General features: G+C 35.2%; 10 protein-coding genes across 15 annotated transcripts; 4 read left to right on the top strand and 6 right to left on the bottom strand.

The window, feature by feature from the left end:
* Positions 1-4,943: 4,943 nt before the first annotated feature.
* On the bottom strand, positions 4,944-10,757 carry LOC136810858 (uncharacterized). Its single transcript, XM_067067448.1, has 5 exons — positions 10,590-10,757; positions 9,552-9,879; positions 8,071-8,965; positions 7,019-7,491; positions 4,944-6,272 (listed from the first exon to the last, which is right to left on the bottom strand). The coding sequence occupies exons 2-5, from the start codon at positions 9,873-9,875 to the stop codon at positions 5,640-5,642; spliced, it is 2,325 nt and encodes a 774-aa protein (XP_066923549.1). The 5' UTR covers positions 9,876-9,879; positions 10,590-10,757; the 3' UTR covers positions 4,944-5,639.
* A 9,391-nt stretch (positions 10,758-20,148) lies between these two features.
* On the top strand, positions 20,149-26,007 carry LOC136810857 (uncharacterized). Its single transcript, XM_067067447.1, has 3 exons — positions 20,149-20,620; positions 23,207-23,540; positions 23,833-26,007. The coding sequence occupies exons 1-3, from the start codon at positions 20,228-20,230 to the stop codon at positions 25,278-25,280; spliced, it is 2,175 nt and encodes a 724-aa protein (XP_066923548.1). The 5' UTR covers positions 20,149-20,227; the 3' UTR covers positions 25,281-26,007.
* Positions 26,008-32,340: 6,333 nt separating this feature from the next.
* Positions 32,341-33,859, bottom strand: LOC136810865 (uncharacterized). The gene is made up of 2 exons (XM_067067456.1): positions 33,219-33,859; positions 32,341-32,800 (listed from the first exon to the last, which is right to left on the bottom strand). Exons 1-2 carry the CDS (start codon positions 33,857-33,859, stop codon positions 32,341-32,343), a joined length of 1,101 nt encoding a protein of 366 aa, XP_066923557.1.
* Positions 33,860-39,961: 6,102 nt separating this feature from the next.
* On the top strand, positions 39,962-55,162 carry LOC136810856 (protein HID1-like). The gene is made up of 27 exons (XM_067067446.1): positions 39,962-40,051; positions 40,584-40,733; positions 40,899-40,962; positions 41,395-41,489; positions 41,703-41,789; positions 41,996-42,046; positions 42,501-42,547; positions 43,147-43,268; positions 43,778-43,832; positions 44,104-44,175; positions 44,903-45,041; positions 45,337-45,393; positions 45,581-45,637; positions 45,829-45,912; positions 46,452-46,542; positions 47,021-47,086; positions 47,461-47,546; positions 48,541-48,619; positions 48,899-48,960; positions 49,210-49,312; positions 49,519-49,660; positions 50,053-50,099; positions 50,391-50,545; positions 50,890-50,981; positions 52,352-52,451; positions 52,754-52,812; positions 53,831-55,162. Exons 1-27 carry the CDS (start codon positions 39,986-39,988, stop codon positions 53,892-53,894), a joined length of 2,292 nt encoding a protein of 763 aa, XP_066923547.1. The 5' UTR covers positions 39,962-39,985; the 3' UTR covers positions 53,895-55,162.
* Positions 55,163-58,277: 3,115 nt separating this feature from the next.
* Positions 58,278-73,603, bottom strand: LOC136810855 (fibrillin-1-like). Of its 6 annotated transcripts, XM_067067439.1 has the most exons (26): positions 73,531-73,603; positions 73,297-73,327; positions 72,805-72,844; positions 71,834-72,100; positions 71,296-71,376; positions 70,835-70,969; positions 70,192-70,386; positions 69,640-69,735; positions 68,978-69,112; positions 67,073-67,195; positions 66,548-66,670; positions 65,982-66,104; positions 65,644-65,766; positions 65,305-65,427; positions 64,966-65,088; positions 64,627-64,749; positions 64,287-64,409; positions 63,970-64,092; positions 63,696-63,818; positions 63,387-63,509; positions 62,340-62,462; positions 61,839-61,961; positions 60,760-60,996; positions 60,446-60,562; positions 59,795-60,103; positions 58,278-59,124 (listed from the first exon to the last, which is right to left on the bottom strand). In XM_067067439.1, the coding sequence occupies exons 2-26, from the start codon at positions 73,315-73,317 to the stop codon at positions 58,784-58,786; spliced, it is 3,573 nt and encodes a 1,190-aa protein (XP_066923540.1). In that variant the 5' UTR covers positions 73,318-73,327; positions 73,531-73,603; the 3' UTR covers positions 58,278-58,783. The 6 variants fall into 6 exon arrangements, with proteins under 6 accessions (XP_066923540.1, XP_066923542.1, XP_066923543.1 ...); XM_067067441.1 differs by lacking the exon at positions 64,287-64,409; XM_067067442.1 differs by lacking the exons at positions 63,387-63,509; positions 63,696-63,818; positions 63,970-64,092.
* A 3,010-nt stretch (positions 73,604-76,613) lies between these two features.
* Positions 76,614-78,520, bottom strand: LOC136810854 (uncharacterized). Its single transcript, XM_067067438.1, has 4 exons — positions 78,395-78,520; positions 77,834-77,986; positions 77,210-77,376; positions 76,614-76,953 (listed from the first exon to the last, which is right to left on the bottom strand). Exons 2-4 carry the CDS (start codon positions 77,844-77,846, stop codon positions 76,705-76,707), a joined length of 429 nt encoding a protein of 142 aa, XP_066923539.1. The 5' UTR covers positions 77,847-77,986; positions 78,395-78,520; the 3' UTR covers positions 76,614-76,704.
* Positions 78,521-85,293: 6,773 nt separating this feature from the next.
* Positions 85,294-88,184, top strand: LOC136810866 (putative uncharacterized protein DDB_G0275317). Its single transcript, XM_067067457.1, has 3 exons — positions 85,294-85,381; positions 86,169-86,388; positions 87,595-88,184. Exons 1-3 carry the CDS (start codon positions 85,379-85,381, stop codon positions 87,954-87,956), a joined length of 585 nt encoding a protein of 194 aa, XP_066923558.1. The 5' UTR covers positions 85,294-85,378; the 3' UTR covers positions 87,957-88,184.
* A 379-nt stretch (positions 88,185-88,563) lies between these two features.
* LOC136810851 (uncharacterized) lies at positions 88,564-106,498 on the bottom strand. Its single transcript, XM_067067436.1, has 15 exons — positions 106,276-106,498; positions 105,837-105,910; positions 105,094-105,360; positions 98,936-99,065; positions 98,188-98,289; positions 95,768-95,856; positions 95,115-95,233; positions 94,622-94,760; positions 94,206-94,306; positions 93,436-93,599; positions 92,518-92,600; positions 91,989-92,058; positions 91,788-91,822; positions 89,745-89,854; positions 88,564-89,013 (listed from the first exon to the last, which is right to left on the bottom strand). The coding sequence occupies exons 1-15, from the start codon at positions 106,370-106,372 to the stop codon at positions 88,917-88,919; spliced, it is 1,677 nt and encodes a 558-aa protein (XP_066923537.1). The 5' UTR covers positions 106,373-106,498; the 3' UTR covers positions 88,564-88,916.
* On the top strand, positions 100,196-103,610 carry LOC136810853 (uncharacterized). The gene is made up of 3 exons (XM_067067437.1): positions 100,196-100,238; positions 101,074-101,617; positions 102,441-103,610. Exons 2-3 carry the CDS (start codon positions 101,101-101,103, stop codon positions 103,256-103,258), a joined length of 1,335 nt encoding a protein of 444 aa, XP_066923538.1. The 5' UTR covers positions 100,196-100,238; positions 101,074-101,100; the 3' UTR covers positions 103,259-103,610.
* Positions 106,499-106,726: 228 nt separating the features above from the next.
* LOC136810850 (WW domain-binding protein 11-like) lies at positions 106,727-116,249 on the bottom strand. The gene is made up of 15 exons (XM_067067435.1): positions 116,006-116,249; positions 115,485-115,582; positions 114,727-114,764; positions 114,250-114,299; positions 114,103-114,122; positions 113,590-113,665; positions 113,252-113,303; positions 112,810-112,954; positions 112,472-112,556; positions 112,171-112,263; positions 111,786-111,949; positions 111,307-111,433; positions 110,662-110,745; positions 109,048-109,170; positions 106,727-107,851 (listed from the first exon to the last, which is right to left on the bottom strand). The coding sequence occupies exons 1-15, from the start codon at positions 116,193-116,195 to the stop codon at positions 107,568-107,570; spliced, it is 1,629 nt and encodes a 542-aa protein (XP_066923536.1). The 5' UTR covers positions 116,196-116,249; the 3' UTR covers positions 106,727-107,567.
* Between the last annotated feature and the right edge of the window lie 23,869 nt (positions 116,250-140,118).

Genomic DNA, 140,118 nt, shown 5'->3' with positions numbered 1-140,118 from the left:
TTATTTCAGAGTTCCCTGCCCTGATTTTTACATAACAACATTCTTCAAATGGAATTGGAGCATTAAACGATTTAGCTTGCCCCTTGTATGGAAAACGTTTGGGTTCAAAGTTCATTTTGGTTAGAGTTTCTTGACTGATAATGTTTAAATCGCTTCCACTATCAATCAACATTTCAACTGTAATGTTATTCATTTTGATTGGAAAGATACGATGACGTTTATTTGCGGAATGCGATGGGTTGTCAATTGCTAATACGAATTCATCATCAGAGGATGAATCTTCAACTGCGATGTAACGTATCGTTGGGTTATCTTGCTGGTCAGTGAGGCTGGAACTTCGATTTTTGAGGATTACGATTTTACCAGTTTTTTATCGATTTTTGTCTCGCTGGCCCAAATCTCGCAACCTCTTTACCTTAAGGAAGATCGAAATTAGAGTTTTTCAGCGTTCCGAAAAAAACGCATAGACGAAATTTTTCATCTTCACAGGATCGATTCTAACAACAAAATACATCTTGGTCTTTGGGTTGTTTCTGACGATTTTCTTAAAGAATATCGATCACTTCCTTCCCCTTGAGCGCGCGAAAAAATGACTAGCTCGTTTTCGCGGGCGAACAAGATGAGGCGGCAATCTTGCATGAGGGTGCTACTAGTTTCCGCCCTATTTGCGCCCACGATAGAATGCGTTCAAACACGTGGGTAGTCTAATGAAAACTATATCGTTCTGTAAGTGTTATTTTCTGAGAGATACAATAGTATATTTGAATATTATTAACTTATTTATAAAGTTTTTTCAGCACAAATTAAATATACGGTTAAATAAAAAACGAATGATAACAGTTCTGTTTATTCTTCAAACCCCCGGGAAAAGTTTTTTTGCTGACTTAGCTATTTTACAAATCTCGGAAAGAACTCCATAGGAATTCCAATACCTAACCCGATTGGTTATTCGGAAACGGCTTCAAGAAAGTCATAATGGCAGATAATTTAAAAGTTTCTGAGGGAATGTGTGTAATTTATCGATGTTGATGGCTTGTTGATTCTTTAAAGAAAAAAGATAACAGGTATAGCTTTTTCTAATCCTGGAATATCGAGGTTCCAGCTACACTGCTGGTTAGGGTTTTGTTTTGACTGACATACTGTTTTTAAGTGTCCCTTTTTTCCACAATTGAAACATGTCTTGTCTTTGGCGATTCTGCATTCAGATGCTAAGTGATCACTTCCACAACGATAACATGTTAGTTTTCTGGTAGTATGTGGTGTTTTCGATATTCTACTTTTAGGATAACGTGGCGGTCGACGGTCAGAAATTCTGTTGACGTTGTCTCCATCGCAATCATCGGATTCCTCCTCAACAGGTTTATTATGTTGATGCGGTTTGTCAGTGTCATATTTGACGGATTGGTGATCAGCGGTTTCTAAGACAAGAGCAATTTCTAAACAATTTGTCTAATAGGTTATGTTCTTTCAATATCGTTTTCCATTTCTTTGAGTTGCATCCACCGATTACTTGGTCGACGATTTCATCCTGGTATCATGAAACTCCATGTTGAAGCAAGCTGTCGGAGCCTGACACATATTGTCCAGTTGATTCAGTGTTATTCTGTGAACAAGACCGAAATACATGACGTTCATATCGCTTGTTTTGTTTTGGTATAAAATGGTTGTCAACTTTTTAACAGTTTTTGTGTATTCTGTGGTTATTTGGTTCCATTTCTGTAAAGTGTTATGCATTCTATCATGGCTTCCCAGCGCAATGTAATAACAAAGCTTTCTTTTGATTGTATCATTCTACCAGGCAATAAGGTAAACCTCAAAACTTTGTTTCCATTTTTTCCAGTTGGCACCCAGATTCGTAGGGTCACCATGGATATTGAAGCCTTTTGGTGCCGAAATATCAATTGCTTTTGCCATCTCGAAGAAATATAAACATCCAATCTGGATCGTATGGCAGTAGAAGAAGAATAGCAGCGAAAATCCTGCTCTAGCAGCGCCAAATGTTATGTTCAGAAATAAGAGTAGAAGCATGTGCTTTCATGACGCCATCTTGGAATATTCTAGCTCCTTCGATATACTATATACAATCCTATACGCGTACGCTACTAAATATAATACCGTTCGCGTACATAACAAATAGACATAACAGTTTTGTAGTGGATTTAAATGCAACTGAGATATTTCCAAGCACAACATGATGTAACAGAGATGGAAATGTGCATTATAATGAACTGGACCTAACTTCTGGAGACGCACATTCTCATCTGACACCCACCACTCATAACAGCCTTCCTTCGGTCAAGAAGCCAGCTCATTGCTCATTGTCATCTAGTCTATGTGAACAAAAATATGCACACAAAAAGTTTTCATGCCTACAGAGAGTTATGCTGGACTTTCAATGAACATTTTGACACACTTATGTGGCTGTTTTCACCCAAATTTGATGTTATCGCAAATTCGAAAACTTGCTATGTATACATGACTTTAGCGCAACATGTTTTTGTTGATTTTGGATATTTTATCATTTTGTGAAATGTTTTACTTTAACTTTTGAAACCTGACTGGTTGGATGAGTATTCAGTGAAGACACTTTTTTGAAAAGAGCTTTCCAACTTAAAATAATCCCATTTGCAGCCTTTGCCTTTTCTTTGATTTTCTCAAAACGCTTTCCGGGGGTTTGCTTCACCTTGTCAAAATATCTTAGGATTGATAGCTACAGACTTAAATTTTCAGGGAAGTTTCTAAATGATTGTGTATTGAATGAATGGATTAAAAAGTTTAAAATTGGTTCCTGATTTTATCTCAAAAAGCGTTTTTTTCAGTTTTCTTACCCCCGGGAAAAAAATTTCAATTTTTTTTTCACTCTTCCAGCCTTTTTAAATATTAGTCATTTAAAAAAAAACTAACTTCATAGGTCAAGCCGACTATTCAGAAAACCTGACACAAGCAAAATAAAGTATTTTACCCCCTGGCTGATTTTACCCCCGTCTTTGGTTATTTTTAGAATTTTTTTTTATTTTTAGAAATGTTAATAGTTGATATACATTTCCTGAAAATTTCATTACGAAATGTAAAGAAGTTCTTGAGTTATTGCAAAAAATGTGATTTTTTGACTTTTGAAATCTGGCGGTAGACTACCACCTTAAGGGCGAAACAGATAGTATAAACGTTATCTGCTAAAATCTCTCTAAAAGTCAGGCCCGTAGGAAGCATTTTCATTTTGAGGGGGCAAAGGAAGAAATATAAACCGAGGGCCAGCCATGGTTTGGCCCGAGGGAAAAATATTCGCAATTTCAGGTGTCTAGATTGCTGTAAAACGCATCTAATTAAAAGATTATGCTCAAAATGAAGCCATTAATACAAGATTTTTCAAAGCTACTAACTTTTGGAAAAATCTTTTGGGGGCAAAAGCCCCTGTGCCCCCCCCCGGTTGCTACGGGCCTGAAAGTTAAGTTTTGGAGATTTGGTTCGCACCAGATTCTGTAAGCAGGATGTTCAAATTTTCCTTGCATGAAAATAGTAATGACTTAATATATAAACAGTTGACTATCTATTTCGAACTCAAACATATATTACCTTGGATTGCAGTCTTTATTTCTTGTTTTTGAAAACGTCTGTAGTCAGCTATTTCTTGAACACAAATGATATTACTTTTTGCCGAAAGTCATCTTTAATAAACTTTAGGTTGTACCAGTCCCCTTCCGCTCCTTCTGTTCCCCCGACTTTAAAGTTGTAATTTGATTGGCTTAGAGTCTAGGTATGATTGACTCAAACGAAATTTGATTGGCTCTCATTATAAGTCATTTCCTTAATACTTTATGACGTCAAAAAAGGTCCCTTAGAAGATGAGGGGAGTGTGGGAATTCTTAATAGATTTTATCTTTCGATAAAGAGTTAAGCTTCTAATTTTCATTTTCAGTAAAATATGAAATTTATTTCGCGACTATAATTAATGCACCTAAAGTGAAGTGTGAAAAAGAAATTTGTTCCGAAATATTCTTATCTAGAAGTTTTAATTTTAGTATATATTTCGTTTATCTTTCACCTCAAGTTTCAACGTACATGTATTTTAAAGGAGACTTTTTCAAATATTTTGGGTGTTTCTGACGAATATTCAAAGATGAAATTTCTTTAAAAAAAGATACGGCCTTTTTTTATTTAAAATTTAATTTTGAAACATTGATTTATTTTGCTTCCTCAGGGAAATTCAAAAAATGTGTCTTTTGCGTTAATCACACGATGAAAAGATAGAGCTATATTTGGAAAATGTTACAGATTTTAAACCCTCTGAATTATTGCAATATTTCATCTTTTCACCGGGAATAAACTGTTTACAAACCTAGGTGATTCTTTTTGTTTTTCCTGTACTTAGGCGTCCAGCTAATTTCGTACAGAACTCGCAACGACCTTTATCAGATCAATTGAAAAGAAAATATTTGTGAAATCTAAGGGCTGATCTACGTGAGTGCCGCTAAGTCTTGTAAAAAGGGAAATGATCAACTTCTTGTGTAGAAGTATGCTTTGATCGTCATCTTCATATTGAGAAATCTTCAATCAAGAGCGTTATCACTATGAATAAATTTTCAAAAAATATTTTAGTACTTCCACTTTTCTATTACTTCTTTACATTTTGAAAAACGTTAAAATACCAAAAACTCTCAAGAAAGTTTGACGTTGATTTAGGGTCCAAATGCGTTACGTTGCGTTCTGTTTTCTGGGGTAAAAAAGGTCCTCTTCCACTTTCCTCAGTATCCATGTATATTATTTTTCCGCTTTTTTTCTCAATTAGATACTAAGGAAGTTAGGAGAACAACAGAATGATTTGTGTTAACTCAACGTTTAGGAGTCTAGAAAATGCTAAATTTACGATTTATTTTAAGTAAAATGAGAAAGGCGATCTTTATCAGCAAAACTTCAAGAAAAAAAGGAGAATTGCCAAAAGTTGACCAATTTGAAAAGATAAATATCAATATCTTTGGTCCCTAAGAAAGAAATTCTAAATCTGATAAAGTTTTCTATTTTGCAAATTATAAAGTGAAATTTCATTATTTTAGAGTGTTAAAACTTTGATGCATTTTTAAAACATATCTTGAAAACCACGTGATTCAAATCTCAAATTAAATGTAACATATTCAAAGGTACCAAAAAACCTCTCTTTATGTGACACTCATCAGTGTGTAGTTGTGCCACAAAATCACGTTTGGATTTTTGAGTTCATCGCTCTATTCTATCCAGCCTGCATCGTTAAAGTTCTCTAATTTTTATATGATCCTTAGGTACTATACATCGATTATAAGATTTCTACCCTGTTTGGAAACATTTAAAGTTTGAAGCTCATAGGCAACAACATTACATAATTGAATAGTCCTCTTGGTAATTATAGAATTATTCCATCGATTTTCCAAGAATTAGAGTTTTCAAACATGATAGAACTTGTTAAACTAAAGGCCTATATGCAAAATAATGCCTTCAAAATCTCGCTTGATCAACTTTTGCTCTAATTTATTTTAAGTTTTCAGCTATTAAGATACCCCTTTAAAATTCTGCCGCGTTTCAAATAATTTACGCGTTGGAACAGGTTGTAATAGCCTTCTTAACAGGAGGAACAGTTTTATATCGGGTCATATTCGATCTACGTTTCTTCAGTAGGCTTGTTGTATACTGAAAGTTCTCAAGCGATGTACTGAACCGCTTCTTGAACGGTCTTCAATTTCGATCATTTCCACTTTGGTTGTGAAAGAATGTTTTCTCGGATTCAAAGTTACTTTCTCGATATCCCTCATTGTATCAGCAAGCATGGCATGAAGTTGGTAGGTCTTGGTGTTTTTATGTCCTTGAAACAAAATGACAAAAACTTTAACGCCGTGTAAACAGAGCACAATAAAGATTAAGGCTGTTGAAAGGGAGACCCACGTCATGGTAATCCTGTTATACACGTCCAAAGATTTTTGATTACTGCGTAAAATCCAGATGCAAAAAGCCAGAGCTGATAAGGTCGTAGCTGAAGCCAAACAAATCGAATTCCCCTCATTGTAATTAGCTGGAAGTTTACGACCGCGATATCCTTGAACAATTGATAGAAGCAGAATGACAATGGCATATATGGTTTGAAGGTAGAATTCATAATCGGAAGAACAAAACTCCTGCACGTAACCTTCTTGATTCTCCAAAGGGGACGATTCCACTGAAGCTGGCAATGTAAATACAGCAGGTACCAAAATGAAGTTAATGCTAATCAGAAAGCTGAAAATGACCAATTGCCTCATAGTGATGTCCTAAAACATTAAGAAAAGCCTACCATTGATTATCCAGAATTCGAACTTTTGAACGTGAAATTCTACTTGTTCAAATTACCGAGAGACTTTAGCTATAAGAAGTATTTTTTTAACCAAAGGTCGATTCAGCAAAGAGTATTCTGTAATTTCTCAGTGGCATATCCTGCGAAAAGCTTAACACAGAAAAGCCATCAGTATGAACAACAAGATAATAATAAACCTTGAATAATAAGGAACAGAACAACAAAAACAGTAGAATATTCTCAATTTTTTAATTTCAAAATTTAATTTCAAAAATTCGCTTTAAATTTGAACTCCTTTATTTGCCATCTTGTGGAAACCAATTTCAGGGGAAACTAATCTAATTAATGCTTTCTCTATAGTAGCAAAAGTCCATGGCTTCGTTGTGTGTGCACAGACCCAGTATCTACGGCTAATTTCAAAATTCATTGCTGTAGAGGGTCTGTTGCCCGGGGGGTGAAACCTGGTTTTAGGGAATTGCCTACCCCCCCCCCCGGTCTGTTGTCAGTGTTTTTCTCATTTGAGATTTTTCAAACCGACCGCTGCGATGGAGTATTGGTGATGGTGAGAGAGGGGAGACGACGAGAGAATTTTTGTTTATAAAATCATACTTCATCGCAGAGGTCTCCGTACGGGAATTTTTTTATGAAACAGACAATGCGCACAGAGTGTACTACGAAACGATAAACGTGAGATACACATGGCTTCGAAGTAAAAAGTTTTACCTTGATATCCTTAGGTGTCATTCGTCGGCGCGTGTAAAAAATGATCAGAATCTTCTCCGCTTTGCATACCACGATGGATACGACTGCTACAAGGAGTGTAGAGAAAACGACTGGACGAACTGTGCAAATCATTTGTGTAGGTTTGTGTACCACAAACACGAAAAATGATGAATGCAACAAGATGCAGAATATGAGCTGAATGATTGACAATTCGAAATTACTTGATTTGACGACAGGGGTTTCACGGTATATCCAATAAATAATCAAGATAAAAAGGCTAATTCCAATCCCCAATATTGAGATTACATAACATGAAGGATGAATTTCAAATTGGTGGACTGGGTCATAGCATACTGTTTGGTTTTTGTTGAGTTTCAAACCATCGCCACACAATGAGCACTGTCCGTATTCTGTAATTCGATTTGTAAGCGGACATTTTTGACAAGTCAAACCAAATTTCTTGTCATAATAACCTTTGACAGAACATAATCATGAATTAATCAAAAACTAATCTTGTCTCCCATTTTAGAACTTTTAAGCCAAGAAAAATGATATAGCGTAACTATCTATTGGTTTTAGAATCTTATGTTGCCCATCCAAATTAACATCAACATTTCTATTTCATTTTTCTAAAACTGGAATATATCTTAGGTTGTCACATCACCATTTAAAAGATCCCCTTGTGACATTGTGACTATTGGCCCAAAACCTGGCATACAGCGTTTTCAACATCATTAAACATTGTATGTAGGGCTTCGTCACCTGTTATCAAAGGAATCTTCTTTTTTTTGGAAAAAAGAAAAGGTATACCTTTAAAATATTAATTTGAAATATCGAAAGCCCCATGTGAAAATTAAATCAATTTCAAAAAGCACTATTTGAAGAATATTATTAATTTGCTTTCGCTTCATTAGCCACCAAGCTATTGTTCGTTAATTTTGAAAATTATTGGTCGGGAACATTAGCGAGTTTGTGTCTTTGCACTTTTGAAGACAACGAGGCGACCCGAGATGTTAGAAGGCTTAGAATGGCTTTGTATAAAATTACCTTACCTGGTTCTATATTTAGGACAGCTGTATCATCCGGACACAAATCTTGACAATAAAGACATTTCCTGCATTTTGATTTCACCCTTGTTTCTAAGAAAGTTTCTGTATACTTCACTTGATCCAATGACAACAAAAATTTATTATGACTTCCATTGTAAAGTTGTAAATATTCCATTTGATGGTAGTTGCGGGTTTCTTTCCACGTATTGATACTTATATATCGTACTTGTACAATTCGGTTGCGTTTTAACCTGTAAACCGTGTCCCTCATCTCTGTGTTCTCTTCCAGACAGTCAGTCATTTTCTTACCAGGTGCACATCGATCGTTATGGAATACCAAGGAACCAGAGTACATAATATCGCCACTGTTTTTAATACTAATATACTCATCTTTAGATTCAAGGTCAGTATATTCACTGAAAATTACCCAGTATTTACCACTGACTCCATTCTCAACTGCTAGTTTTTTGAATTTCCCTCCTACAGTTCCGACAACAAAAATCACTGAAGCTTCCTTTTCTGCTTTTAGTTGTTCCAAAACTTTCAGTAAGTTATCTGGTACGCTTGATCCACCTATTTCAAAACTTGTATAGCTTAAACAAGTGCTTCTTGGAAGTTTCGTGATTAGTTTATGGACGTCAACTTCTGGATTTTTATTCATTTCAAATAAATCCACAACATGGGCGTTACGCCACTCATAGGTTGACATCATGTCCGATATCATTTCGGCCGGCTTTCGGACACCCTTCCGATGAAGCTTTTCATAGTTTGGGTGACCTTGGAACCAGACCAAATCTTGTATTAATTGCAAAGGCCATATGATAATGTCAGTATGCGAAACCAAGGATAACAGAAGTTTAAGCATCTCTTCAGGTAGGTATACCACAATATGCTTGACCTAATAAAGAAAAGAGCGGCTGAAAGATTTTTGCTTTTATCAAATTTTATCTAATCTATCTAATTTTGATCTTTCAAGCAGTAAAATCTATTAATAAAAACACTAGAAATATTACTAAGAAACACGAGGGTGGGTTTCACGGACTCTAAAACACACAATTTGTTCCTAGGAAAATGCACAAAAATACTCTTGAAATGATGAAAATCAAAAACAAAAAATATGAAATTAATTAACAGGGGTTCTTATAAGATGGAGGGGATCCGAAAGATTTTCGAAAATTATCCATATAATTCGGGACGTTAGAGTTGATATAAGACTAAGCGTCATTGGTTGACTGAGACAGGGGTGTGTTGAAAGAGTTAGATATTCTTCGCCACGGCATGACGTCAGAACTGGGGTAGAACAGAACACTTACTAAAGATTAATTATGTGTTTTCAGTAAACATAATCTTTTAGTGAGTTAAACCATATGACTGTTTTACCCTCGAAATACAGAATCACCCCCCCCCCCTTAGGCCGATTAGGGTTAAATCTTATTGGTTGAAAAAGATGTCACATGACTTTCCGTGTCAAAGAATAGAATTACCTTTGTATCTTGACTGGTAGAAAACTCATTAGTGGTGAACAAGTCAATTAAGGTATTCAATAAATCTTGATAGCTACAAACATCAGCATTGTGATAGACGAAACTAAAAGGTGGTCGGCTTATTAAAAATTGGAATCTTGACATCAGGTTGCTTAATTCCGTCGCAATGATATTTGGGCCTTTGACTGTATCCTTCTCGCACTTTGCAAACATCCCCAATACGATTTCGTTCTCTGTGCCAGAGTTGAGATTTGCTTTACATTGATGGACATTGACCATAACCAGTATTGAAATGCTCAAGATGAGTATTGATTTGGAGGCCATTATCCTGTTAAAATGTAAAAATGAGATGCAATGTATCACTGGTTACCTTTGAATGTATTTATAACAAGTGGCAGGAATTTTAATCCCGGTAAATGTCTCCCGAAATCTGCCTCGGGAAACTGGTGCCCTTGAATTTTGCCCCCCTCTCCCCTGGAACTGTCCTCTATTAAACGCTTTTTTTATAAGAATATTAATGAGGATACTGTAAGAATATTTCAGGATGATTTTCCCCGAAAGTTAAGAATACCCACAATGAAATGGAAAACACGCAATTCTTATAAAAAGCGTGTAGATTCGATACATACAGCAAAATGCCTGAAAATACGACATTTTGTGGTTTAGTCTCTCCAAAGTATTTTAAAAGGGTTTCTCCCTTACGGGAACTGAGAGAAAGTTCAAATTATTAGAAGATCCAAATAATAGAAGTTCGAATGGACTAGAGTTGACTGTATACAAACTGGGTGATAAGTCGAAATCTATAAGAGAAATTTTATGTGAAAGCGATTTTGCAGTGCTGGTCTAAGTATCCAGCTCTACCAGATCAACTTTTGTTTCTACTACCGCTGTCATCAGCTTTAAGCTTTACACAAGAACATTTTTGCGGCGTAACTGACGTTAACATCGTCTAAGCAATAACAGAATGATCCGTTAAACCAGCAATCACTGATTATACAAAACAAGAAAGAGTGGGGTGTTAAAAAACGTATAAATTACCTTCGATAAAGAATCACTGATATCTTGTGATTTTAATGTTCCAGCAACCACAAATCAATCAACAGAAGTTACTTCACTTCAAAAGAAAAAACCTGATACCTATCACTGAACTTTGTTGCATGAAAGATTCTTTGAGTCTCCAATGAAAGCAAAAGTGAAGTTGAACTTGTTTGGTCGATACTACGATTCAAATTTAACTCAATTTTTATAAGAACATCACGAGGATTTATTATAATGGCTAAACTTTGGAGGAAATCTCTGTCTCAGATTTTAAATCTCGGCTAAGTTATGGTTCTACGGATATTTTGTTAGCAAGTAGCTGCCGGCACGAGAATGCTCCGGATTTTATGCAGAGCCTATGCTTAATAAGAGGTATTGTACTGCATGATTCTAATTTTTCTTAAAAAGCCAAAAGTAATTACGAAAAAAACCTTACAACCTTTTAACTTCAGTAGGATGATCATTTAGTCATAAGTTTAATTGTTTCAGTAGCAAAATATATTAATGGCGTCACTGATTTTGGCTCAGTTTTTGTCCATCATTGGCGAAAAGGTCTTTTTCGTTATCCTTTTAACCAGGTTTACAGCATGAAGATGCATTCTTACAAGAAACACTGAATTGGTATTTCGAAATCTGTTTGACTTTGTTGCCAACAGCAATCATAATGGCTACTTCAACGTAAGTAAACTGTAGTCCTGGAGTTTATAACCGAACTAAATTCAAGTGTTTGGAGATTCGCATATTTTCATTTAGATTTTGTTTTGTAAATATTGCCTAGCCTGAATCATCGGCTTTTAGTCACCCTTCTAATTTAAGCATCTTATTCTCATTAATACCCAATAAATTGCATGGAGGCAAAGTGGCTTACCCTTTATTTATCTTAAATTGAGAAAGCTTGATAGGGAAGTCACAACGTGAAAGAATATTTTCTGCCCTAACAGAATCTCAAAATCTTTACCCCGCCCTTAGAATGGTAGGTAATAATAACGAAGATTTTTTTAAAGTCTAAAATGCCACAAGTCTTGCTCTCCTTCTGTATCACAGCGTGTTTCACTGTTCAACTGGTCTTAAAAGATCCCAGGGGGTGGGTATTAGGGTTGCGACCTGACGGGGAGGGGGTGCCACCCGACTTTCGAACTTTGGAGCCTTACCGGGACTAAAAAGGGGAAAACAAGGGAAAATTTTGGGAATTTTACGATCCTTAGCGGGATAAATTTGACCAAATTTCGATCTTTCAGGGGTAGTGTAGAAAGGTGAAATTTTTCTATTTTTCCGACCCTTAGTGGGACTGTAATTTGAGTTTCTGATTTTTCCGACCCTTAGCGGGACTTTGGAAGTCCAAAAAAAGTACCCTTAGGGGTAAAAAAAAAAAAAAAAAAAAAAAAAAAATGTACGGTAGGTCATTTACCTTAAGTGTCTCCCCCGGGTCTTGATATCCAGTGTGGCTACCTCCTTCTCAGAGGTGTTTTGGACTATAGACGACCACTGGTCGTACACAAGTTTATGGCGGTATTTGCTAGGCGTTTCACAGTTCTATTTTTTTATTTCAGGTCTGACAAGGCCAAATTCTTTCTTCATTTCTTATACTTTCTCCAACGAACATGATTCCTTTGCTACAACATGAACAATGGTTTAATTCACCAGAGATTAATAACATATGGTCAGAGAACAGAATGTTCTAGGTGAGCTAAACCATATAGCGTTTAGTTCTCACCTCAAAATATAAAATTCAAATTTCATTGATTAAATATAAATAGTGCTTATCTGATATTCCAATGACGGTTTGGTGGCCACCCAGGCTAAAGTTCGAAAGGAGCAAGCCAATTTTCCATCGGAGGGGAATGATAGTCGGCCTTTGATGTGCTGCTGCACCCCAGTAGGGTTCAACTAGCCTTGTGCGTAAAGCTAAAAATATTTCGGTTGAACCTGCTGGTCACCAAAAACAAGGGTTGAGGTCCAGGCCTCCCGCTGCAAAATCCCGACACGGTCTTGCAAAATTCCGTAATCCAAACCTTTCAGATGTTGAAAAACTTTCCGACCTTAGAAGAGATTTAGCGGGTTGGCTTTTATGGTTGGTGGAGGAGCGAAATCGGCCCTTTTTTCGGGCGGAATGGCAAAATTTGGTGAAAGTTTAGACGGAATCACGGAAATTGGGTTCTCCGACGGTGACGGAAAATTAGACAATTTTGATGCGGAATTTCGGATTTGGCAAGAAATATTCAAAATTCACAGAGTTTTTGACAAAAATCTTGAATTTCAAAGGAATTTTCGGTGGCAGAATTTCGGTTCATTTTGACGGAAATTGGAGAAAAAATTGGCAGAATTGTGGAATCGGGTACCCCCTGAAACCCCTCTCCCCATTTAGCGTGTTCTTAACTGTGATTCTTAGGAATCTTATCTTTTTTGAGGCGCGTGAGACGATCAGTATTTATGATTCACTGTATCAACTCCCCTGCTTCAAGAATAAAGCCGTTAATTGGACAAGACCAATCAAATTGCGAGGTCACTAACATTTAGGTGTTTAAAACAATGTTTTTGGTTAAAAATTTTTAACGGCCCAATCAAATCAATCTATATTTACGTGACATATTGAATATCTTTGAGAAGTAATATTTAACACCATCAGAATGGAAATCCCCCACAGCTTGGTGAAAGCCAAGGAATGATCATAGACATAAATGCGTGGGATCAAGTGCCAAAAATGAAGATGTCATCTAATTTCAGTTGCATCATATTAAATATGACCTATTGTTTCCTAATTCAGTCTTAATTAAACTGGATGATCAATTAAATGAGAGTAGATAGAGACGCTAATTCTTAAATGATCAATTTTTTTGTCCTCAAACCACATACTATAATGTTTGTCTCTTTCTTTAATGATAACAAGAAAAGTCTTGCTGTGTTTTTGTGTGTTTTCGTGTTTATTTGAATTTGACATTGTATATTGCATGGTCTCAGATAGGCGTGGAGAAAAGACGATGTTTATGGAATTGGATTTTGATTTATCAACTTTGTTATATATCATCCAGGGGGTGTACTAGGATTTGAGAATGTCTGGTATACGCTGACAAGACTTCGTAACCCTACCCTTAAAGTGATTATTACATACCCAGCACCTGCTTGCTGTTTGATAGATGCTTAATATATTGACTATCTTTAGAGACAAGGATATGGGACCCGTTTCTTTTGTGACGGGTTTTGTGAACTACACGTTTTTGAGAACAAATCATTGTAAGAAGAAGATTGTAAGCTTCAATGACAAAAAATAATACTACGAACAAGTTAAGAACATTTTAAGGTTTTGCAGACTCACCCGGTTTCTTAGGAAATTACAAAAGCACTCTCTGCGAATGGTGAAAATTAGAACGGTTAAGAACATTTTTAGGCTTCAAACTCAAAAAGTTAAGAAAATCGGAAACGTTTGAAAATTCTAGATGTTCTTATAAAAAACGTGTCATATGTAATGTTTTGATGAAGTTCATCCCTGGTCTAGCACTTCTTAGCGTAGACCGCAAGCCGAATTGCTCAGCTAATTTCAAGGTGAATTTTAACTAAACTTTAGCTACTTCAAGTCTAACATTTTTCTAATTCCAAGTTCGAAAAAGTATTTTTTTACCAAGCTTCCTCCTCCCCGCCGGAAAACCGGAAAGTACTTGCAAAGAATTGTTTTCAAAATAAATATGCAACATATTGACGGGAAAAAGAAAAATCTAGCATAATTTAATTTCTAAAAATCAAAACTTTATAATTCAATTTGCATTCGGATTTATTTTAAAAATAAAACTGTTTCTTTTTTGCAAAATTTTTACTTCTATAATTTAGTGAAAGAGTTTTTTCATAAGAATATTTTTTAAACTTAATATGGACAATTTCATTCTATGTATATAAGTTATTACGACTAGACTGGAATCTCTTTCTACGTACGCTCTCTGAAAGCAAAAGAGTGTTGGTCCTTTATTATCAGAATTTTATGTTAACCTTTATTTATGTGGATTTCTTCTTATAAAAAGATACAGCCTGTGTCACAAGGTGATCTTAAAAATAACATGGCTTGCACTCCAGCAGTTTTAAAAATTTTCATTTTAAACTAATAATATTTTGACAGTTTAACTTGTGATTAATGTACTCCATTTTTGAACAAAAGTTCTTTCCTCATAGAAGAATGCTGGGACAGTTTCTAATAACTTTTAGATTTTGAGGGATCAGTTTTGCTTGGTGTTTTATTGTCAGAACCATCTATGGTCAGAAAATGTTCGCATTTCTGGGTATTTTAACGTTTTGCTGATACTAAAGTTCCGGCGAGGATGACTTCTTCAAGCTTTCTACTGTATCTAATCGGATATTTCAATTTGGGGGCATAATGGCTTATCCAGGCTATATTCTCATCCTAGTCGGGCCATTGTCAAGCTTTTGAATCATGTCCGTATCTTGTAGGGGAAATTGTATAACTTTAGTTTCGCAAGTTGTAAAATCTACCACTTGGCTTAAATCTGACTTTGATTAAAAGAAATTTTTAAAAGTTTTTTTGACATCTGGTGATTAGTTTCAAATGTCTGATATTTATTATACATTGAAAAATAGTTTTCAACTCGCGAATACCTGTTACCCATTTTTCATCCATCCTGGCGGAGGGTTACTATAGATCTGGGTAAAAACAACCCTAGGTTGAGCGAGCGACAATGCGATATAACCCTTTTTCTTTGGTTATCCAATCATATTTCATAATCCTAAATCCCACTTTTGAAATATTCGATATCATATAAAGTTTTTCGAAATATTATTTAAAGAATATTTGTAATACGATTGCAACAATTAGAATTTAATAACACTTTAATGCAAAGTTCTTCTGTTTCAGAAAAAAAAACTTTATTTTCAAGAAATTTTTACCACAAGCAGGGTCGATGTAGTGCCAAAGAAATTTTAAATAACTCATTAAAACATTGCCAGCATATTTGCAAGGGTCTGAACTCTCTGAATTTCTGAAAGATTATATTGAAAAATAGTTTTGAGGGTTCATTTAACAAACTGCAGTAAATTTTGAATTAAAAACATCGTAAAATTTTAAAGGTTTTTTCATTTTTCTTAGATAAAAAATGCGTTCTTCTTCTATCTCATTTAGTGACAAACTTAGATTTTTTTTCATTTATTAATTGAAAAAGGGAAAAATTTTGGAGTAAGTAGGGTTCCAAAAGAATCTATTTTGCGAGACTGATGTTAATATTTTTTGTCACAGTTTGGTCAAATCAAAACATTTCTGGAAAGGAAGGATATTTGGAAAGAAGAAAATACATTGGACGGGGGTCAAAGAAGAAGAATTTAGAGAAAAAAAGAATCCGTTTTATTTTCATAATATTGTAAGAATAAGAAGTGTTGCATGATATCGTATTTACTTATCGTCGAAAAATAGAAATCTTTCCTAATTGAAGTTATTGATACACAACGGTGTTCTAAAGTTCATCTGGCGTTTTATAGACGTCATGAAAGCTTGAGTTGGATTGAATTGGGCACTCAAAGTAAATATCATACGTGCAGCCCTTGAGGGTATATTTTCCAAGCTTCCCAAAGTGTAAGGATCGAAATCAGCAAAGATAAGAAAAATTGCACTCTAAGGGTGTAAAATTTCGAAAATGGTAAAAAATCTTCAAAAAATGCACCGTAAGGGTCGATTTTCTGCTCAAATTTTTTCAAAATTTTCTCTGCACTCTAAGTGTAAGACAATCGAAACCGCTTGGCTATTTGCTTCAAAACGAAAGTGAAAGCGACTGGGCTCTAATGTTCATTTAATCTGATTGGCGCTAGATTTTGGTTCGATTATTTTGCTTAAATCAATGTGTCAGTCAAGTGCTCATCCAAACATCCAAAAAAGATCAAAGCCTAGGTAGATTCTTTTACGGAGCTATGACCTTTAGAGTATATATGTGCCATGCACAGAGCTATCAGAATCTGCTCAGAGATTAGGAAAAAGATAGCCAGTTTAATTTTTCAAAATTCTTAAGCTCGAAGCTTGTCTTTTTGTAGGATTTTCGATATAAAAGAAATTTAAGATATGCTGGGCTGGTGCTAATTCTTTAGCAATTTTTTGGAATAGAGAGGTCTGGAGATCAGAAAATCAGCAATTTGAAAAATGGTACTGGTGGCCTGCTATATAGCTTATAGCCGGGCAGCTGAAAACTTCAATATTGAGACTGGGTATTGTTTTATGACCTAAATACTTGTTTTAATGACTTAAATCGGTTTTACCGGATTTATCAAGATTATAATTTATCTTAGTTTGCGTCTATTTTTAAAATTCTCTTTAAGCAAGTGAGATAAAAGACAATATGGTTCATTAGAGAGCTTTTGGATCGAATATTTTTTCAGGGAACCAGACGTAAAAATCTGTCGTATCTATTCCTATTCTGCAAACAATTTTTCAAAATGTCTTACTTATTTACTTCAAATAAGTTTTGGTGAAATCTGGAAGTCTCTACGAATAATGATTGAAAGAAGGAAAATCTAAAGATAGATGAAGTTGATGTTCTGTCCTGGAAAAAAGGGAGATGGCTTTTTGTAACAGCTCTTTGTTTGGTTTTATTGATTGGCGTGCATTTTTGAGCTTTTAAACGGGCGTTTACTCAGAAAATACACCTTTTCGACCGTAGCCGCCAATATACTGCACGGGCATTTTTTACCACCCTAAAAGTCCCAGTCTTATTGTTGCACCTATAGAAAATAGAAAAAAACTGGGACGGTTTTTGGGTCGTAAAAAATGCCCACGCGGCAATTGGCGGCTACGGTTGAAAATGTGTATTGGTTTTAATTGTTTTGGCTGAACAACCAGGTCAGATTATCACCTTCTCCATCCTTTAAGAGCAGAGCCGAGTTTGTGTAACCTGAGATCAGATTATGAATGTTTTCTGCACACCACGCTGAAGCTCTTAAGGGATGGGTGAAAACAAACAATCTGACGAATATGCAATCTCGAAATCGTAAGGACCGCGTTCGTCTAAAAGGACTATAGGAACGACAACAAAGTTGAGTGATTGTGTTTACAAATAGGGCGCCGTATCAGTTTTTGACTTTCCGGCGCACAACAAGATTCTTGTTGTAGAAATTTCCGCGGGAGGACTATTTTCCTCAGATGTATAATTTTCAAGTGCCTTCAGAGGTTTACCGTGCGCGTAAGAAAATTATGAACAGCTGTTATCAGGTTAAGTTTGTGCAGAATGGAGGACCTGTCACTGTTTTTCCTCTCCTATGCTGATATTTTGCACTATCAACGCAGAAGCTGATATAATATTGGAAATCTTATTTGAAGCAAAGGATCAAGGCTTCATGCACAAATAACTTTAAACGAAATTGTGTAAACTATGAGCACGTATTTCAATTATAACGCGATTAATATAGATAGATACAAGCTAATACATTTCTATATCAATAATTGAAATATATTAAGATAAATGTATTTAACATTTCCCTTTTTAACAGATCTGCTAAAATAGAGGTATCTAGAATTTATCGTTTTTCGGGTTGATTTCTAAAGTTTTGTTTGAGAAGTGTTTTACCAATACAAAACTATTTGAAATGTGCTTTTGAATTAATTTTAACGAAAGATTTTGTCGGATGAAATTTTGATATGTAATAGTTAGTTAGGCACTTTTTGTGTTGGAGGACACTTTTGTAGCACAGTGACGTTAGATTGCTTCTACCGCTACAATGCAACAACATCTTTTCGTCAATTTATATTTTTACATGTAAAATACAAGATGTATTGTACTCTTTTTAACCAATCAGATTCCAGATATTTTTTGGATCGCCGATAATAATTTTTTTTGCATTGTATCCATAATTTGTTTTAGCTTGAAACATCGTTTTTGGGATATTGGTTGGAATAGGTGATAGGAAATCTTTGAGTTTTTTTGACAAGTCACTGAAGCTCGATGTCGGCTAGACGTTTATACGCTGTAATACAGTTAAATTAACCCACCTGGTTCGATAGTGCAAAATAAACAATATCAAAAAGTAATATAATTAGCTTTTCCTAATTTTTTTGGCTAAGGTGAAAAAAAAAACGTTGCATTAAGGGAACAGGTTTTGGTGAAAACTAATTTTGGTGAATTTGGCGAGTTTAGACAAAATTCGCCAAAATAAGTTCTCGCCAATATCAAAATTTTTCAAGATTTTCTCTGCTCGCCAAAATTAGTTCTTGCCAAGAAATGTTTTGTAATTTACCTCTAATAAAATCGTCAAAAAAAGTTTCTTCACTTCCATGGTGAATTTGCGGAGCTTTTTACCGTCAAAACTTTTGAGTACCTATGATGATTTAGATCGAAGGTAAGAAAATTGGAAATCAAATCTCAAAGTAGTTTTGAAGATTAATTAATCTTCCATCTTTTAAAATTAGAAAAAATTGAATTGATTCTAGAGCTATCTTCTTTTTTATGGTGAATTGTCAAAACAATTGCCGCTAAATGCATCTGTCTCAGTGCCCCGGTGGAAATCTTTCCAACAGTGAGGATGAACATTTTCATCGAAATCCCAATGTGAATAGAAGTTTATTCAAAAATTGTCGATCTCGAACCCAGTCCCTTTTCCCGATCCTCAGCAAAAATTTACTGATTCACTTTGAGCCTTAAATTGTTCTTATCCTGGTCTTATTTATTGGGTGTAATTGAGGTTGTTAAATGAACAAATATTACCCAGGCATTAATAATCCAATGTTACTCATATCGGGTCCTAGTTATAAAAAAACCTGCATGTTAGTTTCCAAGATGGGTCTCAAGGTCTCCCTCTTTCCTTTTCATTTCTCCCTCATTTTTCTAAATTTTCAGTTTAGGTTTGAATAGTTTAGACTTAATCGAAGATCCTTGATGATTGTAATGGTTATACTTTTTTTTCTCATTGAATGTGCCATAAATAGAATCGTTATTTGTCGTCACAGTTTTAGTTTTAGATCGGGCTGGGAGATCTGATAGTCAATGTGTTTTTCAATTTATGATTCTAGGCCGTCACACAAATACCCAAACGTCCGAAAGCCGCTAAATCCTAACTAAGTCGCCTTAAGTAACCCGCTCGGTTTCTATATAAATTCCAGATTGAAAGTCAAATATACCACTCCAAAATTAAGAAACCGCTAAATTCAATCTGTTGTCAAGATAATAAGGCGTATACTCTAAGGCTTCACTTTTTTCTTACCCAAGAAAGGTTAAATATTCAGTCCTAGCCCTTCGAGCTTTTACATCATTGCAAATACCAATCTTTTCGGCCCATCGCCATTCCCTGATGATAAGGTTTTGAACTTTTGAGCTCTTTTTGAAGTGATACTTTGGGCAGTTTTGCTGCAAGTATTTTTGTTAATGTTTTCTGAAATATTTGAAACAGTTTTATCTCTTTTTATTAATTCTCCAAATATTTGCCCAACATTATTTAGAGAAATGTTTGTTTTTTGATACATGCGAGTATCGTTAGCTGAAAATCAACACCGTTTAAATACTTAGTTCTTTATTTTTCGAGAGATGTGTGAAACAAGTGCAAGCTGGGTAAAACTATATAATAAAATTATTTTCTATTTTTCAGAATTTCATAAAAATGACCTAAACATATCGACAAGTCAAAAACAAATTTGAGATTGGAAAGTAGAACAACTATCACTACAAAAAATGTTTGTTTGGTATAAGTTATCCGGTCTATTTCCTGCAGTTTTAATGCTATTTATTACAATCACCACCGATTGTGCTCGCCCAGAAAAGAAAGATGTGATTGTAGGTCTAATAAGTAAATGTATGCAACGACCAATCGGTCAAAGAATTGCGATGGGATTAGTGATGAGTAAAAAGATTGGTATCTTGGCTAGAACAGGATTTATCGGCAGATACAAGGAGTTTGACGTTTGTGAAGATGAGCGAGATCTTGTAGAGACACTGAATAAACTTTTACTGGAACCAGAATGGATTCTTAAAGACGAGCGATTGAGAATAAAAGGAATCATTGCATTTATACCTGAAAACTTACTGAAGTTGGCTGTGTCAATATTATCCTACACTGACATAAAGGTAGAGGAGCATTTTCTCTTTAATGCCATTTCATTCTTCTATTTGGGTCGCGTTTTCGACTTGGCAGCGTGGGTTACGGACGTATCCAAACGGTTGATTTTTGGCATTATTCCTTCTCATCGGAGTGGTTCTTTTTTATGAAAATGCAGACTACTCATTTATAACCATCGTTGCGTGACGTGTAACTGGACATTTTATCTTTTACGCTGAAGATTGTCACAAAAGTGGCATGAAACTGCCAGTAACAGAATAAACTAGTCATAGCTTTCACTAAATGCCCCCACAGAAAGGTCATGTCATGCAGTTATAAAGCTTTTAATAAAAATAATCAGGAATAATTGATTGCATGATTTAATTATTTATTAATTGATTGAAAAAAAATCATATTCCATTAACAAAATACTTGAAGAATTCATGCAGCTTGACAATTTAATGAAATTCAAGGAAAAGCTGGAAAAGCTTCTCAAAAACATATTTCGAAAATCATGGTATCATTATCTTACTGACTTTCACATCTCCTTGTTTGTTTGTTTTTTCTTACAACAATATATGTCATGATCATTCACTAAATAGACCTTTTCCGATAATGCTGCAGACATCTTAGATTGTAGGCAAAATATATAGCGGTGCGGTGAATAAATCAACAAGGTAACCAATCAGAAATAGCTTGTTTATTTTTCATTGGCTGCTATATATTTCAACAACTCTCTATTGCTACTTTGCCTAATAAACAATAGTAAGATGATAAGATGATAAGATGATACTGCGTATAAAATTTATCAAAAAGTTCTGCGCCATCTGAAATAGACCAATCCTAGTTAAGGCCCGGGTTCCACTTGCGTACGCTGTGATTGCAGTCAAAAGAAAAATAAAGGAATGTCATTGTGGTCCATTCAGGCGTACAGTCGAAAAGTTGAAATGTGCCTAATTTTTTTTCAAGTGCATAGTACTTTTTCATGATGCAATCTTTTCTCCAAGCTGAAAGGATTGAAGCCATTAAGATATGATTGCAGAGCAGACAATGAAGAGACGGGCCTTCAGGAAACTAGACTTTTTGAGTTTTTAGCTATATACTCTCACTTTATGGTGTTCCTGTATGACTGTCTGTGTGCCTACTCTAACCACCGTTAAATACCTTAACTTGGAAAGCTAGAATTGGAGCATTTTCAACAAACCCCCAGAGCGTAAGTTATTTAGGCTATGGGGCCATCCATACACATACAGTACGTACGCAATGAAGGGGGAGAGGGGGGTTTAGCAAAAGCGTACATCTATTGTTTAAATGACATCATTTCTATTGTTCTCTGCGTACAAGGGGGGAGGGGGTATCAAATTTTTGGAAAATCTTTGCGTACGTACTATTATATGAATGGACTATATGGACGGCCTCTATCACAACTGCATGAAAAAGTGGAACGTGCGCATGCAAAGTTAAACGAATGTAAACAAACTTTTTTCAGGCTTTTGAAATAGATTTACCACACAAACAGTGAAAACACTCTAAGTGAGGTAAATCTATTTTGAAGACCAAAAAAAAAATATTGATATTGACATTCAACCACTTTTGGATAGACCTTTTTTCAAAAAGGACGTCCTGTTGAATAATTATGTAGTCCAGCCATAAAAACAATGATAGTGCACTGTATCAAGCAAATTGTAATAATTATGCATGCTTTTATCATTGTTTTTCTGCTGGACTACATAATTATTCAACAGGGTGGCCTCTTTGAAAAAAGGTCTATTCAACTTTACTCACGTGCACATTCAACTTTTTTGTACTTTGCCGGTATCTTGTTTTACCAAGTTAAGAAGGACTTTCTCGTGTTACGACCATATGATGGTCTTTAAAGCTCAAGAAGCTCTATAAACAATAAAGCTAGTTATTAATATAATAACAGAACAAAAATATCAAATGTACATTTGAAAACTTGAGCAAACTTCTTTAAAGATTCCAGAAAAAGAATTGAAATCATTGCTGAAATAAACTTCTGACTAAATTACAGTATTTAGTATTCAGTTTGAAAGACAAGAAACAAAATTTGACATACAAAACACTTTTTCCAGTCAACGAATCAGCTCATCATCATAACCAGTCTGCCATTTTGTTTGTTTTGATTTGCACAAGTAATATTGTAATTCGTGTTATGGTGTAATCACTATACTTTTTCTATAATTTGCATTTATACACTCGCTTCAGCTTTTCAATGCTAAATCGAAACTAATAAAATGTAATACGCAATAATGGTAATAGCATGTAACGTAATATGAAAATATGTATAACATTTACCGCTGTATAATTTACCGCCATATTTTTGCGGAACACTAAATTGGCCGGAAAGCCGATTACGACGCAAACACAAAAACAAAAACAATTCGCAAAAAATCGAGATTCCAGTCCAATATATTGCGTGAAGCTATGAGTGCCTCCTCAGTCGCTGCGCTCCTTGCGGGGGCAAAAAGTGTCTTTTATTCCTGAGTGATTATTTTTTACGCTATTAATCTTTTACGAGCCTGGTCCAGAATCACAGGCTCTATGACTCGATGACAAACTGAATTTTCAACTTTCTTTGCTTCTATTTTTTTCAGGTTTTTCCAATGTTTAAATTATCAGATGACTATCGACGTTGGTCAGACAATTTCATTCATTTCGAACCAATTGTTGCTATGATACCAGAAGATATTGTTGTTGATATCATCAAAAAATTCGATTGGAAGCACGTGGCTATTGTTCAAATCAAAAGAAATTCTATCGAAGACAAGGATAAGTTAAAAATGGATAGGATTCGAAGAGAGTTACCAAACCTTTGTTTTGATTACCAGAACCTAAATACGACGAGTGTAGCTATTGATGATGGCATCAAAAGAAGGTTATTTGAGACATTGAAAAGAGACCAATCAGTAAAAGCTGTTATCATCAAGGGTATGTAAAATTTAAATCAAGTCACTGCTCTACACACGTCATGCTATAACTTGACAGTACCGCCAAATCGTCAACCATTATCCTCATTAGCCACTAGTAATCATCTTAGTAACCCCCTGTATCCATACAGCACCTTCGTTGACCATGTAAACTTTTTATTGATCAACTACTACTCTCATAAACAATCTTTTAACTGCGCGTACCCCGAAAAAAAAACAAAAAAACCATCTAGTACTCTCGGTAACCATCTAGTTCTAAAAATTCTTGACTCAACTTTCCATTTTCTTACTAGGTGATCTAGCAGCTAAATTCATGTTAGACGCTGACAAATATGGTGTGAAAAAGTACTGGATCCTACTCTCACAATATCGAGAACCAGAAATAGCCCAAAATCACCCAGAATTCATTGGTATCGTCCGATCAATCAAGAATTATCGATATCAGAAAATCGAGTACCATAACGACACGGTGTGCTCCCAACCAACTAAAATCATGGAGGTTTTCAGACACCAGGCAAAAAGTTGCTCCTCAACGGAAGTTTCTTCACAAAATTCCCGTTATCTTGTAGATGAAATTAAATACGCCTGGAGTATTTTGATACCAAACCGTTTAGTAGTTGTACGAACTATATTAGAAGATGGTTTTTATAATTATATGGATGTTGTACAATTCTATAATAATAAAGTTCATTCCAAACAACGAGTTAAGAATCTGAAAATTACTCAAAAAGCTATCCAACTTGGTACTGGTCAATGCCGAGAATGTAAAGAATGCAAGAATCAATGCTTGAAGACAGGACCTCGTGTTGTTGAGCCTGTTAATTATACCAAATCATTCGCTCTCGGGTGTTTGAAATGTAGACAGGGTTTAATATTCGATCCGGAATATGGGACCTGTACCGAATGCCCTATCCACACTATGGCTAATAAAAATCAAACTAAATGTTATGACCCTTACATCAAGGAAGATGTATTCTTAGCGTGTTATATCGTCAATGGTCTTGGATTACTCTTGTGTCTTTTTACAGCATTTGTCTATTACAGACATAGAAATACACCTGTTGTTCGTTCAAGTGATTTCACGCTCACAATCATCCAACTGTTGCTATGTGCCGCCATATTTGTTGCGTTACCAATAGTAACGTTAGCTCCGTTATCTTGGTTTGTTTGCACTGTCAGACCATGTGTTTTTGGGATCCTCCTGGTAGCGATCGTATCCATTGTGGTATGCAAAGCGGAGAAAATTTTGATCATATTTTATACGCGTCGGCGCTTAACACCAAAAGATATCAAAGATCTTTATATTCGTCAGCTATGTATCTTTTTATTCTTGCTCATAATCGATATGATCATTTTACCGACAACTTTCCGACTACCATCGTCGGTTAAAACTCGCAAATTCCCGACTACGAGTGACGATACGTACTTGATACGATATTGTAGTACCGATGATCGCTTCGATGTACAAATCGTGTATTGTATCGTGCTTTTATTATTAGCGATCGCGCAAGGATATCGCGGTCGAAAACTGCCAAGTAATTATAATGAAGGCAACTCAATCATCGTAAGTGCGTCATCCACGATTTGCGCTTTCATTTTCAAAATCTGGATAACAAACACACCACGACACCGATTCGAAAGAACATCTACAGTATGGTTATCTTTGAGTGTCAGTGTTCTATTATTAATTTTTACCTCTTTACGGACCAAAGGTATACATTATTTTACTTTTACCGCATAAAAACACTAAGAAACATATTATGAATCGAATGTTATCTGACAGTTCTATGAAAAGATCTGAAGTAGCGTTTTCTTTTCGTAAACGACAAAGCAAGAAACAATTACTGGATCCTTCTGATATCAGATTTCTCCCTAAAAACAATAATGATGACGGGGGTAGTGATGTTGATGGTAATGAGGATGAAATGATTGAGATGAACGACCTGTCAACGTGATTAATTTTCCCTGAAACACTACCTGTCACGGCTTTCAGAAATTTTGGTAGTCAATGGGCTTTTCCAGAAAAAAACCGTATACCCCCTGTTGAGGAGGTCCATCCCTCTGTGGTTGGAAATGCTGTAACCCCCTGGAATTCCAGGCAATTTCAGGCTTAAACCCCTCTGGAATTCTGAATTTTAGTGGGATTCAAAAGCTACCCTCACGGAATTCCAGTTATTTTAGGCAGGTTTTTGCATCTCCCTATGGAATTCCGCCACATATCAAACCTTGCCCCCCTTGGAACGGAAATGGACCTCCTCAACAAGGGGTATACGGTATTTTTTTCTGGAAAAGCCCAATGCACTTATCTACTCAAACCACAAACCCTGTAGAACCCCCACTACACCCCCTTCTCACAGACCAACTGGGAACCCTTCCCACAGGAAAAATTGGCCAAAATATCGCCACCAGTGGAAAATTATACTCTAATTTTTGTCCCCGTTGAAACTAGTCAGATGAGAAAATCCTCACTGCAAAATATTGTGCTATTTTCTCCACCCCCACTGAATTTTCTGACCAGAAACAAGGGAATTCAAGTCCCCAGCCATAAAAAAACATAGGACTATCAATCCCCATCGAGTTTTGTTCCGTTATTTTAACCCCAACTGACTTATAAAATCCCACCGGGTCTGTCTGTCTCACTTGCTGGGAAAATCGGCTAAAAAGTCGTTGTTGAAGAAATTTCCTTCTGAAAGCTGTTAAGAATTTCCACTGTATATACATACAATCTTAACTGTAAGAAATAAAATTTGAAATCCTACACATAGTTTACTTTTCAGCCTTTTTTGGTTTATCTATATATCTTTGGAAAAAGTTATTTTTGCACCGGCTAAGTAAGAGAGGGACGCCTTAATCAGGTCGGATTACTATTTTTCAAAAATAAAAAGAGTGAGAGTGTCACCTCATAATGTCCAAAAACACCATTAAAGGGACATAACAGTACTTGCGAAATTTGTAAACAAACTGTATGCAGCGGATACAAAATCAAAACAAATGTCACATGTCAAAATAAAAAATCAAACCAAATATGGCTAATTTCGATTGTTCAAATGTTTTACAAGTTTGTTTTGGACACGTGATTTTAATTGTTCTCTTTAATGACACGTGGTTTGCGCAATGTTTACATTTTACTACTTTAATGTCCCTTTAAACACCAAGGACCAATATTGTGAACTTATGTTTACCGGATAGTACATTAGAAAAGATGGGAAAGAGTATGTAGCATGGAGAAAATAGCTTTATCGACCATACATACTGTTTTATCTCTTTGTACACCACCTAGAAATCAAGAGAAATATGTTTGCACTTAAAATTGCAAGGAAGCCAATCAAATGCTATTATCCTGCTTATTGAGGATCTTGAAAATCCACTTGAGGTATTTAAAACTCCCATGGGAGCTTGACCTTTCATTAACAATGAATAAAACTTTTCATAAATTGCGTCACGAGCAACGTTTACCTCGTTTTCAAACTACTGCTATGGTAATTGACTCTCAGAGGAGTTCATAAAAAGTTCACTCTGTAAAAGTAACAGTTGAAGATTCAAAGGATTGAATCACCTTATGGTTTCAAAACGAAGCAGTCGCTGCACTCAAAATAATAAAATGATTTGAAAAGGTCTATACTTACACCGGCGATTTTTTAATGGAAAATATAGAACCATCAATGATAACATTACCACCAGAAAAAGATTTACTGCATCATTTTATCACGGCAGGTCAAATTCATTAGCGAAAATCAAAACACTACAGAGAAATACCCTGAGTATCAGAGCGGTTGAGTAGCAATAATAGGAATTTTATCGCGCATGTGTCAATCTAATCACTATATACAGTATACTTCTAAGTAGAAAGAATCAAAGATGAAGAGCGAATATTACCATATTAATGTCTAGCAGACTGTATCAATATACATGTTTACTATTGATGAATTTTCCAAACCTCCAAGTAGAGATTTGGGAACTCCAACTATAATTGAAATGAGTTTCTTTCAAAAGAAATCTTCATCGTGATTCCCAAATTATAACAGTAATTACTAAACTATTAAGTATGGTAATATTACTTCAATGGAATCGAAATAATAGACAAATCTTTATGTTATGATTCTCTATCACTGACTCTTTTTAAAAAAGGTTTGATGACATTTCTGAGTTGTGTTTTCAACGACGCGAAAAAGAAATATCAACTCTGAACTGGATCCAAGATCTTCGGTTGTCATTATGGTTATTTTTCTCTGCGTTGCTTGCGCGCTGAATAGGAATCTGGATTGGTCGGCACACAGGTCGATATTTGATTTCGGCATGTGTGCTTTTCACGGTAAAACAATAGAACATAGAAAGGCTTCAAACACGTACGGCTATATAGATAAAATGCCCTTTGCGGACAAAAAAGCCTTTTTTGATTGCTTTCTGGAACAATTTGCATACGAACAACACTTTCGTACCCTGGGGTACCGGAGGCCAAGTTTTCAGAAAAATATCGATATTTATTCGAGCTAGCTTGTGATACTCACAGTTCAACCTCGTTCCCTGCGCATCATCAGCTTTTTTATGCTTTAACTATATGGCGCTAGATAATGAATATTCTCTGGCGTCCATCAGTAGTGTAAATAAAGCCTGGGATACACGGGCACGAGGTTGACTCACAGTTATACTTTCGCTATCCACTGTTTCATTCGATGTTTATCCAGAGTCCCTATACACGTACGTTAGGTCGTTTTCCTTGAGCCCCTTGAGCCCCCCCTCCCCCTCGGGAATCAATTTCAAAAGGTTTTGGACGATACTTTGCCAGAGTCCGGCCACCGCCACCATCACGCCATTGACGCCCTTTCCGCCATCTTTTCTCACGTCGCTCTTGTAAATCTATAGGCCATACTTCTAAACCACGAAAACAATGGCGATGAAAAAGATCAAAACTGGAAAGACTATAATAACTTGTTGAAAATTGCTGTTGCTTTAATAGTTCGCTGAGAAAGCTAGGAATATTTCAGTAAGTCTTATTTGTTCATAAATTTATTTAGTGTAGTAAGCCTTGACATGCCATGCTTAGATTTTCGTTCTGGCCGCAGTCTGTGACTTGTTGAATGTTGGATGATTGTTCGCCGCGCGCCACTTGAAACACTGACAATTTCAAACTGTTTGACATTTGAAACTTATGGTAAAAGCTCTTTCTGGTACAGCATTTTGTTTTTGTTAACAAAAAACTTTCACCTTACTTTATTTCTGACAGCTTAGTAAAATCTGTGTGTTTTATGTTTTTGTTATAAAAGCTTCCTCACCTCGTGGCTTGTGGCTTGTGTTCTTTTTACTTTTGTAACCTTTAGCCGCCGAGAGACGTACCACGTACGTCATATATACAGGCCGAGAGACGTACCACGTACGTTTTGATACTGGGGTCCTTTCAAAGTTTAATAAAATAAAGATCAGTTTGAATTTTTCTATTCTGTAAAATTTGGCAGACAGGATAGGGGTGAAGGTTCATTCATTCAAAATTTTACGGGTCCTGCTTTTATACATCTTGAGATATCGGAACTCAATGTCGGTGTATTTTTCAAATGTCAACAAAACATCGTTTTAGAGGTGGATAGAGGGTGTTTGATGGATTTTTGGACTGAAAAGTCATGTTTATGTCTGGTTTTTTCTTGGTTTCAGCATATAAATATCATTATATGAGATAGAGAACCTTTATTGGCAGTTTCTATGTGGTTTGAAGGGGTTTTAGGGGGTATTTCCTGACATACATGCCTATCTCTAGCTCCAACAACTCAGGGCTGTTTTGCCTCAGTTTTTCCACTATTCTGGTGTTTTATTGCTTGAATTTACATGATAGAGAGTCTGTTATGATTATTGTAGTAATTTTACAGGCTTAGGGTAAGTGCAGGGCCAATTTTAGAGCAACGGGACCACTTAATTTACCTGTTGTGGCCAGAGTGTCGATTTTGGTGGAAAAGTGTGCTTCACCGAAACTTAGATTCTGAGATGAAATGAGCTTCTTCAGCCCTGAAATTTCACACAATGGTGGCTTATAACATAAACTAAAACAGAATAATTTTTCTGGGACCAATCTTTACCTTGTACCCACTTTTTTCATTCAATTTGTCAAAAAAAAGAAAAAAAGTGAAAAAATCGTAAACATGGAATTTTTACTGTTTTGATTTGAGGCTGTCTAGTCAGGTTTAAAAGGTCGATGAGGCGTCTTTTTGGTATTATCTGAAAAAATAGATCCTTAGCTTTTCAAAATGGGTTTACTTTTTACTTAAGCTTTAGCGGTTCAGATTTTATGACATTTTCCGCGAAACCTCCATTTTCATGAAAAAAACAGCGGCAGCAGCGCGCGCTGTTTTTAAAAACAGCGGTGTCTAAAGGTTAAGGAAGCCTTCTCCAAACTCAGTCAGACTTGCTAGGGAAAACGTCATATGGATGTTTAGAGGTAGGGGTATAATTTGTTAAAGTGTTTTCCTGGGCTAAGAAATTTTCACCAAAAAAATCAATTTAGAGAAGTTCATTCCATGCAAAATGTTAGCTACTTTGCCATCACAAGTGTTACACGTATAAAGCCAAATCACGTATTACGAATAACCTCTAAATTGCCGAGTACAGGAGAAAAAAATTCGAAATTCAAAATGGGGGCCAAGCCCACGCTGATAACTATCAAAAATCTTCGTTTTTCAAGCAGCTATTGCAGCTCAATAAATCAATCCAGACGTCCGCGCTCGATAACGATAGGATTGATCATCGGAACGGCTCGATGACGGATTGATATGTGATCGATGGATTACTTAACGATCCGGATAGGAGATCGATGGAAGATTCAGCCATTAAAAAGTCTTGAGTATCGATCCTTCGTTGATCCATTATCGAGCTAGTATTTCAATCGAGTATATCGATTTGTCATCGATTGTTAATCGATTTGTTATCGATCGTAAATCAAGTATGAGTCGATAGGGTCGATAAGATCGATAAAAGATTGACGATAGATCAATAAATAATCGATAACTAATCATAAGCTTAAAAAAAATTGCGGAAGTCTGGTTCAATGAAATAATTTGAAATAAAAAGTAAACAAACCTTAAACCTTTCATGAATTCAAATAAATAAAAGTATTCATCTAAAGTGAAGATTACGTTTCAAAATAAAACGATTTCCAAACCAACCTAAAGTCAGTGTCTGCCAACTAAAATTTTCTCTGAGGGGTCACTGGCAAGGAGTTACGACTTCAGACTTTAGATTACAATTCTTGTATAGGCTGCAATTACACTGCCATTTGCATATGTTCTGTATTGCAAATACTTCCAAATGGGTCCATAAGTTAAGAAAATGAAATTATCATCTAGCATGGGGGTTTTGTTTTTAAAAACAAACCTCAAAATTATTATTATTTTTATTAAAATGAATATTACAGGTTGTAGGCACTCAGTGGGCCTCTAAACCGATCTCAATTTACAAATTTTGTGTAACGAATTTCTTTGGATGGCATTTCCATGCTTCTTTCAACTTTCCTTTGAAGCCTTTTATGGAAACGGCAGCTACCACCTGAGACGGCAATTTATTCCACGTAGGGATGGTTCTGTAGTAGAACGACTTTGTTTGCGGGCCGCGGAATCCATCACTTGCAAAGTTCGGCTGGAGTTCATCTTTATGTTGTCGATTCGGACGTGGTCGATGGGTAGTTTTCTTTGGAATCGTAGCTTTTATCGTAGAAGTGAAGATGCTTATAGACCTGCACCATATCACAAAAAGTTCTACGAAACTCTAGTGTTGGTAATTGTAAGCTTCGTAGTCTATCCTCATAAGAGAGATTTTTGTAAAGTTTGACAAGCCTTGTTGTACGTCTCTGCACTCCTTCCAATAGGTTGACGTGTTTCCTTAGTTTCGGTGACCAGACTGATTGTGCATATTCAAGATGCGGTCGAACGAAAGTACAGTACAAAGTAAGAAAAATCTGTGGGCTAAGGTTTTGGAAGCCACGGTTAATAACTCCAAGCATCGAATTGGCCTTGTTTACTTGCTTAGAGATATGTTCCTCGAAACTCAACTCTGTATCAATAACAACACCAAGATCTTTCTCTATGAAAACGTGTTCCAGTTGATTTCCATTTAGAGTAAATGGATGTGCATGTTTAATGTTTGTAAACTTTCCAATTGTAAGTACATGGCACTTGTCTGGATGGAACTGAAGCAACCAGTCTTTAGACCATTTCTCCAGCTCCTCAATATCTTTTTGTATGACAAGAGAGTCATCTATGGAGTCAACTTCTTTAAATATCTTTGTATCATCAGCAAAGAGTAGTATGGATGAGATGATTTTATCAGGAAGATCGTTGATATATAGAACAAAAAGTAGTGGCCCAAGTACACTACCCTGTGGTATTCCACTTACTACATCATTTGTTGTTGATTTTGACTGATTCACTTTTACCTGTTGTTTACGTCCGTTAAGGAATGCTCTTATCCAATCAAGTGTAGGTCCTTTGAGTCCATATCCCATTAGTTTTTTGCACAATCGACGGTGTGGCACGGTATCAAATGCCTTTGCAAAATCGAAATAGATACAATCTACCACTTTTCCTTCTGAGGTACTTTCACAGCATCTATCGATGTATGTTAGCAGTTGGGTAACTGTCGAGCGTTTGCTAATGAAACCATATTGTTTATTTGAAAGGAGTTCCAGGTCGTCGAGATGCTGTGTAATGTGCGCTCGTAGAATTGTTTCCATCAGCTTACAACGATCGATGTTAAACTTACAGGTCGGTAGTTAACAGCCAAATTTTGTGCTCCTTTGCTCTTATAAATTGGAGTTACATATGCTAATTTTCCGGTAGGACTCCCGTCGATAACGATTCGATCATTAAAAGTGCAAGGGGTTCTGCGATATAGTCTACAAGTTCTTTTAACATTTTTGGATGCGTTTCATCTGGACCAAACGATTTGTTGTCATCAAGTTTCAGTATAGATTTGTAAACAAGATCTTTTGTTATTGGTATTCTTTTGATGACACGATCTGTGCGGGACTGGAATTCCGGTAGTTCTCCTTCGGGTTCTTTTGTGAAGACACTACAGAATTGTTTCTGCAGGATGTCTGCTTTTTCATGGTCTTCATGTTTTAAAGATGAAATGTCATTTGGTGCTTCGAGTAGGGATGAAACCCCACTTGCAGATTTTAGTTTACTTCGGACATGTGACCAGAAGATCTTTGGTTTACTTTTCGACTTGTCGCAGATACCTTTTTCGTATGACCTTCGAGCTTGTGTTATCTTTCGGTTCACTCTGTTCCGTGATGTTTACGTAGTTTGTACGGTTCCTAGCTTTTTCTTCCGGGTCTTTAGACTTTAACCAGAGCCTATGAAGTTGTCGTTTTTGTTTTATCTCATTCTGGACCTCTTTTTTGATTGGTATAGCTCCCTTGAGTTTCCAGCTTTGATTATCAATATATTTTATTGGAATAAACAGGCTTCTCAGATCAAGAACTTTTCCTTTAAAGATTGTCCACATATCTGTTACTGATTTTCCTCTCAATTCGTTGATCAAATTTTTCGACCATTCTCCATCATTTAGGTGTTGTTTCATCTTTGTGTAGTCACCGGTTTCATAACTGTATCTTTACGAATTGGGTTTGCGTTGAGTGTAGCAATCAAACGTAAATACCAATATGCTATGGTCGCTCTTCCCAAGGGGGCTCAGGTACTGAAGGTCGCTTACTTGATTTTGTTCATGAGTAAGTATTAAGTCTATCGTTGAAGGTTCGTCTGTTCCTCTGCATCGCGTTGGTTCATCAACAAGTTGATAGAAAAACGCGTCTCTGAGAGCGTCCAAAAACTTTTCTTCCTTGCTTTCCTCAGAGTGTGACGTTGTCCAGTTATTCCAGTTTATGGTTGGATAGTTCATATCACCTAAGAGACATTTATGAGTGTATCTCTTCTCGGAAGCAATAGATTTGATCAGCTCGTTGAGTTTATCGTTGTTTTCTTCTGAATGATTGTTGTTTGTTGGACTACGGTAAAGGCATCCAAAAACTAACACATCCCTGCCGCAAAGTCGAATTTCGATTATGCATGATTCATCAAATTCTGTCGCCGATTTTACACCCACTATAAGATGCTTGATCGAGTTGTGAGCTAATATAATGATCCCGCGTCCTTTTTTTGATGTTATATTTTCATGGTTCACCAGCTTATACTCTTCAAATTCGTATTCATGAGGTTCTCTCAGTGCACCAACCTTTGATTTAACTTCACAAATTGCAATCAAGTGTGGTTTTACATTTCGTGATTGCATTTTTAATTCTCCCAATTTTTCAGATGTTAGTTGGTCTGCATTGGTATACATGATTTTTATATTCTTCGCAGTTATTGTATTATCTTGTGTCTTGTTTTTTTGGGTTTTATTTCTTTCGTATTTTTTCTTACATTCTTTGGTGGAAATTAATCTTGTCGTTGGTTGTTGACCTTCTTTAGGCGGAATCCGTTTTTTGAGGAGCCACGGACTCGCCAGATCCCACCTGTTTCGCTTTCATTCTTTCTTTTAGCTTCAATTACAAGATTTTTGAATTCTTTCCTTTGATCAGGGGTTAGATCTTCACAGATACTTATCCCTTTATACATATTCACACCCTTCAATACGTGAAGGTTACCGAATATACTTTCCTTTTCTTCTTCCTTGTCAAATGAAACTAGCAATGGGCGTTTCTTGTCGGCTACTTTTGCTCCAAGTCTTGTCATATGTTTGATCTTGACCTTAGCATGAAGATTTTGGGTGAGTGTTTTCACCCACTCCTCGTCTTTCTTCGGTTGATCATCAGTGAATTCTTCAATACCGTGAATGATGATGTTTTTTGAACGTTTTAATTTGTCCTTTTCTTCCGCAGCTTCCTCTTTGTGCACCTCTTTCACGGCTATCTTTATATCGTCGTTCGAGGAAACAATTTGGCTGTCAGCAGAGGCCACAGCGGCGTAAGATTTTGTGCATTCCTCTTTTATCGTTGACAGGATTTGTGTTCGGAAGTCCTCGAGCTTTTTTTCCAATTTGGTTTCTACGTATTCAACAGTATGGAACGCTGGATCGTTTTTCAACTGTTTTTTTAGTACTGTTAGCTCATTCTTTTGTGTTTCGACTATCTCCAGGAGGTGCTGTTCATTGTTCTTTAGTTTATCTATCGTTTCTTCCTTTTCTTTCACTATGGTTTTCAGCTTAGAAAGTTCAGCAGCCTGTCTGATCGAGGGTTGTGGTCCAGGATTGGGAATATCCTGGATATCTTTTGATATTTGTACGCAGTTCGTACACACGTACTTACAGTTAAATCTCCTACCGTCTTTGAAAGCTGAGATCATGTAAGGGGGTAGTCGAGTGCAGATATAGTTGACCATCCTGTTGCAGTTTGAACAAGTCAAACAGTCCCCATTCTCGTCATCAGCGCAAGCTTGTTGGGTGCAAAGCGGGTTAGGTGTGTATCTTGATCTTGTCGACATCATGGTTGTTGTTAATCGAGTGTGATGTTGGAATTTTAATGTTTTTGAGTGAGTTTAGGAGCGATTTTTCATAGTTTTTCAGAAAAATTCTGATTTTGTTGAATTTGTCTGTCGCTCCAAAAAACACGTCTTGACTCGATTTTAATTGACGTAAAATAAAATTGTTAATGAACTTGTTACTTAAAATATCACTCACTTACATAATTTATTTATGATATGATAACACCCCTTTCTTAAATAAATGGCCTCTTAAAGTCGTTTATGTTTGCTGCAAGAAGGGAGAAAAATTTAATTTGACCCCCGGTTTCTTCTCTCTTTTTCTACATAGCTATTTCCCGCGTGTTAGTGTAGATACAACTTTAATCCGGGGAAATGAAGCGTTTACATTGGTCTAAATTCACGGATGGTCACGTGGCCAGAATTTTTTTATGCAGGGAATTGCCGTGGCGGCAATGTTTTGCTTTAGTGAGATTGACCATTTTGTTGTTTTGATTTGAGCGGGCGAAATTTCTGTACAAACCAAAATATGGCTTCGTTGGAATACCGGTTGAAACACTTTTGCCATCCATGTTTTTTTTTTATCGCTTCGGCTGCTTTTGAAAACCATAACAAACGGCCTAATGTTTATGCCTCAGGTTCTCTTTGTTTAACAGCCTGCGTGGCCCACAAATTTTTACAGACGGCTGGTTTTTTCTGTTGTTTTATATTCTGGATGGAGATAAAAAATTCCGAGATTATTGGTGATAAAGTTTAGAAATTACCTCCAGTAGTCATTAGTCACACTAGGAAATCAAGCTTCAGAAAAAACAACATCAGTCATTTACAGGATGTATTTGCAACAACAAGGATGAGAGTTACCTGAATCAAGTTCAAGTGTTCAAGTTTCCAAGACTACCGTAAGTTGGTCTAATATCAACATCCCTTGTCTAATTCCGACACCCTCCTTTAGAGAAAGGAATAATATGAAAGCTTGAATCACTGATTGGAAAAGGATTATTCCTCTCTGACCACTACTAAGCAAAGAAAAACAGTTTCAACCTTTTCTATAAATTTCAGCTGATAAAAGTGTGTCTGAATTAGAGGAGGGGTGTCGACATTGGACCAAGTTACGCTATTGATTAAAACTTGAAAACTTGAGACAAAATGAGACAAAATCACCGATTGCAAACGTGCAGCATCAACCAACCAAATTTTGTCATTCAGTTCCCGAAACAGCCCTTCAATTTTTAAGGCCTTATTTATACGCTAAAGTAAAAATAATTCTGCACATGTAAATGGGTCTGTGTTTGAGGTCCGGCAAAATTTCCGTGAAATAGCCTATCCGGCGATGCGCGGATCTAGGTGACATGCCATGGAGTTTTTACAAGATACTTCTCTAATTGGTCATTTAAAGTGATAGAGATGACGCGTTCTTCAGAAAAAGTAATAAGATTCTTTTATTACATCTTAACGACCAACCAAATCAAATAAGAGCTTGTAAAAACTCCAGCTTGTCCCATCTAGGTGGGTTCCGTCTCCCCCGTAGATCTTTTTCTTGGGAAGTTGATCTTCAAATTAGTTTTCAAGGTTGGCTTGGCTCAAGTTTTTTCATCTATGACTCAAACTTTAGGCAATTTCTCATAGTTTTTGAAAATGTTAATTTCATTAAAAAGCGCCGGGTTATTTTTGCATGAATCCCTTTAGAAATTTTGCAGCACATTTTTTTGCTTGCGAGTCAAGTAAACAATATAGTGTTTTCGCAGCATTAATCTTTGATACGCATTTCAGCGGGATGCTACTGTAGTGTTACTAACTGACCTCTGTTATTTCTTAAGAGCCATTTTTTTTAAAAATCTTCAGAATAAAGAAAGTGTGATACCTCACCCTCTTAGATTTTAATGAAATTTTGACCAAATGATCCATCACACAAGAAAATAAGACCATGAAAATTTCACCTTGATATCTCAAGTAGTTTTGAAGATACAGAGTCTCAAAGATAGGCTACTAAGCGGAAATTGACCCCTAAAAATCATGAACTCTGGTGGGGAGCAGATTTTGAAAGCCAATGAATTTTTATTCAAGTACATTAGAAAGCTGATTTACAGTGGATTTCAAGAACTTTTTGTAGGGAATCAGAAAAAATCAAATTGAGTCTCCAAAATTTTCCCCGAAATCTCTAGCACCTCCTGTAGAGGGCTTCAAACTTTGTGTAATCTTGGTTTGGAAGCACTTTTAGCTGTCTGCTGATGGTCCTTGGAGACTTTTTTGAAGCAAACTTTTGACCTGGAGTGGTTTACTGGTGGGTTTTGACCACAAAAATAACATTTTCAGGATTTCTATTTTTGCGTAACCGTCAAAAATGGCCGAAAAAATTGCTATTTCGGCTGATCTGGAGCAAAATTCAAGATGGCGTATCTTTTTTAACCTTCTACAAATTTTTTTGAAACTTTCAGTAATGCTTCCTTAGTAGGTCTAGTTTTTATAACCTCAAAAAATCTCAGTGGGGCCTGGAAGTCTCTTAAAGATATGATCAATTGAAAATTTGCTTAACTTCGTTGTTTTTTCCCTCCTAAAATGCTAAATCAGGCCCACTTAAGGGCTCTAAAGGTAAATTTTTGTCAAAATATTGGTTGATCTTCTCTAGCCAACTAATCATTGGCATTAAGGGAACAACTGTAAAAAAATTCAGGTCATTTACATTAACAGATGACATTTTATGACTGTTTCTTTATTTTTAAGTATAGAATATGTAAAAAAATGAGACTGACATCTGGCCTTTCCTACCATTCCAGGGCCTTTATTTTCAGGAAAAGCCTCAACCTTTCACAGTTTGGTGAATATTATTCTTAAATATAAGCAGGTTACTTCAACTAAATGGGTTTAACAGTACTTAATTCCTATTCAAAAACTTTGTAGACTCATTCAGAAATCCTACTTTGACAATAATTAGCGCTTTACCGCAAAATTTCTAAGTCCAAGTGTCGTGATTAACTTTAGACTGTCCAATATCTCTATATTTGTGTACACTGACAGCCTTACTTGTTGATTCTTAAATAACTAAGCAACATTACTAGGGTGATATTTTATGAGATACTGCAAACAATGATGTTTAAATCTTCTGGACAAGAAATATTGGACAGTCTAAAGTTAATCACGACACTTAGACATAGAAATTTTGCGGTAAAGCGCAAATTATTGTCAAAGTAGGATTTCTGAATGAGTCTAAAAAGTTTTTGAATAGGAATTAAGTACTGTTAAACCCATTTAGTTGAAGTAACCTGCTAATTTTTAGGAATAATATTTACCAAACTGTGAAAGGTTGAGGCTTTTCCTGAAAATATAGGCCCTGGAATGGTAGGAAAGGCCAGATATCAGTCCCATTTTTTTACATATTCTATACTTAAAAATAAAGAAACAGTCATAAAATGTCATCTGTTAATGTAAATGACCTGAATTTTTTTACAGTTGTTCCCTTAATGCCAATGATTAGTTGGCTAGAGAAGATCAACCAATATTTTGACAAAAATTTACCTTTAGAGCCCTTAAGTGGGCCTGATTTAGCATTTTAGGAGGGAAAAAACAACGAAGTTAAGCAAATTTTCAATTGATCATATCTTTAAGAGACTTCCAGGCCCCACTGAGATTTTTTGAGGTTATAAACTAGACCTACTAAGGAAGCATTACTGAAAGTTTCAAAAAAATTTGTAGAAGGTTAAAAAAGATACGCCATCTTGAATTTTGCTCCAGATCAGCCGAAATAGCAATTTTTTTTCGGCCATTTTTGACAGTTACGCAAAAATAGAAATCCTGAAAATGTTATTTTTGTGGCCAAAACCCACCAGTAAACCACTCCAGGTCAAAAGTTTGCTTCAAAAAAGTCTCAAGGACCATCAGCAGACAGTTAAAAGTGCTTCCAAACCCAGATTAAACAAAGTTTGAAGCCCTCTACAGGAGGTGCTAGAGATTTTTGGGGAAAATTTTGGAGACTCAATTTGATTTTTTCTGATTCCCTACAAAAAGTTCTTGAAATCCACTGTAAATCAGCTTTCTAATGTACTTGAATAAAAATTCATTGGCTTTCAAAATCTGCTCCCCACCAGAGTCCATGATTTTTAGGGGTCAATTTTCGCTTAGTAGTCTATCTTTGAGACGCTGTATCTTCAAAACTACTTGAGATATCAAGGTGAAATTTTCAGGGTCTTATTTTCTTGTGTGATGGATCATTTGGTCAAAATTTCATCAAAATCCAAGAGGATGAGGTATCACACCCTGAAGACTCTTAAAAAAAATGGCTCTTAATTATGTAAACTATTGTGAGTTGTACCGTCAACTGCTCTAACTTGGGACTATCTGAAAAACAATTTAGCCACCATTTCACTGAACCTCCAAAGTCATTTAATTTGAGTTAATGAACATCATATTAGAAAATACACAATTTCTCTTTTGCACCAAGTAGGCTTTTAAACTGAAGTATGAAAAAAATCCGTAGTGGAACACACACGAATGCCTGGAACAAAGAAGACCAAATTAGTGGTAAAACGATGGAGCGTTTGACGTCACTCGATCGGCAAGTCACGCACTCGTTATTTGTTAATCCCATTGAGCGATAGGCGGTTAGGCAGTGGGCGTTCTCTAATTCTCCAATCGGCCTCCAGTCATTTTGAATGAAAACAAAAAAGTTAAAAAGGGCACGCAATCAGTGAAAGTTATCGTGACATGTTATGACAGAAAGTATTATTGATAAACTTGGTGGAGTTATCAAAACAAATTTGTTGTCAAAGAGATTTAACAGTTAGTGAAAATACAGGCCAGATATCAAGTCCCATGTTTCAACCAATCATCCCAAGTTAGAAGAGCAGTTGACCACTATTGTTTGTCGATAAGGTTTCTACATTTAAATATTTGAACTGGTTTGAAGGAATTTTTATTCATCTGATATGTTTTTCTCAAATTCATTTATAATCTTTCCTTTCAACTCTTTAGCTCAGCATTATAACAAAATATAAAAATGGGGGCAGCTGATAGTAAACTCAATTTCAGGCAGGCTGTTGTGCAGCTGACCAGCAAGAAGACAGTAAGTAAATTATTTTATGAGAGCATTTAAAATTTCGTGTCTACTAGGTAACTTTTTGTGGGGTTCTTTTTCAGAAAATTAGAAAAGGGTGGGGAAAATCGTTTTCAAAAATCCAGGGGGAGGAGCAAAAGGGAAAGGGAAATAATTGCTTCAAAAAACCAGGGGGAGAAAAAAGTATTTTGAAAAATTTTCTCCCATCACACAAAATAGTCAACATTGCAAGTTGTTACAACATCATTAACTTCATTTTTTTATACATAAAAACAACTTTAGATAACGTGAATGGAAGCAGAAAAGAGTACAAACACAAAAAGAAAATTTCAAGGTTTTTGAAATGTTAGGGGGTAAAAAATTTTTTCAAGCGGGGTGCAAGAGGTCAAATTATGTTTTAAAAAAAATCATCTTTTTCGAAAGATCTGGCAAATAACTATGAGACTTATGATGAGTATTTGGATCTTCTCTTCTCCATCTTAAAAGTGCAGTATTGTATGACAATGTCTTTTCTCACCTTGATAATAATGAAATCTTTCAGCCAATAGAAGTCAGTGATGAAGCATTTTGGGAGCAATTTTGGATGGATTCGATCACTAACGTAAACGATCTATTTGCTTTGATCCCCGCCGCTGAAATCAGAACACTTCGTGAAGAGTGTCCATCTAATTTAGCTACACTTTGTTATAAGGTATGTAAGAAAATCACTTCTCTTTACAGGAAAAAACAGTGCATTTTTTACTTTTTAAACACAATATTATGCAAATAAGTGGTTTGATTCGAGTGTATCAATAGTGAAAGGGTATGTTCTTTTCAACAGAATTATATTCACCATTCTCTCATTATTTCTCTTTAGTGTGTTGAGAAACTTGTCAATGCTGCATCTACTGCTTGTGCTGGACAGAATGAACATATTGCAGGTATACCTTATCAGACACCATAATATCAACCATATAATAACAGATGTAATTATAAGAATGTACAGACTTTTTCCTTAGTCTACGTCCGAAGTGGAATTAATTCCTCTTTAGGATCCGAAGTGGAATCAACTCTTCTTCAGGATATACTTTCCACCTCTTGTTTTAAACATTTTGTATTCACAGGGAAGTAAAAGGGGGAGGCGACTATGGTTTTGTAAAACTTCTCAGGAAGGGACCAACCCCTTGGACACTAACTATGGACAGAATTTCTCCAGCGAGAATTTTATAATCTTGCAGGGTTTTCCAAAAATTGATGTTTATTTCAAGAGGATGCCTGATTGAGGAAAGGCTTATGCTGTCTATTGTGTACTGTTCATTTTATTTGCTTATTACTGTATTATTCCAATCAATGTTTTTCTTCTCTTTTCATAGTTTTGAATTGCTGTCGCTTGTTGACAAGAATAATGCCATACATTTTTGAGGATCCAGATTGGAGAGGCTTCTTTTGGTCAACTGTTCCTGGACAGGTGATACTTTTAAATTTTTTCTTATACTCTTGTTATTTTATTTCCTTCCCCTAAAGAGTCACATAGGAATATTACCCACTAATAAGTAAACTTTTAGTGAAATCAAAAAAAGTCAATCAAGTCAAAGTTATGCATGTAAAAAGTAGAAAAAATTGCTTGAGTATGAATTGAGGCATTTTTCTATTTTCTAATCATTTTCCAATCATTTTCCAGAATGATACAGAACACCAGGGTGGTGGCAGAGAGAATGAAGATGAACCAGCCACACCATTGGCTCAATCTCTTGTTGCAGCAGTCTGTGTAAGTGTCTTTAGAATTTCTCATTCTCATTCTCATTTCTCATTCAAAAGGTATACCTTTTATCTTTTACCTTGTTCTCTATCCTCTTCTTGGTCTTTCAGTGATTGATTTTAGTCCAAAATTACATACTCAGTTGTATTGAAACAATGAAAGTCAATTCAACAAATATTGGTCATTTTATGATGATCTCCTGTTTTTATTTGTAGGATTTGTTATTCTGTCCGGATTTCACGGTGTTTGCCAAACAATCTGGCCCTGTAAGTTTAAACTATTTTCAATAGAATATTTTCATTGAAGATTTACATCTTAAAAAGTGACAAGTTTTAAAACAAAAAACTTTTTAAACACTGATTTTGATATTTTTCTCTTCATCACATTGTTTGGTTGTTAAAGCTGTTAAAGCCAATATATACATATATGAAGTTGTTTTCTGATCACTTCAAACATCTATTTGATCCATCAAAAATGCAGACTATTCGTTTCAAATTTTATTCAAAATTTCCAAACGTCGAAGCGTTCTAAATTGATGGTCTGCATTATGCAATTTTAGGAAGAAGACGTTCCATTGGTAAATGAAACTCTTTTTTGTTTTGATGATTTGTTTTACCATCTATTTTTTTGCAAGCACAGCTTTTTTCATTGCGATTCTGACCTCAAATGTACTTAACCTGGCTTTACTTTAAGATTATTGCTCAAATTTTTCATTTTCAGGATAACCCTGACGACCTTGCAAACATTGACAGTTGTGCTTACATTTGGTAAGTCTTGTTTTCTTCAATTGATTATCATCGAGGTGTTTAAGGATTTATAATAAAATGATATCTAAAGAATTGATGTGTCCTATTAATGTTGGTTGTTTTAATTTTCAATGCGATTATTTACATAGACAAACAAAGAGATACAGGAGATGAAATTTTAATGAATCAACCCACGACCTCTCGCTTGCCGGGCGTTTGCTCTCCCAACTGTGCTATCGGTTCGTTGTTATTACACTACACTAGTTCGTAGAGAGCAATTGCGCGGTAAGCGAGAGATGTCGTGGGTTTAATTCCCACTTGTTTGGTTACCTTTGAGAAAACTGGGAAGTACATTAGTGCAGGATCCGTTGATTCATTACCTCTAAGTAATACGCACTTGATTTCACACAATGAAATTTTAAGTTTAGTGAAAACTTTATAGGCGTTATATCCCAGTAGAAACGTTTGAAGAGCCAAAGCTTTCAGAGTGTATATATGTCTTGGCTGAGGCTCTGTACTCTTTCGTTCTTGGACAGTTATATCTTTGGAAGCTTGATTGATTTACGATAAATAGATTTATCTTTAAGCTTTTTATTCTATGTTTTCTTTTATGGTTGCAGGGAAGCTGGAGTCGGGTTTGCATCATCACCCCCGCACGTCGCTGAGCATGACTACCATCGTTCCGAATTACTCAAACTTTTATTGTCATGTTTCTCAGAGGCTATGTATCTACCACCTTCAGGTAATATTGATGTTTTCTTTCTTTTTCCTGAGTTGATTCGGTAATGCTCTTCTTCAATTATCCCTGGTGATTATTTGTTAGCATTATTATTTATGCTGCCTCTTTCAACATAATGGACTCTTTCAGAAAATGTTCGTACATGGTAGTGAAAAATTTACAAAATTTGCCTTGTCTGGGGGCTAAACTTGCTCTGTTTGAGGGTAATTTTGAATGCCCAGGGGGTCAACTAATGCTTGTCCAGGGGGTTGGGTCAAAATTCCGGGGGGTAGATTTCCAAAAAAATGTGTATTCTCCACCCCCCCCCCATATTAAATTTTTTTCTGGAATTTAAGCCCAATATTCACTGTAATAAGAACATTTTAAATTCAGTTGGATTTTACCATAAAGCTTAACACTAATTTCAATGCATTATACCAATATCGTCATTCTGAAAGACCAAGCCTTTGTTATATTATTTTACCCTTAGTTTATATATAATACCTCTCATCTCTATACTTTGTACGTTTTAGATGCGCCAAATGCTCCCAATAAATGGCTACAATATTTTGCATCTGCTGAAAACAGGTATTAATTATATTCAAGGGTAGTCTATCCAATGTGTCTTTTTGAAATGTTTTGCTCCCAATAGTTTAAACATTCTAAAATCACATGGAAATATCTCTCTGAACTTTTGAAGCTCCTGAAGTAGTGAAAAATAGGATCTACGTCAAAATAAACATACAGAGCATGATTGTATTTATTGATTATCGATGAAACTTTTATTTTCCCGAAATTTCAGCCTTCATTCTAACTTTATTTCATTTCCATAAAATGTTCGGTTGTATTTACTTTGTAGACATGCACTACCATTATTCACGTCACTGTTGAATGTGACGTGTTCATATGATCCAGTTGGCTATGGTATACCGTAAGTTTATCACCTTCTGATGGAACCTATTTTTGTGGCAGCTAGAAATCTCGAATTTGAACTTTTCAAATCGGTATACATACAAAGGAAAGCAATATATATTAGTTTGATGTTTGGAACCAAATGAATAACTACCCTTCAAAAACTCATGAAGATACTTTTCCCAGGGGTAGGATTTTTCTCATTTTGATTCGGGCATAAGATTTTTTAAGGAAGGAATTTTATGGGTTCTACTGCCATGGAGGTTGTATATGATGTAATTTTCGACCGGCGATTTCTTTCATAGTGGTACGCTAATCTCTAGGCTGCACACATCCCCTCTGATAAGTTTTGATATATCAAAACTAATTTGGGGATGCATGCAGCCTAGCTAATCTCGTTTTGCCTTGGCTCATCACTTTGTCTACCATTTACTTTCGCTTTTTTTAACTAGATTACCCAGGTGTTTCTCTTTTTTTTTTCTGAATGTCTTTTATTCGAAATTGAATAATCGAGACACGAAAGATGACCATATTGTAATCTGTTTTCAATGAATAATCTAAAATGTACTGGAGATGACATATAGGCATTAATAATGTGCGCGTGCTCTTTCGTGAGCGTGATGCGTGATGGAAGGCGGTCGCTTCAGTGTGGTTTACATCCACACTTTGACCTAGTTACAGTTGTAGTGAAGGTACTAATGGCTTAATTGGGTTAATTTAATGATCCCTTGCTTCCTCTGTTTTAGATACAATCACATCATGTTTAACGATAGTCGAGAACCATTGATTGAAGTCGCAATACAATTGTTAATAGTAGTTTTGGACTATGACATGGAGCAACAGCAAATTATTGATAATGTTAACAATCCTGATACATCCTATGAGGTATATTAATATTTTGATTTGAAGAAAAAAAGTCCTCCGACCTTTCTGTGTCTTTGATTTTTTCAAAATTGTTTGTTTTTGCTGAAAATTTACGAAATTTCGACAATTTTAAGAAGCTTATACCTTAGAAAAGCATAATTTGACCTCATCTTATTTGAAAGACTTGTGGTTTACGTTTCATGTCTATAAAAGACAGTCGACGTGACTTTTCTGTCTCAAGAAAGGAAATGACAAAATATTTAAGCCCTCTATAATTATGTTTTTATCTGTAAGTTGATAAATTTTTTTTTTATAGGGAAATGGTCCAGAAAATTTATTTTGTAATTATTTGACGAGAATCCATCGAGAAGAGGTATGATAAAGCGTTATTTTGTTTTCTTGATATTATTGACTCTATCTTTTAAGCGAAAATGTCTCTGATTTATTATGTGATTTATTATAAGATTTGATTTGATTTGATCTCCTTTGGCTCATGTGTTTCGTTCGTCATTCCTTGCAGTAGATGTATGAAATTACGAGAAACTTTAATTATTTGTTAGGATTTTCACTTCATTTTGCGTGGCATCACTTCATTGCTTCAAAACCCCTTGGTTCAGGTTAGAATTGAATTTTATTGTTTTGTTTTTTTTTCGCGATAAAAAATTGATATGATTTCCATTGTGCTCCAAAACAACTATTGCATTTTTAATAATCTTTCTCGAAGCTTGCAAAAAGGTGTACTATAGTAAATATTATTGGTACGTGTTTTCAAAAATGCTCACCTTAAACAGTCGATCTCTCCTTTCAGACTTACTTACCGAACTCGACCAAGAAGATTGGATTTCATCAAGAACTTTTGGTTCTTTTCTGGAAACTATGTGACCTGAATAAAGTAAGCTTTCGTTTAGTGTGGCAGCTTCACAGTCTGTGATTATTTTTTTATCTGTTTAAGTTTTTGTATTTTTTTGCATAAAAATTGACATTCCTCCAATATTCTACTACGGTACTTGTGGGCAAGCTTCCATCAAATAGTCCGTTTAAAAACCCCGGTTTGGAAGCCTTTTGTTTCTTTCCATTGTTCTTTACTTGAACTTGCGTTGAGAAATTAGTTTGTTTTGCTTACTTTTTGATCATGTGATTAAATCTTAAACCAATCCCGAGAGGAGTACTTGGTAACGTGATTAAAAACTGAGCAAATCGACTTTCGTCTTTTGATAATAACAAAGGAAAAAGCTAATAAAAAGTTTCCAGACCAGTGTTTTTTATAAGGACTATGTTTAAATCAAATGAAATATGGGCCGTTCAGCTTTTTGACAGACAGGTAGGCTGACAAGAAGAGGCAAATACACAACTCTACTTCATCTATTGTCCCTTCATCCAAAGAAGTACTACAATTTCTCCAAGTTATTCTTTCTTTCTTTCCTTTTTCAGAAATTTCTTTTCTACGTGTTGAAGAGCAGTGATGTTTTGAATATCTTGGTTCCCATATTGTACCACTTGAACGAATCCAGGGGTGATCCTTGTAAGTAACATATCACGTTCAAACGATCTTAGACCATGTTCAGACGTTGTTCTCAATCGTTCCAAAACGAAATAGCTGCGAGACACCGTGAAATTTGAAACGTCAAAAAGAAACGTTACAAAGTAAAACTACTATTCCACTAATTTCATCGGAACTCTTCCATGCCCTGAAACGTTCTGAGACCAACATAAACATTTCCAAGCCGTAAAGAAAACCATACCGGGTGAATCGAAACTCTGACGTCTTGAGATGGTCTAAATGTGGTTCTTCCAAAAGTGACACATTTTTTACTTTTGTTAAAAAATCACGCAAGTGAGGATGTTTGGAGAAAAAAGTTTTTGGCTAAAATGACGCTGAAATTATTGACCAGAGTAGCCTTTTTTTGCCCCCGCGACTGTTCAACCGTGCTTCCTGTGATTTTACTCTTCTTGTTTTATGTTTTCTGAACAACTGTTTTGGTGTTTATTTCTCTCCATAGCTCGCATAGGATTGATGCACATTGGTGTTTTCATTTTACTTCTGTTGAGTGGTGAACGCAACTTTGGTAAGTTTTTTCCATTACTTCTTGCTTGCTTCCTTTAAAGGCAAAGAGATCAGACAGGTCTCGAACCTACCATCTGTTTACCGATCAGGAAAACAGACATCACTTAATAAGCTACAGCTTTCGAAAATAAGATTTTGCCTGTTTCTATTCCGGTTAATTCTCAATTTACTCCGAACGTAATAGATTCTATATAAAACTTCTAAACTTCCTTCCTATTCCAATTCAACAGGATTCAACTTTAGATAACTTCCCTTAAAGTGGTCTCTCGTTCCAGACTCATAAGCCATACAGACACAGGACCTTGATTTTAATGAAGATTTAATTTACATTTAAAGCAATGTTTTTAATCGAACCACATTTGATGTATTTTGTAGGTGTTCGTTTGAATAAACCATATTCCACGCGTATCCCGATGGACATTCCCGTTTTCAATGGAACGCATGCTGATCTACTGGTTATTGTAAGTCAACCTCCTCTTTTTTGTGCTCTTTGATTATTTCCTCATCGCTACATTTGACCCGAGGTTGAAGTTTTGGAAAACATTTTTCTGCTGTAACCGTTTAAGGGCTCTGACCATAGTCGGAAAATTGATTTTAGTATTTGAACATAAAAGTTATGTTTTAGGTTCTTTAACGCTTTTAACAAAGAATTGCCTCATAAATCGCTTTTTAATCAAATCCCTTAAGAGTAATAATTAAGAATTTAATTGCAAAAATGACGTTATGAACTTTAAAAAGACGTTAATAATATGTGGCATCACCTTCTTTTATAAAAAGTGCTAAGTTTTAATGGGTAATTAACCTTTTTGTTTCGAAGTTTTTTCAAACTGTCCGCAAAGAATTGAACTGTTTTAGATTTTTCGGAAAATTTTTCTAAATCAAGGCATCAAAAGTTATGGCAGGTTATGGCTGTTTTTCTATGAGAAATTGGTCAAAAAGTACTATTTTCAAGATTTTGAAGCAAACTGAAGCAAATAAGATTTTAGAAAAATTTTCCGAAAAATTACTTTTAGTTCGATAAAAGATACACCATTTATCGCAAAAAAAAATTCACAAATATTTTTTCTTCGCCGAAAATAAGTTCTTCAAAGTTGAAATACTCTTCTTCGCAAAAGTCTTCATTTTCTTCTTCATCAAATTTTCTCAATGCGATTCTTAAAATTTCAGACTCACGGATAATTGGCCTAACAGAAAATGTATAACATGCCATAGTTTTGTGTGCTACATCAAGTAAAAATTCATATTTTGTATGTGGCAAATATTAAAAATTCACTATGGTCAGAGCCCTTAAGTCACTTATTGAAACTAGATTATTCCCGCAATGAGAATATGAATGTGTATCACTGCATTTTCATGATTTCTCAAGCTCAACTCATAAGATGCACCAATCGGGAGAGATCGATATGACCCCAATTGATTTAAGTTTGAAGGCTAACTCTTTGTCATTTTCTTTAGGTTTTCCACAAAATCGTAACAACCGGTCATCAAAGGTTACATCCCTTGTTCGACTGTCTTCTAACAATCATCGTTAATGGTGAGAAATTTTTTGGGTTGTTTAGTAAGTTTCATTGGCCGTCTACTCTAAAGTAGGGGAAGGCGCTAATCTCTTCCCCTAAAATTCTTCACTACATTTGACCCTTTTCTTTCATAAAACATCAAGCCTATAGGCATCAAATACCATTTTGACAGTCCTAACTATAAGAACTAGTATGGAGTCCACGATCGCTTTTTGTGTTTTTTTTTGTTGTGATACCTATCTTGAATATATTTTTTACATTTTTCTGCTAGTTTTTTTTTTACTATTTCTTTTTAGTGTCACCCTACTTGAAATCATTGTCTATGGTAGCTGCAAATAAAATGCTTCATTTACTTGAGGTATGTAAAAAACTATTTTGAAATATTTCGTTTTCGTTCTCTCACCTTTCCAACGTCCCTTTTCTTTTAATTATGTTGTGGCAGAATTATTCCTACTTTTAGTGTGAATCAAGACCAGGGCGGACTAGATTCATGTTAGAGCTAATTTGACTTTCGCTCCTACTTTAGTGTGAATCAAGACCAGGGTGGACTAAATTAAAACTAGATTCACATTAAAACTTATTTTACTTTATGTTACTTTGTTTTCAGGCGTTTTCAACACCATGGTTTTTATTTGCAAACAGTACAAATCATCATTTAGTGTTTTTCTTATTGGAAACTTTCAACAATATCATACAGTACCAATTCGATGGTAAGCGATGATGAAAACCCTTGACAAAAAATTCGGTTTTGCAGACTTAAAGAATACTATTTGTTACATATAAATACATGCTTAAAAGTTTCCTTCATTGTGGCACTTACTGTTGCTATGATGTTAAAAAAATCTTTCAGGGGAGAAGAAGTGTTTATTCGAAGAAATCGGGCAGTTTATTTAATTGTGTTTTTTTTTCAATCTAGGAAACGCTCATTTAGTATACGCCATCATTCGAAAACGAAACATATTTCACCAGCTAGCAAACCTACCTACTGATCCAACTGGTATCAAAAAGCCGGGCAAACAAAACGGGAAATCGGGGAAAGATTCGGATGATGAAGATGGGTTTGTTATAATTATATCATTTCACTTTAAAATTAGTTTTTGTCAATTTCAGCGACTCATGGGTTTTCAAAGTAAATTTCATTTTGTACAGACTTTTGCCATGCCAAAGGAAATTCTTTTTTTCTTCATTTCTTTATTTCTTTGTCTAGAATAAGTTCACGAGTTAAACCTTTTACATCAATTTCTTTCTGGAACAATATGGAAAAACAATACTTCCAGCGTTTTATTCAATGTTTCATCCAGAGTCTATAATAATTTCATGGTTTTTTTTCCAAAAATTCGTCTACTTTGGGAAAAAGAAAAATGCTTTTAACAAACAGGAAAGTGGATCTGATTCATTGTCGAATGTAAACACTCGAACCCTAAAAACGTTTTCATTTTTTATGATACAGACAAATAGTTCCGACACTTGAAGGAATACCAACTATGACAAAAACAGGTAAGACCTTGTATGATTTGAACAACAGTGGTACTTTGGAGCCATGACTTATAGTTATTAAAATGTACTTCTTTTTTAAATAGATTTGCAATGGAACTTCCACTTTTTAGTTGTCAGTTCTGTTCAGTTTCATTCAGCTCATAGAAAACTCAGCAGACTGGCTGTGGACTCAATGAAAACAATTAAGATACAAAGATCATATACAGGTCGCTGTTAAGTTACTGTGTTGCTTTCTCCGCTTAAAATATCGACAATATCTAACAAACAGAATCGATATTTATTTAACTTCAGTGCAAAATCCAAATGAGGAAAGTCCTGGCTCTAGTAAGAATTCTGGTAACAAAGGAGACGAACCATACGACGTGACAGCGCCAGCCAATAGGGAAGCATCAGATCGCAAATCACAAGTTAATAAAGCGAATGGGTTCGTCGCTACCTCAGAATGGGTAAGAAAAAAGTCTGGTTATATTAAAAACACTCTTGACACGTATAAGATTTTTGATTGATACTTTAACATGAAATTTCGTTAAATGCGTTTCGTTTCAAAGAACATTTTTGCGCCCTTTGAATACTTTTAGGATCGCTTTTTTTCAAAAGACCGTGAGTAATTCAGCTGAAAGTGTAAAATCAAGGAAGAAGTTTTGTCTAAACATGAATATACGTCTGTAGATCACTAAAGGTTTAGTCCTACCATCTTCCTCATTGCTATGTTGAGTCAACTTGACACATAGTAAAGCTGGGATCTGTTTCATTCTCCTCCTATTATTATTCTAATCGATTTTTCTTTCAGGTTTTCTCGTGGAAACAAAAACTCCCTTTACAAACGATTATGAGGCTGTTACAAGTTCTTGTACCCCAAGTCGAAAAGATCTGCATTGATAAGTATGCTGATCTTTTTCCAATGGGATCTATCCTTTCTTATTCTTACTGATGCAGGGGGGGCAGTACTAAACTCTCAGACATCGTGACGTTTAGTGACGTGGTATATACACCCTAAAAAGACTCATTTTTGAATATTTTTTTTTGTAATTTTTCGAACGATTTTTTATTTTCGAGGCTATAACAAAATTGTCCAAAACAAGACAGTACATGTGTATTAAAATACTACTTTTCTAAATTGGGATGTAGGTATGCAAAAATTTATGGAAAATCCCTTTAGTACTCATATTTGTCTGAGAGTATAGACTTCTAAATGCCTGATGCTAAGTTTGGAATTTTCAAACAAAAAAAAACTTAAGAAACTGGCCACGACCCGTTACTCGCTGGAGTCATACGTATCAATCCAAAGCATCCAAAAATAATAATCCAAAACATTTGTGTTTTTGCAGCTAAAACTTGACGTCTTCACAAGCTTCATTGTGTTTTTTGGACCTACCCCGGTGGAGGTCCTATAAATTAACCCGTGTTCGTTAGTTAGTTCGTTCGTTAGTACGTTAGTTACCAACTTTTCTCGAGATTGGCTCATTCAATTTTTCTGATTTTTTGCACAAAGGTGCATTACTATAAACCCTCGAATGTGACGGAGCCCGATTTTCGAAAAAAAAAATTTCCGGCCGGTAGAACCGGAAATGTCCCGAAAAAAGCGGTTTTTTGAGATTTTCTCGAGATTTTATCATTAGTTTTTTGCGATTTTTTGCACATAGATGCACATTAGTACTGCCGAAAAGGTGTCGAAAACCGTTTGTCGAAAAAATTTTTTTTCCGGTCTGTAGAACCGGAAATGTGCCGGAAATCGTCGTTTTTTCACATTTCCGTCACATTTTTTCAAATTATTTAATTGTTTCTTTACAGAAAAATGTTCTTTATGATGATGCCCAAAACTAAGCATCGTTTGATTTCCAAAAAAATCATCCTTTGAATCCGGAACTCCTTAAAAATCGCCGGAACAGCCGAAAACCGGCGTAAAACGGTTTTCCTTCATTTTTTCAATTTATACTCGACAGATTTTCATGATTTTTTGCACAATGATGTAAAATGGCAATGCCCAAAATGTGACTCCTCAATCTGTGATGAAATAATGAAAACTGAAAACTAAATGTTTTTTTTACTTCAGTTTTAATTTTCTCTGAATGATTGATTAAAGTGTCGATATTATTTTTCTTTCACCGTTAAACATCGATGCGTTTCTTAATTGCTTTCTCCGTTCCAATAGATATATAAATCGAAATTTAAAATTATACATTACTTCCATTAAATTCTAATTATTCGTTTTATAAATAGGTAGGTCCATTAAAGTATTACTTGTTTTACAGGGGTTTGACAGACGAATCTGAAATCATCAAATTTCTTCAGCACGGCACTCTAGTTGGCTTGTTACCAGTTCCCCATCCCATTCTGATACGAAAATACCAGGTATGATGTTTTCTTATTATACACGTGTTTTGTTTGTTCAATTTCTCTTCTAAGGCTGTAATTCTATTCACTGTCGTTAGTAAGAATCAGAAATGTAGTGGGCTTATTTAGAAATGTCCGGTATTTAGAAAATAGTTGATTCAGAGTAGCTTGTCAAAATTTGGGTATTAATTTGACGGTTTTTATCATCTGCTTGTGTTTTCTTCGGTGGCTGATAGAAACCAATGTAAACGTCTGTATGCACCTAAAAGTGCCAAGAGAATGGATATCCAGGGTTGATATTTTTACTTTTTCTTTCACAGGCGAATAGTGGCACTCAACTTTGGTTTCGAACTTATATGTGGGGAATCATGTATCTAAGGTAAACTTTTGTTGTGTTCATTTGTAAAATCGTGGAAAATTTAAACAAAAAGATATTGATAACATATAAATTTTAACAAAGGTCTAAAACAACTTTCAATTTATTACACACTGCTCATAATCGTGGACAGTCACGTATTCTGTACCATGTTCTACCTTAAGTGGATAAATTTTGGCGGGGATTAAATTTGGCGAATTTGGCGAATTTTGCCAAAATTCGCCAAATTAAATCCTCGCCAAAATTTCCAAATTCGCCAATTCGCCAAATTAAATCCTCGCCAAATTTAACAAATTACGTGAAAAATCACAACTTTTTAGTATATTTTTGAGTAATTTTCACCCATTTCAGTCTGACAAAATTTCCAATTCGCCAAATTAAATCCCAGCCAAAATTTATCCACTTAAGGTACTCTATGGATGCAGCGAATTTCTTGCTCTGCATTTTTGTTGAAAACGAAAATGAAAGCGACTGGATTCTAATGTTTATGTTTCTTATATCATTGATGCGTTTCTTCTTCATGTGTTTCCTCACCTCGCTCGATAGATAGTCGCAATATTCTTCCAAAACCTGAATGAAAATCTTCAAAAAAAATCGCCAGCCGCCATGGCTTAAAATGAACACGTGCCATGTCAGTTTCCTGCCAAGCATCTTGACAAAAGAATTTATTATCATTTGTATATTATTGCCAGAAAGTAATTAAATACCTTAAGTGGATAAATTTTGGCGGGGATTAAATTTGGCGAATTGTGCCAAGATTCGCCAAATTAAATCCTCGCCAAATTTAACAAAAAGAGAATTATGTGAAAAATCACAACTTTTAAGTATATTTTTGAGTAATTTTCACCCATTTCAGTGTGACAAAATTTCCAATTCACCAAATTAAATCCCTGCCAAATTTTAAGAAATTGATCTATCGCCAAATTAAATCCCCGCCAAAAATCGTATTTTGGCCAATCGCCAAATTAAATCCACGCCAAAATTTATCCACTTAAGGTAATCCATTGATTCTTCCCTTCAGGAATATTGATCCACCTATTTGGTATGATACAGACGTACGGTTATTCGAAATACAGCGCGTATGATTACCCATAGCCAACTAACTCCTCATACGCAAACTCAGGAAAAAGAACAGTTCATCTCTTTCTAAAGAGCTCTAAGAAGACTGCCGTATATTCTTTTGTGGATGAATGTGATCTCTAAAAGTTATTGGCCCAGTAAAAGACGTTTTTTTGACGTTCTGTGTCACCTGAATGGACGACAAATGGATGTGCTTCTTCTGTAACAAGTGACCTACTTTGATATCCTCAAGCTGGGTCGTTAACTCTCGAGTACCACTACTGGTGCCTTTGAGACTCTTTCATGTCGTGGACGGGGGTAATAATGTATCCTTTACTTTTAATTCAACGAATTTTTTTATGAATAATATTCGTTTTTAAGTTGTTTATAGTTTGGTCGTCACTTTGCTGTTATTTATGTTTTGTGGTTGTTTTTCGTTGCTTTTAGGGGTAGTTTTTGTTTTTGTGTGTAATTTTTTTTGTGTGTAAATGAGGACGGTCAATGGTTCTGCGTGGTGTGCTTATCCAAGACGTTTAAATTTGGAGGTTATTATTGAGCCACTGACGACTAGACTGAGAAGCATTATTTATTAAGAAATCTCTTTTTGACGGGGCTTGAAAAGCGAATATATTTTCGGACACTGGGTTTTATTTTCTCTTTGTTTTGTTTTGTTTTGTTGGAGTTATAAAATTTCAAATTGCTTTGTTTGGAATTCAAGCATTATATATTTTGTAAATAATTTATTGACCAAAATTTTTTGGGGGGTAAATAGAGGTATAATCGTTTCCGAGTTGCTCTTTCAGTGATAATCTAAAAAGTCGTGTGTTATTACTTTTTCTCAATTAATTCTGACAATAAGGGAGGGCTGGTCCGAAATTTCAAGTCTTGTTTTGGATTGCCACTTTTCACTTATCGAAGCACAAAAAAGGTTTGAGAAAGACCTCTTCGTATGGTTATAGAATTCGAGCTGTTCCATAAAAAGTATCTTATTCCAGCCTATTTCAATTTAAATGGTATCCCCTTCCCATGGTTTTACATTATAGTCTACAAACGTACTTAGGAACTCTTGCTTTCCTCTCCAACCTAACCCGTTGTACTGGCGATGTTCACTTTTTCTGGAAAATGGCCCTTTGGAAATATAGTTTTTGTATTGAACTATACACAATTTGAGCAATAAGTATTTAGAAAGATGAAAGAATATTGTATTTATTTACTTATGTCTAATTTATTAAGAAAAATGACTTTTTGCAATTTCAAGGAAATAATAATAAGGTAGAAATTGCTCAGAAAGAAATTGTTTAGTTATCTTCATCAATGTGGAAGAGGAATCATGGGTAATCAGGACCATCGCGCTCTTATAACGATTGTCTATTGGTCTAAAATTTTGGAGGCTTTTGCGTCTAACCAACGGGAAGCCGTTACGGGTGCGCAGTCAGTCCTGATTACCCATTATCCATTTTGACCGGGGAATGGCGTATTACAAGTACTGTGTCAATGGTCTCGTTTGAGTGATCGTTTAAGTTCAACGTAAAAAATGGTTTATACAGAAAAACTACCGTAGGATTGCTAAACTTTCTCGTTCTCTGGGAAAAAATAATTGGCGCATTTCTGGGATCTCTTCGCCGTGTTTCCTGAGCATGTCGGCTACGAATACGTAACACAACAGCCTTGGAACAGACCGCCTAATAAGTTGAAATCAGTTTTGTACCTAACCAGGGTGTTGGGATCTTTCAGCTATAATAATGGCAATAGGAAGGTAATTCCCCGGCAATGAGAAAAGTTGAGCTATCCCTTGGAAATTGTTTCCCGCTACACTGTCTAGCTGTCTTATAAGAATGAAACTTTGAACCTTGAAAAGTTTTTTAATTTTCTGGCTGATCATTTGGTATTCTTTCATGGGAATGTGAAAATAGGAAGGAAGTCAAATTAGATTCAAAATGTCACGGCTTCAGCCTAAATGCTTGCATTGCTAAAATCGGTATATTGCAAAAACTAAAAGCTACATCAAAATTTTATTGCCCTCGCAGGAGCGCAGCGACGAGGAGGCACTCATAGTTTCACGCATAGATATTGGACTGGAATCTCGAATCTTTGCGCGTTTTGTTTTGTCGCGCAAGCCTACCCGTAGTTAGTCTCTTCCGTAAATGTTCGGTTTTTTTTCCGGGACGACAGCTGCTAGCCTAAAAACTCTTTCTTTATAATAGCAGGCGCCGCGGGCATTTTACTCAGCTTTCGACAGTAGATTCTATTCCGCTTGTAGAATTTTGCCTATTGGTCAACATGCAGGAAATAGAATGGAGAAGTTTCTAGAAGTTTTTTTAAATTCAAGCTCTCTCCTCCTGCTGTAGTCAAAATACTTGACACAATTTACTTTTGACTTTCGGTTTAAACAAGATATATACATATACCAATCAGTGAATTTGCTGACAGTCAACCAGTCAACTTACAATCTGTCTCCTGTCTTAGACATTCAGCAGGAGATTGATTCATTTTTCGACCCAAACAGTTTGTCCCCAATAATGAACAATACACCGTTTTCACGTCTCGGCAAATCCGGGTGGCTCGTCTTGCGGAACATCCCGAAATTTCGAACATGGTAGGAAAACAAGATGTAAAATGATAATAGTAGAACAATGATTGAATATGGACAAAAGTGATTATTGTATGTTGGTGGTTGAATTGGCAACGAAATTCCACTGTAACTAAATTTATTCGACAATCGTCATTCAACACTACTCCCAACAAAATGCTTAAAGATCTGTGTTATGGTACTTCGACAGTAAGTACAAATATTTTTTCTTTGTGTACTTTTACAAGACTTGGTTTTATTAATCTTTTATGTTTAACCTGTGTTCTTATTGATACTTACCAGGCACTATTTGGGAAATTATTATCAAAGATTGAAAGAAACTTTTGTGAACTATTTTTGAGGAAATTTCAGTACACTCACCTGCATTACTAAAAATAGACAAAAAGAACGACAAATTTCATAAAAAACGAAATATTTCGCCGTCCACAACCCCGACCGAAAGTGACTGTACCACCCCAAAAAATTGTTCTATTCGCATCACCCGCCCGCATCAAATTTTCCGCTGATTTTCCGGTGCGGAGATGCAGAAAAGCAACAAATCTGGGAAAAGCAACAAATGTTCTTTTAAAGTATAGCTTTTTTCTCAATTGCTCTGACGACCATCGAAAAATTGTTTTGCTCGCGTTACCACCCGCCCCTGAGTTACTGGCGTGATAAAAAAAACCCGGGAATGTTTTTGACCGCCCGTTTGCCCGCATGCATTTTTAACATTTTTAACAGAGCATTTTTTCGATGACCGCCATATCATCTAATTTCATGTTTCTTATTTTCCCTTTAAGCTTTTTATGAATGAAGATTCGTTTACCTTGACAACGCAATATTACCTCGTTTATTGCTACTATTACCACGTTACGTCATGATTTTCCATCCTTCTACACAATATTGTTGTTACAACTGCAAGCAAGATAACTGGCATATATTTTTAATGTAAACAATTTTGTCTATGAGATCCCTTATCATGCCGTTGGAAAAAGTCCTGAATGTACGCTATTTCCTGTTAACACCTGCTTCCTGCTCATCAGTATTGCCTTGTTACTGATACTATTACCATGTTACGTCCTATCATCTTCCATCCTTTACACAACGCTGTTACAGCTTCTAGATTACTGGTAAATCCATTTAATGTAAACAATTTTGGATCACGATATCCTTTGTTAAACCGTTGGAAAAACTCCTAAGTACATTGTTACCTGTCATTGTTTTGGTTCCTGCTCGTTATGTTTCTGGCTCATAGCATTTCTTATGCTGTTTGGTTCTACTATGTTTCATTTATATTTCAAATTGGTTGAAATAAATATAGTTGCATGTCTTTTGACTGGTTTAGTATCTGTAACTGTCTGTAATTGATTTTATCTGAACACTTTTCCTAATGAACGTTTTAAGATTCGTATTTTATTCTTTGTACAAAGTAATTCACATTTTTAGAAAAAAAATATGTTTCATTTATGTTAGCTTATTCATTGATATCTCAAAGAAAATGCTGTTGAGAAGAATCATTCTAACTATTCCAAATCATTTCCAAACTTTTGCTATAAAGCATTAAAAAGCCTTAATTAGCATTAATTAGTTTTTAGAAGCATTTGTACTAGCAGGTGGCAGTTAGTGAAAGCTATGGCTAGTTTAAAATTAAGTTTTCAAGGGATCGGCAAAATTAAAAAAAGTTGCTGCCTGTGCCAAAATAATTCTTTTCGGATTTTCCTGTCCGCCAAAATTAGTTCCAATATGCAATAAAGATCTTGCTTAAATGATTAAAAGTGGACATTTAAAGAATCGTTTTGGATCTGGTATGTGTTTATATTTACATAAGAAAATAAATGGATAAATTTTGCAATGGATCCTCGAGTGTACTATTTCAAAAATTTATGATGATACAAATGGTTTTTCAATTGAAATACAATGTCTTTTTACAGGAAATGGTCCTTGTATAGGGGGATGTCTTTAGAGTGTGTCCTTCTTCAGAACAGAATGTGATATAAATAAATATCTCAAAAAAATATAACGGGGAGTACAGAAAACTTGAATTTTTGAGCGGATTGACATTTTATTGAAACATTTCAGCTTTTCACAGTGAATTATTGAATAAATCACCCAGAAAGTCAATAATTTTTTCTTTTCATGAGAAACTATTCGGGTTTAATAACGATCAATAGAGAGACTAGGTTGCAATAAAGAGGGCCATAAATTATGATGATTTTCCTTTATATCACATTCCATTATTCTATCTTTTAAGAAGGACAAAGTCCAAAAACATCACCTCTTATCAGATAAATGTCAAATATTTCAGAAGATTCATTCGAAGTTCATATATTATCGGCTTCCGTTATTTTAGAAAGGATAGCCACCATCAAAGAATTGCATCTTGACAGATGTTGATCGTGATTTCCCTGTAAATTCGTCCCAGCCCACCAACAAATTTCTTTCACTTGGTACTTTTTCATAAGCAGACGTTACTTCGCGTTGAGTGATCGGTTGAGAGTACAAAAAGAAATGAGAGATTGATCCGACGAATGCTCTCGCTCTGCGACGAATACCGAGTCTGACGTTAATATCGGACGATTCTTGGCCTAAAACAAGTGTCGCTTGCGAATTGGCTGGGAATGCTTGTCCATGTCGTGAACTGCCGTATTTACCGAATGGCTCGCCATTAACATAAATAGAAAAGAAACCTAAAATGAAAAACGATATATTTCTCGTTTATTGTCACACCGTTTTAAAAATGAAAGAAGATGGCAGATCCTTAACATACATTCCCCCCTCCCCCGTCTTTTGATACTTAAAACCATGCTTTGCCCATAAGTGTAATTTTAGGAATTTTGATTAGAAACGATTTCTAAGATAAAAATAATAAGGTAGAGTGGAATCTCCTAGGTAGGATAAGCCATTTATATCTGACGATCCTTGGACACAAATCGCGTCGCCAGCGTGATTTTTATACAAATTTTGGATTGAAAGTAGTATTTAGAGCCAGCATTTTAGAAATGTAGAATGCGAAAACTAAGGAAGTACTAGATTCAATCCGTCATTTGAAAACACTCGGTGCAAATTTTAAGATATCGCTGGGAAGAGGTGCCTTCGGCTTGAAACCCAATGGTCGACCATAAATAAGGAAAATAACGAAATTTACGATATTCACTTTCGTCAACACGTGAATAGCACAACAAACTCAGTTTAGTGGCGAGTGATTTGAGTGAGATTTGAAATCGCGATTTTTACATCGCTGGTTTGCCACTAAATTAAGTTCATTGTACTATTCCTGTATTGGTATGGTAAACCCTTGATGATGGCTCGATACTCGCAAATTTAAGGAAAAACATGTCAAAATTTAAAACATATTACCTTTGTTGACACTGACACAGAGATGTTTCCATTTGTTGTCAGCTCTTGTGTCGATACCTTTGATGACAACAGCTTCATCGATGCCACCATAACGAATTACCAAACGATTATTGGTCATGAAGTAGACTTGGAATCCATATAAATGATAATCAGTCATGTATTGAAACAAAGATTTCCCGTTTGACACATAAGCCAGTTTATACCACGTGCACATAGCGAGACCTGGGGAACCACCGTTTCTGATACGTGTGATGTACGTGTTGCTACGTGTTGTCTCTTTCGTATAGTCAAGTGCGAAATTGATCTCCTCTGTGAATAGATTGAAAGAAAACTTTCAGTAAGGGTAAAATGTTCATTATAGTGTAGACAAAAGAATTGTGCTAATTTTTCTTGTGCTAAACTTCCCTCTATATTTTGATGAAAGTTTCATTCGTAAATCTATCTTTCTAATAAGTTCGTCATTTTCGATTTGTTTTAGTGATATCGCCCTACATACGACGAAAAGTTACTTTAATGGTGTGAAAAACATGATAAACAACAAATATGAATAGATTACGAAAACTACTAAGACAATCCGCCAACTAGCCTTTCTATGTTTTCTACTTTTGTTTTTGACAAAAACCTAGTCTACATATACGAAAACATCCTTACTTCCACGGCATGCGTAACTACCAACCAAATTGACACATTTCTTGCCAGCGGAGCAATCATCAGTATTGGTAGCACATTCGTCTATATCAGTGCATTGTACACCAGTTCCTTCAAATCCTGGATTAGAAAAAAAACGAAAACTTAAAATGTGCGTTATTTTTTATTCCGGGTGGGAATAGTTAATTCGAACATGAAAGAATAGTGTAATTTCTTCGAAGTAAAGAGAGATTCGAATTATGATGTGTTTGGATTATAGAAAGGATTGCTTTCTACATCTGCACACCAAAAAAATACGGACAATTGAATAGGCTCACCGTCATTACAAGCGCAAGAAAATGATCCTTTGTTATTCTCACATCGAGCATTTGAATGACAATTGTCAGACTTTTCAGCACACTCGTCGACGTCATCGCATTTGAGGCCGTTACCACGGTAACCAGCATTACAAGCACATGAAAATGAGCCAACTGAATTGGAGCAGGTAGCGTCGTCATGGCAATCATGGATACCCGTTGTGCATTCGTTTACGTCATTGCAAATTAAACCATCACCTTGGAAACAAAATGAAATGGCACGATGATGTTTAAAAAAAGCTGTTTTTCGAGTATACTAATTATTTTTTATATAAGAACAATTTCATAAGAACAATGAGGCTCAAAATTGCCAAAAAATAAGAATAATTTAAGAACAATGCTGAGCCTGAATTTTCTCAATTTCAAGCAATTTAGGGGTCAAAGTAGTAAAAATTGGGTATAACGCCTAAAGCCTAAAATACCTCCATTACACCCTATAAATAAGAACAGGATAAGAACAATTTTAGGCTCCGAGTGCCAAAAAAATAAGAACAGCCAAGCTTCAGCAAAATTTTACTGATTCTTATTAAAAAAAGTGTGACGTCTCTACTTCTGGCAGAACCCAGCTTTTTGATAATTTTCTATGACACTGAGAATGAGTGAATAAGACTATGAGCACTCTAACAAAAAGTAGCTACTCCAAGCTGTAAATGGAGGGATTGAATCTCACTTCTAGTTTTAGATTTGAAATTTTCAATCCATCTTGGGGGACTCTTAATCTTTATTTAAATCTCGGGTAAAAGTAGTCTACAAAAAAGCTAGTCACGCAGCTAAAAGTTGTTAAAGACAAGGAACTTAAAGTACTGTTAAGCAATTCTGTCTATTTTCTTGTTTTGTATTATGGTCATCAAGTAGAGCACTGAAGAACACATGGCTTACAAGACATGATAGCAGTCTTGGTCTACTTTGGAAATTATATTCAACAGATAGATCGAAACCATTTTCTAGGCTTCTGGTTATCCTCAAACGAAAATTACTTTACAGAGGTCTGTTAGATTTTCTCATAAAACGAACAGTACTGAAATTTAATTGGTTCTCACCTTGGAAACCACCATTACACGAGCATGTGTACGATCCATCGTTATTAATGCATTGCGCGTTGTCATCGCAACGGTGTGATCCGAGGTCACATTCATCAACATCCGAACAAGAGTATCCATTTCCTGAATAATTATGATAATTTATGCAAAATATTTGTTCCAGTTATTTGACTTCGAGTTATGGAGGAAGGTTTATAAGGCATTGTTAACAGAAGGGACCACCTAACTTTCTCGAGATAAGGAGACATCCAAGTAGTAAGAAGTTTAACTATGGATACTTCGATATAGATCTTTGATAGTCGATAATTTAGGTCATTAGAAGTATCTACAGTTAAATTGAGACAACAGTTCGAAAAAGTGGAGGCTGACAAAGCGAAGATAATTCATAGAGGTTTCATGTTGGCATCGAAAAATAATTCAACCACATTAAAGAGGTAATAATAGGACGAAACACAATCGAAATAGAGAGAATGAGGAATCGAATTAGAGAAAAAAACATACCTGAGTATCCAATATTACATTGACAAGTGTATGAGCCAGCGGTGTTTGTGCATTCAGCATTTTTATCACATTTGTGAATCCCTTCCGTACATTCATTGATTTCAACGCACGTGTTCCCATCACCTGAAAGAATATGAATACAATAATACCACTGAGCTTGTTAAACCCTGGAGGTAGTTTTACAATATCCAGGCCAACCAAAATCTTTGGATTTGAGTTTCTTTGAAAATGGTAAACGGGTGAAGTTTCGCAATCCTGGACAACCAAAATCTTTGGATCGGGGTTTTTTTCTAAAGTGGTACCCTAATGGTAGCACTACTCAATAGCGGTGTAGTGCATCGAGAGCACTGATCTACTTTCCTACGACAGTTGTGATGCAGTGCCGTTTGGCCCTTTTAACACTTCGAAAACTGTTTTGAATGAAGAGATTCACAAACCCTGACCAGATGTCTATGGATTAACTTTATTTTTTCGAAGTGACGCAATGGACGAGGTTAGGGACTCCCTAAAACCCCTTGCACACATAAAAGGGATTTGATTCAAATTGAAACGTTAAAAGATACAGATATACCACGTTATCCAAACCTTAATTAACTTGAGGTTGCTAAACTTAAATTCTTTCATTTTCTAACCACTTGAAAACTTAGTAGTACTAGGCTAGTACTTGTTCTGTTCTACAGGGTAATGTAGGATGGCAAAACATTCTCATTCCTGGCGTATTTCCGAGATTTTTCCGCTTTCTTTTCCGGGTATGACAGAACGAAACCTTTCTGCTGCGTAAAATTGCGTGGACAGCACCTTAAAGCCTTGAGACTAACCGCCTAACAAATTGAAGCTTACTGTTTACCTACACAGAATCTTTGTCTTTTTTTTTCATTATAAAGTATGGCGATAAGAAGGTTTTGCCGGGAATGAGAATGTTTAGACATCTCAAGACATACCTTACTGTTATAGCAATGGTAAGGATGACTCACTTAAACTTCATATTCTATTCTAACACTTTTATAAAATAACATACGTCAAAAACGAAATTGAAACCGAACAAACCTCGGTAGCCAACATTGCACTGACAAACAAACGATCCATCGTTGTCAGAGCAACCCGCGTTACGATCGCAAGTATGTGTCCCGATGCTACATTCATCAATATTCGAGCATGAATAACCATCACCTAATTATGATAAGTTATGCATTGAAAACATGCAGTTTCTGATAATATATGTATGATCTTATGGTAAGACAAAACGAAACTAAAAGCACTCAGTCAAGTGAAGACCTATGTGGTTGACATTTTTCCAGAATATTCTGGTAGTTAAGTTACGAATATGTTTGAAATGATTTGTCAAGACTTTAATACCTTTCCATCCAACATTGCAAGCACAAGTATAAGATCCAATATTGTTCGTACATGCAGCATTTTTATCGCAGTTGTGCGAACCTTCTGTGCATTCGTTTATATCGTCACATGCATATCCGTCACCTAATTATTAATTATGATAATTTATGCATAGTGAGATAACTCTGATTATTTATGCAAAGAAAAGCTCATCACTGACTAGTGGTAATCACAAGATGTGAGGAAGTTATGCAGATTCCATATAATCCGTGCATGGTTGAACTCTTTACCATACCTTGGTATCCAACATTGCAAGCACAAGTATAAGATCCAATATTGTTCGTACATGCAGCATTTTTATCGCAACTGTGCGAACCTTCTGTGCATTCGTTTATGTCGTCACATGCATATCCGTCACCTAATTATTAATCATGATAATTTATTCAAAACAGCATAATTCATGCAAGGAGCTTTGACCAATATGAAAGAAAATCAGGGGACTTTAATCTTATTAAACAACCTTGGAAAAAGATAAACTATAGTACGAAGAACTCCTTAACTTATCAGGAAAGTAAAAAGAGATTTATCCAGGGTGATTGAAACTAGACAAACCTCGATATCCAATATTACATTGGCAAGAAAATGAACCAGCATTATTTGAACATTGAGCATTTTTATCACAAGTGTGTGATCCCTCAATACATTCATTTATCTCCGTGCATGAGTAACCGCCACCTAATTATGATAATTTATGAAGAGTGACAGGCTAAATTATGCTAATTTATTCAAGATAACAAATAATACATGCAAGGAGATTTCATTCAAATATGAAATAAAATTTCAACTCTACTTTGACTGATGTTTATAAAACTCTTAGCAAACAAACTATAAAAACCTCAACAATTTGGAAAGTAAAAAGAGATTGATCCATAGTGATTGAAACTAGACAAACCTCGATATCCGATATTACATTGACAAGAAAATGAACCAGCATTATTTGAACATTGAGCATTTTTATCACAAGTGTGTGATCCCTCAATACATTCATTTATCTCCGTGCATGAATAACCGTCACCTAATTATGATAATTTATGCATAGTGACAGGCTAAATAGTTGTAATTTATGCAAGAAAACATGACTCCGGCAAGGAGGTTTATTGAGAATGAAAATGGATTTTAACTCTACTTTGACTGATGTTTAAAGAACTTTTAGCAATTAACAAACTATAAAAACCTCAACAATTTGGAAAGTAAAAAGAGATTGATCCATAGTGATTGAAACTAGACAAACCTCGATATCCGATATTACATTGACAAGAAAATGAACCAGCATTATTTGAACATTGAGCATTTTTATCACAAGTGTGTGATCCCTCAGTACATTCATTTATCTCCGTGCATGAATAACCATCACCTAATTATGATAATTCATGAAGAGTGACAGGCTAAATTATGACAATTTATTCAAGATAACGAATAAAACATGCAAGGATATTTATTAAAAATGAAAAAGGATTTCAACTCTACTTTGACTGATGTTTATAAAACTCTTAGCAAACAAACTTTAAAAAACCTCAAAGTTTTGGAAAGTAAAAAGGGATTGATCCATAGTGATTGAAACTAGACAAACCTCGATATCCGATATTACATTGACAAGAAAATGAACCAGCATTATTTGAACATTGAGCATTTTTATCACAAGTGTGTGATCCCTCAATACATTCATTTATCTCCGTGCATGAGTAACCGTCACCTAATTATGATAATTTATGCATAGTGACAGGCTAAATAGTTGTAATTTATGCAAGAAAACATGACTCCGGCAAGGAGGTTTATTGAAAATGAAAAAGTATTTTAACTCTACTTTGACTGATGTTTAAAGAACTTTTAGCAATTAACAAACTATAAAAACCTCAACAATTTGGAAAGTAAAAAGAGATTTATCCAGAGTGATTGAAACTAGACAAACCTCGATATCCGATATTACATTGGCAAGAAAATGAACCAGCATTATTTGAACATTGAGCATTTTTATCACAAGTGTGTGATCCCTCAATACATTCATTTATCTCCGTGCATGAGTAACCGTCACCTAATTATGATAATTTATGAAGAGTGACAGGCTAAATTATGATAATTTATTCAAGATAACGAATAAAACATGCAAGGATATTTATTAAAAATAAAAAAGGATTTCAACTCTACTTTGACTGATGTTTATAAAACTCTTAGCAAACAAACTTTAAAAACCTCATAGTTTTGGAAAGTAAAAAGGGATTGATCCAGAGTGATTGAAACTAGACAAACCTCGATATCCGATATTACATTGACAAGAAAATGAACCAGCATTATTTGAACATTGAGCATTTTTATCACAAGTGTGTGATCCCTCAGTACACTCATTAACATCCGTGCATGAATAACCGTTACCTGTGAACGAGAAGAAAAGAGAGCATGCATGTTAGGTGAGGTATAAGTTGAGTTGAATGGAAAATGGTTAGCCCCGTAAACTAACTCCTTAGTTTAGAAGAATCACCAAATTTTTGAGATATTAACTAAAAATCTTTCTTCTAAATGGGTAACGAGAGGAATAGAAACATTTTCATTGGCAATTTGTTCTAATTCAATTACTGGTGAACAAACGTCAACTCCAACTCACCCAGCTGGCACAAAACGTTGTTTCAACGTCCATCTAATGTTCCCAACGTCCATATAACGTCAGATGGACGTTGAAACAACGTTGTGTGCCAGCTGGGCAGAGTGCTTTCATCTTGTGATTGAAGTTAGGAAGTTAGCTTTTAATCCAAAGGTTTTTTAAAGAAAAGGTTTTGTCAACTTATAATGGTACGAATGATAAAACAGGCCTGTCTCACCTCTGTATCCGATATTACATTTGCAAGAATAACTTCCATCGTTATTTGAGCAAGCAGCATTTCTATCACACTTGTGAGATCCTACCAAACATTCGTTTATGTCTGAACACGTGACTCCGTTACCTAATTATGATAATTTATGCAAAATTATATATTTGAACTGCTACTTAATTATGATAATGACATTACATGACTGTATTCGAGAAAGATGATTTACTTGAGAAGAAATTTTGGTAGATACATTTTGGTTCGTTTCGGTAAAATCTACCGAATTTTCCTACCACCAAAACTTCTTCCTTTAAAGTACTTAGGAAGCAAGCTTTGAGTTTTTACAAACCCTTCTTTAGTTTTCTTTAAAATTATAGTAAAGAATCAATATAATTTTGATATTGTTTTATTTTGGAACAGTCGTCCTCTGACTGAAAACCAGTTTAGTTTTATCGTAGGACTTTTATTTTCAAATGGAATTGCACAAGACACGTTAAAAATGATATGATGACATGCAAAGTCAAACATGCGACGAACCTGAGTACCCAGTGTTACATGTGCACGAAAAAGAACCAATAGTATTTGAGCATTGAGCGTTGCCATGGCAATTATGTGTTCCTTCTTTACACTCATCAACATCGGTACACGTGGTACCATCACCTTGTAGTTGCAATAAAAAAAATCAGTGAAAGAAAAATACAATAACGGGTTTGACTCTCAGTAAGTAAGTCTTCGACATAAATTTGTGCAGTGATCTCTAGGTTAACTTAGCGCCACTCTCCCTCTCTGGATTGCTCAGCTTACCCTTGATCCTTCTATTTTATTGCCGAGTATCAAGCAGACAGGAATCAAGTACAATTTTTTCGTATTAGGTACGAATCCTTTGATATGATCCGGTCGAGCCAAGCGCTCTAGCTTTACACTACGGTGGTTAACTTTTACTGATAATGTTATCGCGAAAAAGCCAAAATATTCCTGATTTTAACTAACAAAATCAAATAAAATATTCAAACGATGTATGTCCATATTCTCTAAAACAATGAACTATAGTAACTAGATGGGTATCACACTGTAAAGCTACTAAGCCTTGCGTAATATATTGTTGAAGTCTAAATTTCATTCTACCTTGATAGCTCATAAACTCTATCAACCCTTGCTACAGAAAACTGTTTTAAGAATGATTGAGTTCGTATTTAACACAGTATCATTTAACTCTCAAATATCTGAAGCTCTAGTTTAGACGGCCCACGGCCCACTTCTCCCTGCTTTTTCTAACTGTGTTCTGTATAACATACTTACTGATAATGTTCAATAAAGTCAAAATAATCCTAATTTTAACTAACAAAATAAAATAAAATATTCAAACGATGTCTGCCCAGATTCTCTAAAACAATGACCTATAGTAACTAGCTGGATATAACACTGTAAAGCTACCAAGCCTTGCGTAATATATTGTTGAAGTCTACATTTCATTCTACCGGGTGCACCAAAAAAAAGTATACAGGTTTGTCAAGATATTGTGAGCTTCAGGATTTATATTTTTTGTTCATTCTTTTTTTATTGTATAGAGGATGCTCTAACTTGAATTTTGAGCTATTATACATTAAATTTGAAAAAACAGATCGAAAGTTACTTCCAAAAAACTAACTTTTTTTCCATTACGAAATTTCGAAAAATCAATAAAAACAGCAATCACGCTATAAATAAGACAAAATGACAAAAAAACAATTTCATTGTTTCTTTTATTCTTTTTTCTCTTATCTTATATTTTGCCAACAATTTGCCCATCTTATTTGCACGTCATGAACATTTCCAACACCATCAAACTCAATGCAGGCTCAAGTTCTTTGAACAACTAGTCGAGGAATAGTGATCTATTTTTTCAAAAATTTTCTCACATAGCATAACATCAAAACCATGGAGATTTCCAAAAAAAGGTTTTCAGCTTTTCCAAAAATATTATCTTACATGGGAATAGCTTGTTTTACTATATTCTTAAATTCCGTGACGAGTTTTGATGAACACATTTGCATTTTTTGGTATTTTTTTGGTGTAAACAAGGTAAGTGTCAAGAGAAAAGTTTGCTCGCTGTTTTTGATGGTTTTTTGAAATTTCGACATTAAAAAAAAGTCAATTTTTTTAAAATAATTTTCGAACTACGTTTTCAAATTTAATGTCTAGTAGCTCAAAATTCAAGTTAGAGCATCCTCTATACAATAAAAAAAGAATGAACAAAAAAATTAAATCCTGAAGCTCACAATATCTCGACAAAGTTGTATACTTTTTTTTGGTGCAGCCGGTACTTTGATAGCTCATAAACTCTATCAACCCTTGCCCCAAAAAACTGTTATAAGAATGATTGAAGCTCTAGTTTAGACGGCCCACTTCTCCCTGCTTTTTCTAACTGTGTTCTGTACAACATTATTTCTAAACCTTCCATACCTGTGTATCCTTCTTTGCACGAGCAGGAATAACTTCCTGGTGTATTTGTACAAACAGCATCTCGATGACATTGATTGGTTCGTGAAAACTCACACTCATTGATATCTGTACATTGACGTCCGTCTCCCTTGAATCCTACAATCAAAGAAAAAAAAAGACTCAAAGTTTGGTTTAGATGCGGGTTGATTAGTTCCCGGTGAAATTCTAAACACCACAAATGATTTTTAAGCGCGTTTATTGGAAAGCAGGTTTTAACTTTGAGTTTTAACATGAGGCTTAAGACTTAGGACCTTGGGATCTCAGGATTTAAAAGCTCAAACTTGCTCCAATAAGGCTTGGAATATAGCCTAGAAGCCACCGAACCCCTCCAAAATCGAATTATTCGATGAAAGAAAGTCGAAGTGCTGAAATAGGAATTCTGGCCCGAACTTTAAATTCTGAAAAACGTTAAAATATACTAAAATGTCAATATGTTTCGACCATAATTGCAGTAGAATTATTTAGTCTGATAGCGATTTACGAGCAAAAATTAGAGACAAAGATGAAAAATTACGGACGGAGCGGAACTGGAAATTAAGTTGTATCCTTCTGATAGAGTTGAATAAAGCTCTCAGAGAAAAAGGACGAGAGTATACAATAATATCACTAAAACAATATATTACCTAGGTTACAGCTACAAGAATAACCATTTTGTTTGTCTTTGCATGTTGCATCAGCATGGCATTGATGTGAGCCATCTGCGCACTCATTACGTCCTCCTATTGGTCAAAAGTAAAAATAATAAGGATAAATTAGCGATGCTTCGCAGAAAGTTGTTTACCCTGTATGGGGTATATGACCAAAATCCCGTACTTTGATTTGGTTGAGTCGGAGTAATAGGTATTCCTAAAATAAAGGGTACCCCAATTGGGGCCCCTACCTTTTTGGAACACCCTAAATAATGCTTGCTACGTAAATCTAACATCGAAAAGATCTTTAAAATGTTTAGCCTCGTTGGCATCAATTAATAATATTTAATAGTGGAGACACAGAGATCTTATTTTGGCTCGATAAATGCCGATCAAAGAATAAAGTTATGATAAAATTATGATTAATCGATCTAAACGTTTCTTCACCATAGTGATATTGACAATCACCACGATTATTACATTCAAAACGTGTACAAAGAAGGACCTTACAAACGTGGACAAACATTTACGGAGATGAATACGTACTGAAAGTGAAAACGCGGACGGTAGATGAACGACTTTTAGTATGTCTCCCGTATCGATTCCATTCGATGATCAAACTATCCATTGGTGTTTTCTTATCATTAACGGCAGCGATTTCTCCGGCGGATAACAAGCGTTGCCATAGATACATACCAGATAAATAGCCAGAGAATGCGGTTCTTGGGTTAGTGATACCACCTGAAAAAAAGTCATCAATGTGATGTAAGACCAATCAAGAATAGGAGTTAAAATTTGAATGGTAGAAATATTCACGAGTAGCGGTTTTTTTGAAAAAGTTCTACCTCATTCTGAATAATTTGTAATAATTATATGCGTGAATGTTTTTTCAAAAATTTGGCGAACTCTAGAATCGCCGAATCTTCTTCCAATAAAGGTGTCTCGAAAAATGGTCATTTTCACGCCCACAATCACAAAGACGAAAAACAGGACTGTACATGCCCTATTAAAAACTTGGAACTGGTGCGACTACTTTAGAATTGAAAGAGAGTCAAGCAGGGCGGTAGCAAACTAATTATGGAAAACCCGTCAGGTACTCCAGAACTCCTAGGAAAATAGCATGAAGTAGTTTCTAGTACTTTGAAGTTTTCTAGAAAATAAACTAAAAAACTAAACATAATATACATACTTTTTGTGTAAATGCCTGGAACTTCGGATCGTTGTCCGAGAATGAAACTGCTTGATGAAGTAGATGGGAATTTTTGAGCGTTATACATTTTCGTTTGTTTGTATTTGATACCATTCTTGTAGACAGTTAAGATATCTGTGCAAGAAAAATGAAATCATTTAAAGTCGTCATTCTATTATTCGCCACAGAAAGTCACGTGATGCACTTATTTTCAACCAATGGGATTTGATGATTTCGTGGGAGAAATAATCACTATGGTTCAACTCACTAAAAATATTTGTTCACTGAACACAGACAATTTATCTTTAGCGAGGTAACCATGTACTCTGTTTTCACACTATAAAGAATTGATGTGAAAATAGCTCTTGAATATCTTACTTAATGTTGATTCTCATGGATACCATTTCTACACCTCCTTCGCACCCCCTTGGACACCCCCATTCATGATATTTAATTATTACCTTGTGTTGACCAAGTGACACATACGTGAGTCCATAATTTTTCTTTGATAGGGAAATCCACATATAAAGGTGCTGTTGATCCTAAACGAAAGAAAAACAGCAATTACTTCTACGTAGACCTAACATTTTCAGAATACCTTATCGGGGAAGACTTCGTCGGTGAAATTTTCGTCGGGGAAAAATATTCGTTACTTGCTGGTAGTTGGTAAACGCATTAAGGCCGGGGAAAATTTTCGTCGGGGAAAATATTCGTCACTTGTCCAAAATTTCGTCACTTTTCCCCGACGAAGTTTTCCCCGATAAGGTAGTATTTCTCAAAAGTTATAGGGCTCTGAATTATCTTTTCAACGGTATATTGCTTTTTATATTTGTATGGCAACACACTGAAAACGAAAAGACTTTAAGAAAAATCTTAATCGAATAGGCCGTAAATCAGAACTGGTGCCATAGATTTCAAGTTGGACGGAACTTGCGCTCGACCTCGCTATAACGAACCTTTCGGATTATAAAAGAGCCTGTAAAGATATACCAAACTTACCTCCTCCTAGCTTGATAACAAGTTGTTGTTTTCCTTCTTTTGCACTGAGCGCGAGCGAAAACAAATCAATCATAGCACCACCGTTGTATTGAAACAATGAACGTTCATTAGATCTCCATGATCGAACTTCTTTTGGATTGAAATAGACACACGCGGAAACACCCGGTGTTGCATCGTTCCGTAATCCGGTATAAACGGGCACGTCACTTGGATCAACTTGTTTTTGTTTACTCCATTCGTATCGTAAAGCAAATGTTAGTTGTTTTCCTATATGAGAGAAAAAATACAAATAGAAAAAGAAAAAGAAAAAGGGAACGAATGAATATACATAAGTGAACAAACATGGAATTCCATTGTGTTAAACTATTTCAACATTCGATACGCTCCATTATTCGATAACATTGAAAGTCACTGTCAACAAGAAACTCTCGTAAAATATAAACACTCTCGGAAAGCGAATACACCTTTCAACCCTTAGCGATTTTGAGGAGACTGGTAACGAAAATGCAAAGAAAAATTCTTTTGGACGACGGTATCGAAAACACAAGTCTTGTTTCGATTGAGAACCTTATTTGCCAGACTCACCAGCTTTGCCATATCCAAAGTCGATCGAATTAGCTGTAGGAGTGCTCTTGTGAAAAATTCAAGAAACCCTTGCATTGAAGAGTTTGCACTTTACAGCAGACTTGGGAAAATGTAGATAACTAGAATTTTGGCGGGAATTTTGCTTGGTTTTATTTAGTTATAGTCTAAAACTGTCACGCGCCGAGAACAAATCTTGTAAATTCGTTACCAGTCTCCGAAAAAGCCGGCCGCGCCGTTATAAGCGTTGATATGTGTCTTGGCTCATCCAAGAATAAACTAAAAATTTGAAATTGAGGTGATGTTGTTTTTCTTCTGAAATGTTTATCTCGGACATTTAGGCTGCTACAACGAACGGATGGTAAAAGACATCAACAATGAAAGCTTACCGTAAGTCAATTGAGCGATGGCTGCCAAGCAGAGAAAGATCTATAAAAAAATAATCGCACTGTAGAAATATTTTCAGAGACACCGAACATGGTTCAAAGAGTTTCAGAAAAATTGTATTTTACTAAGAAGATAATACTTTTATCAACATTGATCTCACAACGTTCGAGATGACTCGGGATGATTAAGTGGAGTCTCTTTAACTCAGACCTCCATAACTCGAAATAAACAAAGTTGTACCCCCTGCATGTTCGAATTATGGATACTTCAGTGTATTAATGTTTTGTGAGCTCGTCAATAACTTCAATCAACCCTAGAAAACTCGAACGCAATCCCCTTTACGCAATGGATGATTTCTGTTGTAAGTTTCTTTAGTGATTGAAAAGAAGTGCATTGATTCTTTAAATTGCGAGTTAAATTCACGAAGTTTACTGATATTGTGAAAATTTCCAGCCCGTGAAAAGGTTTTGTCACGAATGGGAAATACAACTTACTGCGAGCAATAAAACCTTCATCTTTGATGAACTATAAACGAAAATGGGTGAAATCAATATAAAGTTGAAAACAATCAACCAAGATCAATCCCCATTAATATACAATGAAGTCTGTAGTGGCGACCCAGTTCAAAATAAAGGTAGCAGTAAAATTAACAAGATTTAACGAATTTTCCAATTATATGTGCAAAGTCAAAGGAAGTAGTTTAATTCAAAAATGTTTCAAACTCGTACCTGTTTTAATCAGTCTGAATACGACCAGCAACACGAGAACGAACGATTTGAAATTTGTGGATCGTCAAATTTTGAAACACCAAGTTTATGAAGACCTGATGAATCACCAAGAAAAACAAAAACCAAGCGAGCCCCCTGAATCAAAAATACTCAACTTGAGCTTATAAGTCTTTCCAAAAGCCCTTGAAAAGTTGAAAACCGGGGGCTTGTACGAAACCTAATTATTTTCCACCAAAGTTAACAACTAGACCCCCTGATAAAATACACCTGACATGATCTTATACATATCTTGAGAACGATTAAAACCGGGGGTTTGTACGAATTCTGATATTTCCATATAAGTTTATGAGAGGCTGATTATTTTAACATGGATAATCTAAAATGTAAGGGAAATAAAGATTGGGGTGAACCTGCTGTGAATCTAAACACGCCCCAAACTACGGACTAAAAAAGCACCAAGAGTTGTTTTTCAAACCAAATCTTTGTTTCAGAAACACAAAATTTGTGTTTACAGGATAAGGAATGAGTTTTAAGTTCGTCGAGCGAGAAGGAGAGCGGGAACTTCCATATAAGGAAAATTTGACCTAGAGATTTCTCCTACTTTGTTGAATTTGTTCTACTTCTACTTGTCCACCACTGCGTCTTTGTTTGAGAGCTATGGAGACGAGAGCGTAGTTTATTGGAGAGTTTCAGACTTAATTTTACTATCATCCTTTAAAACTGTCAAGAGCTACGTCACTTAAAAGGCTAAATTTTGAACTCTCCAAAATGGGATAAATCTAAAATAAAAACATGAAAATATACAGGCTTGTTTGATGAAGTAATGTACTTTTTGTAACTTTGAAATTTTTGAAATACTGAGTGTCCTAGAGAAAAAGCCACCCTCTTTGATGTGAGTTTTCGCTCATTTTTTAAGTTTTCTGAAAAGTATTTAGGCCATAACTTTTGATATAGTTGACCAAATTTGACAAATGACCCCTCGAAATTTAAGTTTATCCTTCCTCTTTTCAATGCAAAAGGAATGATTCTTTAATAGTTCATAGAACTCGAGAGATTTCACTTCAAAAAGGAAGACAATTATGAAAATTTTGTGTAAGATTTGAAACGCACTAAAAACTGCTGGAGAAAACCATCAAGACGTTCTTTAATAGAGTAGACTAGTTCTCACTATCATTCTAATTCAACATAATCATCGATAGGGAAATACTCAAGGAGTTCAGTTTTGTTGCTTGGGCGCTTTGAACTTCACAACCTTTGACATGTATCTTTTTAGCGTGTAAAATATTCGAGAGGGATTTACTGTTATTTAAGTAGGACAAAACAAGAATTGCTCAAAAATTACCATATTTTTGTGCGGTTCTGGGAGCTTCACCGAGTTTATGATGAAATATTTTCACTGTCTTTATGAGAAACAGAATGTGCGAATACGCGACAGAAAATTAAGCTGAAATGTTTAAACTTTAGAGTGTCCGAGGCTCTCAAGTATGAGTCAAAATGAAAATAATTTACCTGAAAACTTAAGTTTTGAAACTAAATGTTGGAACATTTTTGTCAGGTGATTCAGTTTGACTAAGGAAGGAAATATTAAGTTTTTGCAAATAGTAAAATTAGGTTCCTTTTACAAAATACTCTAAATAAGGGTAAAGCAGAATTTGGATATGAAATATATTGATTGAGAAAATATCTTGTTGTGACAATTTTGAGAATAGTTTTTAAGTCAAGATGATCAGGGAATGCCAAAACTAAACTTAGGACTTTTTTTGCAGAGGTTTAGGTAGGCTCCCCTATTTCGATTCTAAATATTGTAATGATAAATATTTGAAAATTAAATTCGGTTTAAAAAGTTCGTTAACAACACTGAAAACATTTCGTTGCTAAAGTTACAGAATGATGAATTTCCTAGTGAAGTTTTGGCACAATTTAGCTGGAAGCTTAGTGGTCCTTCTTGTAGTTGCTACATTGTTATTTTTTTTCTTAATGTTCTGTCCTTTTTTAGCTAAATTGATTTAGAGCCCTTTTCATCATTTGACCTGGGTTTGACCTTCATTTATTTACCGAAAAATATCGATTAAAATCTGTCCAATGAATTTGTCTAGACCATGTTTTCAGGTTTAAAATCTTAAGAAAAAAACTGTGTACTAGCGATGTCTTTCAAAAATCTTTAGATGAGCTTTTGTTGATTTTAGGTCCAAATCTTTTCGTAATCCTTGTGTTGAAATATTATTGATTTTAGGAAGCGATAACAAACAAAAATTGTTTCTGGATGGAAAATCCCTGCTTAAGCCTCACTGTGGAGCGGATAGGGAAAGTCAATATTGTGTTTATAATCAAAAAGTTTCTTTCGTTTGTTTAGAATCATAGGTTAGTATTGGAAATGAAAGTTACTTTGCAAAGAAGATGTCACGATATAGAGCAAAACGCTTTGAATTCTGAAATTCAAAAGGATTGGACAAATTAGTCTGATACGCGGACCTTAAGAAATATAAAATATTGAAGTGTTCTACTGAATTTCACTAAAAATATTTTAGTTGGAAAAATTTTAAATTTTGTTTGGGCTAATTTAGAAATTTTGACAATAAATAAAAAAGTAACTAAAAAGTCAGCGCTTAGGACCGACCGTGTGAAGCTCGATGTTTATACAAATTTGGCTGGTTTTTCATTTTCGCCAAAATTAGTTTTCTCGCTCGTACTCGCCGAGTTCCTTTTTCGATTATAGCTGCCCACCAAAATTTATTTCTCTTAAAATTTCATTACTTTTAATTTCAAATTATTTTTAAGACATTTTTTGAACGTGGCTTTTTATGAAAAAAGTTATAAAAAAAGTCTTTAATTAAAATATTACCGAATGATTAGCCAAAAGAAGATTAGACGGCGTCTATTACTAACACAGAAAGGTTGTCGATAATTTGGAAAGAAATTCTCTAGTGATATTTTAGTAAAAAAATTTGCTTGGGATATTTTATTTCAAACTTGTCTTTAAAATTTCGAGTGAAGAGTAATAAAAATCTTCCACGAATAATAATTTTCTTTCACCCGAAAACAACCAAAAAAAGGGTCAAGGACAAAAGGAAAGACATATTGAATTTTTAAATTTAAAAATATATTGTATTTTATACAAAATGAAAAAACAAAACAAAATAATAATGTGTATAAATAAACAAAAACGTATGCTTATTAAGCGCTACTCCAAGCAGCTGGCAAAGTGAAATTTCTCAAATCGAAATTCGAAGCGATGCGTTGAAACCACGGTTTGACGTTTTTGGGCAGCGAATTAAAATTGGAACGGTTGCTCAATAAGGCGGACAGGGTAGCAATGTCGGCAAGAGTGAATCGATCACAAGATAAATATTCTTGTTTACGCCCTAAGTGGGCGTTTAAGGATTTCATGGCCGCCTCTCTGACTTTGGTGCTTGATGATGCCAACTAGAATACAAAAGTTGAGAAAAACCTATTTGAAGTTGGTTTGGTAAATCGTCATTTTGAAAAGAAATTGAAAGGAGTGTTATTTCAATACACAAATTTCCTATTAGCAGATTCATGTAAAAAAAGGTCACAAAAAACGCCTAATTAGCTCTGATTGGCTGAAAGTTCTTGACATGAATCTACTAATAGGAAATCTGTGTATTAAATATTTCAGATCTAAAACAATAAATATATTCCAAAAAAAAGATCTTCATACCTGTTTTGCCATATCCATCATTTGATCGATGGAAGAAACCGATTCCATGTTGTTCTCGTCATACAAATCCGGTACCAAGAATCGGGTTAAAAATCGGGCGATATTGGTATCTCCGATAATTCGTGTTTGAAGCATAGCGGAATACATGACGCTTGGGCAGAACGGAACTTAACAAAATTAAAACAAATTCTGGTATTAAAAAACTTTGTGAGTGGCAAGACTCTAAACTAAAGGAAGGTGGTCTTAAGAATGAAAATGGCAATCATCGGTACAACATTGGAAAGCTGGTTTTGGAAAAAAGTTTGGGAAAAACTGTGCAGGACCTATTTGTAACGCCGCGTAGCAAAGATAAAAAATGAACTACGTATTGTTTGGAATACGCTGCGAGAAACAACTAGCAATCTTAGAGTTAAAGTCAATGCTTCAGAATATTTCCCAGCTAGAACTTTTTAGAACCAACAAAAATCTAGCCTTATTTACACCCCACCATGATGGTAGCCTAACTTTCCCCACTTTTAGTTCTTTTTGTAAGGTATCTTAACTATTGTATAATGATCCTCATTAAAATTGAAAAAGATCCCTTTGACATAAAAAACGTATAAACAAAAAAATAATTCCTCATACCATCTTTGATCATGATGGTAAGATAAACTTTAGCAGTGGTGGAGGTCCTCAATCGACCGGTCAACTCTCCACCGTATGGTTGCAAGATTTGGGCGGTGATGCTTCCCTCTTTACAGCTCGAATGAAGATGGGTGGGGAATGCCACTTCAACACCTACAGAAAGCGGAAATTTAAATATCATTAAAATTGTATCCTTATTAAAATAATATAATAACAAAGAAAATTTGGGCGGTGATGCTTCCCTCTTTACAGCTCGAATGAAGATGGGTGGGGAATGCCACTTCAACACCTACAGAAAGCGGAAATTTAAATATCATTAAAATTGTATCCTTATTAAAATAATATAATAACAAAGAAAATTAGTTTCCAGTTTTTGCCAGCACTTTTTCTACTCTATGTCATCCGGCAATTTGCCGGCTACTGTTATAACATTGCCAGCTTCACCAAACAGATAACCGGCAATTTGCCGGCAAAAACAAAGCCGGCTAGTTGCCGGTAAGAATTTTTTATGTCCTTTGAATCGCTTGTATGGTCACAAATAGCAAATTGAAAGAGAATTACCTCGTTTTCTAAGTAACTCTCCGATGAGGAGTGGTGAGAAGGAAGGATTTTGCGCAGAAACGGTGATGACGAAATCGAGAGTGCCCTCTGGTAACTGAACAGGTCCACTTGGCAGTGTTGATGCTGTTGACTGTAAAAAAGTTACGTGAAATTAAAGTTCTTGTAACATAAGGCTTCAAAATAATTTGTTGAAGTTTTTGTATGAAAAATGAAATGTACTTGGTGAAAAGTAAGACTAAAAGTAGAGTTAAATGATTGAAAAGGACTAGATAAGACGTTTACCTGAGAGCTTCTTGTGGTGCTTGAAGGGACGGGAACAGGAAAAGCATCGCCATAGTTATGGCCGAGTTGCAAACTCATTTGTTTGACCTCATTCTCAAGGTTGGCTAGTTTCTTGAGGATCAGAAGTTGTGTTTCTTCTAGTTGTTTCATCCTTGGGTTCAGTGTTTCCTGAAAATCATGAACAAAAACAATGTAATGAAAGAGAGACATTCATAGAATGTTGGGTGGGCCAAAGACGTATACAGATCTGTCAAGATATTGAAAGTTTACAGATAATAAGTGTTTTCGTAAATTGAAAATTTTGCACTTCTATTCTGCTTGTAGGATTGACCTTTTTGTCGTATGAAATTGTATGAAAAGGGTCTAATCACAATATCAAAAATATAAGTTACAGTTTAAGTAATATCGATTTTGAATACACAAATTTTGAACTAGAACTATTAGTCATGTGTACAACGATATGCTGTTGACACTCATTTGTTCTTCTTTGTTTCCAAGGAGGGTAGTAAAGTATTAAGTAAGCCCAGCTAAATGTGAGTTAGTGGTGCACGTTTGTCATTTTTGAAGATTTGCGAGTTTAGAAGTATGTTTAGCTGGGCTAAACGAACCTACTGAAATGGACAGTAGGTTTTAGTTTTTGACCAATATACCCATTTTTTATCTATTTTTCACGCTGAATCTGCTGGGAGCCTCAGATATTTAATTTTCAGACTTTGAAAAATCCGTTAGTAAAGGGGATTTTTGATAGGGGGATTCTTTGATAAGTTCGATTGATCAACTAAAAATTGATTCACTTGAAGACTGCAGGAGATTCGAATAGCAATTTTTTTGTCAATTCTACACCTTTCACAGGAGCATAATATCAAAAATTTGCCATCCTTTAAGGGGTGCCCTACGAAAACCATTTTTAAGATCTTTTCTGAATCTTCAGACGCTGGTCTATATTATTTCTGTTATACCAGACGTAATTAATCGAATCAAAAGTCCCTAAAATTGTGAGTATTCGATTAAGTTTGACAAAGTTTGACAACAAGAAATGTTCAACAAATACAACATAGCTTCAGCCAGGTTTCTAGCTCCACCCCCCCCCCCCAACAGAGTAAGGTCGCCCCAACAATGTAGCTCCCCACAAAAATTGCCTTGTGCTAGGTCCCCTAACACTTCAGTTCCCAAGATAAACTTGTGGGGGGGGGGGCACTCCAGGTAAGTGACCTATCAGACGTGTGGCCCTTAAGGGTAGGTTGTTTGGACTTTGGAAAGTGAACTGTAAGGGTTGATTTGTGAGCAAGTGGGAAAAAGTGCACTGTAAGGGTGTAAAATTTGAGAAAACACCAAATTTTGAGGTAAAATTTGAGAAATTTCAAAACATTTTGTGTTTACAAATCTTTTGCTTTTTATATTTGATTTAATAGTAAGATAAGAGATCTTTTGAAATTAGCTGAACAGCCCCCAGAGTCTTAGTCAGATCACCAAGGTCCCCCCAAATATTTTGGGCCTGGGGGCTAATCTTTAAAGGGCAAAATATTTCTTAGCCCCCCCCCCAAAAAAAAAAAGTAAGGGGGGATGAAGCTACGTACAACAAAAAATTACGTTTGACAAAGTTCAACAATAAGAAAAGTTCCGGAAAGTTGGCAAATAGTCCTTTCGATTAAGTATTAAGTATTATTTCAAGGATCAATACCAAAACTTAAAAAACTTAGATTGCTGATGTTTTTTGCGCCCGCTTGCAGAGGCCTGGAAGGGTTTTCTCAAATTATTGTTCCATTGAACTCAATAAAGTTTGATTAAGTTCGATTGATGTAATCAAACTTAATCAAACTTTTTTGAAGAATTTGAGAGTATAGACCCTTTTTCGTCTTGAATTGTATGAAAAAATACAGGAATTGTATCTTGAATTGTATGAAAAATACAGGAACGAAAAAGCTGTGGCTAGATTTAGTTGGAAAATATGCAAACTTACACAAAGATTTTAAAAAAAACAACAATGCGTCTTATAAAGAAATATTATAACCATTAGAACAATAAAAGATGGAATTTCTTAATCCAAAAAAAAATATTTACAGAACAGCAAAAGCCTTTTAGAAATTTGTTCTTAAAGACATAGCATATTCTGTTTTCATGCCATTAAAAAATTCCACGGAGACGGAGTACACACATCAAACTTTCAAAACACGCAAACTGAAAGCAGTAATTATGATGCCACACATTCTTTCACATGCAAAAAAATAATAAAACCGTCGTTTTGATATACAAGGTGAAGCCCAATACATTAGCAAAAGCCGCTGTAAATCAGGGGGTTCAGATCAATGTTTTGATTTGATCATTTGGCTGGTTCTATTCCCAGGAGAATAATTTACTATTTTATTATTTTTGTACTTTCGCTGGTGTTGGTGATTTTTCAGCTTGAGTTTATGTCAAATGTTATGGTTTTTTGAAGTGGTTGTTCTAAGAGATGAGCAAATATAATTCAAAGTTAAAATTTAAATCGAAGTAGGCTTTTAAATCAAAATATTCATATTATATTTTTTCATGAAAAAGATTTGTAGTGCAACACACACGATTGTCTGGAACGAAAAAAACCAAATTAGAAGCAAACGATGGAGCGTTTGACGTCACCCGCGCGGCAAGTTATTAATCCCATCGGGCGATGGGCGATAGCCGGTTAGGCGGTGGGTGTTCTCTAATTCTCCAATCGGCGTCCGGTCATTTTGAATGAAAACAAAAAAGTTAGAAAGGGCGCAGAAGGGCGCGCTATCAGTGACAATCAGTGAAAGTTATTGTGACATGTTATGACAGAAAGTATGATTGATAAACTTAATGAAGTTATCAAAACAAATTTTGTCGCTGTAGAATAAGAAAGCCGTATCTCCATTTTCATAATTTTCAGAAAGGTCCAAAAACTTCAAAGCTGTTAGTCTATTTCTTGGAGTTATATACGGCTTTCTTCTTCTAAAATGTATCCTTGATGCATCGAGACAGCCTTTTTTAGAAAAGAAATCCATAACTCTAAGAAATGGAGTCACAGGCACTGAAACTTTCTCAAAATTATGAAAATGGAGATACGGTTTTCTTATTCTACATGCAGCGACGATTGTTGTCATAGAGATTTAACAGTAAGTGAAAATAACAGATATCAACAGTCCCATGTTTTGACCAATTGTCCCAAGTTAGAGCAGTTGACGGTATTCGATTAAAATTTGACCACCAAATTAGTTGAACATTAATGAGACAGCAAAGTTCCATTAAATTCGACAAAGTTTGATTTAAAAAATACTGTTTGATATGGTTCGATTAATTACTTCTGGGTTATTTTATCATTCAAGCACGATTTGAGGTCAAAATCCCTCTTCAGCCAGTTACATCAATATGCCAAAAACACTTTGTTCAACCACCTTCACTTCAAGATAGGCCACCATAGAATGAACTTCCTTTTATATAGGATGAACCATATTCATGTGGCTTTCAGCCTTGCACTCCATCACAGAGGCTAATCAATTTTAATGACTTTTTTGACTAAAATGACCAAGTTAAAAATTTTAATTTTTTTATATTTGAGTATTAAAAAGGGGGGTTTCAGGGGGTACCCGATCCCGCAATTCCGTCAATTTTTTCTCCAATTTCCGTCAAACCGTCTTTAAATTGAACCAAAATTCTGTCACCGAAAATTCCTTTGAAATTCAATATTTTTGTCCAAAATTCTGCAAATTTTGAATATCTTTTACCAATTCCGAAATTCCGGAAATTTTTTTGCTAAATTTCGTTTTTCCGCACAAAAATTGTCTAATTTTCTGTCTCCGTCAGAGAACCCAATTTCCGTAATTCTGTCTAAATTTTCGCCAAATTCCGCCACTCCGTCCAAAAAAAGGGCCGATTCCGCTCCTCCGCCAACCATGAAACCCCCCCCTAAAATAGGGTGGACAGGCCAAAATTTTCCCCTCAATTTTTAGAAACCAAACTAATTTTATTTGAAAGTCCTTACCTTTGTGAGAAAAATGAGGGGTCATTTATTAGAATTGGTTAAGTATTCCCAAAGTTATTCCATTTTCAAAACACAAAAAAATCACCTTTTCAAAGAATCGCCTCCTTACACCACGCCAGCAAGAAATAATTTTCGGAAGCACCAAAATCGCGCCAAAAATGGCGGATGAAATCTAGTCTTCCAGTGTGGCGGGGTGTGGGGAGTTTTGCCGGTACGGTCTGAAAATCGGCCCGATGACTGTTAAACTTTAGCTTATCGCTAATGAGCTGGAAATGATAGCTAAAAACAAATTTCACCACTAGAAAGCTGAAATCCTCAGCTTTCAGATGGTGTATGCTGCTTACATGAAAAAATCCGCAATCTTGTTGAAAAATTGCAATTCCTTCTATTTTTTCAAAATTCCAGACAGCCTTTAGGTTTTCAAATAAAGCAGCATGTGATAGATTGTAGCCTAATCTTACCCTGGGTTTACTAAAAAAACCGCGATTGAAAAGATGAACCAGCTCAATAGCGACAGCCATTTGTTTGAATGTGGGTCGAGAATTTTCCGGTGCCGTGGTCAGCGCTAAATCGCGTTTTCACCTTGACGTCGAAAAACATGAATATCTTTGGAAAGAAAATAGATACCTGGATGCAGTTTTTTTTACTTGTTTCCCTGATAATTCCTGATTGATTTAAAAAAAAGAATGAACAGATTTGGATGATTCAAAGGTAAGTACTAATTCATTGAAGTTCATTTTTGTAAATTCTTCCTCGTTCCGCGCAAAAAATCCCGACGAGTGCGCACCCTACCTAAAAAGGCACACATTCAAATAATAAAGGTTTAAAATTTTTCTCTAGGCTAGTTAGTAAAATATCTCAAATAGGCTCTGTGATGGAGTGCAAGGCTGAGAAAGCCACATGAATATGGTTCATCCTATATAAAAGGAAGTTCATTCTATGGTGGTGGCCTATCTTGAAGTGAAGGTGATTGAACAAAATGCTTTTGGCATATTGATGTAACTGTCAGCAATTGTCTCTTAGCATTCAAAAAAATTTTACAGCGATGGAGCGATGCTACACAACATAATAATAGTATTCATCATAAAGTGAAACAAAATATACCGATTCGAGTCAATTTAAAATATTCACTTCCTCAGTTTGCTGATGGTGTGGTTTGCTGATGGATTCTTAAGGAAAGTGGCCTTTAATGATAACATTGTCTAATTGTTTTGTCTTCTACAAGACAGCCAACAGCCCCCCCCCCCCTAGGTACCCTAGATCTACTGAAACATACACAAAAATATAAAATCTTACATTTGACCCTGTGGTAGTTTCTTCACAGTGTAAGCTCTTCATTTTGTACATAATATCAGAAACTTCAATATCATCAGTCTTGTAAACTGGTTTCATTGAATACATTTCAGCTTGAACTTAACAGAAAACACGTGCAAAGGGCAGAAACGGTATCAAACAGCACTTTCAGCAGCTGAAACAAACGGAACACCGCTTTCGATTTTGATTTTGATCACGCTACTTTGGCTACCATTTTGTTCTGATACGTAAACTTTGCGGGCGGTTTTTCGCTGCTCAATTCGCGACACACCTTTGACGCCCCTATTTTCCCGGCGCCTTCGTATCTTCTTTCTGCTCTGGTGGCCTGGCTGGGCTGGTACCACTAACTCTAGATTATGTTATAGTCCAAGACGAGTTTCATCTAAAAGGGAACAAACGTGAAGACGGGAATTTTTTACGGGGTGGCTGTTGTCTTTTTCAAAAATTCGTCAGCAGAAATTAGGAAAAAAGGAAAAATCCTATCTTCTGCTGACGTAATCAGAATTTCGAAAATTTTTTTTTTCAAATGATCGCCTTTAGTGAGATACATCTTTGGTGAAAGTTTGAAGACGATTGGATAAACAACCCTTGAGAAATTCAATTTTTAGTTTTTATGACGTCGTCGATTGACGTCATAATCAGTTTTTGCGGCTTTTCGCGAAAATCGGCGAAAATACAATTAGGTTACACATCAGGTTAGAAACTACATCATAGTACCCTTCATGTTCAGTCATTTGTTTGGTCGTTTTCTGTCGACTAATGCGATATAAAAATTATGGTAATTTTAAGACATGCCATAACTTACCCGAGTATTACGCCAGCAGAAATAGTCTCAGTCACGACATCACGCAAACATGCGGTATGTGAGGTATCTAAAGAAGGCTTGTTGAAATTCTTTATCGTTATGATTCTGATAAAATCCAAGAGAGTTAATTAACTACGTTAGTTAATGAGTAAATTAAAATTACGCACAACCTCGTCCCCGTGTATAACAGGCTTTATTAACGTTACTTGATGCCCACAGAATATTATCTAACACTATCAGTAAGCATCAAAAAGCTGATAATATGATACGCAGGGAACGAGGTTGAATTACGTATATTCCGGGTTTAGATGCAGTTGGTTCAGACAACTTCTGCTTACGCTATATGCTTCTTATGTGTCCATTTCACCCCTTTTGTCATAAATAATTTAAAATATAATAACAGCAACGGCTATTCAAATAATTCATAAAATATCAATATCTTCAATTGAATATTTGACCTCTTTCACTCTATATCACGTAATAAAATTTACGAATTTATGCAAAATAAAACCATTTTCCTTTTTGCATAAACTGGGTTATTTTTTCTATCGTGAAAGTTTTTTATCAATTTCAAAGTCGAAATTTCTGCAAGAAACCATCTAAAATGGTAAGTAGATTTTGTGTGGAACATTGTATACGATTCTCCCAAAGCTATTAAATTTGAGAACAAAACTATTGATCAGGAACAAAGAAGGGAGCAATTTCACTTTCTCTACGTAACAGGAAAAAATCATCCAGATTTGACAAAAGTACTCTAACTCAAATCCAGTCCCTTAGTTCGCGTGTTTTATGCATGATACTGGTAGCGCTCACCAAATTTCCCAGAGCCATTGTTTCAAATCCAAATCAGTGAAATTAAAAAAGTAGCTCTGGGTACGAGAAAAATACCCTTTAATCTATTCTACACCTACTACATACCCACTTAACTGCTCTCGTACACAAGGAAAAGTAAAAAAAAATTGAGAATCCCCCCCAATGAGCTGTAAACAAGATTCCAACCAATCAAACAAGCGATATCCCATCTCCATTGGCATTCAGCTTCTTGATTTCAAAATAAATTCTCTCCGGGTGAAAGCCTTCGAACCCTTAACAATATCCAACCCTTATCTCGACCGAATCTACTGATAAACGTGGTAGAAAACTTTACTTAAATGTCATGAATGAAAAAGATCATGAAAATGGGGGACTCACCAACATTTCACTCTTTCTTTGATTCTAGTAAAACTCGCAAAAGTTAAAAAAAACTTTACAATTTGATGTTATGACCACCGCAAGCACACCATTTCAAGGTGTCCTAATTTTATACAGCATAATTGATTGGTATCATCCAATCAGATTACAGCTTTATAATGTTTACCCAAGTTCCTTGGTTTACCACTACTGTTTTTTTTCAGAATTTTCTCAACGCAGCCAGCGCATTGAACACTCAATTCAATGCTAATAACAACCATCAAAACAACAACAATGCGACAGATAATAATAACAACAGCCAGGCTGGTCAAATTGCTGCTGGTCTCCTGGGAAATCTTCTGAGTGGATCTGGATCAAATAACAACAACAACAACAACAACAACAACAACAACAACGCTCAAAACCAAAACAATGACCAAACAGGCAAGTTTTTAACACTTTATATTCGCAAGTTATGAAAATAAGATTTGCAAGACTAACTTTCCAGGGTATAACATATACTATACAATCAGCAAAGTCTCAAATAAATTCTCCGGTTGAAGTAAATCTTTTTGTGGCATTTTGTCCTTTGTACTCGATTTGTATATGTAATCGCACGATGGGTTATTTTTTCTTATTTGGCACGCCCTCAAAGAGAGCAATTAATCGTTAATTGCATCCTGTAGAGAGCAATTAATCGTTAATCACACTCTCCAATGCCGCGCCAATGTTTACAAAATTGATTTTAATGATTTTTCTTACATTTTTTTTGCATCGAACGTTTTAATTGCATTCGAAATTTATTTTGTGAGAAAGAAAATCAATAAACAACAATAAAAGAAAGACAAAAAGAGAAGAGAAAAATATAAAAATTTTAAGTGTAATTTCTGTGATTTACTTTCCTAACTGGGAAAAAGTAGTGACAGCCATTGTGCGATTAGCTCGTAATCACATAATAACTTGTACAATTCGAAAATTGCCCTCGTAATTTTTTGTTTCGAATTTTCCTCGTCCTTTTGGACTCGGAAAATTAATAACAAAAAAATCACTCGTGCAATTATATTCGAATTGCACTCGTTATCATGTGATTACATATACTAATCACATGATAACGAGTGCAATTCGAATATAATTGCACGAGTGATTTTTTTGTTATTAATTTTCCGAGTCCGAAAGGACGAGGAAAATTCGAAACAAAAAAAATCACGAGTGCAATTTTCGAATTGTACGAGTTATTATGTGATTACGAGCTAATCGCACAATGGCTTTCACTACTTTTTCCCACTTAGGAAAGTGAATTACAGAAATTACACTGAGAGTTTTGTATTTTTCTCTTCTCTTTGTGTCTTTCTTTTATTGTTGTTAATAAAATTTCTTTCTCACAAAATAAATTTCGAATGCAATCAAAACGTTCAGATGCAAAAAAAAAGTAAGAAAAAACATTAAAATCAATTTTGTAAACATTGGCGCGGCATTGAAGAGTGTGATTAACGATTAATTGCTCTCTACAGGATGCAATTAACGATTAATTGCTCTCTTTGAGGGCGTGCCAAATAAGAAAAAATAACCCATCGTGCGATTACACTCTTTTATGAAAATGTAATATGGACTTTAAATTTAATTTACGCAATAACCACTGTATATTTATAGGGCAACTAGCAGCTGGTCTTTTGGGCAATCTTCTGAGCGGAGGAATGGAAAACACAAACAATAGCCAAGGCAACCAGAATCAAAACAACAACAATGGAAATGGCGGACCAAATATTGATTTGTCATCACTGTCAGGTTTATTGGGTGGAATTCCACAGGTTCAACAAAAGAAAGCAACGATCATAGACCATATCGCACCTTTCGTGAAAATGTTGAGTCCGAAATGGGGTGATGTGATTGTAGGTATTCTAAAGAACTTGGAGCTAGAGAAATTGTTAGCTGCAACAAAGAATGAGGAAACACTAGAGAAAACTGTTAGAGAAGAAGAAGCAAAGTTGGAAAAAGCAGAAAATCAAAAATAGACCTTTTACGTTCAATTCTTCATAAATAATTTTGATCTTGTGAGCTCTGGGTCACTCACCGCTATTTTTATAATGACTATCTATATGGTTTAAAAAGATTAGGAGCCAAGCATTGGTATGACAAAACTTTTTTTACGTGGAAACCTCATCATAAAAAAACACTAGTAACTACTTGCAGTTTTGAATTTTTATAACAATGAAAATAGTATCGCAAACACCTAGCCTGAATATCCTGGCTTTAATGTTTCTGGTTTACCGTCTAATCTTCGTGTAGCCATTTCACCCCAATATCAGAGGGTAGTGCATGCATTTCTTGTTGATTCAATTATTGGGGGAGGGGTTGCAGGGGTTCGAAATACCGTTTTTCCCGTCAAATTTTTGGCTGAATCCCGGAATCCTGGAACATAAAAACAAAATATTAACACCGGCACACCGGTTTTTACGGGTTAAATACTGACAAAATAAATAAGGCTAGCTAATCACCGTCACCGTCTAATTTTAAAATACCGTTTTCCCAATACGTTGATACATTGTTTAAAACTGGAAGTATTTCAACCTAACATTTCTAGCTAAAGATATTGAACGCTGTGATTGTATATACATCATTCTCATTTTCCACTTTTCTTTTTTGCAATAGAAATATGACCTATTTAAGATCTAAATTTATATATTTATGATCCATTTATAAAAAACACAAGTACATATTCATCAGAATCTCATTTTACCCAGTGTAATACATTTATAAAGTTGTTAATGGTTTCAGTTGGAATGTTGAAATTACAATTACTAGATAAGTTTCCATTCAGCTACATATCAACAACGGATAGTTTGTTGTACAAAATATAGTGATCTGGTTATATTTTTATATGCCCTCTGAACAGATTTGATATCCGTTTATCGCAAGTGATGAATGAAATCCCAAATATTCACCAGAGGCGTCATGATAAAACTTCCACTGATTTAAGGTGTGATTTTGATGAAACTAAAACCTTGTTTGGCTTCATTCACTGCAGCCTTGGCTTCTGGTAAATTTCGTGTTTGTTTATACTTTGCCAATCTGTGATGAGGAAAAAATTTACAATCATTAAATAAGCATGAATAATTGTCCCAACTCCTTCCCGTTTCATTTATGTTAATTATAGACGCTTGCATTGACATCAAAGCCCCGATGAAACTCTTGGATGGAAATGAAGCCACTTATTTTCCGTCTAAAACGCGTAACCCGCGTGGTTTCACACAATGCAATGCAAGATTGAGAGTAAAACCTATCGCCGGATTTTGAAAATATGCTAAGCACGAAAAAAGTTCAAAGACTTATGCTGCATTTAGAATGACGGGTTGAATCTAGCGCCTGTTTTTTTGTTTTTCACGCAGAATATCTTTTGAAATCTGGCGATACAGTTTACTTTCAGGCGTACCCTTATTTCAGATGGGAAATAAATGGCTTTCTTTTCCATCCAAGAGTTTCTATCGGGGCTTCGAACTGATAAAGATCATGACGTTGAAAACCTCCGAAATCCTTTTAGTATCAGGTGGGTACTTAAATACCAAAATGATGGTATTTAGACAACAATTTGAGAAATTTTGATCACATTGGTACAATATTAGTGAAAAATGGTCCCGAGATTACAACAGAAGACCCCCGAAAAATAAAACCCAAAGTATTCCATTGCAAGGAAGTTTCTTATGTTCTAGTTTCCCAAAGATTGAATGTTTTGAAAGCCAAAAAATACATATAGACATACTAGATGGATAAATTATAATAATTAATTTCAATAGATGGCTTACTTCTTAATATGATCAGGGACGCGACCACTCAAAGATACGATAACCATAGTTTTCGCTGGAATGTCTTCTAGCAGGTTACCAAGGTACTCGTCTAGTCTTCTCATTCGATCCTATGAGATGAATAAAGGAACTGGTTAATCTTGAGTAATCAGGAATTAGGAAGATCATAAAGAATTATCTGGAATACTGAAAGGATCTATAAAAACTTAGTAAAAACTTGACTTTGGTAAATATGCTTTGATAGAACTAAATTATCCTTGTGTCTGAGAAATACTCAAACACTGGGGGAATTGGAGGTGCTAACTTTTAAGGGAAACAAGCTAGATGCTGATTGGACCTACCTGATTGATGAAAGTTAGATAGCAATGCGAGGAGAAAAATTTAAAAAAATCAGTCAGAAAATATAGCGTTTAGCGAAAATGCATAACGCAATAAATTCATCATTGGTTGTTGATGGGGGGACAGGGAAGGGTTGTACGGAAAAAATAAATAGAAAGTTCTGGTCGCAAAAATCAGTTTTATTGACAATTGAATCAGGCTTGATGGTGAGCATTGTTATCAATAATGTTTTTGTGTAAAGAACATAGAAATAAATATAAGGAAAAAATCTAATGAAAATCTGCAAACACGGCGATTTCCGGCATTTTCAACCGGGAAAAAAATTTTCTCAAAAATCGAACTCTGCCATGTTTTGGGCATTGTTAATACGCATCTTTCAGCAAAAAAATCAGAAAAAACCAATGATAAAATCTTGAGAAAATGCCAAAAAAAACAGTTTTTCCGGCATATTTCCGGCATTTTCGACCGGAAAAAAATGTTTTTTGAAAATCGGGCTTCGTCACATTTTAGGTATTGTCATTTTGCATCATTGTGCAAAAAATCAGAAAAAAATTCGAGTCAACATTGAGAAAAGCTATATTTTCTTATTTGGTTAAAGGGAATTTCCCAAATACGAAAATCCGTCGTTTAAGGCGAATAAGAATTTTCCGGGAAAAAACACTTAAGTCATTCTATAGAGAATCTTGCCCTCCATCTTTGTACAAAAAATCAGAAAAACCTAATGACAGAATTTTGCACAAAGTCCAAAAAACCCTATTTTTAGGCAGTTTTTGGCCCAACTTTGCCCAAATTTTTTTTTTTCCGAAAATCGGGAATCGTCACATTTTGGGCATTACCATTTTGCATCATTGTGCCAAAAATCAGGAAAAACTAATGAGCCAATCTCGAGAAAAGTTGGTAACGAACTAACGGACGAACGGACGAACAGAGGTTAATTTATAGGACCTCCACCGGGGTAGGTCCAATAAAACGCAGGATTTTTGGTACAGTTTACAGCCGACAAGTGATACTTTTATGGACCTACCTGGTTATGCATTTAACACATATATAATTGATATCTACGTGAGCATGACCGTTAAACAATCATTCAGAACACAAATAGTGACTATTAAAATTAGTCGTTGGTTTCTTATAAAAAAACGTTTAGAAACCAAAATTTCATGCTCTTGAAATATTCTTTCATATTCAAGACTTCGTGAGCAAAAAAAATCTCATCAAAAAATTGAGTAATTTGGCTAAGAACATTGATGTATGTTTATTAATAGCGATTCTTATAGATAAAGATGCGTTTTTTGAGCTGAAAAATTCTTTTTTACAAAAATCTGCATGAGCCATCTTTTACCTACTTTCACGCAAAAAATTCTGAAAAAAACAATGATCCAATATTTCACAAAGTCCAAAAAACCCGTTTTTTAGCCGTTTTTAGCCGTTTTTTGGCCCAAATTTACCCAATTTTTTTTTTTCGAAAATTGGGCTCCGTCACATTCGAGGGTTTATAGCTACACATCTTTGTGTCAGAAAAAAAGATCTGAAAAAAACTAATGAGCCAATCTCGAGAAAATTTGGTAACTAACGAACGGACAAACGGACAGAGGTTAATTTATAGGACCACCACCGGGGTAGGTTCAAAAATTTTGTTTTTTTTCGGTTCAGCACAACGAGAATCTTTATCTTTGTTTGCTTGGTAGGAACAAAAGAATATACCTGTGTTATAGAGGTGCATTTTGTATCGCTGCTGGCTGAAAATTGAAATGAAGTGGTTGAAAAACTTGTCTGGAAACCTATTATTATATTTAAATTTTTCTGGCAATGTAAAGCATATGCAGAAGACTGAAAGAACAAAGCGTTGCCGTAACTATTACACTGAATGAAATATATAAGCCTTCTTTTAAAAGAAATTCTCACCCTCTCTGGTTTCCAAATGAGTGAACACGAAATCATTTGTTTGTAAAAGTTCCTTACTATCCGTGACGAACTGGAAATAAGAAAAAAGACAAGTTTCTGATCAACATAAAAGCCATTGGTAAGCGGTCAAAGGCGTCGGCGTTACAAACCAGAGGTTCGCAGATCGTCTCTGACAAACTAAGTAGCGACTTTACATGATACATTTGTAGTGTACAAGGGGTTATAAATGATATACATGATATGCGTTGAAAAAAGTTTACCAATTTGTAAGTTTTTCGGCAACTTTATAAGAAAAAGGACCTGATCTAATTTGTTGGTCATCATTATTAATTTATAAACAAGAGGCCAAAGTGGAATGAAGGCCAAGCAAAGTCGTTATAAGGCGCTGTTTCTTTCAAAATGAACTCGAATCGACAAAGCTCTGTTCCTTCAAAAACAGAAATACAGCACCACGGACAGCGACTTGCTCGGCGACATGCCAATGAAAGGCCTGATGCTGGGCGAATAAAGTCTTTATTTTTCTACTTACCTTTTTATCAGTTTCATCAAAGACGCGTGTGTTTCGACAGGAAGGATATTGTCGGATTTTGCGATGTGTTGAGATCAATCCTCCTTGAAATATGGAAATGGAAAGAATTTAGATGTATATGGACAGTGGTCAATGAAAAATTGCTTAGTAAATAAACCGATCGATAAATTGATCCTACAAATAAAAATAGCACATATTCATTAACAATGATTGACACATTTTATTCGCTTCGGCGGAAAAAGTTTCGAATCGATTTTACAATTGTCGTATTTTAGGACTTTCAGACAGTTGCTATTGTTTTTACAGGTTCCAAACCAAATAGGATTCTAAGGATATGATCCGAAGATAGAAAGGGAGGGAAGTTAAAATAGAGGTCCCCTTGTCTATGACACGGCTACGACAATGTTGAAAACATCGCTGTATCATTTCTCGTGAATTCCTGTAAACCTCTTGTAAAAACATGAAATGAAACATAAAACACAGTGTGCGGAGGGGTCTAATCCCCCCATTTATATTTCACCCCCTATATATGCATCCCCCTATTTTAAAAATTTTTCGAACCCGCACTAACTACAATGGTAGTTCACAAACGGTTTAATACCAAAAAATTAAAATTTATATGGTAAGAAAGGATATAAAATGGCGCCGCAGGCGAAAAATTTGCCATTTACATTGTTATTTTGTTGGACTATACCCAGTTCTTTGACCAATTTAAGATATAATACATATTTTTACCATCTCTCTTATCTTTATTTAATCCCCCCTAAAAACTCAAACCCCCATTTAACTCGGAAAATTTCGTACCCCCCCTATAAAGCCTTTCTTGAAAAGTTGGATCCCCCCCCCCTAAAGAAGGGGGGTTTACACTATGTAAAAGTAATTGAGATCCAGATATTTTATATATCTAGTTAAACTAACCTGTCTTTTTCGCCCTTTCAAGAGCTTCGAAAACACTTTCATTCTCTTCCATCGGATAACCAAATCTCAAACCATTTTTCAATTTCAAATTGACCAGTTCCATACAAGCTTTAGCATCTTCTATAGAACAATGACCACTGGTTGTTGACGTTTGAATGTCCCGTCTAACGAGAAAGGACGAGAGTAGGGCTTGAGATCATGGAACTTGATATTCTTCTCTACGGCAAAACACGTGATACAATTTTCAACCAATAAGATTCAATCATTTTGAAGGGAAACACACTGAAAAGTTTTGTTTATAATGAACACAGAAAGACAATTATAATCTTTGGTGAGTTAAACCATTGTGCTGGTTTTACCGGATTGTGACGTCATATCTTGGCAAAGAAAAAAAACTCGGGAGAAAGTTATCAATCTCAGTCAACCAAAATCATGGATCAGATTTTTTGTTAAAATTTGACAGTAGGTACTACTTTTTTATAAAGTTTGCTGTATTTGACTAAGCACACGCTTCGATAGGTTACACTTTTAAATTCAAAGCTTAAATCAAAGATGACCGATATATATGACCATGTAGGATTTTAATAGAAGTCAGTTTTGATAAAACTTCTCGATCATTGGTGTTGAAAAACTTAAAAACAATCTCATCGGTAAAGAAATGCCACGATTGACAAGAGCAAACATAATGTACCCAATATTTGGAATCTTTCTGAAAAAGGAAACATATTTGACAGCCAGCCCATGTTGATTATGGCGGATTCTTTTTTTACCCTAAATGTTGATTTGTGATTTTTTTCAATGAAGGTTTGAACATCGGTCCACGTGAACTTGGGAAGATTTCGGACGTATCGATCACGTGATCATGGTGCAGCTATGGTAACGAATAAAAACAAGGTTTCAAGGCTGCAAAAAATTAAAGGAACAGCAAAATTATTTTTTTTGAAAAATGCTCCTTGATTTGTTTAGCACGACTGACTGCGCATAACACTGAAGCCAACGTGTATATTTTAACTGAAAATTTTATTTTTGCTGACTGTTGGCTCGGGCCAATTTCTAATAGAATCACAGCACCGAGTGGAAATTGGTGGAACTAGCAATCAAAATTGATACCCACTAGACTATACTACGCCCCTCATTAAACTACAAATCGAATAGACCTTGGCTAAGTAAAAAAGATCATACAAACCTTTAAAGCACGAAGATCAAAATCGAGCGAGTGTCCGACCAACACGGTGTCCGGTTTAATAAATTTCCGTAGTTTCTTTTTCACTTTCTCCAATGTAGTGGTGACGTCATCAAGGATTTCTTTTGTGATACCGCTATACCTGACATACAATAAATATGAATTTGAAGAAATAATTGTGTCATTGATAGATAAGCCATAAACGTTTTATGTTCAAGCAAAGATTATCGTCTGAGATCGAAAAAGAAGTTTATGCATTAAAGTAGCCAAGGTTCTGAGTATTTTGTTGAACTTTGCAGAGTTGTAAGATAGAAATGTCTCTTTTTGTATTCCCCTGAGACGGAAATTTGTCCAAGAAGGGAGAACTTTCAACAGTGTATGTTGCCATGGCTACCATGGTTGTATATTATAACACACAACCGATCAGGATCGAAAAGACGCGATCATAATTAATTAAAAACGTCAAATTTTTAAATAACTAGGGTCTGGTACCTACTGTGTCAGATAATCAATGATTGGTAGATCTGGTTTGACATACGTATCATAAACAGTTTCTAATTCTCTATTAACGATTGATATCCGAGTTAAGGCTTTCTCTCCGCCCAACACTTCGCACTAAGGGAGAATTAGAGATTTCCAATAATCTGAAATAATTATCCTTAACAAGGTTTTAAAATTTTCTCGGGAGAGGCGTGCAAGTTTGTTGAAACTTGATTTTAACTAATAACACCGAACAATTTACAATTTCTTGGTAAAAAGGTATAAAATACAATATGTTATACAGTGGAGTTGTTAACTGAAGGAAGGAGAAAACTTGTTCGAGTTAAGGAGACATTTGAGTTATAGAGGTTCGAGTTAAAGACACTTTACTGTATAAATAATAAATTTCTTATTTTCTATAAGAGTGAGACACTGCAATTCATGATATTCATGATGTAATCTTTTATACGGAAGCACACAAAATAATCCGGAACTAGTGGCAAAATTTGCCACTAGTCTTTTGTTATTTTGCCACTAGTTCCGGGTTATCTCGGGTGCTTCCGTATAAAAGATTACGTCATGAATATCATGAATTGTAAACCCGTAGTTTTACCCCTAGACCCAGAAACCAGAGAATTCACTCTACCGTGTGACAATTTAGCTTCTTACCATTTCACAGTCGATAGCAAATATTTCACTTTCATCGTTCGTCGGGGTGACTTCAAATTGGTGCGGTGGTAGCCGAGTCGTCGTTACTCCTAAAGGGATGAGAAGCAATTAAGTATAAACCCGAAGAGCTTGAATCGAATCTCCTTGGTAGGATTTGAAGCCAATAATAATAACCAATCCTACCAAAGTTGCGCGGACTAACGCGACCCGCCTAGTTTTTGCACAAATGCTGGATTGAAACTAAAATTTACTGCTAAATTTCGAAATAAATATCATTCGAAAACGGAGGAGTCGCTAGATTCAATCCGTCGTCAAAAATACGGCGCATTTTTTTAAGGCTTCACTTTTTCTTGCCTAAGAAAGGCAAGCCCTTCGGGTTTATACTTCATTGATGAGAAGCTCTAGTTTACACACTTTTTCTATTCCGATTGTTAGAGTAGGCAAAAAGTTGGCAGAAAAGTGGGAAACAGAAGCTTTGTTTGTCATCTTGGCCAGAAATGTACCGGGTGACCCACGAAAAAGTTCGGACGGTTTTCGTTGGCTAGGGTCTGAAATAAAAGTAATATAAACTCAATCTTTTTTTAAAAGATAGAGGATGCTCTAACTTAAACTTTGAGCTATTACTTTTTAAATTTGGTTCAGTGGTTCTTCATTTATGAGCTTTTAAAGTCAAAATTCAATTATTGGAAAGTGAAAAAACACGTCAAAAATGAGGTATCAAATTATAATTGTTTTCTTTATCTTTAACATTGTGTTTTTCGAGTGTGCTGATGTTTTACGACCTCGTTAATTAGTGTTGTAGGTAATTAAAGTTTGTAAAATAATAAATTAACAACGAAGTAGATTTATATAAATCTATTGTAAATATTTGTATCAAAAATATTTAGCAAATAAGCAAAATTTGCCTTCTTTATGAAAATGTCGCGTCTTATGAAAGAGTGTGGGTTTGCCTGGAATATGCTAGAAAGTGCATGGTGGTGGTTCTTTTCTGAACGAATAACTTGTTAATAAATTTTGTGAAAGTAAAGAATCTAAAAAAAGTTTTAAAATTGAATAAAGATATCTAACATGCTCTTTTCTAACGATTTAACGACCTTGCTTGATTGATTGATAATAAAACAATTTGATACCTCTTTTTTGACGTAATTTCGCTCTTTCCGAAAAGTGAATTTTGACTTTAAAAGCTCATAAGTAGGGAACTTGTGGGTCAAATTTAAAAAGTAATAGCTCAAACTTTAAGTTAGAATATCTACTTTCTACATATTAAAATTTCAAGCACTTTGAGACATTTGTTCGGCCTCGAGACGCCGAAATCTGTCCGAACTTTTTCGTGGGTCACCCGGTAGTGAAAAAAAGTCATAGTAAAATGTCGTTGAAATGAATTAAGACACTCGACGTTTTTAAAGTAGGGCTAAGTTTGATTGAATGATTTTTTCTTGGTTCACTACACGCCTTCACAGTTAAAAATAGTGACTACAGTTTGTCCCTGGTAATAGCGTACCTAGTATCCCCTTAAATCAGCAGCATCTTAATTGGCAGTCTGTGCCACTAACTCGATCGGGAAGATTCTTCCAAAATTGGAAGATTCTTCCGAAATGGGAAGAATCCTCCCGAGCGGGAAATTAACTTAACACCCAAACGGGTTAACGGACTTCCAGATCGGGAAGAAGCGAGAAACTAAGGAAAACTCGATCGGGTTGGAACTTCCCGCTTGGGAAGTTTACGCAGTTTTTTCACAATTTAACAAGATTTCTACGGTAAAGTCTACTTTTCTTTCGGTGAAAAACCTTTAAATTTGATGCTTCTTCACCTTCAAAAAGTTTCAACTTTCGCCGGTCATCGTACAGCTTCGCCGAGATTCAGTCAATTTTCAACTTCTCAAAGAGGAAGAATCTTCCAAAACGGGCAGAAAAAAGTAGAGTAAGTACTTCCCGTTCGGGAAGGTTCTTCCCATTTCGGAAGAATCTTCCCGATCGAGTTAGTGGCACAGACTGATTGGTGCATACGAAGATATAAAAGTGGTTGAAGATGAATGAAATCACTCACCCAAAGAACAAATTTCGGCGAAAATCGACCACTTTTAATTTCCGGATAGTGTCTAAGTTTTAGGATTGTTTAGACAAAAAACTAAACCTATCCCTAGGCCCATAAACAAATATTAGAATCCTCAAAAATTAAGGAGCAAATGCGCAAGATTTCAGGCAAATCTGACGATGTTTTTTATGTCTCCAGGCTACCCCCAAATATTGGAATCGTTTATGCAAAATCTCCACCACTAAGCCCTAAATCTCCAGGCTACCCCAAAAGTTTTGTGACAAACACACGATTCTTGAGAATACAAGTTATTTGCATCGTGTTCTAAACCCATGGATTTATAACACAATGAAATGTATCAAAATGAAACCCAAAAAACATCATACCGTGTTCTTGTGCCGCAGAATTCCACACAGGAAAATCGTTGTATTGGAGCCTGTCATCACTTAATAAGAGATCTTTGAACGTGAACTTTGCCTTCTTACCATCTGCAGAATAATAAGACAAAAAGGTGGTCAAATATGACATTACTCATGGCATGGACCAGGGGTTTAGTAGGTACCCCCTAAGAAAATAGGTACCCCCTGAATTTTAGGTACCCCCAAACAACAGACTTTAGTAGGTACCCCATGTGATTGGTACCCCCTGTGACTTGGATATATGTCAAGAAATGAAAAAATTGTACATTTTTATAATTAAAAAGATGAATAATGATAGTTAGATAAAAGCAAGATATAAAATATAGTTCCCCAGCCCCCAGACCATGATTACACACACAGATTGTTCAGAATAAGTGCTACCACGTGGTTCCCTCTCAAGGAAATTACTTAAAATTAAAAGGGTTTCCATGCACATGAAATCCAAAAAAGTTTCTTTTCTGCGGAGAAGAATTGGTTGCAGGCTAACCTTGTAAAGGCAAATAAGGTTTTGAATAGAAGCCCAGCTGCCACACAACGTTTTTTCAACGTTCACCTAACGTTATATGGACGTTATGAACATTAAATAAACGTTGAAACAACGTTGTGTGCCAGCTAGGAGAGGAGAGCCACCACAGACACGAATGGTCTATTTGATCAAATTTCAAAAGTTCCTCTTTTCTATTTTTCGAACACGATAAAGTCGGCATAAACTAACCTTCATATTCCATCAGCTGATTCTTTTCAGCGAATAATCTCTTTGGTAACTTATAGAACAACAAACTTCTGATTGGTGACTTTAACTCGTGACCATTACTACCTTCACGTTTTACTGGGATCGGCGTCTCCTGCAAAAGAATAATCTATAAAATATTTTGTGCCCCAGATTTCAGAAATTACTGAAGAAAAGATTTTAATATGATTTTTAGGGCCATTTTGAATTTCACAAACCAGGTAGTATAAGGAGCACGAATCCGACTGGGTTCTAATGTTAAAGGTTTTGTTTTTAAATAAGAGTGATATCGTTTGCTTACTCATCAATTTTAATTCACAAGCTTTTTCACATTGGAGTGACACGGGTGTGGAGCAAGATTGATCAGAAAGAGGAAAACAAAAACATTATTTGCTTATCATCTGCATAATATAATAATAGGCAGAGACTGTCCTGATATTAAATATGTGTCTGATATGAAACGGGAACACTTATGTAAAAATAAAACCTTTATGTTTATGATGGGCGTTTGATTAGTGCGATTGTTTTACTTTAGCCATTCTTCGCTCTAAAAAGGACGTTTAATTTTCATCCCAAATAATCTGAATGAAAAAGATCAAAGCTGTCCGCCTACCCGAGCAGATTTTCACCTTAGCAATGGCCTTCAGACTTTCTTTCGAGTCTCGTTTTCTCATAAGAACATCCATTATTTTTGAAGCCTTCGGGTGTTCTTAAGTTTTTGAGTTTTAAGCATCACATATTCTGAAAGTGTTCTTATTTTCACGATTGAGTATTTAAAAGAAATAGTGTGTGTTTAAGAGTCCATAAATCATTAAAATGTTCTTAAACATATTCTCAATATTTTGGCCATCGAAGCCTTATAATGTTTTACAGATTTCCAGGCCACCGCGCAAAACATTATAAGGCTTCGATGTTCTTATATATAGTTTCTTATATAAAAAAACCTTTGTTTTTTTTGAAAATCAGAGATCGAGTGACTAAATTTTATTTCAAAAAGGTCGCCTAAAAATAATTGGAAGATTTGCCGGCAAGCGGTGTATTCCCTAAACGTTTGAGAATCAATTTTCACTTCATAAATAATTAAAGTTAAAATTAAAAGCGTACAGGTAAACAGTTTTTGAACTTTCAATCTTCCGACCTTGTTTATCGAATATAGTGATAATTGTCTTGGAGAAATGGGATTTAAACCACTTTAATTACCCCCTTTTAACATCAGTGTGTATAAAATTCATATCAAATGATCAAAAAAGATTTCACAGAAGATATTTCTTGTTTGTTGCATTGAAAGGTAAGTTCAAAAAGTTTACAGAATGAGACTAAAGTCTGCCTCAACTCTCAAGTATTGGCCACTTTTCTTGATATTTCTTTTTCTTTTTACATAATAACATTAATCTGTTAAATTATTTGTCTTGGAAATATCTTTCCAACAGTGTATAAGTTTCAATAATCTTTAATCTGTTAAATTATTTGTCTTGGAAATATCTTTCCAACAGTGTATAAGTTTCAATAATCTTTAATCTGTTAAATTATTTGTCTTGGAAATATCTTTCCAACAGTGTATAAGTTTAATAAAGTATAAACACGCTGAGAAATTGTCAACAAAAGTAAAGTGACCTGACCTAGATGGACTTTTTTTTAAAACATATTTTAGTCGTGTCAAAATCTCAGCCAACTCTTGACCACTTACTATACAATACAGTCTTGAGGCCATAAAAATATAGATATACATATAAAAAAAGATTATTCTTACAAATAAAAATGCGTCTGTCTAGGTTTGAGGTATTTCCAAAGTTAAGTAACTTACTGAAAGTCCACCATTATAGAAGAAAACTTGCTCACACAAATTGAACTTTCGCTATCATCAGTGTTTTCTTTGACTATGCTTTAGTCTAAAACATACGGGTTTTTTTCCGAAGCCGGTAAATTTTATCCGTTTCTTCGAAACTCTACCGCCGATTTTTTTCCGTCTACTGTCATAACGGCGCGGCTGTAAACTCCGCGCGTAAAATATTTTCCCACCTTTAATTTCCGTGCAACGGACGATAACATCGTCTGATGTTTTTCTTCGAATATTGTTTTCTGGAAATCACGATGAGAAACGTATACTGTATATCTGCTTTTAGAAGAATTACCAAATAAAAACAAGAAAGATGACGAGTGTCATAGATAATTTGAGGAATTACACTTCCATCGCTACAGAGAAACAGAAATCACATTTGGAAGCCGCACAATTTTGGAACAGACTCCATAATGTCGCCAATATTACTTTAATAGCATTGACCGCGCTAGCAACGATTCTTGGGGTTATGGAGGAAACAATAATTCCAGTACATGTGGTCCCGATCGTGACTGGGATAGCGACGATGATTTCCAGCATGGTCGGCGTGTTTAAGCCGTTTCAGAAACAGAGAGAACAACTTGAGTCTTCAAAGAGGTTCAAGCTATTAATGTTGAAACTGGTTGCTTGTGAAAGTATTGATGATTATAAAGAGGTGAGAGCTGAACTTCAAGAAGCACTTTTGGATGAACCATTCACGAAAGCTATGAAGAAAGTTCGCAAGGAAAATAAAGATCAACAACGAGAGAAAGAGAAATTATGGGCGCTTAGTAATCAGTTGAAAATGGCCGTTCTCAAGGATGCCAAAACGTACGAGGAGTTCAAAAAAGGTATGCTTTCTCCAAAATTAAAATGTGAAAAAAACAATATGACTCTTTTAGTTAATAAACAGTAGTATCTTAAGCTCGGTGTCTTAAAATAAATTAAGTACTCAGGCTGTAGAAGGACACTTGCTTAAAGAAATGTCGTCTAGTTTTACAGCATTTCTTCTACATAGGATTCGAAGCCAAACTAAGTTGCACGGCCTACATCGTTTTCAGCCAAATACTAAATTAGTGAGTAATATAGTTTACGTGAGGTTTACGAATACATTTCACTCTCTCTCTAATCCGATCTTTAAGGGACCAAAAGATTTTCGTCAAATTAGAGAAAGATTCCAATTACAGAGAGTAAATAAAACCACTCCCTATTAGCTCATTACGTGACCAATGTTCTAGTTCGAATTACAGAAACTTGGGGATACCCCCACTTGGGCAGAAAGGGGGTACGGGGGGGGGGTGGACCACTGGTCAGGGTACCCTTTTTCACCTCCATGAGAAAAATCAATCCCTCGTAAGGGCACCTTTTATGGGGAAATTTTGGAATTTCAGTCCCATACAGGGTCACTTTGTCCCACGTAGGGTCCATTTTTCGAACTTCAGCGGCACACCCCTGTCGGTCGGCACGCGGGTACAGAAGGAGAGATAGTGAACTGTATTCCTTGTTTTTTCAAAGAAAGCGTTATGTTCAATATGTCATATAAGGTCCAGAACAAATCTTGAGACGTCGCTTTCTCTTACCTAGGAAAAGGTGGAAAATTCACTTCCAGTCTTGATCTTAATACTTAATCAGAAATAATCTTATAAAAAGCGTTTTCTGTTTTCCCCTCTACAGACTACGTGACATCAAGCTCTTTTGAATCGTCCATCAAAACCGGGGAGGTTGCAGAAGTGAACCAGGAGCCAGACACTGTTGATGGAAATGCTTTAACTGGATGGATAGACAAGATTGAGCTTCCTATTCGAACGATCTCCAAGCGAAGACAAAAAACCATCAGACAATCCATCAGTGCTTTGAAGAGACGTTCCATTGGCGAAATTGATACAAAAATTGCTGATGATCAAGAAAGAAGATTTTCAATTGCTTCTGGTGAACACGCCTTTGGAGAATGGAACAATAATGGTACTGTTGTAGTCGACCAAAAGAAGAGTCATAATAATGTATCTCCACTGTATTATGTCGGGGAAGATGCTAACATTCTAAATGTTGAAGATGTTGACCGTCCACTATCATTCACAGTGAACATGAAAAAGAATTATAATTTGGAGCAGCCACACGTTTCCAATGGCAACGAACCGAAACTCTACAAATCAATGCAACCATTGGCACCGACCAATCATCATCAAACACAATTGAAAGTCCGCCATTCACCCCCTCACTCGAACCCACAGCCAAAGCTAATTGTAAACACTGAACCAGAGCCAACAACCCAAAGTCATTCCCAGTCTCCAAGTTTGTCAACGGAATCAATAAACCTGACACATCACCGCCAAGATAACAAGAGCTTAACACAAGAAACACATTTCGCAAGCTCCAATGATGATTCGGATCAAGAAATCCAAAAACTTGGAGAAGTAGCGGGACAAGAACATACAGTAATTGAGATTGCAAATGGTGAAGACAAAGAATCTTCGAAGCTCATCCAATCATGAACATTGCATCGATCAAGGGACGGGGGAGGGGGAGGGGGTACCTAGACAAATGTAAGGTACGGGTACCAGTTCTTCTTTGGAATATAAAAGGGTTGCAAAGATGAGATACATCTCTCTCCGTACATTTCCTCCTTTCTATACCAGAAAATCCCCGCAAGCTCGCAACTCGCCACTCAGTACCTCCTCGATAAGAGTTAGACAGCAAAACGTTTTTCGAATATTCGAAAATTGGAAAGACCTTAGTGGTCATCATGGACTTTGTAGCTGTTTTTATTTTAAAAGCCAGGCGACTATATGATTTTACAAAATGTAAATAAGACGATTTATCAGCAAAAAAAGCATTTTCTTTAAATATGCCTTGTCTAAATTTCTTTAGTTAAGTAATTTTGAAAAAAGTCACATAGTTACAAGTCAGGGGATAAAAACACATTATAAAAGTATGAAATTTTTGATGTAGGAGGGGGTCTGAAAATTTGGACGAACATACTTTTGAAGGGACCTGGACTTATTTTTTTCCCGAGTTATGACCAGTTATGACACTTTCACCCGAAAAATACAGTGATTTATCGTTAACCCTATTCGTCCTAGGGGGGGGGGCTGTTCGGAGGGGGGGCTGTTTTTGACACCTAAAAATGTCTGACAGTAAGGTGTCACAAAAATTGACACTTTTCCAATCAAAATTTATTTTTAATGTCAAATATATCCGTAATTTATTGAATATTTAGGATAAAATAAGCATTTTAAACTCAGACTTTTTTCTAAAGCCTTTGTTAGAATACAATAGCTATTTATAAGAACAAATGAAATGTTCGGTTTTTGCTCGCTTTAGGCATGATGAGTGACGTCATCAAAAGTTACCTTACGTGACAAGGATATTGTATGCCAAATTTCATCTAAAAAGACCCACTAGATCAAAAGTTAAGGGGTGGTACAGGAAAAGCCCCCCCCCCCTAGTTCTGAACCGCCCCTAAAAGCCTAGGTTGAATAGGGTTAACATGAAAAATATGAGCAATCTGATTGGCTAATAGATAAGCGATATTTCCCATATTACATATATTCTACACGTACAAATTGTAGGCTTCTGCTCATCCTCTAGCGAAAAGAGTTTCTTTAATAAAAGAGTTTCTATATAGGAAATATATCTATAGAGGTATGATCCATGAAAAAATATCGAGTCTTCTTAAAATGTACAATAATTTTTTGTACGGCTTCAGCCGAAAATGAAAGTACATATGTACTCTCGGACTAAACACACAAAGGAATACAGCCGCTTTAAGACCAACTAACTGGTATATTGTGATTTATGAAGAAAAACGTATCACCGGAATCAGCTCTCGATCCCCCACGCCATACTTCCCAATCCATAAATTTTTCTGTTGAATAGACTAAAAATGGCTAGGTCGTTCATAAAAGATGTCACGGGACCCAAGGCTTGGCCCCCCTACTATACGGGAGTAACTTTTTCTTTTTAATCTCCACATAATCATGCAAATACTGACAAACGGAAAAGTTAGATATATAAGGAAGGTATCCACATGGAAATATTGTTAGTTTTCAGCAGTTTGTTACCATTAGCAACCGCTATCGGGAAAAGTGCCACCCACGGTACAAGAAAAACATTTTGCCAATCCTCATAACATTTGCTACCAATGATGTAGATAAAACTAAGTTCATTTATCTTTATGCAGTTAATAAAAGTGAATGCAAGTTGGGATACATTATTTTAGCGAAATACTAAAATATGAAGTCACGCCAAATTGTGATTAGTGTTCTTTGCGTTAGTTTTAATCTAAAGACAATGATTTCATATACCCTCTATTTTTAATTTGACATACCTTATCAAAATATTTGCCAAGATTCTTGAATAATTCTTTATTTTCTGTATACATTTTCCCAGATATTCCAGTCAAAGCTATCACAAATGTTTTCTTGATTTCCATCCAATTTCTTATCCGGCACCACGTTGGTAAGACTGGAAACCTATCACCGTGAACTGCCAACATCATTAACGTTCGAATATCCAGGAAACTCAGATGAGTGCCACCTCTCCGCTTTCCGCCATTTTGGAAAAGTTCAGTCAGATTGTAAGTAAGATTGGGACCCTTTAAAATAAGTAATAGATGAATTTTGTGAAAATGAAAAAAAATTACTTTTCTGGATTTTTTGAACTTTTTTTGAAGCTTCTGCCTATAACGCGACTTCAACCTAATCTTTAGGGGACTGGTGGAAAGGTCCATTCCGGAGACACATGACATCATACGATCACTTTTTGTTTAAAAACCACCAAAAATATCCCATCCACAAAGACACAGAGGTCATGTAGAGTACCTCTTCCTTTGTTTGTTATATGAGAGCAATTGCAATTATCTAAAAGAACGTATCAAATTACAAGCCTAATATTGAGGAAACGGCTTAGAAAATGATAAATGTTAATTTCAAGCTAATACGTCAGAAGCCATGCCAAGTACCGTTAATACGCCGATAAAGAAGAAGATTAAGAAAAGAAATTCTGGAAAAATTTAGGAACAAACAAACTGAAGCAATAAACAGTTCTCAAATAGAAAGTCATTTTTCTGACCTCTACTTTGTTCTTTTTCTTCTTTTTCCCTTTTTTCTTGACGACAGGGAAATCACATTCTTCTTTCTTGGAATCTGAATTTCGGAAAAAAAGAAAATGACCATAACTTCACCTATAAAACTCTTCAATTATATATCGGACGGAGGATCGAGACAAAAATACCATTAGATGCTAGAAATTTCCAACATGTTTCGGCCAGGGCCGTTTTCAAGGTATATTTCTAACTCTTCAATTATGTAGCTTCTTTTTTCCTTGAAGCAAATCCATGCACAATTTTCACATTTTTCAACAAATTTATTTGAACGTCAGGGATCACTGTAGGTTGGCAACAGGGAATGTAAACAACATGCGAATTCGTTGTTTTCAAAAGTAGACACCAACTCGTTATAATAGGTTTTGGGCAATCTAGCCTAGTTTTTATAAAGATCAATGGGCATACCATTTTTTGATTGTTCATTGTCTTCAATTTCACCTTCTTCCTCGTTCCCTTCTTGTTGTTCGAGTTTTCTTTTTCTCGTTGTGGCTTCGACCTCCATTTTGATTCTCTTCCCCAATCTTCCAACAATTGTTTACAGCAGTGTGGTTTCACTTGCTCAGAGACGGGTGCCAAGCTCCTTTGATTCTGTTTTGTTTGATATCAATTATTTTACTGTGTTTAGTCTAGAAGATATGAACATTAAGTTAGATATAATGAAAAGCCCTCTTTCCAGCATAAAGCATTTCCCTAAAGAAACCCATTTGAAGTAAAACAGAAGAAAATCATTGCTCGTATGTAGATAAATGCCATTTTAATAGCTCAAAACAGAAAAAGACGGCAATAAAACCATGTGTACACGGAGAGTCAATGGAGTAGGTTATCATAGAACAAGAGTAAAGAAATGCGCGTGAAGTAGCATGGTGATAAACTTGCTCCTTCCTTTTAAAGTTGTTTATTTTCTCTGATTTCTATCGTTAAAAATAGTATGTACAAAATTTTAAGAAACAACTACTCACCTTTAGCACAAGTTTATATATATACCCTTTTGAGAACGGATGAGGGACTGATTTGAAATGACTATTAGGAAAAAAACCCAAAATTTCAACCAACATATCGAGGACGGTAAAAGCAGGGATCTTACTTCTTCCTCAGTTAGTCAGGGTAGTTTCCCCAGTTTGTCTAAAAAAAATAACTTTTGTCACTGCAGAAAACTCGCTGATATCATGTTTCACGTTTCAAAAATTTTTAACCTGGTTATTTTCCAAGCAAGCTCGTGAAGAAATTCATTTTACAAAACAATGACTTTTATTTTTGGTTGGAATTTGTTTTGATTTTATAAAGATTTTGGATCGCCCAATAAAACAAGCATCTTTAGACTTATCCATTAATTCAGCCAAACTTGTTCATCCTTTCGGGAAGAACATAATAACTCCCTCCAAGTGACATTCATCATTTTGGCTTTCCATTGTTTACAAGTTTGTTATACTGCACACTCCAGAGAAGTTTTCTCTACGGGAATCATTGAACCTTGCTATTTCTCCACTGTCTGGGGCTACTGTAGTTTTGTTTGTGTGGAAGTTCCTCCGAAACCAATTTCGATGAAGTTTAATGTTCGGATATCATGTGATACAACATTCCAATTGAGTTTGACATTTCTGTCATGGTTTCGAGAAAGAAACAAAAGCGTCTACAAAATAGCAGAACCGTGTATAGCCTCAAACTTCGAGAACCGAATACAGTCTACATAATATTATTCATAGAAAACCACCCATTTCTGACATGAATTTCGCATAAATATCGTCTTTGGTTGGTTCTTGTGATTGGCTCTGTTTTTGCACGTTCAACACTTTACGATTCGTCTCCACATTACCTGATACAGAAGTACTTGTCGCTGATGGTTTATTGCGAGGTTTGTTAGCGTTCGCGCCACTTGGTTTATTAGGGTTTCGATGAATTTTGACAGCGGTTGGCACGAATTTGGTGACTTCGGCGCGAATGTTTCGGATTTGTGGTTTGGCGCTAATTGTAGATGAATCACCTAAAATAGGACATTAAATCAAAATTACAACACCCTCTAAAATATAATAGTAGAGGCCACTATGTCTTCCCGTGTGCAGCAGCTTGTGCAAAGGGATTTTATGATTGAATATTGTTCCTTGAATGTAGAAGATCAAAATTTGAGAGGTGGGGCCGGGTGTGACTACCCGTTGCCATGGAAACTGACGTCATTGGTTACTATGGCAACCAAAATAAAAAGTCGTCAAAATTGAAAATTTTTTGTTTCAGTCGAAAGAGCATGAAAAACTGATAAAGAAAAAGGTCACAACCTATATCTGAAAATGAATATATCAGGAGATATTAAAGAAATAAGGCAAAATGACGTCATAAAACGATGACGTCATCGAAAAATAAAAATTTGCCAAAATTCGAAAATTTTTGGTTTTTTGGAAAAAAGACCCTCCAGGGAGCATAAAATATTATTACGAAAACGTTTGAAAATTCGTTAAAAAAAGTCTATTGGCCAAAATTGACAATTTCATTTTTTGCCTGTCGAAGGTTGGAGCTTGCTCAAACACATTATTACAGGCAAAATCTAAAAATATCAATTTTGGCTCATAGACTTCTTAAAAAGGATTTTCAGACTTTTTCGTAGTAATAATTTTTGTTCACTGGAAGGTACTCTTTCCAAAAAACCAAAAGTTTTTTAATTTTGGCAAATTTTTGTTTTTCGATGACGTCATCGTTTTATGACGTCACTTTGCCTTATTTCTTTAATATCTCCTGATATATTCATTTTCAGATATAGGTTGTGACCTTTTTCTTTATCAGTTTTTCATGCTCTTTCGACTGAAACAAAACATTTTCAATTTTGACGACTTTTTATTTTGGTTGCCATAGTAACCAATGACGTCAGTTTCCATGGCAACGGGTGGTCACACCCGGCCCCACCTCTCAAATTTTGATCTACTACATTCAAGGAACAATATTCAATCATAAAATCCCTTTGCACAAGCTGCTGCACACGGGAAGCTTTTTCGCGACATAGTGGCCCCTACTATAAGGCTGAAAAGCTTTTTTAGCTTTTGTATAACAAGGGTTCTATATCCTTTTGAATCTCTAAGCCACGATGGTACATGGCGCTGAGTCGGGTATGCTTTACATTACCTTACACCGTTATACCATGATGTAGTAAGTCCTTCACTTTTCCTAAATTATGGACACAAATAATAATACCTTCTTTGTCGGCAACGCGTTTAATTTCAGGCCCTTTCTCGATAACATTCATTGGGTGTCGTGGGCCACCATACATATGTGGTTGGTTCATCATTGGAGGACGCATACCGGGTGGCATCATACCTAAGGTGAGAATAAAGTTAGCAAAATATTATCACTGGAAATGTTTGTATCTTAATATTTAGAGAAAGGAGTTACTTTTATTTTTACTATTACAGTATATGGCCCCCAAAACGGAGACGGCCCCCAAAACGGAGACGGCCCCCAAAACGGAGGTTGTCATTAAAATGAGGATTCTGACTTGTAGATTTATCAGAATTAAACTATTTTTGTTTATTTAGAAAGAATGATGGTTATACTAAAAAATGAGCATGTTTTTGATGGTTTGAGACAGATCCAAAATAACATATTTGCGTATGAAGGAAATATTTTAACACTGAAATTAGATAAGATGCATATAACTCACTCTAGCTCCTTGGATAAGTTATAAAAATGGGGTATAGGAAACTTTCTACACCTAATGCCGTTCAGAAAATGCAGATACATCTGTGACTTTAGAGGATGGGTAAAAGATATAGCATCTTAAAGGCCAACCAGTATTTTGGGACCCTAGAATCAGCATTGATAAAACCGAAAATTCTAAATATGAGAAACAGCAAAAAATCTTGGAATTCTATTCCTATCAGGTTGAGTTAATAGCTTATAACAAAAAATTAACATTATATATAAAAATTTTCGCTGAATCAGCAAAAATGGCAAATTCTATCATTTTTTTGCAAAATATAGGAGAAAAATACCTTTAAAGCTTAATATTTTCAGTTTCAGTCAAGCTTTTCTTCTCAAATTTTCACAGCTTTTTCCATACATGAATGGAACTATTTTCAAAAGACATTGATTTTTAGAAACTTGATTAAGACGTTGTTAAATCTAAATTGTCATTTTGAAAATTTCTAAATTTTCAGTTTGGACTTTGCAATATCGAAAATCTTGTAATAATTCATAAAAATCATAAATTTTACATCTACCGGGTCGTAAATTTAAGGGAAAACACAAATATGTTCATAGTTTTTCCTCCTATTACCACTGGGCTTAATAATTTGATTTTAACTACACCTCCGTTTTGGGGGCCCCAAACCTGCATTTTGACAACCAGGGGTATACTGTAAAAATTTTATCAAACAAATTTATGCCCAAAACCCTCTAAATCACATTCCAAAACTATGGTCAAAATTTTGTATTAATATCTTAAAGATATCTCGAGAAATCGTTAAAATTGCAAACCTCCGTTTTGGGGGCCATTAGAAAAAAGCTACCTATCTTTAAGCGATTGAAAAATATTGTTGAAATTGAAAATTTTGAAAAATAACTGTCGGGAAATAAAGTAGAGATGTTAAAGTTTTGCATGCAAAAAAAATTTTTGTAAAACCTCCTTTCCTCTAGCTTTGAGAGAAATTTTAAATTTGATCGCCGTTTTGGGGGCCACATACTGTATATGAAATTTTACTTAAAAAATTTTCATCATAAAAATACCAAGAAGAAAGTCCAGTAAAAACTAAATGGGCCAAATAGAAAAGCATCATCGACTTTCAACCTGGAAGGGAATTTCGATATTACCTGGTGGAGGAGGCATTCTTGGAGGCATTCTCATGTTAGGCGGTAATCCGGGTGGTGGGCGTGGTGGTATACCAGGGGGCGGACCTGCAATGTAAGAATGTATTAAATACAATGGAGTTTCCAAACGAGCACCCAAGTTGAACGCAAATTTGTTCTAGTTGGAGAGGATTTGTTTGATAAAAGATGGAGATAACTTAGCACCCTCTTGAATAACTGACAAAAAGTGGAGGTGACGCAATCAAGTGATCCTTTGGAGGTGATTCTTATCTCAAGTTTTCAAAATGTTCCGCTTTGCTTGAACCTTCATCCTACCACAGTGGGCCCAGTGGTGGAAAACGAAAGTGACATTTGACTTTAAAAGTTAGAATGGAATCTTGGATAAAATTCTGATCAATCCTAAAGTTTCAGTTCTTTATCTGGTCAGGAGATGAGGTTTAGGGAATACAAAGTTCGAATTTTTAAAAAAACATCACAAAACAAAATAAAATAAAAAGTTCTAAACAATCCTTTGGAATCAAATTTCATCCTCTGAAGAACCATTTTGTTTCCCTCCATTTCCAGTGAACCTATCTGTTTTTTTCTATTATAGAATTTGAAACAAGATAGAACAAAGACAGGGATTTAATAAATCAAATTAATCCTGACCTGGGGGTAACCCTGGGGGAGCACCAGGTGGAGCACCTGGAGGAGCTCCTGGAGGGGCCCCTGGTGGCGGACCTGGTGGAGCGCCTCTTGGTGGCCCGGGAGGTCCAGCTCCTGGTAATCGTTGATTCTAAAGAGAAATAAATACAAAAATATTACTAGTCAACAGAAAGTTTTACCCAATAAAAATATGAGAAGATATTTATGTCATATCAGAATATCATATGTTAACATCTTTCAGTGAATTTTAGTCCTAGACATTCTTATTTGACCCTTTTTTCTCTTGAATTAAAGATTTTACTCTCCTGAAATTCGCCAAAATTTGGCTAGTACAAACCTAATTCCTCAGACAATGGATCATGTCACTGGATTGTACAAACGGAAAGAGAGGAGGAAAGCTCGCAACTCTCAATATACTTTTAAGAATGAAAACGAGAATATTAATAGTTAAGTAAGATAGTAAAGGAATAATCTGAGCTAACAGGGTCGTGACCAGCTAATTTGAGCAATCTTTTCTGCATGGTCATTGGTTCTCCATCCTCGTCCTCCTCCTCCTCATCTTGTGCATGCTCTCCTCCATGGGGTTCTTGTTTTTGTTGCTGCGTTGATGATGACATATCAAAATCTACATTTGATGGCATTTTCCCTGAAATAAGGGTAAAAATCAGATGATGGCCTGGCTAAAAATATCAAAAATACTATCTGTATATTTTCCCAGCCCACAAAATCTAATCACGGTAGCTTTGGTAGCAAAGATTGAAATTTAAGCCTCGCCGTATCGTCTTTGAATGAACTGAAAAAGTTACTTCTTTTATCATTTTACCAATCACATACACTTTATAATAAGGTATAAAACTTTTTATCTACCAGCGTCCATATCAATATCATCGTGATGCACTTCATCGACTTCATCGTCACCGGCAAAATGAACCTTCTTGCTTTTACGTTGATGAGCATCTCCTGTAGATAAAAAACAGCAGTCTTAAAACCAAAAGTATTTTCGTTTCCAACAGAAAATTTACCTGTAGCAGCAAATTAGCCAAGATTCTTTATTCTATTCAAGTCCATTAAATTTTAAACGGAGTGAGAGATTCTCTTTCTATACATTACTAAAAAGAAATTCCTCAAAAAGACGGTAAAATAATTTTCTCAATAATTAATCTTGTACTTCTCTCATGTCTTTCACGCTCTTGGAATTCACTTGCAAGTCTATCAAATTCTGACATCCCACCTCCACTTGTAGAAGCAGTGTTCTAAAACAGTAACGTTTGCAGAGGAAAAAGAATATAAGAAATCACAGGAATCTGTAGAAAGTATTTAGAAAATGAGGAGCTAAAAGAAAGAGGAGATTTCAAAACATTGCCCATTTCAGAAAAGAAATTTATAAAAACTTATTAAAACTTTATCTGCAATATCCACTCCAAGTTTCCTAATCATTCAATTTGTTTTTATTTTGTTTTCGTTAAGCTCAAAAAATTATAATCTTCAGAGGACAAATTAGTTTACTTGATAGCTTTCACTTTCATATTCTGGTGTAAGCGGGGGTGGTGGGCCTGGAGGTGGACCAGGTGGGATGAGGCCTGGTGGTAGACCAGGTATCTGTGGAATACTTTTGTCTTTTGTCAATGCTGCAGTAGATGGTAAAGTTACACTAAGAAAAATAAAAAGAAATATATGTTTTCAGGTTTATTTTCACAAGAACCAAATCTTTAACTTGTATACATATTTATGGCCAGGCAGTGAACAGGGCTGCCAAAAAACGTTCATATATAGGTTGATGGCTACACAGTCAATCAAAAATGAGCTTTAATAAGCTATGGAGATGTGCCACAGAACATGGGTAAAAGAATAGATATTTTTTTTTAACTTCTTTTAATTCAACTTATGAAATGGCTACTTTTAAAATCATATTCAAAAGGAGCAAGTAAAAAATATTCTGAACACATACCCTGGCATACTGGGCATCATGGGAAGAGGAATCTCATGAGGGGCAAAATTCCCTGAAAACAAGAGGGGAAAAAATGAGATATTTAAACTGTAAGCATGTTTGCAAAAAAAATTAACTCTTTTATTTAGGTTGATTCTAGACTTCCATTACCTAAATGTGGAGCAGAAAGGATCCAGTCAATATTGTCTCTTGTTGGCAGATTTTGAACTTAGCTATAAAAGATGTGTCTAAAGATGGCATCGACAGAAATCTGTTGGTTACTTTGTTCATCATAGCAAAAGGTATTGGTTAACACTGTCCATCAATATAAATGCTTAACCCCCTGATAATCTATATACCTGAATGTGGAAGTGCGATATCAGCGAGATCAAATGTTGCTTCTTCAGCTTCTCTTTTCTTCCTCTCATCTTCTTCCTAAAAACAAAAGCAATTTTTTTATCACATAGAACATTAGCCGGGATCTATCTCTTGATAGCTATAAGCCATGGAACAAGTGTGTCATAGAAATCCGCACTTTTATAGATCAAAAATTAAAAGCCTCTACAAAGAATATTGTGGTTTCACTATAATCAAATATGGAACCTCATGCATTTTGGTTTGCCAGACAAAAAAGATCCAGTTACTGTTTTTTTTAAATATCGTGATTCTCAGCATTTTCTGCAAGACAGATAAACTTTTACCAAAATTCATTCACATTATTCTTGTATTAGAAAGGCTGATGTTTTCACAAAAATGTTTGGCGCACTAAAAAGACAATCCTAGGTTGAGATTTATTTCCTGGCTCATCATTTTATTAAATACTCAATTTCAAACATTGAAAAATTCAGTTAATAGCATATATAAATGCATACCTCTTTCTGCTTCTGAGATTCTAAAAAAGAGAATTGAAAAATTCAGTTAGTTATTTGAATGCATTGATACAATCCCCTACAATAACCGATGAATTGATTTTCCTGGTTTTAACAAGACGTTTAAAAACTTTTCGATACAGAACTTACGATAAGCAGTGAAAGATGCATGTCTTTTCTGGTTACACTCGACTTGATATCTGTAAGAGTAAAAACGAATAAAAAGAAGTTTCAGTATTACAGGTCTTGTAAAATGGAAATAGGGAAACTACAAATGTATTTTATGACATTAAAGGTTTTGCTTTTAAATAAAAGTGTGGTATCGTTTGCTTACTCATCAATTTTAATTTACAAGCTTTTTCACATTTTGTTACATTGAATCAACACGGAGGTGGAGCAAGATTCGTCAGAAAGAGGAAAAGAAAAACAATTTTTCAATTATTCAGCACAATATAATAAGGAGACACCGTCCTGATATGAAATATCCCATTTCATACCAGACACACAATTATGTATAAAAAATAAAACCTTTAAGCAGAGTAAGTCTTCTTTTTAAAATCAACAGCTTCTACAGCTGAAATACCATCAGAAATAGAATTAGAAAATTCTTATAAATTAATAACCTACTTTTTGATTTCTTCAAACTTTTCTTTGTCACTTTTTTCCTATAAAAATGCAATTAACATGAATGGTCAATTATTCAATTTATCTCCCCCTCTAAGCAAAATGCACTTTGATATTTTGATATTAGTAAAATATCTGAGTATAAATATCTCTTTTTGTGAACATAAAATAAGTCCTCCTTATCAATAAAAATTAACTGAAATAATAACTGCTGAAAAAACAGATGAAAAAAATGAAAAATTTCGAATGGTTTTGTAACTAAAGGGAAAACAATAAAATAGATATGTTTTAAAAAAGAATCAATAAAACGTTCCAAAATGATAACCTGAAACAACTGCAGGCGGCATCATTTGAGGCGTGCGATAGCACGCGCACACCTCCACACACACCTAAAATGTCTGAGGAGTGCGATCAATCACACCCCATAAAGTAAGTTTCACAACTGAAAATTGTGCATAGCACTCCTTATCACACGCCTAAATTACTAAAATTAAGGTTTTAGGAGTGTGATTGACCACACGCCTGAAATTTTCAAATGATGCAGCCTGCAAACTGGATAATGAAAATATTCTGTCAAGCTACATGATATTTGACTTGACTGAATTATGATATATTTTTCTTGTCAAATATCTGCTTATTGTCTTAACATGAGATGATTGTAAAAAAAAGCTTAAAAATTGATGCAAATAGCAGATAAAATGATTTTCATTTGTTATGATAAAATAGCAGATAAAATGATTTCCACTAGATAATAAACTTACATAAAGGGACATAACACGGTTCAATGTTTCAGTCAATTTCTTCTTTTTATCTTGGATCACTTTTTCATTTACACTGTCTGATGGCCCACCTTCAATGTCTGCAGAGAAATTTACAATGATTTTAGGTAAACGGGATTTAAAAAGCTAAACCTTATGGCAAAAGAATCTACAAGCATCAGTAAAATTTGAATGGTTTAAACAATTTGAATACAAATTAACCAAATTTTCTATCATCCTACTCAATGTAAATTAAAAGTGCAAATTGATAAAAAGATCTTTTCAAAAATCAGAGACTCTTTTCCAAAACTTAAGTTGAAAGATTAGTAGAAATTCATTTTAAGCAAATCATTGTTAATAAGGTAGAAAAGTCAATTTATTACAATTTTTTAAACCTAAAAAATATACAAAGAGTGTTGTAGAAATAAAAGGCATCCAACGGGGAACCAGAAGATCTGAAGTTTTGCATTTTAAAAATTTCAAGTTATGAAGACTAAAGGAAATCAACTGTACACAAGACTTACCAAGAAGATCTAACCGCAGCATCTCATCCAGAATCTGAATGGGATCTTTCAACTTCAGTACTGTTTCCCGTACTAGCTTCCGTTGCTTTTTGTTCTTCTTTAATTCTTTCTTGCGTGCCTCTTTTCTTGCTTGGTCTGTGGGATTCATAAACCGACCACTTTTTGTGGTGTTTGTGGATCGACGTCCCATTTTTCCAAACTATTTCTTTTTAACTTTATCAATTGTGTTGAAATGTTATTGAAAGCTAACAAAACAAAAATGTTGAGATTTTGCAAAAAATACCTCTTTCAAGGTATACCCTTTGTGAGACAGTATATACACCTGACCTGTCATTTTAATTCACATTATTTTGATGCTTGAGTTTTCAATTATTCAAATTATTTCTAATTTACAGATAAATAAAGACAGACAAATAAAATTCACTCCATTAAGAACTAGTGAATAAGCTTTATTGAATTCCCTCTACGAAGAGTATTGAGCACTCTTTTAAAGGGGACGTCAGCCCAAATTTTTGTCACACATTTTTTGTTACATTTAGAAAATTTAGAACAAGACGATCAAAACGAGCTATATATTATTGAAAGTTTTTTTCTCAATGTGTAATAATAGACGTTTGAAAATTTCCCTTCTTTTTAAATCTGTGACGTAACAAATGTTACTTCTATTTTTTAAACAACATTTGTGGACAATCTCAAATCAATGTCGCCTAAGAAAAAGTTAATTTTTTTGAGGAAAAAGTGGAAAATTTACATAATTGGCCATATAATCTTCATTTTTTATCTAAAAAGGTTGAAATTTTGAGGGTTGGTCATAATTGATGGCTTATACCCAAAAATGAAAAAAAAACTTGAAAAAGGTTTGTTATGTGAGGTTAATATGACAATTTATAGACTTTTGTTAACCTCAAAATATAGAGACGCTTATTGAATTATTGGGGAAAAAATTATTAGGGAGTCATCAAAAAGGCTTCAAATATCAAGCTTGTTTAAAAAAGGTTAGAGATTTCCCACAAGGAAGGTGCAATTCATGAGGTTAAAAAAATGGTAACAAGTAACCTCACATTCTTAACCATATCTTCTGCTAGCATGTGTATTAAGTTATGGGACAAAAGTAAAATGATACTAGAAGCTTAGATCAATAGGGTTTTTATGAAATTGACAATCTTTGCTCTAACGTAGGGTTAAAAATTGAGGTTAAAATTAGAACTCTATGTTAAGGAATGTGAGAAATTTGCTTCTCTAATTGACCTAAATAGTTCTATTCTATTAAAGCTACAGGAACAAAATTACTTTTTAAAAGTTTTCATAAAGTAACTAAGCTAAAAAAATATGAAATAGACCAAAAAGGTTCTTAAAATGAGGTTAAACAACCTGAAAAAGTAGGATGTTTTAGCTTATACCTTCAAACTTAAACAACTGAACGAAAAACGTTTAAGGTATACTACGATAAAAAGTTAACCTCAAAGATTTTTAATTCAGACTTAATTAAGACTTAAGCTTTACTTTTAAGCTCAGTATTGATATCAAAAACAGATTTATAAGTCATTAAAGTATACAACAAAGAATTAAAAAACCCTATAAGCCCAATTCACAAATAACCTCACTTTTGGTACCCAAACTAAGATATTAACCTCATTTTTTCTACCTTACCTTGTTCCTCAACCATTGAATAATGGATCCCACTATTTTTATCACACAATTTTCTCTTTTTATGAGGTTATCTGAAAGCTTAAAATCAACCCCTTTCTCAGGTACTTGTGTCTCTCAAGTTAATATACCAGTTAACCTCACTTTTTATACCAAAATATAATTTTTCATGTTTAGTTGTTTTTGATAATAGGCTACTGTTTGTCTGATATCCAAAATTAGACTGAAATATCATTGTTAACCTCACAATTAGGGTGTTTTTGTGAAATAACCTCAAATTTTACACCCTACTTGAAATGTTAACCTCATTTTTTTCTAGCCTACCTTGTTGCCCAATCATTAAATAGTAAAACCCAATCATTTATTTTTACTTTAACCTCACATTTCATACCAATTTTGGTCTATCTTTAAGGACCATTAGGTTAACCTCAGTGCAAGTTAACCTCATATTCTTAACCCTACTTTGACCAAGAATATCTCTTTAAATTCAACACTTAACCTTTATAATGTATACTAGCCGGTACCCGGCGTCGCACGCCGGTTAAGCTGTAGCTGAACGCACTAAAAGTCCTTTGGATGTTGAAGCTGGCTTTAAAAAGCGATCAAATAAAAAAAAGAAATCTCTACAATATTTAACTCTAAGTCTAACCTTCGCCGCGTGTCTTATCTTTTAACCATATTTGGATCGTGTCCCCCCGTGACATAATTTTTTGAACAGGTCAAAAGTTGTCAGAAAGAGCATCGTTTACTGTACCGGTGTCGTTTGAAACGACTCTGCAGGTAGTTATTTTTTTCGCTTCGCTCGCGTTAAATATGCCGTCCAGTTACCGTGAAAAACACAGCTCAAAATCATATATTTACGCTGTGCCGACGAATCGAGATTCTATTCATCGCGCAATTTGCGAAGACAAAAGTAACCATGACGACCATCCAAGATCTTGGATGAGCGTCATAGTCGATATTTTTATTCCCGTCGTTGAAAACACAACTTACAAAAAGTCATCAATGCTTTGTAAAAAGAGTCAGTGATAGAGAATCATAACATAAAGTCTGTCTATTATTTCGATTCAATTAAAGTGACATTTCCATAATTAAAAGTTTAGTAATTACTGTTATACATTTGGGGATCATGTAAAAGATTTCTTTCGAAATAAACTCATTTCAACTACACTTGGAGGTTTCTGGGGAATTCGTAAATAGTAAACTGCATACTGATATAGTCTGCTAGACATTAATATGGTAATATTTGCTCTTCATCTTTGATTTTTTCTACAGTGATTAGATTGACACATGCGCGATAAAATTTCTATTATTTGTCTTCAGAGGTTACTATTTTCTTTGAAAACTTAACCTCTGATACTCAGGGTACCGTCCAGTTTAAATGACAATTGTTCAGGAAAAAGTGGGAAGGTCAGAAAGAATAGTGCAACTCTTTGTTTTTATCAGATCGAAAAAAAAAAGACAATTCTAAGTTGCTTTTTTAAACCCCTGTCATAACTTTTCGAATTTAAACATAAAAAATGACGTACACACTTTTTAACAGTAACGACGACTTGAATATTTTTATAAGAAGAAAGAAGTGAACTAATTTTTTCTTATGCTTTATATCGCCCTTTGAATGCTGTTGTTATGTCCACAAACTTTTTGATTTTTATGTTTTGATTTACTTTTGAAATATCAAGATCTGAAATGAAATTGTTTTGTTTTGAAAAGAATTCGAATGTCATTAATAAATACGATCGTTAAATACATTCGAAAACATTTAAAACAAAAGAAGAGAGAAAGGCAAGTCTGGGCTTAAAATTACTACATGTAGATGGGCCTTAAATTTCAAAACGAAGGCTGAATAAAGTCTAAACCAAGCTCTATCCGATCTTTTGCAAATGGCGCGAATCCAATAGAACAAATTTGTGGAGCAAGGGACTAAAAGTCATAATTTTAAAACACAAACAAAGCGAAAACGAAAGTGGTGACACACAGACACACAAAGCACCGCTATTAATATATAGATATCATTGTGAACCTGAATAAATTTTGAGTTAGCATGTAAAGTAGCAAATAAAAATAAGTTAACCTCATTTATTTATCCTTTGTTAAAGTCAAAAAAGTTCTTTTGAAAAAGTTAGGCGATTTTTGGGGGTTTTGACTTGAGATGGTCCTTGTTAAACAAGATTTTCAGTAAAAAGAGAGAGATTTCATAATTATTAAACAGAAAAGTCGATCTGCTTTCTTTCCTTCAGAAAATTTTATCTGTTCATTAGTTTTATCTAGTTTATCTATACTTGGCTGAAATACGATCTCTTCTGAGTATAGAATTAGTGCCTTGGAAAATGGAGGATCTCTGCTCTAGAAATCGCTGGCGAAAAAGAGCAGATATTTGTGAGTTATTCGGAGAAATTTGTTATTAAAAGAAAGAGGAGGGGAACATTATCTACGTCACAAATTTACTCTCCTTCGTTTATTTTCTCCATCGTAGAGTCAAAACAATAGAAATTAAAATTTGAATAACTCAGCCAAAAAAAAAGATTTTTTGTTCGTTCTTTTTGCAATCACTTTTTTTTCATCGTAGGTATCTTCTCTAAAAAAATGGTAAAAATGATATCCCAAAGCAGCATCCCCTTTAATGGTTGTTCAACAAACACATTATAATTTCAAATTTAGAAAACTACATTTCAGTGTGCATAAAAAATTTGTTGCCCAGATCCAGGTCGTGAAAAGGGGGGGGGGGATCTCAACATTTCTGGGGAGTGAAAACGCTAAAGGGGAAAAAGATTTTTTCATTTTCAGGAGGGGGGATTTGACAACCGGGTAGTCTAAAATTTCTGCGGAGACTGACCCAGAAGGAAACTATGGTCCTACCTTTCTTCTCTAATTACTTTGAACATAAGTCGTCTAAGAAAACAGCTATTTTTTTTTAGAATCTTCCTTACAATCTAGTTTTTCTATTTATAAAAAGTAGATTGCTGACGTGTGGAAAGAATTTCAGCATGACTGATCCTTTTGTTTCGATAATAACATCAAAGCGGGAATTAATTTTCTTCTCGATTTTTTCTTTCCTTTTCCTTTCTTATCAGTTCACGCTTTCTCTCACTAATTTCAAAGCGTGGTTAGCTCAAGCGGTTAGATCGTCTGTCTCATATGCATGGGGCTCTGAGTTCGATTCCGCTGGATGTCCAATTTTTTCAATTCTTGATTTTTTTTGTGATTCTCTCATCAATTTAATTTTGTATCACATTTTCATTAGAGTGAAGAGATATCGACGCGTTATGTAATGTTAATTGCTATTAGTAATTACACGTTCAATTCGAATCTATGATCTGTTCCCTCCTGTGAGGAGTGAGGAGTTTAATACCGTATTTTATAAGCATTGAATACTGAAATTCAAATAACGACCACGCAAGAAAGATAAGCAAACGATTGGATCAAGTGACCCGGAAATCAATTATGATTCTGCTTTTAAAGTATAAAACGAGAAGTTCAATGATTCTGAAAAAAGTTATTTGATGATTCTCTTATAAAGAATCGCTCGGTCACTCGCTGGCTAAAAGTGAAACTGTCAGTCAGCAAACACAGGCGCAAACGCCTATACCCGTTCTTCTATATCTCAGCCTTAAATAATCGCTTGTGGCAAAAAAAAGATTGAAGAAAAAAAAACTTAAAAAAGTTCTTATTAAGTGATGCTATCATAGCTTATCTAAACCTTAGACAGAGAGCATAGGTAATATATGCTAGTTAGTTGTTCGATTGACCTTCATTATAAAAGAAAGAGAATTAAAAATTTTAAATTGAAGAATTGAAAAATTGGATACCCATCGGAATTGAACTCGGAGCCGCATGCTTATGAGACAGACGATCTAACCGCTTGACCTAACTTATAAGAAAGAAAAAGGAAAGAAAGAAACGAGAAGAAAATTAATTCCCGCTTTGATGTTATTATCGAAACAAAAGGATCAGTCATGCCGAAATTCCTTTCCACACGTCAGCAATCTACTTTTTATAAATATAAAAACTAGATTGTAAGGAAGATTCTAAAAAAAAATAGCTGTTTTCTTAGACGACTACGTTTTTATCACTCCAAGCTCTATTCCTCAGTAACTTTCTTCTCTAATTTCTTTGTCACTTCTGAAACTCTATCCCTCAGTAACTTTCTTCTCTAATTTCTTCATTACTCTGAACTCTATTTCTCTGTAACTTCCTTCTCTAATTTCTCCCTTTTATCTAAACTTAACTTAGCATATCATTACACTGATAACAGTTTGTCTGATGTTTTCCTTTTTGAAAGATTTATAATAGTTTTATGGAGATTTATAGTAGCTTAAGTCCAGACCGGTATGGAAACGATGCAAAGTCAAAATAAGCTTTATATTCTATTTACACTCTTCGTCGTTGTACAGCGGTCGAGGGAGAGGCGGAGAGTGAAGTGGATGGGCTTAAACCTGGCGTAATGAAATCAGGTGCTCCTCTTGTCTTGAAAAGCTTTGACTTAAAAATTGAAGTCAAAAAAATAGTACTCCCTCCCCCTGTACGCAAGCGTACACAATGGCTATACCCCCTGGTAAGTACGATTCGCGATCCGTGCATAAAATATGTTAATTCATGCGTAATTATGCTAGTCATGATAAAATATTTAGGTAAATTTACTAACTTTCATTCACTGAAACTTAATTATTTTTAAAAATATCATTTATGCAAGGTTATACAAATTATATTTAAAGAAGCCACGTGCATTCACCTTCTGTTCTTACTCTCTTTTTCATAACTTGAATCAAAATAGGGGAATTGTTTACCAAAAGAAAGTTCTTACTCATAATAGTGCACCCGCTTTTTGCTTCGTACATTACGTCCTCAAAACATATTGTTTGCCAATATATTCTTTTATTTACTTTTAAGAAAGAAATTCCTATATTTGATTATGATTGTTAAAACTGTGAGCAAAAATATTTCTTGTGCATTGTTTACTTTCACTCTCCGTTAGGGTGTTAGGATTTACTTTCACTCTCGTTATGAACAATATGTAAGTTAGTCTTTTTCATAATATTTTACGATTTTAATTATTTGTAGTTCCATTGCTTACTTTTTTCTTTTTTGTTGCATAAATTTACCATGGTAAACAAAAGCGAGAAAACATTATGCCATTGTTTTAGAACTATGTTATATAATTTAAATTTTATGATAATTATTAGGAATAATCAGCATACTTTATGCATGGATCGCGCATCGTGAATCGTGAATCGTAAATTGTTAGATCGTGCATCTTAAATTACACCAACCCCATGAAAAATCTATGAAAAAACAAATAAGTGAAAGATTTCTATTCCTCAACATCAACGTCGATTATCTGTAAAAGGTCCTTTGAAAAGTTAAAAAAAGTCTTGGGGTTTCTACGGAAGCCAAGAAGGGTCAGTACGATTTCTTCAGAAAGCTGTTGAGAAATCTTTTAAGCTGTCAAGATTTCTTGCAAGCTGTCGAGATTTCTTGCAAGCTGTGTCTAGATTATTTTCAAACTGTTGAAATTTCTTTCAAACTGTCGCGTTCCCAAAAAGTGTCGTGTTCCCAAAAAGTGTCGTGTTCCAAAAAAGTGTCGTGTTCCCAGAAATTGATTGCGTTCACTTTCCTCGCCATCATTTTCAACTCTTCCCACTTGGTTTACGATTTCATTTTGCTCTAACTAAATACTGTTGCATTTTGATCTTGTCATAGTTAATCCACAGTCCTTGTACTTGTTTCTTGCATAAAATAAAGCTCATCAGGGATTCCATTAACTACCTTATTGGTCGCCTCACGCAAGTGAAGGAGACCTTTAAATTCGGTGTTTTTCAATAAGACTAAAAATGTGAAAGTTTGGTTGCCTGATTTGGAATTAAATATTCCGGGAATTGGTAAATTATTTCCTGCGTAAATTCTTACATAAGCTGTTTTATCTCCGTTATATTACGCCACGCAAACTTATCAGACAGTATTTGTGGTATATAGATTCTAATTAGCTCCGTAGTAATTAGGGCACTTGTTTTATGCAATCTAAATAACAGAGATAATTAAAAGCCTCTTGAAAGTTGTCCAAAGTTTCTACTGCAAGTGCAAGCAGCAGATAATTCTTGATGTAGATTTTAAATCTACAACTACAATAATGATTCTTCAAAATTGAAATTTATGATTCTTCATTGATATTATTTCATTTAAACTATCACACTCGTGATGTTGTTGAAAACAAACCTCCTTTCACTAGAATCGCTTTTGAGGTTAAAGATTTGGAATGGATGGGTTTCTGTTGACAAGAAAAATAAGATAGATATAAAGAAGAAGTTTATTATTGTTTCAATTACTCGAAATCTATGATAACAGTTGATAGCATGCCCCAACCAAGATCACTCACTGCATATAGCAACCTAACCAATGTTTTAGTTGCCAGATCAAGTTATACCATGAATTTCTTTAGCTACAATTAGCAGATTTGAAGCAAAAGAACATTTATCACCTAAACGCTAAAGCAAGATTTGATTGATGATTCACCGTTCCAAGACGAGTAATTTTTTGTAACCATTGCGAAAATTGACTTAAAATTTCTTGAACAAACATACAACTTTCGGCTGTTTGGCAGCCAGTTTATTTCTTTTACTTCAGGCTCATTTTTTGGGCTATTTCAAGATATTGTCCAGTTGCAATTATTGGAGTCTATGCCCAGCTGAATAACTGTCTCTATGTAGGTTACTACTGGCATCTAGTCAAAAATGAGAGTGACGTTATGTATCCTTTCTCTGGAATGGCCCTTTAATTGATTATTGTTGTTGTTTCCCTTGCATCCATTGGCATTGAAACATGGAGTATCAAGATATTTGCTGGAGTTTTAATCACACAACGTGACATTGCAGCTATATTAAAAGAAGAAATTTTGGCGAGAATTTAATTTGTCGGATGGCTGAAAAAGTTTTTTCAGTTGGAATATAATTTGGTGGTTAACTTAGAAAACTAAATTTAGCGGGAATTTAATTTGGTGGACTGGGCCAAAATAATCCAAATTTAACTGTTACTGCCATCCGCCATCAAATATAAATTATTGTCTTCTTCCCCAAATGTTATCTATTTTAAGGCAAATAAATTCCCGTCAAATTTAATTTTTCAAGGCAGCAGCCATATTAAATTCCCTCCAAAATTTTCACTTTTGTTAAGATTACTTTAACAACTGTATTATTAGATTTACTATAATAATTTATTGAAACTTTCTAGCAGCAATTTTTTATTGTATAAACAAGAAACATTCATTGATATAAATTAAACATAATATGATTATGTGACCCTCTTCAAACTCGAACCCTATAACTTGAATGTGTCCTAAACTCAAATGGTTTTTTTATCCCTTCAGAACAAATTTAGGCTATTTTCACCCGTACCCCTAATGTTAGTTAAAAAAAACAAGAAGCCGGAGCAGCGTGAAGGTCCAGCTGACGTGGCAATAACCGAATGTCGTTTGTACCGGGTTCCTTAAGTAACGCAAAAAATTTCCTTCCCATCCTCCACTCTAAGCTTCTATTCTTTGACACTTTCTTTGTATTGCTAAGTTTTGAAAGTTTTTGATGCATTTCCCAAAATTTTGAAACTTTTGCCGCTGATGGGATTCGAACCCACTATATACAAAGTACCTATGATTAGAACGTCAGCGCCTTAACCACTCGGCCATCGAGTCACAACTGCATTAAGGAGTTCAAAGTTGCTTATAAACATGGTATTACTCCAAACTCTACCCGGGGGCTAAAACCCTAACCAGGGGTTAACTCCCATCCCTAACCCTACCTGACCCTACCTGAAACAACCCTTTAATCTAACCAGGAAATTTGACTCTACTACCAATTCAATCCAAAACATAGGTCAAACATCGCGCGGGTAGGCGGGCAAAAATTCTAGATCGACGGTTGGTTTAGCCTGGACTTGTAAATTTATTGCGCGCACAGGCCCCGACAAAGACAAAATCTTTTCGATCAGTTTTGCTTTTTAAAGGTCCATTCTGCTGCGCGCTGGACCAATGATAACTTTCTGAAAACCTTAAAGATTTTAGGGATGACAAAAATAATATTAATTACATATTTGTTTCTGAAGAATATTTTTCAGGCTGATTCCAATCTCATTTTATCTTTTCTAACAATTAACTTAAAATTTAAAAGTGTTCTTTCAATAAAAGTACATATAACTTAAAGTTTCGTGCTTCTGCACTTGTAAAAATGTACAAGAGATGTGGTTTGTATGTGAAAAAAATCTGTGTGTAAATGTTTAGAAAAAATGAGATAACTGGATGATTAAAAACTGTTTAGACAAGGGGTAAAAAAATCAATAAAAAATCAAAAAAATAGAAATACTATTTTGAGTCCAGTGGGACTGCTTTAAAGTTATTTAAAATAAATCTATTAACGTGATGGCATTTCGAAATTAGCTCTGATCTTTTGTTTATCAGATCGAGTTCAGAGGTTATCATGTGATACTTCTCTGTAAGGCACAGATTACATTTCTTTGAGCCATTTTTATACGGGCGTGCATGATCAATTATTTCCCATTCAAGATTTGGGGAAATCAAACATTAACTTAAAATCAATTTTAGCCATTTTGACATAACGCGGATCAAAAGCATGTTGCTTTTTAACTATTTTGCACATTCGCAAATCACGTGTTACACTGTTAAGCTTTTCGTCTTTTACTTTTTTCCAACTTTTAAGCTCTTTAAGCTAAGCTATTCAGGCGACCTTCCAGCACAGCTGGTTTATTGGAACTAATTTTAGTTTTCCACAGTTTTTCGTCAAAACCTCAAAAATTAGTTCCCGGGAAACATAATTTTTTCCAATTTTATCGAAAATTTGAAAAATCTCTAGGAAAATGAAAGAAATTTGTCCAAAAAGGGCAAAACCACGAAAATTAAAACCCGCGAAAATTCCAGAATGAAAATATAGTAAAACCTGCGATATTTTTTTTAAATATATTTTATTTAGTTCCCGCAAAAATTAGTTCCAATAAAGTATTTGGATTTTGGAAAGTAACTTTGGATTTTTATAAGCACGTGGTTGCTTATAAAAGATGTGCCTCCTCTTCGGCGATTCATATTTCGTTTATGTTTTTTTGACTCGTTGTCGGACAAAATTGTTGTCGGAATACTGACGCATTCGTCAAACAAACGTCAGGCATTTTTACTGTCTGACTAGAGAAAGTGTCACATGTGTCTGGTGTCTAGAAATTTGAAAAAATAACACGGACAAAAGGTTTCTGGTGTGGCTGACAGTGTAGACCTAAAGCTGTAAAACAGCATCTAATAACATGAAAACCAGAATATGATTCTTCAATGGGAATCAAAACTATAAAGTGCACTTACAAACATCAATTTGTCAGATCTAACAAAATCAATAACCGCACTGTCATCATTGACAATAAAAACGATTTTTTGTCAAGAGCCTTGTAAACATTCCAACAACTTCCATCGAAATGATCTATCACAGCTCAGTCTACCATTTTTAGCGCGGTCCGAGGATTGAGCAGAGCGCCCGAGCTCCTGCGCGGCGCGCACCGCAGGGATGTAAAACTACAATCTGTCAATCATTTTCTCAAGCGAAGAGTACGCGAAGCGATTCCAGCTTTACGATAGTGCCGCGGATCATCAATGGATAGTATTCAATTATCATTATCCCTTTATTTTCATTCCTAGAACTTTTGCAAAAACAGTCAGGCACATCCTGGCAAATGAACGGGGTGAGCATTTGCATGGGGTATTCATCACCCAGTGTAAATGAGATAGGACGTCTCAGGCTAAAAGCGTGAAAATGAATAAAAATGAACTTCAAACTGAAAAAGGGAAAAAAGGAAGAAAACTGGGAACTTTATTTTTTCATTAAAAGTTTCTTCAATCTTCGAAGACAAAATTGACCCATGGAAAAAAAATTTCATCTATGCAGTTCTTTGAAATGAAGCAAAATATTTCCAACCTGGTTCAATTAAACTGGGTATTCGGCGCTATTACGTCACTTTTGTTTTCGACCCCGTTCATTTGCCAATGGTCGCAAGTGAAAAATTCCCCGTTCATTTGCCAGGATGTGCCTGACTGAAAAAAAAGACTTTGGCTTAAGTGCTTGAGTGCAGCATAGGGTACAAAGTCCAAACATGCGTTTCCCGTAATTTTTGTGTGAAGAGTTAGGTCTACACTGGCTGAGGGATACTTTTGGGTACTGGACAAGACAAAATACTGGACTGTCTGGCGGTGCCTCGACAGGGTCTTCCTGAAGTGCTGCTTAGGGGTAATTCTATTGCCTTTTCCAAAGGGTGCAGTATTAATGCAATGCTGCTGACCAGCCGCACAAGGACAAAATGCATATGCTGCTCTGCCACCCCCAATCCAGCCTAATCTCTTGAAAGAACAAAGAAGATAGTTGGTCAGAAATTCTATGACGAATTTCACCACATGCATGTCATAATACGACCCACGGCATGGCCCGAACATGTTCGGGCCTCTTGATTAATACTTTTTAAAAATGGCCCGCGCGGGCCCGCGCAGTTTCGGACCATGTTCGGGCCAGATTTTCGAAAACTTGCTACGATCGCGCGTGTAATTTCAGGACCCAATATTTATATTTTAAATTCCTTATTTTAGCAAACAAATTTAAAAATCTTCATCTTTATTCAAATATATATTGTTCAAATATAAAAGTTAACTTTGAACTTTGAATTTGTCTAATTAAAATATTTAACAATGGATGATGATAAACCAGGAAAGGTAAATAAAATTAAATTGTAAATACATGGCCCGAACATGGTCCGAACAAAATGTTCGGGCCGATTCAATAATACTTTTTTGTGGCCCGAGCATGGTCCGAACAGGCCCGAACATGTTCGGGCCATGCAGTGGGTCGTGTCATAATATAGTCACTGTGTGTGTTATATATGTTTTATACTTTAAACTTTAAAAAAGCAATTTACCATTCTATTTCAAACTTATTTAAAGCTACCTAATTAACAAAAAAATAAGGGTTTTAAAGCCATTTAAAGATACAAATTCCTCAAATTTCTGCCCCGGTCGCAGGCTCTGAAAACCATTATGGTTGTGGGGTGACAGAACACTGTACTACTGCTGAAAAATGACTGTAGATTCACCACGAAAGTAAATGGACCAGAAAAAAGACATTACTAGCTGATTCTATCTACAGTATACAATTGTGAATGTAATAAATATACCTCTTCCTTCTGGCAGTCTGATCTGACATCTTCAAACTATCTTCAAATGTGAAAAGATGCAGTGTGTGATATTCTCCAAAGTCAGAAAGTCGAGACTATTTCAATCTGTCGTGTGGACTGATTTACTTCAAGTGAGAATTAAGCTAAAAACCAGACTTTACTTAGACTCTCATTTAATTTTCACCTACAAATTTTGGACTCCCAGATGACAGATAAGATCATGCAATATCTGCCTGTCTTAGCACATTTTAGCCATCGGGATTTTCCACAACCAAGGCTACCATTTTGGCAACCTGAAAAATCACTTTATAAAATCTCTATCGTAGAATAAAAAGTGCGAATATTCTAGTCTAGTTGATGGGAGTCTTCCAAAAGTTTTTTAAAAGGTAAAAGTCACCAGTCCACTGTCCACTGTATAAAGTTCAGTGTTAAAAGTGTGTATATGTGTTGGTATATTGATTAGCTTCAATCAATATCGAAGCTCCAGATTCTGAACTCCTTTAATTCCTTTGTAAGTATAGCTTTGATTTGATTTGCCCAAATCCAAACCAAATCATCTAGGGGAGGAGCTAGAATCTATATCTCCCAGACCCCCGCGCTCGATAGGATCGATCATCGGAACGGCTCGATGACGGATCGATATGTGATCGATTGATTACTTATCGATCCGGATAGGAGATCGATGGAAGATTCAGCCATTAAAAAGTCTTGAGTATCGATCCTTAGTTGATCCATTATCGAGCTAGTATTTCAATCGAGTATATCGATTCGTCATCGATCGTTAATCGATTCATCATCGATCGTTAATCGATTCATCATCGATCGTTAATCGATTCGTCATCGATCGTTAATCGATTCGTCATCGATCGTTAATCGATTATGCATCGATTATAAAATTAATTAGCGGGTTGGGGACGCTTATTATATTAGGTACCCGAGAGTACCATATCGGCCATTTTTAAGCCGGCCCCCTCCGCTTTTTTAAGTTCGGAGCTAGGGCTCAGGCGAAATTCCGTAATCTAAACCTTCCAGCCAGATGTTGAAAGTTTCCCCGACCTTTTCCCAGAGCTTTCTTAGCGTGTCGAAAGAAAATTTCTACATCGGGTGCCAGATAAGTACCCCGATAAGTAAATCCGGTTTGACACCATTAGATCGATATGGATCGATTAATCAATATAAAAAAACGGTCGATATTTTGATTGGATCGATAGAGGTGTCGATAGGTAATCGATAGGTGTCGATAGGTGTCGATAGGTAATCGATAGGTGTCGATAGGTAATCGATAGCGAGAAAGATCGATTAATATTAGAGCTCGATTTTTAGAAAGAGTCGATAGGGTCGATAAGATCGATAAAAGATCGATGATAGATCGATGATAGATCGATAACTAATCATAAGCTTAAAAAAATCTTGAGTATCGATCCTCTATCGATCTCCTATCCGGATCGATAAGTAATACATCGATCTCATATCGATCCGTCATCGAGCCGTCCCGATGATCGATCCTATCGAGCGCGGGGGTCTGGTATCTCGGATAGCTATGATACGCTACCAAGACCAGACCTCTGCATTTATAAAACTAACCAAATTGAGTCTGTTGTAAGAGAAGTTGTATACGAAAAAAATTTCATAATAGTATGCATCTACAAGCAGTGGCGTAGCCAGGATTTTCAAGAGGTGTCGCAAATTTCAATTTTCAAATGGGCGGTTAGAGGGCGGTTGTTAATTTCATTAGGGCGGTGTTAAAATATAACGCCCAAATACTTCCAAACAACCGGGGGACGTTATGGGCTGCAGATCCCAATACCTGTGAACCCCAAACACAGGCCACGTTGCACGTGGTTAACCGGCAACTCACCATTAGACGAGTTTACCATTTGTTGCATGGGTGGCAGAGCCACACATTGGATCGAAAATATACAAAGAGTGAGTGTCTCGTTCGTAATAATAGCTTGTGGTTTCTAAAAGAATGATATTGCCCTTTGGGAAATTCCTTTTGTCCTAGGGAAATTCCCGGATAAACAAACTCTCCGTCTTACAGTTTATGCGCTCCTTTTGTAAAATATAAAATGAAATTCTATTGTAAAGTGTGCCGATGGAGAGTGAAGGAAAAATGTGTTCATTTTTTTCAAAAAGTTATGTTATGTTCGTGTTATATAGAAAAGTCAACAAGAGAGAAATTCGTTTCTTGAGTGATAATTTTGTGATTTGACATAAAAGTATTTTGTATGATTTTTACAAAGCTCATCATAAAAATAACCTTTAACAAAATAAATAAAAATTACTTTAGACTAGCAGGCTAAAATACCGTATACAAAACAATGTAATCAATCCCCCCCCCAAAAAAACATTTTCTTGAGTCTTGATCTCGTATAGCTGTCACTGAAAATAAGCACCGACAATTTTATGTTCTTCGAAAACGAAAGATGTCATTTTCTGTAAAGTCTCAAATTCATAAAACAACAAGAAACCACAACCAGTCAAAAACCAATAACTGTCTATCATCTATCCATTACAGTCATGCAATCCAATCAGAATACAGAACTACAGCATAGGATCTGTACAAGTACTCTCTCTTATATATTGCCACATACGATAGTCAATGTTCAGTCACAAATCTTTACTTAATTATTTGCCATTCTGGAAACAAGCAACTTTTGCTGTCTTTACGACGAATAGCATTCTTTTTTCTTCATCAGTACAATTCTTCCCAAAAACAAGAGAAGCACTATCAGGTCTTGAAAACTTTTTCTGATACAGTATTCCAAATATATCTCTCGGCTCTCTCGTGGTAATAGTCTCACATCATAATATAATCGAAGAAAGATCTTGCATTCAATGAGTCCCCTCCTCTGCAGCCTACCTCCTCTTCTACTCGTTTTCTGATAAAATAATTATAATTTACGGTCACCGACGAGACCTCTTTTGTTCTGCTAATAATTTAACAAAGAGAATAACAATAAATATTAAAGTCGGTAGCCGTGTCATTGTTTTTGTGCAGACGATGAAGGCCAAAGTGAAGAAAAATTTCTTATTTTACGGTCCCGGACCTGTCTTCATTTCTACCGAGCTCTACTAAGCTAAGGAATCGCAATACTGAATTTTGATTCGGTACCGTAAATTTATTAAAATCTAAATATCTCCGCCAATTTAAAACATCGCCGCCAATTGAAAACCGCCCATTGAAGGCGACGCGATTTTCTAAAAAAGCCGCACGCCGCGCGTGTCCGTACGAGCGCTAGTCGCCGCGCGTCGTCCTCTTACCAGCGCTTTTTATTTCTTGTCTTTCAAAAACTTTTGTTTGTCAAAAAAGGGTGTCGCTGAGTCTTCAGGAGCGACACCCTAGTGACGCCACTGACAAGCACCCTCTGGCTGACTCAGAAAATTTCCTCAGCCTTTACTCAGACTTACTTGACAAAATTCTTGCTGAAAATAAAAAAGCTATCATCTTTGGTGATTTCAACCTGGACCTATTAACTGTTGAATCAAACACAGAGGTTGACAATTTTCTCAGCTGTAACCTTTCTCATTGCATGTTACCAACAATCACCAGGCCTACAAGAATCACTCCAACTTCTAAAACCCTTATTGACAACATTTTTACAAATTTTATAAACAAAGAAATATCATCCTCTAACCTTATTTGCAACATATCTGATCATCTTCCACAAATTATGAAACTTAGCCTCAAACCAAAAACTATACCTAAAATTAAAATCATTAAGAGGGATATGAGAAAGTTCGTCAAAGATGACTTTGTAATGGACTTCCTCACTCTAGAGTGGCCTAAAATATTTGAAGGTAAGTATAACTCGGAGAAATTACATATATTTATATCGGAGGTTAACACCATAATAGACTACCATGCTCCCATTAAGTCTTCATGGAAAAAAGTTTGCCAGCCAAAAAATCCCTGGATAACGAATGGACTGATCAAATCAATTTCAACAAAAAATCTCTTGTACAAAAAATTTCTAAAGGCTAAAAACCCTGAACAAAAATCTCAAAAACATGCCAAATTCAAAAAACATAGAAACTTTCTTTCCAAGCTCATAAGAATTAGCAAGAATAATTATTACAAAAATTACTTCTCTGAAAACAAAAATAATTTAAAACAAAAATGGAAGGTGGTGAACGATATAATTGGTATCAAGTCGAGTTCTGACCTCTCTCCAAAATTAATTATACACAACAACACTCAGGTTACAAGAGATAAAGACATAGCAGAGGCTTTTAACAATTACTATGGAACAATAGCAGATGATACAAAAAATAAAATTCCTAAAACTGACAAGGCATTCACAGACTATCTTAATGATCCTACCCTAAACTCTATATTTTTAACCAGGGTAACGCCTACAGAAGTACTCAAACTCATCAATAAACTAGACTTCCAAAAAGCTTCAGGGCCCTCCAGTATCCCCACAACATTCTTGAAAATGATTTCTCCAACAGCAAGCACCATCCTCTCTCATATTTTTAACTGCTCTATTCGTGAAGGCATCTACCCAGAATGTCTGAAAAGAGCTACAATAAAACCTTTGCACAAGAAAGATTCCAAACTTGAGGTAGGAAATTATAGACCGATTTCCCTGCTTTCCAATATTAACAAAATCTTCGAAAAACTTTTACACCTTCGTCTTATCAAATTCTTTGACAAAAACACCACTTTTACAAACAAACAATTTGGTTTTAGAAAAGGACACAGCACTAACCATGCTGTGATAGCTCTCACTGAGTTTGTAAGAAAAGCTCTAGATGGTGGTGAGTTTGCTGCTGGAGTTTTTATTGACTTGAAAAAAGCTTTTGATACGGTAGAACATGGCACCCTTCTACACAAATTAGAGTACTATGGCATAAGAGGACCTGCCCTTGAACTTTTTAGATCGTACCTTTCAGACAGAACTCATTGTGTTGAAATCAGAAATAGCAATTCAAATTATATACCTATTAAACATGGAGTCCCTCAAGGTTCTGTGCTTGGCCCCCTCCTATTTATCATTTACATAAATGACCTCCATCGTGCGCTAGAAAATTCCACTACATTTCATTTTGCTGATGACACTAGTCTGATCTGTTGTGATAAATCAATTAAAAAATTAAATAGGAGAGTAAATAGGGACCTTGCTCTCCTTGTCCACTGGCTCAGAGCTAACAAGATCAGCTTGAACACCTCCAAAACTGAACTTATTCTCTTTAGAAGCATCAGAAAATCATTTACAAAAAACCTGAACTTCAGACTTAGTGGCCAAAAACTTCATCTCTCTAAGAAGGCTAAGTATCTTGGAATTATTCTGGATGAACATCTCTCTTGGGAACCCCAAGTCCACGATTTAACTGCTAAATTATCCCGAACTGTAGGCTTTCTGTCAAAACTTAGACATTTTGTTGATTTTAAATTAAAACCCTTCTTTCGATCTACTATGCCTTATTTGATTCTCATGTGAACTATTGTCTTCAGACTATCGGTTTCATGACCCAGGCCTCGTTTAATAAAATCGAAGTTCTTCAAAATAAAGCCCTGAGAATAATTCATTTCAAGCCTCCTAGATACTCTTCGCGTCCTCTATTTATTAAATCTGCAATTCTGCCTATCAAGAAACAACTCCAGGTGAAGAACTGTCTATTTGCCTTTGATTTTTTACATGGTAAACTACCTACATATTTTGCTGACTTCCTTAGATACTCTCCTGTCCATGAAGGAACAAGACAATCAGAACACAAACTGGAACCTCCGAAAACAAAGACGGTAAAGTATGGGTCCTATAACATAGCTTCCCAGATAACTAAAGATTGGAATAATCTACACAAAAAACTTAACATTGGCGATTTCCGCAAGACTTCTAAACAAACCCTCAAAAAACATTTGCATCGTTTCATTCTCACTAAAATTGCGGAAACTTGACTCTCATAGGCTCTCTCCCTCGCTCTTTCTCTCGTTATTTCTCTCTCATTCTTTCTTTCTCTCTCCCTCTCTCTCTCTCTCTCTCTCTCTTCTCACCCTGAACCTTATACCAAACTTAATACTTGAATGTTCAAACTTTTAGGTTACCTCGAGGACACTAGTTTGTAGGAACTATCTTTGTCGTTTCCCTTCCGTTTTTCCATTCAACCATTAATAATACCTAGTACACATTAAGCTTCAATGATTTTCATTTTCATAGGACAACTTAAGCTAGTAGTATGTAATTACATCATATGTATAAAGTTTTTAAAATGTAAATATTTCATCCAACTGAAATGTAAATTTTACACGTAGAAAATTTATCGGTAAATATATTTATCTATCTATCTATCTATGCCCTCTGCTATACTGGATATGGCAGACTGGAAGAATGGTAGACAGGGTAGGTGATAACTACTATCCGTATATCTAACACTCCTTCTACTCCTTTTCCTTTCCTATCTTTCTTCTGTATCTTTGCTTCTACTGACTGTTTGAGACTTAGTTTCTCATTTCTGACTAAGTTTTGATACCTGTCAATCATTTTTCGACCAATCAAATCATCGCACCGGGTCGGGTTCGAACCACCACTAAAGAAAGACCTTCGGATTCGGAAGCCAACACGTTATCCGTTGAGCCACACTCGCACAGCAGAAATCAATATTTGGAAATACTTATAGAATGACAAAAAAGACGGGGGTAATGTTAATATGGGTAAAAGTACCCCTTTTTTAACCTGACTGAAATTCGAGCCGTTACTAGCAACCCTGCGGGGCCCAAGGCGCCGAGTATGCACCCGGCACAGTGACAAGCCGTTACTAGCAACCCTGACCCTACCTAACTGTTAATGACCCAATACCCCCCTGAAAACGGAATTACGGATAGGAAAAAAAATCGTGTTAGATCTACGGATAGTATATATCACTTTCCGGTAGACAGGCAGTATACTTCAGTATACTTCAGTTTGATTTGATGATATTCATCTGTCCAGCTCGTTGAGCCCAACACGTATAATTTGATCGAAAAGAGCATTTGATTCAGGCAATACACCGTTTAGGAGTGTCGGACTGCGCACGCGTCAATCCAATTTTCCATTGTTTTGATTTTAGCGACCACGGAAAATTCACTCTCCTCCGTAAAAAAACGGTAGGTAAAAATCTGGTTCTCATAAGGAAACATAGCAGAAAAACGGTAGGTAAAGAACTCCTTTTAATCATAACTTCTTTTCCTCTTGATTGATGAATTTTTGTGAAATTTTCAGGAGAGACTTATAAAATTATCATTGATATCATGTTCAAATATCTAAATCATTCTCTTTAAAGGAGAGAAAAAAATTCACAATGTTTATATTCCTCTAACCTTTCACAGTACTAAAGTGCGCATTTTTACCTACCATTTTTACCGGCCTCTGCAATGGAGTACCGTGAAGATAGCGAGACTCCTAAACGGTGTATTGACCTTTTCGCCTTTCCGTCCGCCATCTTGAATTGTATGCTAAAATACAGAAATGAAAATGTCGTGGTTGGATTTAGTTGGAATGTATGCAAAACATATGCAAGTTTACACAAAGATTAAAAAGACAACAAAGCATCTTATAAATAAATATTCTAATCATTAGAACAATAAAAGATGGAATTTCTTAATCCAAAAGGAAATATTTACAGAACAACAAAAGCCTTTTAGGAATTTGTTCTTAAAGACATTGCACATTCTGTTTTCATGCCATTAAAAAATTCCACGAAGACGGAGTACACACATCAAACTTTCAAAACACGCAAACTGAAAGCAGTAATTATGACGTCACACTTTATCAATGTTTTGATTTCATCATTTGGCGGCTCTATTCCCAGGAGAATAATTTGCCGTCAGCCGAATAAGGATTGTTTTTTACCTTTCGCGGGCGATTTTTCAGTTTGAGTTTCTGTTTAATGTTATGGTCTTTTGAAGTGCTTGTTCTAAGAGATGAGTGAATATAATTGTTTTTAGTTTTCAAGAGAAGCAAATTTAATCTTTCTTCTAAAAGATTACACTTTAATATATATAATGCCAATTATGCATGCAAGTTTTTTTTTAATACTTTCTTTTTGCATATAGTTTGCATACTTTCTAAGGGAATTTCACCACGGCAATTCGGCCACCATAATTTTTGCATACAATTCAATATGGCGGATGGAAAGGCGAAAAGGTCTGTCAATCTTGTTTGTCGCGACACAGTACACACAGTAGATTATTATATATAATACCGTGTGAGATCGGGTAACTTGCATCAGTGGAGGCTAAAATGCATAACCCTCAAATGACCGACCAATCAAAGCAGCAAAATTTCAAAACAAATGAACTATGCAGCTCCGCTCGCAGCTCCGCTCGCAGCTCTAGTCTACCATTTTTGTCTTGATTTAACTTTGTATTTTAATGACCAGCCAGGTCATTCATTTGTGATTTGAGGGCTATGTATGTTAGCCTCCACTGATGCAAGTTACCCAATCTCGTCGTCTCGGCGTCACACGCCGGTTAAGCACAAGTGTTTCAACCGGTATTCCAACGAAGCCATACTGTGAGTGGTCCTAAATCCCGACAGCCCTGCCTAATCCCGATCCCCCAAATAACTGTTATGAAAAAAAATTCTATGTTTACAAACATTCCCTCTCCAAGTTGAACGATAAACTATTGCAACAACTCTTTATATAATGTCAAGATATCAATTAATGTAATTTAAAATGTGTGAGTTGTAAAAATAATTACCTTTTATTTTGGATCAGTTCATTACTTTTGATGATGCTGTTACTACTGTTGCCATTTATGACGTTGTACATAATGCAATAAAAAATTATATGTTTTGTATTATAAGATTAAGAAGCAATTATTGTTATTTGACTCAACATTGGTTTCATTGTATAAAATTCTCCCAGTTTAGTATCTTCGTTGCGTCACAGGGAAAGGTTTGTTTTTATTTTAGTTTGTATCTTTGAAAGACCCCATCGGATTTAGGCAGGGCTGTCGGATTTAGGACCACTCACGGTATTATTTTGGTTTGTACAGAAATTTCGCCCGCTCAAATCAAAACAACAAAATGGTCAATCTCACTAAAGCAAAACATTGCTGCCACGGCATCTCCCTAGATAAAAATTCTGGTCAAGTGACAATCTGTGATTTTAGAACAATGAAAACACTTCATTTCTTCGGATTAAAGTTGTGTGTCTACACTAACACGCGGGAAATAGCCAGACGGTGTCAATTGAACGAATCGAACGCCAAATCAATTGAACGCAATTGAACACAATCGAATGATTGCAATTCGATTGTCGAACGCAATCAAATTGCAATCGAATATTACCCAGGATTTTCTGTTCGATTGCTTCAATTACGTTCGATTGTATTCGATTATGTTCAATTACGTTCGATTGATTCAATTGTATTAAATTTTATTTGCTTTCGTCCGGTACTTAAGTGCTCGGCCGCCCACGTTAAAAATCTCTAACTGAGTGATCCAATTTAGTTTAATCGCAATCAAACTCATTGAACATAATCGTAATCGAACGAAATCGAATGTAATTGACAATCAATCAAACATAGTCAACTATCAATCGAACCAATCTAACCTCGATTACGTTCGACAATCGAATTGCAATTATTCGATCGCGTTCGATTACGTTCGATTGGTTCGATTGCAATTTTTGTTCGAAGTTGTTCGATTGACTCTGTCTGGAAATAGCTAGAAAAAGAGAGAAAAAACCAGGGGTGACATTAAATTTTTCTCCCTTCTTGCGGCAAACATAAAAGACTTTAAGAGGCCATTTAGTTAAGAAAGGGGTGTTATATCATAAATAAATTATGTAATTAAGTGATATTTTAAGTAACAAGTTCATTAACAATTTTATTTTGAAGTTTGTTTTTAAAATCAAAACCCCCGTGCTAGATGATAATTTCATCTTCTTAACAAGTTCATTAACAATTTTATTTTGAAGTTTGTTTTTAAAATCAAAACCCCCGTGCTAGATGATAATTTCATCTTCTTAACAAGTTCATTAACAATTTTATTTTGAAGTTTGTTTTTAAAAACAAAACCCCCGTGCTAGATGATAATTTCATTTTCTTAAGTTATGGACCATTTGGAAGTATTTGTTATACAGATCATTTGGCAGTTTTTTTAAGTCCACGCCAAAATTTATCCACTTAAGGTATTTTTTTCACTTATACTTTGCTCGCGTTAAATGTGCTGTCCAATTCTCGATAATGTGAAAAACTTTCATGTCTTGGTAGAGGATGAGTGAAATGTAGAAATGAAAATTCTTCAGGAAAAAGCCGGGATGCCACAAATAATAGTGAAACTGTTTGTTTTTATCAGATTAAAAAAATGATAGGACAATTCTAAACTGCTTTTTTTAAACCCTTGTCACAACTTTTCAAATTTTAATATGTAAAATGACGTACACACTTTTTAACAGTTAAAGACGACTTGAATGTTTTTATATGAAGAAAGAGGTGGACTAATTTTCTTCGCATTTTATCGCCCTTTGAATGCTGTTGTTGTCGACAACCTTTTTGATTTACATTTTTAATGTACCTTAATGCCCTAATTTTTGCGCGCCTTTCATTTCTGAGGCCTTTAATTTTTGCACCCTTCAATTTTCGCGCACCCCTATTATTATCAATTTGCTGGCATCCTAAAATTTGTTTCTCTTTAAATATATTTTACATATCTTTTTCTGGCCGTTTTCTTGTCAAATCCTCATAAAAATGTCTCCAAAAGGCAGACACTCTAATTAGCGAACACTAATTGTTTCTCCAATGATGTCCGCTAATTAGAGGCTCCAGCTCCACTGTACTGTATCACATACGGTTTATTTTATCTGAAGAAGCCTGTGAAAAATTAACTATAAAAACCTATTTTCTTACACACAGACAGACTGCGGCTATTAATATATAGACTAGCCGGTACCCGGCATCGCACGCGGCGGCATGATTGCACTTGAGTCCCCCGGGGGGACTGATTTTTTTCAGATCTAAATTGATGATCTTATTTGTGAAAAAATTGGAAAGAAATAAAATTAAAACTCTCTTATTCGATGGCTACTATTACTTTATAATAGCCTCTTTGTGTAATGATAATAATGACGGGCAATACTTGGGTATAGACTATAAGATATAATAGTGTATCTTCTGTTCTTTAGAATAGCCCCTTTGTATAATGCTTTTAAAGAACGGGCAATACTTGGGTATGGCCTATAAGATATAATAGTGTATCTTCGGTTCTTTAGAATAACCCCTTTGTATAATGCTTTTAAAGAACGGGCAATACTTGGGTATAGACTATAAGATATAA

Source organism: Clytia hemisphaerica, unplaced genomic scaffold, assembly GCF_902728285.1.
Source record: "Clytia hemisphaerica strain Z4C2 unplaced genomic scaffold, Clytia hemisphaerica genome assembly, whole genome shotgun sequence".
Classification (NCBI taxonomy): Eukaryota; Metazoa; Cnidaria; class Hydrozoa; order Leptothecata; family Clytiidae; genus Clytia; species Clytia hemisphaerica.
This window is presented reverse-complemented; position numbering and strand designations above follow the sequence as displayed.

What these genes read in the sequence shown, in the direction of transcription:
- LOC136810865 (XM_067067456.1), bottom strand. Translation starts at nt 33,859, where the DNA reads ATGTATACCAATGCAGACCAACTAACATCTGAAAAATTGGGAGAATTA. An exon ending in AATCAAGTAAGCGACCTTCA is followed by an intron (nt 32,801 to 33,218) that starts GTACCTGAGCCC and finishes ATCACGGAACAG; the next exon opens with AGTGAACCGAAAGATAACAC.
- LOC136810851 (XM_067067436.1), bottom strand. Translation starts at nt 106,372, where the DNA reads ATGGAGGTCGAAGCCACAACGAGAAAAAGAAAACTCGAACAACAAGAA. An exon ending in AGAAAAAGAACAAAGTAGAG is followed by an intron (nt 105,361 to 105,836) that starts GTCAGAAAAATG and finishes CTTATTTTAAAG; the next exon opens with GGTCCCAATCTTACTTACAA. An exon ending in TTGATGAAACTGATAAAAAG is followed by an intron (nt 92,059 to 92,517) that starts GTAAGTAGAAAA and finishes TCTTATTTCCAG; the next exon opens with TTCGTCACGGATAGTAAGGA.
- LOC136810855 (XM_067067439.1), bottom strand. Translation starts at nt 73,317, where the DNA reads ATGAAGGTTTTATTGCTCGCA. An exon ending in ATGTAATATTGGATATCGAG is followed by an intron (nt 64,093 to 64,286) that starts GTTTGTCTAGTT and finishes ATTAATAATTAG; the next exon opens with GTGACGGATATGCATGTGAC. An exon ending in TTGCAATGTTGGATGGAAAG is followed by an intron (nt 63,510 to 63,695) that starts GTATTAAAGTCT and finishes TATCATAATTAG; the next exon opens with GTGATGGTTATTCATGCTCG.
- LOC136810854 (XM_067067438.1), bottom strand. An exon ending in TGATGGATATGGCAAAACAG is followed by an intron (nt 76,954 to 77,209) that starts GTATGAAGATCT and finishes TTTGTATTCTAG; the next exon opens with TTGGCATCATCAAGCACCAA.
- LOC136810857 (XM_067067447.1), top strand. Translation starts at nt 20,228, where the DNA reads ATGTTTGTTTGGTATAAGTTATCCGGTCTATTTCCTGCAGTTTTAATG. An exon ending in TATCCTACACTGACATAAAG is followed by an intron (nt 20,621 to 23,206) that starts GTAGAGGAGCAT and finishes TATTTTTTTCAG; the next exon opens with GTTTTTCCAATGTTTAAATT. An exon ending in AAAAGCTGTTATCATCAAGG is followed by an intron (nt 23,541 to 23,832) that starts GTATGTAAAATT and finishes TTTTCTTACTAG; the next exon opens with GTGATCTAGCAGCTAAATTC.
- LOC136810858 (XM_067067448.1), bottom strand. Translation starts at nt 9,875, where the DNA reads ATGGCCTCCAAATCAATACTCATCTTGAGCATTTCAATACTGGTTATG. An exon ending in CTACCAGTCAAGATACAAAG is followed by an intron (nt 8,966 to 9,551) that starts GTAATTCTATTC and finishes TTTCTTTATTAG; the next exon opens with GTCAAGCATATTGTGGTATA. An exon ending in TGACACCTAAGGATATCAAG is followed by an intron (nt 6,273 to 7,018) that starts GTAAAACTTTTT and finishes TTAATGTTTTAG; the next exon opens with GACATCACTATGAGGCAATT.
- LOC136810856 (XM_067067446.1), top strand. Translation starts at nt 39,986, where the DNA reads ATGGGGGCAGCTGATAGTAAACTCAATTTCAGGCAGGCTGTTGTGCAG. An exon ending in AGCTGACCAGCAAGAAGACA is followed by an intron (nt 40,052 to 40,583) that starts GTAAGTAAATTA and finishes GAAATCTTTCAG; the next exon opens with CCAATAGAAGTCAGTGATGA. An exon ending in ACCAACTATGACAAAAACAG is followed by an intron (nt 50,100 to 50,390) that starts GTAAGACCTTGT and finishes ATTTAACTTCAG; the next exon opens with TGCAAAATCCAAATGAGGAA.
- LOC136810853 (XM_067067437.1), top strand. Translation starts at nt 101,101, where the DNA reads ATGACGAGTGTCATAGATAATTTGAGGAATTACACTTCCATCGCTACA. An exon ending in GTACGAGGAGTTCAAAAAAG is followed by an intron (nt 101,618 to 102,440) that starts GTATGCTTTCTC and finishes TCCCCTCTACAG; the next exon opens with ACTACGTGACATCAAGCTCT.
- LOC136810866 (XM_067067457.1), top strand. An exon ending in CCAAAACAATGACCAAACAG is followed by an intron (nt 86,389 to 87,594) that starts GCAAGTTTTTAA and finishes GTATATTTATAG; the next exon opens with GGCAACTAGCAGCTGGTCTT.
- LOC136810850 (XM_067067435.1), bottom strand. Translation starts at nt 116,195, where the DNA reads ATGGGACGTCGATCCACAAACACCACAAAAAGTGGTCGGTTTATGAAT. An exon ending in ATGAAAGTGAAAGCTATCAA is followed by an intron (nt 112,557 to 112,809) that starts GTAAACTAATTT and finishes TTACTGTTTTAG; the next exon opens with AACACTGCTTCTACAAGTGG. An exon ending in TCCCCCAGGGTTACCCCCAG is followed by an intron (nt 110,746 to 111,306) that starts GTCAGGATTAAT and finishes CTTACATTGCAG; the next exon opens with GTCCGCCCCCTGGTATACCA.